Source organism: Oryzias latipes, chromosome 17 (assembly GCF_053564925.1).
Source record: "Oryzias latipes strain Hd-rR chromosome 17, Olatipes_Hd-rR_3.1".
NCBI classification, from domain to species: Eukaryota; Metazoa; Chordata; class Actinopteri; order Beloniformes; family Adrianichthyidae; genus Oryzias; species Oryzias latipes.
In genome coordinates, this window is record NC_136253.1 from 18,205,331 (window position 1) to 18,342,402 (window position 137,072).

The following is a 137,072-nucleotide window of genomic DNA, read 5'->3' on the forward strand; positions in this document are numbered from 1 at the left end:
CATTCCCCTGTTGCCTGTACATTTTTTACTGGAATAATGTGAAAATGTTATGTCAGAATCATTGGCTCAAGCTGAATGAAACATTATAACTTATAATATGACTATATAAAAAATGTTGGTGTGATGAACAAAAAAACCTTTGCTGCCAAGGAAATTCAAAATTTTACTTTTGACAATTCTAAAAATTACATAGACCTGTTCGTCACCTCCAAAGATTAAATAGTTGCTATGGAGATAAAAACCAACAGAAAAGCTGCCATTTTGAAAACAATTTTTTTTTTTTTGGAAGTGTTTTTAAAACTTTGCTCATCAAGTTGCTGCCTATGTTGTTCCAGAACATGAATTACACGAACCGATTCATTTTTTTTTTCTTAGCTGAAACTTTACTCACTTTACAAAGAGTGGACAGTTTTAAAGCCGTGGGCTAAAAAAAAAATATCCAGAGACGAGAACAGTAGTCACAAAAATATGAAAGCTGAAAACGGTGTCGGCTCACCTTATCCTACACAGATGCAAGCAACCTCGCCCTACCAGGAGGGGAATGGAAGTCGGACCTGAACACACAACATAAAGCTGCAAAAAGACGTGTCTATCAAACAATAAGTGCTTCTGCTGAAAGAGACATCCTCAACTCGCTTTCCATCCAAACGGGAACTTTTCCATTTAATAAATATAAAGATTTCTGAGGGTTTCTACAGGGTGAAGGAAAGGGCGTGGCAAAAACAGCTTTGCATAAGTTAATATTTACATAGAGAACAGAGGCATTATTGGCCCTTGGTACTGTAAGGCTGAGCCTTCCGATCCTATAACTTCTCAGCTGTTTAAAGCTCAGGGGGACGATCTCACTGACTGATAAAGAAACGGAGAGGTTGAACAAATACAATTGCAAGCAAAGCTCCATCCAAATGAATAACTTAGAAGAAAAGTCAGTTGATGAGGAAACCAACAACATTTTCCATCCAAACTTTAGCTTCTTTAGCTTGATGGCTTCTTCCTGAGAATTGGTAATTGATGAACTAAAGGGGAGAGAGCATGATGGAGTTCTATCAAAGTGTTTCACGCAGGAGTCATGATGAATCCCAGCCGTCGTTTTTCAAATGAGCAGCCTGAGAGGCCCTGGAAGAACAGGAGCTGCTTCCCGAGGAGTCTGCAGAAAACAAGCCCTGGAGCTCTTTGGAGCTGCTGGAGGAGTTGGCGGATGGGGATGACTTGAGGTTTTTTTTTTTATTCCATGATGGCTCTGTAGACGACAGGCTCGATGTAGTCCTCTCTGTATTTGGAGTTGATGACCCGCTGCCTCTTGGCGTTCTGCTTGACCTCCTTCTGGTTGAAGAGCTCAAAGCGCATGTCCGACGCCACCGACTGAAGACAAAACACAACAGAGTTCACGCTTTGCCAGAGCAACACCTCAGGCGTTCAGAAAAAGGAGAGTTCAACCTGTACACTTTAGAAACCAGTTGTGCCAGGTGTTTCAGCTTTCCACTCAAAAACAGGCTTTTATTTTGAAGGGATAACCTCAGAGGTTCTAAATCTCCAACATGTTTATGTGCATTAAGCGAGGTCACACAGTACTCCACACATCAACAAGTTACAACAACAGACAACTATTTTCGGATCAGTTCACAAACTGAACAAATGTATTACTAATTGTACCCGTAATACAAATATCAGCATGTAGTACCTTTTGCACCCGTACGGGGTGTTGACCCCCCCCTGTGGAGGCTCATGTACAGGAGTTTGAGGCCTCCGTGTTCAAAACTCTTGTGTTCACACGTTTTTAAGTAAGTTTTTGGGCTCTCTGTAGGTGGAGGACATGTGATGGTAAACAGTACTGCTTGTCCAGAGTGAACGCCATTAACGCCTAAATGTGTGTTCAAAAACGCCCCATCAGCACTTTCCTGAATGTGCATCCAATGCCCAGTGTGAACGTAGCGTGAGTTTTGCACTGCCACCTCAAGGGATGCCATGAAAATGGGATGTACCATTGTCATCAATCAATCAAACTTTATTTATAAAGCACTTTTCATATAAAAATATATAACACAAAGTGCTTTACACATTAAAACAAAACAAAATAATATAAAAACAAGCATGAAATTTAAATAAACAAGCACAAAAATAAATACATAAAAATAAAAACAGGGCCCCCCTCCCCGTACCTACACAACCCCCCAGTTCTTTCACATCTCCCACCCCCTAACTAATGGGGAAAGACGATGAGTAATAAGAAATAGGCTGAGCACGAAAACAGGATGTTGGAAACGCTAATAATTGGAACCTCCCTCTCTGTGAACAGCTGCATAACCAGCCAAATGCAGCATCACAGGCGGGGACCGCTCCACCACAGCTAAGAAGTGATGCAGGTTCCCATCTAGAGCCGCAGTGGCTGAACAGCAGCCGACCCAGAGGGAGAGGTCCCAACTGAGGAAGCACCGGAAAATAAATAAAAAATGAAAAAGAGAATGAAAAAATAAAACTTATTGATAAAAGCAACAAACAATGAAACACTGAAATAAGGTAAATTAAAATAACACATTAAAATCTAGTGTAAGTAAATAAAACAAATAAATAAATAGTGGTAGTAAACATTAGCTCAAAGCCAGGTTAAAAAGATGGGTCTTTAGCCTTTTCTTAAAAACTGCAATGCTCTCTGCGGCTCTCAGGTCCTCTGGCAGACTGTTCCATAAACAGGGGCCATAGTGTTGAAAAGAGGCTTCTCCGTAGGTTTTGGTTTTTACAGTTGGAATGGTTAACAGACCAGTACCAGAGGATCTCAGGGTCTGCGAGGGTTCATACCTTACTAAAAGATTGGATGAATAAGATGGCGCAAGACCGTTTAGACATTTAAAAACTGTTAAAGAAACTTAAAATCAATCCTGGAGCATCTGGGGAGCCAATGCAGGGATTTTAAAATTGGGGTGATGTGAGCCCGCCTCCTGGTCTTGGTGAGAACTCAAGCAGCAGAATTTTGGAGAAGCTGAAGGTTCCTAATGTTGGTTTTTGGAAGACCAGCAAGCAGGGCGTTACAGTAATCTATTTTACTCATGATAAAAGCATGCATTAGCATCTCCATATTAGCAAGAGAGAGTAGTGGGCAGACCTAACCAGATTTCTAAGATGATAAAAACCAGTTTTAACCACCTGTTTAATATGTGGGATAAAAGTCAGCTTAGAGTCGAAGATAACACCCAGGTTTCTGACTGTTTCTGAATGGCTTAATGAAAGTTCTTTTAACTCCAGAAACTGTTTTCTCTCTCTAAGCTTCAGGACCGATAACTAAAATTTCAGTTTTTCCTTTGTTGAGCTTCAGTAAATTATTTGCCATCCATAAGTTCACATCTAAAATACAGTTAAAAAGTGTTTCTATTGGTCTCGTGTCATCAGGAGACATACCTATGTGTAGCTGGGTATCATCAGCATAGCTATGAAAGCTGATGTTGTGGCTTCTGATGACATTCCTCAGAGGAAGCATGTAAATGTTAAAAAGCAAGGGGCCAAGGATGGAACCTTGAGGCACACCACAATTTATTTCATGGACCCCAGAAAAGCTTACCATAAAGCTTCTCTCCATGAGATAAGATTCGAACCACTTGAGAACAGTCCCTGAAAGGCCAAGACTTTTAAGTCTGTTTACAAGGATCAGGTGATCAACAGTATCAAAAGCTGCACTTAGATCTAACAGAACTAGTACTGAGATCTGACCTGAATCCAAGGCACACCTGACATCATTAATGATTTTCAACAAGGCTGTCTCTGTACTGTGGTTCGTTCTAAAGCCAGACTGGTTTATCTCAAAAATGTTGTTTTGTAAGAGAAACTCATTCAGCTGAATAAAAACAAGTTTTTCTAAAACCTTACTTAAAAATGGCAAGTTGGACACAGGTCTGTAGTTATTAAAAACTGAAGGGTCTAAATTAGTTTTCTTGAGTAACGGTTTCACCACTGCCGTTTTAAAGGCATCAGGAAAAATACCTGTCTGTTGAGGAGTTCACAATATTTTAAATCTCACTCTCAAAAGACCCGTAAAATGATATAAAAAGTGATGTAGGGATGGGATCTAAAAAACAGGTCGTTGGATTAACTTGGGAGAAAACTCAACCAAGTGTTGCAGCTTCAACCAGGTCAAAACTGTCCAGTGCTTCCTCAGGTAAGATCAAGCCATCATTTCCCAAAGAAATTTTTTTCTATTCATTTACGATGTTAGGTCTGACAGAATGGATCTTGCTCCTGAAGTGGTCTGCAAAGTCCTCACACAATGAGGCGGAGGCTGGCATTGTGTTTTTATTCACATTAGAGTTGATTAAAGATTCAATTGTGGTGAAGAGGACTCGGGTTATTTTTATTTTCAGAAATGATGTTTGCAAAGTAGGAATTTCTGGTCTGTTTTACTGTTTGACTATATAGTTTTAGTTGGTTCTGGTATAGTTGATAGTTTATTTCAAGTTTGTGTTTTCTCCAAAGTCTTTCGGCAGATCTACAACGTCTCTTCAATTGTTTCATTTCCTCAGTTCTCCAAGGGGGTGTAGGTTTAATTTTTATCTTTTTAGATTTTAGTGGAGGGAAGTGTATCGTGAAGTATTTGCAAAGATAATGAAAGTTACACATCCTGATGAATGGGTGATGGTGTCATACGATGCCCTTATGCCAAACTCTAGTTGTCAATAAGGTGCCCGTACTGGCTCCTTACTGACGGACGCCCAAAGGCTGCGTGCGCCCGCGGTGTACAGGTGAGACGCACCTAAGTAAGTCTCTAAGCACCTGTAAGATGTGTACATAAACCACACTCCGATTGTCTAATGTCCTCATTTTTAAAAGTCAGGCGGCACACAAGCGACGCCTTAGGGGTGAACAGCACAAATGGGGTGTCTGGTTCGGGGGGGAGGGGTTTAAAAAAGGAAAAAGAATCTGCATGACACGCCTGTGTCTCATCTACTTCACCCATACTTACCATTATGTGTTGTATAAGTGCTCGCTACGACCCGCCGTCTGCAGCAGGCTCGTAGAAAAAGACGTCAACGAACATTGTCTCTGTATGGGCTCACTGAGCGGCCTAGGATCTTAAAAACCCTGTGCGAGCCCCGTACAGGTCAGCCCATTTAACACCTGCAGAGAGCCCGTATCCACCTGTAGGGGCTGCTGTGACGAAGGCCTTTGCTTTCTATGTTTTCATGCTGATGTTGTTAAGGGACGTTGATGGCATTTCTCAGTTATCTATGTTGAGTTTCATGTCTCAACATCAAGGTAAAAAAAGGGAACTACATTAAAAATAAAAATGAAACAAAAAGATAAAAAACTGACCAGATAACTATAGGCTTCAAGTCACCTTGTCAAGAGAGAGCACCGCACCGGTAGATTAGTCATTCGATCTTTTTTTAATGACTAATCTCATCCCTTTTCTCCATTTTTAGGCCCAACAGTTTTGCAATAGTCAAAGTGAAAATTTTGTTTTACTTTGAAAAGCTAATTTTCGAAAAAGATAAATCAAAGAATTGCTAATCTACATTACATTTTTACAATTAAGTTTATGAAGAAAATAACCCAAGTTCTATATGTTTTCCAGACATATATGTGAAGAACATTCAAACCTAGAGGCCATAAACCATCCATCAGAAACTCTTTTCATACAAACCACTCCCATCACACCACAGCAGGAACATGTCTGAGCAGTTTTCTAACCGTTTAACAGTCTCTGCATGTTTTCAGTTTCATGTTTTATTGTTTTATGCTTGTAGTTTTTAAAGATAAGAGAGGCCGGGCTTCAGCTCACATTTTCCCCCCATCAAAAAAAAAAACCAAACAAAAAACGGCTGCGTGGTTTTATCGTTTGGTTTGATCAAAGGAGAATGCTCACCATGCGGGACTTGACTCTTTTGGGTAAATTCTCGTCTAGACTGTAGATGTCTTCTCTCTTCACTGTGATTTGGGATCCGTCCTCAAACTCCACCTGAGGGAAAACAGTCAGTGTTGAATCTCACACTGACGTCTGCAGACTCCTGCTAAAAGAGGCGAGTGGGGAGGAGGGGCGTTACCAGGTACATGGGGATGGAGTGTGACGCGACGAACTTGGCTCCGTAGATGAGTCCGTCGGTCCAGCGCACCTGGACGGCCTCGCCCTTATGAGGTGGGCCGAGGCGGATGCAGTCGCGGTTCTGTGGGCAAACAGAGACCTCAGCTGTGGTGAAAAACCGGAGCTCCTTCCGTTATCATTTTACAAGGATAAGTCGCAAGTGGGGCGCCGCGCGGCAGCCCTAATGACCTCGATGTCCTCGGGGAACAGGTTGTTGCTGTACGAGCCGTCGTCGAACACCACCTCGTAGAAGGTGGCCGTCGTCAGCTCCACCACGTCGCTGTGGTAGTAGCGGCCGTTTTTGTGCTTGCAGATCACCTTCTGGCCCGCGGTGACCTCCTTCAAGGAGGTTTTGTCACGCTGAGGGAAACAGAGAGTATTTTTCAAACTTTATCAAATCCACAGAGCAGGCCTCTGGGGAGATAACAGCATTGGGGGGAGGGGGGGACTGTGCTTCTGCACACGTGCAGGAGCATGCACAGACTTGACTATGACGGCGAGGCCTTCAGCATATGTGCAGCTGCTCTGATGTCATTGACATGTGGCTGCGCCGGCTCAGCACATGTGTTCCTCAACTGTTAAGTGGTGAAACTGGTGCTACAGGCTCACATGTCCACCAAATCTGAACTAAATCCAGGAGCAGTCTGGGCTCACAAAACACAGCTGTCAAGAAATAGGAACAAAAGGACTAATCTCTACGAGGGCCACAAAACCAGATAACAGCGGTTTACACCATTCTCTCTGAGATCGGACTGTTTGGACTGCAGCCCATCAAAAATGTGGGAGGAAGAGATCAGGAGCAAAGTTTACAACCGCTGTTTCCTTACTTCCATGACCCTATTCTAAAGAATTAATTATAAACAAATTTTGCTTTGGGTCAATACTGCAAGCAGTCATTTCAAAAAGTGACTATTCTCACCATAAAGTTGTGAAAATTAGCTAAACTTTTCGCCAAAAGTGTTTTTGAGACTTTTGAAATGAGCAGGAAAATCCCTTCTACTGCCTCTAATGGATAGAGGATGTACTACAGAGCAGAAAATATTCATACTTTAGTGATATTTCATTACATATTACTACCAGTACTGTCACTATTTTTTTCAGTGTTTGATGGCACCCGAAGTTTAATAAAAAAAACAAAAAAAAACACAAGAGAGTTGTGGCTATGTAGTGAAATAAATATTGTGTCATTTATTTAGTATAATGTTGAGTTGAAAATTCTCTAACCAGCTTTTCAGATGACTCTAAAGAGTTTGTTGGTCATGGAAATAAGGCGTCAGAATTCAAGTATATTCTAAGTACATTTGGCACGTTCCTCATCTTTAATAAGGTTTATGTGGGGCTTGAACGTTTTCAGGCTAAGCTAGTCACATGGCATTGCCTTATTCAGGAATATGGCTGCAGATCAAGCCATGCTCTGATTATTTAACAGGAAGACTCGATTCAAAGCTGAAATCCAGGTGATCACATGGAAGTCTTCGCTTGTTACTTCGATGTGAAATGTCTGGGGTGGCGGGGGGTGTACCTCGGGCATGACGGGCGCTCTGTGTCGGTGACAGGTGATGAAGACGACGAAGGGCCAGTCGTCCGGGTGCATGAGGACGCCGGCCGCCTGAGCGCAGGTAGGGTGGAAGGCTGTGGAGCATCGGCCGTGGGAGCACTGGACGCAGCAGCCCTTCACCTCCCTCCTCATCCGCTTCCTGCAGTATGCGCACTTCTGTGGAGAGGCGCCAATCAGGGGTCAAAAGGGTTTTAAAGGGGGGAAAAAATGGAGAAAGGAAAAAGAGGAGGGCCCAGATTTAAGGAAGAAAGAGTGTTATCACAGGATTTGACAGCACTTCCTGTCTCTTTGGAGAGAAAAATATATATTTGGAGAGAAAAATTAAAGAAATGAAAACGGCTGAAGACTGCAAGAAGTTTCCTTCACAGTGTTCTAAAAAGAACCTGCGATGGATGAAAACCACCAAATAGTAAACTTAATTTTTTCAATTATAGATCAATTATTTAGGGTGTAAAGCCCCTCACCACACTTTTTATCCACTTTTCTCAGGCAGACATGAACTTTGTCCCACTTTTTTCTCTTGTTTAAACTCTTAAAGTTCAAACCTTTGTAGAAATAGAAGTCAAGTATTACAGATTACAAAACAAAGATCTGATGAGGATTGAAGATTTCTGTCAACGTGGGAGGCTGAACCCGTCATGTCCAGGACACACGCCACTGGAGAAGGACAGCAGCCATTCAGGACGAGAAACACAATACGCAAAAAAAAAAAAAAAAAAAAAAAAAATAAGTATGCATCATTGCACACAAACAAAATAAATTGGCAAAAACGCAAGACTGAGAGAGGTGAACCGAGAAACCATGTCACAACCGACTCCTAGTCCCTGATTGGTCAAAGTTCCACCTGGTTTAACTACATAGAGCCCAAGAGCATAGACCGTAAAAATTTGCGTGGATTCACGTGAACGCGAGTTTTCAATGTTGAAGCTGGAAAACATGCGTTTACACAGACTTTTCATCTAAGTGGCCCAGGGCGGCGTGTTTGTAGCATAGCAAGGATGACCACATGACCATTCTAGCTCAGCAAAGTGCCAGAACCGCACAGTCTTACCAGCCTGAAGCGGGGCAGCGGGATGGCAGAGAGGTCGATGGGGGTTCGCCGGGTGATGTTGACAAAGCGAGCTTCCAGCACGGTGATGGCACACAGCACATGAACCCACCTGTGGGAAAGGCAAACACGGGGAGGATTCAGGGAAAGTGCAGAATGGTCAGAGTGCCATGCTTCTATTGATTTTTTGTTGAATTATTTAGCTTAAAACAAACCGATTTCTTGGAATCGGTTTGATGTTTGTATATATGTTTTTTTTTTATAAATGGACTGAATTGAATTAAAAGTGAGAACTTTATCAAAATGTATTCCGCCAAATGCTCAGCTGTAAATGTTTAGCCCTTTTAGCCCCACCCAGATTCAGGATGTTCTATTCTTAACCTTTGTATCAATGCCACTTTTAGAAATATATTCGTCCTGTGAGCAAAAGTGGCTGATTGCATAAGAGAGCTTAACTTTTAGAAACCCACCATATACGTAAGAGGGGAAAACCTGACCAACTTCAAGTGAAACCTACTTTCCTCACACTTCCTCCTTGTTGAACCACAGGAAGTTCAGCAAACCCACATGAATATGGGACTCCACAGAATCAATTTCAAGAATTGAAATGCATTTATGTCAAAAATGAGCGTTCTCATGTTAACTGCAGCCCCACTATAAAAAAAATTTGTGTCCTTCTTTATAAAAACGAAAAAAGAAACTCCAGGAACCCGAAGAGGCCTTCACTTCCTTTGCTGCAAACACTTACTTGTCGTTGTTCGCCCTCTGCAGAGCTCCGCCTCTCAGAGAACACAGGCAGCAGTCCTACAGAACAAAAATAATTGAAGGTCATCCTGACTTGAAAATGTGACGCTCTTTTTTTGTTTAAACTTTCACTAAACAACGAGCGCGTGCAGCTGCAGGCAGCGCCAATTCGTTGGTTTCAGGCCGTTCCAAACTCTGTGATATTACAGATAATAGAAAAACAATAGCGGCGCAGATTTTGTTGTTTTGTTTCCATGCACTGACCTGCCGCCCCCTATCAATTTGTGCTGCGGGTAATTGCCCGTGAGGCCTGTGCCTAAAACCGCTACTGTCTGTAGGTACTGTATGTCCTTTGACTTAAAAAGACATTTTGATGGACAGAGTCGTTCCGTGATCAAATACTCTTGTTGCTGCAGTAAATTCAGGCTATATTAATGGCGTTACATGGCTGCCATTAATCGAACGAGCGCAAAGACAACTGAGCGAGTGTATACAGGAACTGAGTGAGCGAACCTCACAACTGCGCAAGCGCAATTCTGACCGAGTGACCCCGTATTTTACAAGGGTACGGTTGTGAACTGAGCAACGCTCCTGGGTTTGCGCGCAGTGTTATGGGGATGTTTTTGCATCTTGTGGCCGGTAACCTTTCTGTTTGATCTGATTGGCCGAAATTTGCAAAATAAAGACACCTAATAAAGACACCAGCTGTAAAACGCGGTATTCCTCGGTTAGAATTGCGCTTGGCCAGTTGTAAGGTTCGCTCACTCAGTTCCTGAATACATTCTTTAAGTTGTCTTTGCGCTCGTTCGATTAACGCCATCTTAATTACCCAATTTGCACTAAAGGTCGTCAAATTCCAGTTGCTGGTGATGGCACCAGCAGACGTCCCATTCTGCAGCCACAGGGGAGATTCCACTCCAATGGCTGTGCGAAGCGAGCGATTTAAAAAACGCTGACAGGCATATAGACCGTTAGACTTTGTGAGAGATTTTCCAAAATAATAATATTTAGGATGCCAAATGATATGCAGAAATATTATTTCTAAATGAAAGAAGAACAAACGGACAGGAAGCAGAACAAGTAGAAAGCCTTCGACAGAGTGAAGGTTATTTGAGGTAAAGAGGAACTCCACTTCCTTGTGGTCAAAGGGGAATCTTTTTTATATACACTGTAAAAACCATAAAAGAAAAGAAAATGAAATTCTAAAGTAAACCAAAATAAAGGAAGAGAGTGTTCAAAAGGAAGAGCCAGAGTGGGGGTTGGGTTTTCCTCTACAACCTTTGTACTCGTTTATTCTATGTGCATTAAAAAAGTTCTCACTGATCACTTTTTTCAAGAACCTTTTCAATATTTTGTGTAAATCGGAGTTAAACGTATAGCCAAACAACCAAAGGTTCCACGTTCTGATGGATGTACAATCTAACTTATAAAGAAATTGCAGTACCTCGAGTGACCACTGGAGGCTGGTTTCAAAAGTAGCCATTTCCTTTTGACTCTCATGTTAACTTTATAACAATGTATTAATCATATTACTGACATTATTGCTTTATTCTTTACGAGGACACTCAACTCAACAAAACGTTCTTTTCTTTGTTCAGAATTCTCTGAACCCAAAACAATCGTCATTGATGTAACTCTTGATGCGCGTCCTGATAATGTGGTCCTCACAAACTGTACTATTCAAAACCAAATCCATGGAAGATGGCAGAAAAAAGGAAAGATTTTTGACACAATCCTTTTGAAACCTTTTTCCACATGTACACAGTGAGTATAATCTAGGCGGCCTCTGTATGCAATTTGTCAACCAAAGTGAAATAATGCAGACTCATGGACAATGTGGATTAGTAATAGTCACCAATTGTACTTCAGGAGCCTCTCCAGGGTTGGATTTAGAAAACAATCCCAGATTTTTAACAGCTTTTTTTTTCATCTTTAGAGTTTGTTCCACATCCCTTCTTTGACCTAAAACCACTGACTGTGTAAGAAAACTGGACTGACACGTTCTAATTAGGAAGAACCCACCGGTTCCAAGAAGCCAAAATCCAATAAACGTCTATAGAGATATAAACAGCTATTAATCAGTCCTTCTATTTGTTAGAATAACCAATCTTGCTCTGATACCTTATTTTAACATGTTTCTGTTAATCCTTTTTTTAAATTATACTTTCTCTCTATTGCATGTTATTCGAGTTATAAACTGACTAATCACATGTCTGGGGTGTCTGCTGGCCCCACGTTGAGCGTTAGAAACCCCTTGTGTAGCTTTTCAAGTGGTAGGGGTGTGGACTAAATCCCAACAAGCTCACTCCTGAAAGTGGTTGCTATAGAAATGACGACGCATACCGTTTTACACGAATCAAGACTTAACTGACATCGTCTGGCTCCAACATGCCGCCAAAAAATGAATTGACTTCATTTGGTTGGAGCTGCAAGTTAGTCTTTTTCTGTGAGTGACGTCACACTCCCTCGGTCCAGTTCCCAGATACAGTCAATTCAATTCAGACTATTTTCAAACTGCGCATCCTCGGTTGTCAAACATTATTTTCACTAATTTTCTTTTCTGACAACACCTGTGCCGGAGTCAAACACACTCGCCACCAGCTCCAAAATTTCCAGGACTTATCTGAAAACTAAAGTCTAAGAAAAAAGAAGAATTCATCTCTGAAAAAGCGTCACTTCTGCATCATTTTTAAAACTCAAACAAGAGCAAACAAACGCCTTTCAGACCAGTCACAGTCAGCTAAACATGTGAGTAAAATGACTTGTAGAAAAACCAGGAAGTCACAGTTTCATTAAGGAACCCAGTAAACATGACTGATAAAGTCAAAATAAACAGCTGTTACCTGATCTGTAAATGAGTCACTCCTGTGCTCATTATTATACCGAATAATCTTTATTACATGAGAAAGAACTGCATTTGAGCAAATCAGCTTCTATTATCATTAGAGCAGCTCTGCCACCAAACATGTGAGTTCATTGGCTGCAATAATGACGTGAAGCAGGCCGCTGATAGTGTCCTGAACTGACCTCAGTGAGGGCGTTGGCCTCACAGCGAGCACAGCGCCAATCATCCAAGTCCTCTTCATCAGCAGATACACCATAGCAACCTAAATGGAGACACAAACCCACGTCACATCTCCTGTCCGGCTAACAGCGCCGTTTAACCCCATCGAATTTTTTTATTAAAGCGTGGTCAACATTGATTGAGACAACATCCTGTTTAGACAAACATAAAAATGTATGCGCCAAAAGATGAACTGAATGTGCTTTTTGGCAGTGTTGTCTTGTGTTTTCAGAAAGTTCCTTGTGATTTTTTTTTTGTTTCATTCTAATTGCGGATTTCCTATTGCAGTGAATTTTTTAAACTAACTTTCTTTTGAGCACTTATGGGGACTTTGCCATGTCCCTAGCTCAGTGGTCTCCAACCTTTTCAAGGCCACAGACGGGTGTTTTTAAGGACCGAGGCCAAAGTTCACCTTTCAACTTTTTAACTTCCGGTTTCTAAAAAAAAAAAAAAAGATTTTTCAAATTAAAATGCCCGTCCATGAAATTCAGTTTCAGTATTAAATGTTTGCAGATGTTTTACAGATGATGAAGATTTGATGAGTTGTCAATGATTTATAGATATTCAATAAAAGAAACCTTACAGTTTTTTTCCCCTTTCTCATAAATGAACATTACAAAACTCAGAATTCAATTCAAGCTCAGGTTATCTTTCAGAAAAAGAAAAAAAATTATATTTTGTTTTTAAATAAATCTTGATTTATTCACACAGAAGTATTGTTGGTGCTAAAGTTTCTCACAGATGGATCCCAAATTTAGCCTTGCTGTAGGAAAATTCTTAAGGCCCTTTTACAAGTTCACACAAATCGAAAACAACTTCCACAAATCTAGACCTTTATTTTATTGAATCTTCGCTCTCTGTGAAATATTTGCAGCTGGTTTAAACTTGTGTGGGACTCCTTAAAATTTGATGTTTTAGCCTTAAATGTTAAAGTGGAGGCTAACAACAGGATGCTAACATCGCTGAAGAAACCTCCTAAAGAAGCTTGTTTTTGTTACCTTTGTTATCTTGGGGTTATTAATCTAGCAATTGGAGCAGCCGCTTTGAAAAGGTGAAAAGCGAATGTATTTAAGACACGTGAGTAAACAAGAGAGAGTAAAAGACGGATGTGGTGGACAGAATCCAGTAAACTTCTTTAGAAAGTAAACAAAACAGAAATATAGTGATCCCTCACTTTAACGCGGTTTACTTTTCACAGTTTCGCTACTTCACGGATTTACATCGTTGCATTGTGTTCTGCATTCTGATTGGCTAAAAAGTCACTCAACTTCTTCTCTACCTGTGCGTCAGTAACGGTGCAGTTTAATATGTACACGTACGTAAATCAGCTTGCCAAATTTACAACACGTACGTTCAAATTCTCTTGCAATTTCGGGTTTCTCTAGAACCCACAGAAAAAGAGCGACAACAACTGCCAATCACTATGTTCTTCTCCTGAACAAACACAGCTGCACCGCGGGCTTCAAAAGAAGAAAACACTGCAGAACGGAGTCGATGCAGCGGCTCAGTCTGAAGAGCAGTGAAATACACCTGGGTCACTATTTGTCCGACCACCAGTGTGTGAATGTGTGAGTGAATGTGTGTGTGACTGGGTCAGTGACTGTAAAGCGCTTTGTCCTTGTAGGAAGAAAGGCGCTATATATGTATACGCCATTTACCATTTTACTTTGTATTTTTTTCATAATAATTTCGAATTTTCTCCTGTTGAATCCAATTACTTGGGTCGCGGTGGGCGGGGCTAATCTCCGCAATTTGAAGCCTTCTGTTCACATTGATGATTAAAATTATTATTTGACAGTACAGTACAGAAGTTATTTGTTGAAAAAAACATTTTATAAAGTACTTTTATTTGTGAAACAAAGCTTGAGCCTGTAAAATGGTTTGCTCTTTCTTTTCAATGTATAATAGAGTATTTAATTTTATAATAATTATAAAAAAAAAAAAAAGGTTTCTACTTCATGGATTTTGCCTATCACGGGTTCTTTTTGGAAAGTAACCCCCGCGAAAAACAAGGGTTTACTGTAATCCAAATTACTGGGGGGTTTTTGGTCTATAGTTTGAGATGCTCCCCTCCCTTTTACAGTCTTTCCACTTACTTGTGTGCACGCGGACGCAGCACTGAGCACAGCTGACCAGCCGGCTGGTTCCATCCTCCTCTACGTTGGGGTTGGACAGCTGTCCCTGCCCGCCATCGCTGCATTTGTTGGAATGGGTGTTGAAGCACATCTCAGGAATAAGCGGCTTGGACCACTGACGCCCCCTTGACCGCTTCACAAGGACCGCACCGTTACCGGACTCCGACTTTGGAGAAGCAACATTCAAGACGATTAAGTTCCATTTAACTCATTTAGGGCTTGAAACATTAAAAATACAGCCATCAGATTCAGCTTCGACCCAAATGTAAAATAAATTTAAAAAATTAAACAATGTTAACTTTTCTGTTTTTTTTAAATATGTACAATCATGATTTTAAAAGATTATACAATCACAGCATGAGAAGACATCAACATGCGGCCTGTTATGCTACGTGCTTTTAGCACATTCTGCCTATGGTGTTCACACTGGACTATCGCTACCTCATACTAGCGCATGTACCTGCAGGTGGAAGAGATTTGGTGTGAAAGGTTAAGGCGGTGCAAATCTTAATCCAGGCTGTTCCTTTAACAGCTTTATTCCATTATATGAAAGATTCGGTGTCATAATTGCAGTCGGGCACAAACCCAGATGACTAATTTCTCCTTCATGAACTATTTACAGACGATTGAAACGATTGAAATCCAAGTTCCTGATTGGTCAAAGTTCAACTAGTGTACACTAGTTTTGTGTACACACCAAACAGCTGCGTACAGCCCATAAATGGTCGTAAAAATGGGTGTGGCTACACGTGAACGCAAGAGTTTTGAATGCAGAACCCTGAAAGTCGCAAATATGTGTCGATTAACCCTTGTGCTATCGTAGGCACTTAAACATTGGGAGTTGGGTCATCTAGACCCACTAAACAGTGCTGTGAACCTTTTTTCTGCAATGATTTGTGATCTTCACTGGTGTCCATGGATTACATGAAATCTTTCCACCTTTATCCTCCTTTGTCATGGTAGGGAGGACACGTCATTGTAAGGGTGGGGTCATCTAAGATAGCACAAGGGTTAACAGAGACATGAGTTGCCATGGCCGGAGTGAACGTAGTTTTGGCGGGACTCCAGCTTTAAGGAGAGAACACAACAGAAATGAGTTAAAAAACTTTTTAAAAAGTGCAACCCCCAGCATGAACTCCATATAGATTTCAAACTACAAAGCATAGAAATGTTTTACTCTCTTCCTTATTGAGTTCTGTTGCTGCATCATATTAATAGTTAACAATAATACTGTTCTTTAAAATGAAAATTCATGGTAGAACAAGGGAGCCCCCTTGTGTCAGGGTTTCTGAACTGCCGGTTTGGGGAGATTTTTATTTTTTACTTATCAATTTGAAAGTAAAATGTTGGAATAATAACTGTGTAGAGGGGGTGTTGGGTCTTACCTGATGGTATGTGTGAAACAGCAGGCAGATGGAACAGTACGGAGCCTGCAGACCGACTTGTTTGTTGTACTCCTTTTCTGCCTGGGGATTAAATAGTCGGCTTTGCCACAGCTGAACGAGAGGCTTGGCCCACTCCTCCTTCTCTTCTGGTTCAGCCACTAGATCCACATCCACTTCTGAGAGACGATAACCGAATTTAGCGCAACTGTGACCTTTTTTCTTTTTTGGTTGACTGACAGTGATAAATACAGTACTTTTCTAGTGATCTTCAAGAAATCTAAGAGTTTGCTGGACCAATAAAGAACATCGTGATGAACCAACAGGTGAGCTATAGTCGTACAGACCTTCATCGATGTCCTCTCTGAACAGAGGATGGTGCCGCGGCAGCTTACAGAGCAGAGTCCCCTCCTGCTGCTTCTTTGCCATGGACTTGCAGTAAGTCTGTTCCTCTGACACCTGCTGGAGAAGTAGGAGTACAGTACAGCATGAAAACGTCAACCAGTTCCATCTAACACGCAGATATGTCCACATTTCTATAGTTAAGTGCATTCTGGGACAGTCATACTCCATGCGCACATGAATACATGATGTACTTGACTGTTCTTGCGCTGCATTCATGTGCACATTTCCCACATCCCCACGGCACACGTGCAAACAGCAGATATACCTTTTTTAACTTTGATGTAATTCAGATTATTTACATCTAAATCCATTGTATGTCTCAATTAGTTCATTCAATTTTAACAATATTTTTGTACTCAAATTAAATAGTGAATTACTTATTTAATTGTTGCATATTCAATTTTTCGTTTAATTCAATATTATGTATTTACTTTCTTATAGAGCCAGTAGATAGTATTTTATTTGGAAGGTGCTTGTTTTGTTATTTATCTATTTTTTATACATTTTTGTCCCATTACCTGTCTTTAACAATGTCTACAGTCTTTCTTTACTGCTCATAATTATATAATATTTTGTATTTTCTAACAAAATGTGAATACTTTCCCATTTGCAACATTCCCTTTTTGTGCTATGTGTACTTATGTTTTTAAAAATGACCAAATGGGTGGGATTATGATCAGATTTTTTTTTTGAATTCTGTTTTGTGATGCTTTTATTTTGTAAAAAAAACTTTGCATTTAAACGTTCTGTATAACTTGCAAACATTATTGACTAGTTTTTTCTAAGACAGTAACAAAAATCTAAATGAATCAATGAATGTTTTGAGAAATTGCAAACAGGAATCTGTTGGTTGTGTTTCACCTGTTGTGAAGCCTCTGACTCAGGTGTGTTGGAGCCAAGACAGAGATTTCTGCTGTAATTCACTTGCTGCTGATGACAGGCCTGTTTCTCCAACATTGGCCTGATTCTAACAAGTGTCGCACAATTGTTTTCTGACCATTGACTGTTTATGAGAACTGGACTAAGCAACCCCCCCCCGGCTCCAAGAAGCCAAACTCCAATAATCTTCTACTAAGAAATAAACAGTTATTATCAGTCATTCTATTTGTCAGAATAACCATTTTTGCTATAATACCTTATTTTAACAAGTTCCTGCAAGACTTTTTTTAAATAATTTTTTTAAAGTAATTCAAGTTATAAACTGGCCACTCAGAGGCCTTAATCAAAGTATGTGGTTGAACGTTTGACATACTTCGGGAAGCCTTTTTGTGTCTGCTGATGTCACCCTCGCTCGGTCCAGTTCTTCTATACAGTCAATGTTTCTCGTTCAGTTTGACCAAAACTTCTTGCTTGTGCAAAAACAAAAAAAATAAAGGGGCCTTTTTGTGTCGGTGCAAGCTCTTTGAGACAAGGTGAGATCAAATGAATCCTTTTTAGCAAACTAGGTCTGCTGGAGACTGGGTTTTGGAATTCCAGTGATCTTCAAAGCCTCATTACTGTTTTTGAAAGTGAGTCATCAAAACCACTGACCTGCTGATTGTAAGCTTTGCAGACGGGTATTTTAGTAAGTTGTGTCTGCGTGGTTGGGGGTTCAGGTTTGCATGGGAGCTCAGCTGCAGGTATGTCCTCTTCAGCTGCTTCGCTCCATTTCTGCACCAAAGGACTCGGTGTCTCCGATTCATGTTGAGCTGCGGCTGCCGGCATCCTGGTGGCTTCTGGCTGCGCCTCCATCGCCTCAGCGCTGGGGGCTGCAGATACTTGCTGGACCTGTGCTTGTGTGCAGGCTTTATGCTGGAAGTGGCGCGGCTGGTGCTCCCTGGCGTAGCTGTGGACCTGCAGCTGCGTGGGAGGCCGTCGCTGGCCCTCCAAAGTGTAGCTGTGCACTTGAAGCGTGTCTTTTGGACTTAGTGTCCTGTGAAAGAGCAAGCTGGCCACGCCCATTTTCCGGACGGCTGGGGCGGCGCCGGTTGTCCTAGTTGGAGCCACTGAAACCGCCAAATGTCCGTTTCTGGAGTTTGACTGGCCCAATATTGTGGGCGCGCGGGTCTTGGAGTAATGGGGAGCACAGCAGCCCTCACAGGTACTCTGCGTTAAGGTTCTGTGAAACGGATCCATTAAAGTGAGCTTGGTCGGCGTGACGACCAACTTTGGCGGGCCTGAAAAAGCAAATGACAAATAACATTTCTATTGAATCTCAGAGGCTCACAATCCAAAGTGGCTACCAGGAAACCAGGAACACGGCAGAGCGCATGCCACACCTTTATTCTTCTTGCCGTCGTGAATGGCAGGTCGGGGGGGTATGAGGCTGAGCCGTGGCCGCTTTCCATACTGCTCAGGATCATCTTCATCCTTCAGAGCAACCTCACTGGGCACCTCCAGACACACCCGGTGTCGCTTCGTCTCGATCCTGTGAGTGCTGAGAAAAACGTTCCAAAAGCATAAGGAGGCTGTCCTATTAAAAATAAGACAACCTGACATTTACAGACATTGAAGCCACAAAAGCCAACTTCACGTTATCAGAGGCAAACTCCAATCACCTCATAACAAATGCGATTCATCAACAAAACAAAATAACTTCTGGTTATTTCGGTGTGGTTTCTGCTGGTTTAATTGATCTAGAGAACTGAAAAGATAAGAACAGCAGGCTGTATGCGATCTTCCTAAAAATAAATAAAGTAAAGAAGTGAAACTAAAACATCTGCAGCTGCAGCATCCGTCCATGTTTCAACCAGAAAGGCAGGAGCTGAAATGAGGAGTGAGGGGCTTCCTGACCTGATAAACAAGATTTGATATCTAACAAAGATGGAGTCAGAAGTCAGTCTGCGTCCTGACCCAGTAAAGAACAATTTACTCCAAAAAATAAAATAATCTGAATACCAGGGCACCCTCTGAGGACATACCTTCGCTTCTCTCCGTCCTCCCCATATCTGTTGCTGGAGCTACAGCTGCGGCTTTGACTGACGTCACAAAAAGACTCGCCCAGAAACTCCTGTGCCTCCGGCGTGGGCTGCGAGTGGTCGATCGAAGTCACATCTCGCCCTGCCAGCCACTGCTCATAGCGATCTGGCTGGAACTTCTTAACAAACACGTCCATGGAGATCTTCACCATGTCCTTACGGCAGGAGCACTGACGGATGAGAGGCTTTTAAATCAGACGGAGATTCTTCTGAATAATCAAACTTTTTCTTTTCACAGTTGCTCCTCACCAACACCGCCTGCTTGCCGTACTCAATCCATCTCTCTGTGGCGAAGTTGGTGGACTCGGCACAGTTGAAGCCATGGTTGAAGCCAGCGTGATAGGCATACGGGAAGGTGATCATGAACTCCCCGGCCTCCTGGGTAATCTGAAGGAGCAGCACCAGAATTACAAATGCCTCCATAAAAGCCCCACAGTTCACTTAAAAAAAAACAAAAAAACATTTCTTTTACCTTCTCAAATGGTATTCCATATTTCTTTAGTATTGAAGGGGAGATGAGAGTCATCTTATGCCGTAAGAAGGCCTCACAGTTCTGGGAGCTACCGGGGAAAAAACCTGAGATCACAGATGAAAACACCGTAAGGTGCGTGAATGCAATCAAACTCCAATGGAGTAAAAAACAAAAACAAATCAGAACATTCATTCTAAAATCATCAAAATATCCATCTGTTGACATAGTCTTCTGTTCTTTACCTTTAGCCAGGCGTTCTAATCTTTTGCCGTGTTCTGGAGAAACACAATACCTGCAAAAGTCAAGAGAAAAGCGAGTTCAGCAACGATATATCTGTTAGTTTTCTTTAGGATAACTTCTGAGGCCAAGACAGATGACAGAAATGCAAAACACTTTCAATTGATTTGTCTATACCAGGAGTCGGCAACCTGCGGCTCTTTCATCTCTATGGCTTTGTAAAGTAACTATTAATTTAAGATTGTCGTGGGGCCTTTAACACCGTCGGGATGTGCGAGAAAGCAGCACGAACGCGCGGCGGGGGCGTGTCTGCGGGTGTGAACGTGGACCAGAGTCTGTTTTGGGATGGAAATTCTTCTAAAATGACAGTACATGTTGAATGAGGTTGAATGAGAAGTGAATAAAAGCCTCTTCATGGAGAACCTCTCCAGGTCGTCTGTTGACCAGCTGTTGTATTTTTGTGAGCAGGTCTGAACCAGGAGCGGGTCGGAACCAGGCGAGCTGCTCATCCCTGGAGCGGCTCCGCTGTGCTGACGAATACGGCCAGCAAGCAGTAAACAGGAAAGGCTCTTAAAAATAAATAAATAACGGGTTGAGTATTAGGTTTAAAAAAAATCTAAATGTAGGCATTTTCTATGTTACTATCGACCTGCGTCACCGCCATGACTCCCGCCGGCGTGTAAACCCAACAATGTTCTGACCCAGGTAGGACAACGACGGAGAATTTTGAGAAAACAGTATGTTTAATGGGCAGATTTGTTTGCTTATTACAACTTTACCAGTATGATTCATATGTAATGAAGAATTAGCAAAGTCTCAAATGTGGCGAGACATTCCAGAAATAACACGCAGCTTTTGCCCAAAAAACATCCTGAGAAAAAAGTTGTTTCTTGACAAAAACCTATCAGAGAAGCGGATTAACTGCTAGTTAATTACAACATATTTGCTAGTTTTGTGGTCTTTCGGGATATAGTTCTCATCGGAACCCATTAAATGACAGGGGATACAAAAAAATGAACCTCTCTTACTTGGTTAAACTTGGTTTAACCCCTTCTCTGTTTCTAATTTAGATAACTGATCTGCATTTGCTATGTTGATTTCTAAAATAGTTGTTTCTATTTTTCCATAATAAGTAATTCATCTTGGTCGTGTGAATTATGATACTTCAGGATTCTTAATTCTGTCTGATAGAAGCTAGGAACCGGATAATGACAGATCATGTAATGAAAATGGTTACAGTATAACAGAGTGGGATTATAAAAGTTGGCTTCCTTTCACTCCCTTTCAAGCAGTCTTTGATTTATTGTCTAATTATCCTAAGTTTGATACATCTTTGTATGAATGAATAACTGCTGATTGTAATGTTTTGTGCATTTTTTTTTTGATTGCTTAAAATAAACTATTTCAAATCAAATTCACAACAAACCATTTACTCCACTTAATATGGCAACACTGATTTTTTTATATAATTGGAAATAAATGTAGGCATAAAGGGGTTAAATACAAGATTTGATTTTTTTTTTTTCATTAATTCCAGAGGACTTCAAAGGAGTTTAAGAGGTTTTAGTTCTCTTATCTTTTTAAGTTGGAAGAATTTGCACAATTGGAGGGTGACTAAATACTTTTTTGCCCCACTGCAAAGCATGAGGCAGAACCCGAGCTTTGTATTAATATCCTTACCATGACTTTGGCTCTCCAAAATGCAAGTAATTGATGCTGTAAAGGTCCATGTCCTCAGTGTGCCATGCAAAAGTGGTCTTCCACATCCCAAAATACAAATAGGGGGTATTGACACCCTCAATGGTGATGCCGCTCTCATGTTCTACAGTATCCAAGATGGTGCCCAAATGGCAAATATTCCATTCTTTGATATTCTGTAACAGAATAGAAAGAAAGATTGACAAAAAGGTTGGAAACGGCAAACCAAAGGTTGTCACAGGAACGACGCCATGGGCGGTCAACTCACAGGATCATATAGCGATCCATTCACATCCGCTCCGTATATGGGAGGGTTGAATGTAACATTCTTCCAGTATTTTCTTTCCAGTTCGTCAAAGTCATCGTAACGAGGACTGCAAAACCTGTGGAGGACATCGGTTAACGCCACGTTTCCATAAATAAATACATATATAAAAAGCAAAACTGTCTTAAATGTCCCGATTTCTGTCTCACTTGTCACTGTTGGCGATTTTTCGAAACTCTCGAACGGTCATGGACCTCTTCTGTATGTTGTATTGGGTGAAAAGACCCGATTGGCCTGTCACCACCTGCTGGATTGGTGCTGGGATCACCAGATCGTCAATGTCGTCATACGACCTGCGAGGCCTCCACTCCTTGGGTGGAACAATCTTGTTGGAAGGCAAAGATATTTTTTTTTAGGAAACGTTATGTATGAAAGCAGTTTATGGAAGTTTAAGTAGCAAATGGAAACAACTTGGTCTAAATTTGGAAAAAAAGGTTTAATTTAATGATTATTTCTTCAATAAGATTGATTTTATTTGTGCTTCATTTCTGGAAGAAATTCAATTCCCTTAAAAATAAAATACTAAAGGAGATCCTCATACTTACTTTGGCCAATCCTGCTTTGTGAGCTCCCTTGGACTCTATATAGGCAATGTAACGGTTGAAGTTCTTGAACTCCTCAGCAGTGGGGTAAAAAGTCATGATGCCCTTGGAACCATGGTTTGGAGAAACCACGTCGGACGCCATTCTTAAGCTGAGTGGGAGTTCCTGCACATTAAAGGAATATTGTGAGCTATGATATGCTTATAGAGTGGAAGAAATGTAGATGTATGCACAACATCAAACTAAAATCGTAAAATAACTGAAAATGGTAATAATTTATAGCTCCTTCTTTAACCTTGGTTGGCGTTTAAAAAAAGGTTCTGGGGCACTTTTTGAAAGGTAAAAAAATATATATAAAGATTTTTTTGTACATTTTTACGAACCAAAACATAAAATGGGTCCTGAGAGTTAATTATTACCCCCAGATTGTTAAATCCTCTTAAATTTAGCTTCAAAAGGTAACAATTTGATTCAATTCAGTTGTGACTCTTTTTCCAAAAACGATTAATAAATAAAAATTTCCAGCACTTTCACAAACAAATTAAATGTATTCAATCCTTTTTTGCACAAAACATTTAATAAAGGTCTTTTTTAAGACCTAAATTTTAAAAATCGACACTAATTAAATAAAACTAATTTGCCAATTTAATGAATTATCATTGCTTCTTGAAAGTAAAGAACAATTTCTATTGATACAATTTCCTTTTAAACACAGCCTTACTTTTACTGACTTAAGAATATCATTTAGAGACAAATGTTGCCAATCCACCAAAACCTCAAAGAACTAATGATCAGCAGTTATTAAAGTATGAATAACAATATTGAAGTTTTCTTGTGAAAGGTTCGTTTCCCAGGGGGGGTGGGGAGGTGGCGGGGGCAATGAGCTTCATCCAGTGTGGGCCCTTAGGCAAGACCCTTCGCACTTCTGCTAAACTATGCAGCCAGGAGGGGGCTCAAGTCTGGGTCCCCCTGTAGCAGTGTAAAAAAATCTCTGCCAAACCACCTGTGCCAATCAGTTCAAGGTGATTGACTGTGGCCACCCCAGAAGGGATACACCGAAAGGTGAAAAGCAACAGCTTGTGAAAGCATTCAGACATGTTTTAAGCATTGACTCTATATGAGAAAGAATATTTAATATAGGAAGTACCTGTTGGCTCCAAGAAGCCAAAATCCTATGGACTTCTATTGAGAAACAAACAGCTATTGCTTAGTTATTATATTTGTCAGAATCACTATTCTTGCTCAGTGACCTTTTTTTTTACGTGTTTTTGCTAATTCTATTTTTTCCTGATATTTGTTTCTGTAGTTTAAGTTATTTAAGTTATAAACTGACCAATGAGAAGACGGTGTCGCGAAAAAATGGCGACTGAATTGACTTTGTTTGGTTGGAGCCAGAAGCAAGTCATTTTCTATGGGTGATGTCACACTTGCTCAGTCCAGTTGTCATTGGCGTCAGTGGCGTTAACATGAAGTCACGAGTGAAAGACACCTGTGACCGACAACACTGCAACTAAAGCAGCACATCTAAAAGAATCCCAAGACTTTTGGACTTATGATTTGTGCACGGAGCAAAGTGGAGAATCGTTTTCGCTTTCTTCTCAGTGGTGCAAACAACCGCAACACCCTGAAAACCACAGACCAGAAACAAAGTCCAGACCGTCAGCCTAACAACTAAAATGTGGAAAGGCTGTTTATTTACAAGAAACATGCAAACTAACAAGAAACAGTGTCTTCACTGCCAGAACTAAACAGTTTTTGTTCAATTTTGGTTTAAGCTCCTTCTACCCCGTGCACACAATCCCTGCTACAGAGATCAGAAGGTATCAATAAATGTTCGTCAATAAAATGAATTCCACCAAACAAGAATTAATTGGCATAAAAAAGATGATCACAGAAAGAAAAATAAACACTTAGCTCCGAGTTAGTGACAGAAGAAGCTACCAACTTAGTCTGCTTGCTGGCTAACTTGTTAGCTAGAAAGGTCCCATGAAAAGTTAATTTACTAGCTAATTTGTCAAATAAAACGACCTTTTTATTTTTGCAATAAGACCATTAATAAGATTATTGGCGAGGGCAAGATTTGGGGAATTGAAGAGAAAGGCCAAAAAAATGCTTTGCGCTCAGGTGTACTTCTATGATGTAATTTCCGGTTTACAAACAACCGGCAATAAGTGAACGTCCCTGATTGGTTAATCCCGGTCTCTTTAAAATCTGCCCTCACGTGTACTTATTTTATATGCTAACCCCAAATTGACTAAACGACTGGTGGCAATTTGCTAAAGATACATAGTTCATTCTGAAACCAGACTCTCTGCGGAGCAGAATGTTAGCTAACCAGTTAGCATCGCTAGAGGTTTTGCTCCCATTAGCAGCTCTCGTTCTACACGACAATAAAATCAAATGCAGGCGGTTTGAGTCGACTCTGTCGAAACATTACACAATTCTGAGAAATGCTACTGAAAAAAATCGGTTCAATACGGCTTAACACTTGCACTGACTGTGGTGGGATACGTCTACACTCTAGAGCAGACTCCGGTACACTCATGCTAAGTAAATCCCGTTCAGCTCGTAGTGAACAAGGATTAGCATTCTTACCGTACAGGCACACAAATAAAATAAAATAAAATAAAACGCACGTCCTCCTACAGTATTCCTCGTGTTAACAGAGTCAACCGTTTTCAACGAAACTAATACATACCAGGAAATAGACTGTACCCAAACTGTAACATAACTAGCGTCAGCGCGGATCTTCCTGGTTATCGTACAACCTCTCGGGGTTAGCATTGCGAGTTCATGAGTTTCGATTCTCTGCTGCGTCAACACGAAGCTACTCACCACTTGCTCTCGATCGAACCGGAGTCCGTGGCCTGCGATACAAACAATCTACGATCAATCAAAACTACCGGATGGCAAATAACGGGGAAAAGGCTGCCTGCTAGCTAAGACTCGAGATAGTTTCTCGAGATCCTCCATTACAACCGCTATGCGCGCGCACGCACGCAGCTCATTATGTTTACCAAAACACTCACGGGGCACGCTCAGCCAATCACAGGCCGTTTGGGCTGTCCCGTGACCTTTTTTTTTCTATGTTCAGACCCAAATTAATTATATAATGAAAAATATACTTATGATATGTTTTAAAACATGTGTTTAAAAACGAACTTGATTTATTATTTATTACTGCTTATTTATTTTATTACTGCTATTATTATTTCATAATTTAGTACTCTGCCCCCCTTAAATCTTAGGTTTCTTCCAAACCTTTTCTTAACCAATAAAAACCTATTTTCACTTTATTATTATTATTATTATTATTATATAATATTAGCAATAAACAACAACAAAAAATCTAAAATTTCCTTTTTTACCATTGCCAAAAAGTGAGTAATAGGGGTGTAACAATTCAGTGACTTAATTCTATTTCTACGATCCAACGACATTGATCTGTCAAAGGTAAGTTGTTAATCAAATCGACAACATTATAAAATCTTTTCAAAAATGATATAAATTCAAACATATCAATATTGGAAAATATCATTTGGATTGAGACTCTGTATGGTTATTTTTTTATAACCTCAAAACAACCAAGTACATCACAGCAGACAACACACATGTGATGCAGCAAGAACTGAACAGTCCATCATTCCAGTCCAATGTGTGGAAACAGACATGTACATGCATACATACAGTGTGGTTGAATGTTCTAATAAGGTTCCCTTTGGATTATTTTGATGTGGAAAAACAACAGTGGGCTGAACTTTAGGAAACTAAAATGTGAAAGAATTTGCCATTAATTCTTGTTTACTTGTTTGTTTGTACACATATTTAATTTACACTTGATTCTCTTGCAAGAAATACAAAACATCTGGAAAACCTCACCTGCACTGTTCAGTACCAGGTATTTATCTCTGAGTCACACTGGTTGAGGTTTTGGCTAAAGATGTCCTGAATCGATGTTAGGTCAATGAATCAGAGCGATTAAAATGAATACTCACTATGAATCAACCACAAATTATGATATGAAATGAATCGTTACACCCATAGTGAGTAAAAATGACTAAAAACACTTCAGTTGGCTCATACTAAGCCTTGTGTAACATAATAAAATAATACATAATAAATCCTTCATTAATTTAGTTGGACAAATTTGACGTAAACATACTGTTATGTGGTAGGGACGCAGGATTCAGTACATAGGTGTAACATACGGTTCGGTTTTAAACCTAGAATTGTGGACTCCCTTTTGGCTTTGCTCTTTTCATGTTGCAGGAATTATTGTAAAATGTATTTTGGTTTCTGACAACAACATTTCTTAAAGAACAAAATAAAAGGAGAATAGTTTCAACGATTTTATATAGTTTAGAACCAAGATGCTCATTTGGACGTTTTAATAATATCAAATAATCAGAGATTAAAGTCAAAGTTGTTGAAGAAAGAAAAATACTTTTTTTTAAAGAATACATATCCAAAGAATATAAAAGATGTCATGGTAATAACTAATGGTATAATAAAATGGTTTTTTAACACCAAATAGTGTATTTCATAAAAATGTATGTGTAGTCTCATTTATAATGTGTAAATATGGGCCAAGCAGGGTTAGATAATGTCTATTTTTTATATATTTTTCACTACCCCAATATTAAAGTCCCATGTCCTCTGGACAATTGGGGAGAATTACTAGAAATAGACAAACATGGAAACAAGTCTCAGTGGTGAACATCTGCTTTATTTCAAGTCACTGATTGTTTTTACAGGTTAAATAATTTTATTTTATATGCATCTACATTCAGGCAGAGCATATATATTGTGATTCACATGAACAACTGTCACATCAAGACAATTTTTTAACCACAAAAAAAAGATTCGCCACTCACGACAATTTGTATATGCACACTTTTAGCATAAGAGGAAGTATGTGCACCCTGTAGTCCACACAGACTGACTCACCTTTTACACCAAAGGGTACATCAGCAGCACTTGTTGGTTGTCAAAAAGTCCTCAGAGAAAAATAAGATTTGGAGGGGCTCAACCAAGTCTTTAATTCCTTTCAGGTAAGTTCCAGTTGAGTAAAGTCCATTTTGCATCCATGTTCAAATAAATGCATATACAGACGACCATATATTTATATATAAATATATAGACGACCACCAATTAAATACACAAACTTTAGTCCGTATCCAATCTCCCACTAACCTATTTATGCGCTTTGCTCGATGAGCAGAGAGCGCAGCCTTGACTGTGCATTTGTTCAAACCACGCTGTCTCACTGTGAGACAAATCAGCATCCACAGATGAATTTCTTTCACCGAGAAAACCCCCTTCAGCCTGACACAAAGACTGATAGACACAGTGGACAAGAAGAGAAGAGGAGCACACCGTTGCTTTGTAGTTACACAGCAGAGACCCTTCTGGAAGTGCTTGTCAATTCCGGGTGGAACAAACAGAATAATACTTACAGACACGTAAAGAGGAACAGTCAGTTGATTAAAGCAGAAATCTTTGACACCAGTCCAGCTGTCTGCAACAACCACCATATATGTGTGTATTCTGAACTCATGCAGGGCCTTAGTACTGTTAGTATCCTTTAATAATAATCATCATCATCAAATATAATCAATATTTTTAATGTTGGTTTGTACGATTTTTTGCGGTGCATCCAGTCTTAGGAATGTTTTATGAATGCTCCATCATTTTCATGCAGCAATGATCTGAGTAATTTGTGCTTAACGCTGAAACATGGCTTATTTTAGATATGAAATTGAAGGGTTATAGATATAATAATTTTGGTTAACAGGAAAAGTACTTTGCAGTTTTTGTGAGTTGGTGTTAGTGTACTACACTGCAGGATTCAAGCTTGATTCTGCCTGAATCCTAAAAATTGTTTAGCGATATCTTCTATTCGAGTTGTGATTTTTTCCCCCATCTTTTAGCAGCATTCTTAATGTCTGATCAATTTCCTACAACCGCCCTGACTGATGAGTCATCTGGCGAACCTACTTATGAGCCGCACTTGACCACCTGAGCAAAACGCATCTTAAAGAATTCAGCACATTTGACATGGATCTACTGAGGACATCATCTGAAGAAGAGCCTGTATTTTGCATTATGTAGTAGTTCATCACAGACACAAGAGGGCAGTTTCTGAGCCCCAGGTGCTTCTGCAGCAACATGGAGCACAGACTGGTATTCAAATATGTAGCAGGAACTCAGCCTGCCACTGTTTCTCCTATCGCAGGTTTCCTCCTGTTTATAATCTTTCAGAAGCAGCGGTCATCTGTATCCTTAAGATGCGACCAAGCTCATCATCGCTCTTGACAACGCACGCCAAGCTGCTGAAAAAAGGCCTTCTGCCTGGTTCAGCCACCACAAAAAAAAAGAGCATCTTTGGAGGTTATTTGTCCACAGACTTGTGGTGCTTCAGTGTGGTCAGGGTCTCACAGGCGGAAACTGTCTTCTCCACGTCTGCCTTGCAGCTGCTCTTTTTGGACATGTCCGGCTCCCACAGAAAGAACTCGTGGAGGAGCGTGTTGACCGTGTCTGGACACTCCATCATGACCATGTGACTTCCTTCCTCTATGACTTTGAGGAATGCAAACAGAAGGATCTAGAAAAAGGACAAGAAAAAGAAAAGCAACATGTTTTCAGATTAAAAAAACAGACTAAACTGAAGCTAGACTAAAATGAAAGATGAAAATCCTGTTTTTTGGTGTTTTTATATATATATATATATATATATATATATATATATATATATATATGCTGTGCTGTTGCTGCGGTGCCCAGTCTTGCTGGTAATGACCCCTGTGCTCCGGATGGGCTTTGGAATGAATGGATCCCCATGATATCGTTTCCTCACAGCAGTCCCAAGCCAGACCTTCTTTAAGCTGCAGTTCTTTGTTTCTGTTCAGGGTTCTACAGGGGGAACTGGGTGGGGCGGGGGTGAAGGAGGGGTCCCATCTTTGTGTGATTGTCCTTTGTTTTCTGTTTTTAACAATTTTCATTTTTTATGACTGTTTTATCTGCTTTTATGTTAAGCGCTTTGTGTTTTTAACTGAAATGAAAGGCGTTATATAAATAAATAAAGTTTGAGTTTGAGTTTATATATATATATATGTGTGTGTGTGTGTATGTACACACGTATATATCAACAAACGCGAGAAACACGTATGATATTACGGATATTGTATCGCACATGTATCACCAAAGACCGAAATTTCATACATGGAAAATGGGCAAAATGTACGTAGTGGCTGTGCGACACGGGCGTTACATCCCTGCTCAAATAAAGTCGGTTTATTTCAGTTTCAAGAAGATTTATCTAAAATACTTGAAAAAGACGTCAAAATGGGACAAACGTGTGACATTACAAGAGGAAATGACACTTTCACCTGTAAACATGTAAGTCTGTCCATTTTTTTATTTTTTGAAGATCAGGCAGCATGATAAATTCTCACTGACTAATTTAGTGGCAGACTGGCATGTAGCAGCTGTCGCATAAAGAAATGAACAAAATGACGGTTTTCATTTAGAAACAAAAAGAAAAGGAAATGTTATGCAAACCGGCCTGAATCTATAACTGGGAGTGAATGGAGAGGATGACTGCTGTTTATGCAGGTAACATGCCCCATGAAGGCGTGTCCACCATAAACCCATGAAACAGCCGCATTATTCTTTGCCTACAAGAACGTTTATCAAAGAATTATTTATGTCAATCAGAAGGAGGTTTTTCAAGATCCAAGTCGTAAATATTGCTTGTTTTGATGATTAAGACACCATAAACTTTCATATCTGAAAAATCAAGATATTTTTTGGTTGCAGCGGCAGTGAAGTCTCCTCACAACATCAGAATTCGCAGATTCTTGGACAGCATTGAAACGCAGGGATTTTTGTGACAGCTGAGCTTTTAAGTTGTTTGTTTGGTGTCTATGTCCATCTCATCGTGTCGTCTAGCGCTTATGTTTCATCTGAGGTGTAATGTCTCGTCAAATTCCTGTCCGTCACTTGTGTTGTCTCGTGTGACACTTCCTGTTTTATTTTGAAGGTTTAACCCACCTCTCGTTTCAGACCTTCCTCTCCCTGCCCTTGTCTGTTTCCCCACAGCTGAGCCTGCCTCATCATCCCTGATCGTGTCCACCTGTGCTTCCCCTCCTCATGTATTTATAGCCTGAGTTTCCCTGTGTCCTGTGCCTGTTTGTCTTGTGACTTCCCTTGACAAATCTAAGCCTAACATTCTTGAATCTAAGAATTAAAACGACCTTAAACGCTGCATCTGAGTCCAGTCCTGTGTTCTGCCGTGTCATGAGGTGTGTGCGCAGACGGACCAGTACCTCAGCCATGCGCTGGTCCTCGTCCACAGGCACAAACTTGTCACACATGCCGTGAACCAGCAGGATGGGCGTCGTGAGCTCAGCGTGGTACACTTCATCCCCCTCTGGCCAGTACTGACCGCTCATCATGGCTCGCAGGACAAACGGTGACACGTTGAAGGCATTGCCCTGCTTCAGCAGCTGCTTCTCTTTGGCTCCTTGGCGAGCGAATCCAGCCCTGAAAGTAGGAAAGAGTGAGGGAGGCATAATGAAGGAAAAGTCAGGTCTGGAACTGAAAAGAATCCCCTATTTTTTGGAGGATTTAAAGCTTTTATTTTTTCCTACAAACTAGCATTATGTATTTTATTACTTCAACTAAAAATGTATGGAATTACTGTAAATTTGACTTTTCTTGTAAGTAAAGCAGTTTTTCTGAACCAAGTCAAAGTAAAACAGGAAAGTATCAAGACACATTTATGAACTATGTAGAACAAAGCATAAATAAGAAATGTCTAGATATTATATAGTAAATTATAAATCCTGTAATTATTACAAGAATGGTTTTCCTCTAAAATATATTTAAGACTATATTTTTTGTCAAAAATGTATATAAAAAATGGACAAGAGTAATACAGATTATTGTAGTGTCAAAATGAACATGTTCTTTCCTTCTATGTACATTAAGACAATAAAACTGCTTCACTATTTAAAAAAAATTCAAAAAATTTTTTTTGACTACATTTAAGGTCAATTTAAGGAAGGTTTATGGTGAGATTTGATGTAATAATTAGCACTTCGGAGAATATGCTGAACTGCGAATTTGGAAATACCAGCTGATCAGTAAGGAAAGTTAAACTTAAATGTCTTAAAAGAAAGCAAACGGCCATTTTTTGTGAACTATGTGCTGTAATGGCAGCTGATGGAGAGAGAAAAAAACTCAAATCCCAAAAAAAGGATCAAAGTTTGTAAAGAGTTGTGTAGACATTAGCATGCTCAAAGGGGTTTGTGTCTCACTGGACCACAACAATGTGCATCTAGTTGGAGACGCAAAAATGCAAGAAAATACACAAATGAACGTTCTTCAGTTTTCTTACTCTTGAGCTTGCAAGATATCACGTTCCCAGGGATTTTTTAAAGTACAGTTGTCCCTCGCTTTATTGTGGTTCACCTTTTGAGGTCTCGTTGCGTCACAAATTTTCTTCAGTAAGATTTTTCATGGTTTTTTGATGGAAGACTTGAGAAAACTTCCACAGGAGGACTATTGAACATCTCTGACTCTACTGCGGTTCACATATATGCTATACTACAATCACCCTGCATGTGGTGTTAACATACTTTTGTCAAAGTAAAAGAAACTTTTGAGTTTCAGTATTTGATGTTTTAGACTAAGTTAGTATAAGTATAGTGGTGTACATTTCTGTTGGCTCGTCTGTGGATCCTGCCTCCGCAGACAGTAACACCACGTTACTAATAAGTTACGTGATGTCTTCCTTATTTACTGTCTGTCACCTTTAGGCAGAACTTACTTTAGGAAACTCCAGGCCAGGCACGGAGACAAGCAGTGCAGGACGCAGGAAGGTAGCTGGAAAATGGAACAGAGGCTGGGCTCCAGAGCTGTGGGCCCCCCTCCGTTAATCATCACCACCTTGTGGACTAGGTCAGGATACTCGTGGGCCAGGAACGTGCAAAATGACACTCTGGAAAACAACATAAGGAATGTTTGTGCTTGGATTCTTTCTGATCACGGGTTGAACTTCTTCCGGTCCTCACCCATATGAGTGGCCGATGAGGATGTTGCGTTTCCGGGCGTATCTCTTAAAAATGGCCCGCAGGTCTTCAGCCAGAGCGTAAAAGGTGTAGGCAGCTGCAATCTGTGGAGCGGTGCTGGCTCCATGTCCTGCCAGGTCCGGTGCGATGACCTCATAGCCCAGGCGAGAGAAGAAGTCCAGCTGGCTGCTCCAGATGTCTAGAGAGCCTCCAACACCATGCACAAAGAACAGTGCCACGTCTGAATGTGTTCCTTTGCAGCTTGAGATCACCCTCTTTGAGTCGATTAGCACTGTGCGCTTGGGCTTGCGGCGACGGCGGCGGGGAGGTGGAGCCGGTTTCTGTTCCCCTGTATGTACCGGACCCGGAAGTGGAACAGGGTTAGGGTCGGGAGAGGAGGCTATTTCTCTGTAGTCAGCCAGCTCCACCTCCACGGTGCTGCAGGGCTCCAAGTCTCCATCCTGGCACTGCAAGATCTCAGAGTGCAAAACGTCCCCGAGATTTTCAATCACCAGCTGGCCGTCACGGTAAACGCTGATCTTCCTTTTGCAGTGGACGCTGGTACCGACGTCGGAGTCTTTGTTAGGTTCCTCGGTGGGGTCATTGTCGTTGTCATTGCAGTCCACATCTGTCCTCTGCTTGCCTGGAGCTTGCTTCTCTAGGGGCTGACGTTCAGGGACGATGTGCCGCACTCGCAGGACCCTCCCCGGCTTAACCTCCACAAATTCAAATCCATCCGAGGGCTTGGACGACTCCAGAGGCAAAACTAGATTGTCTGTCTTCCCCGTGAGGCAACACAGAATCCCATCGGTGATGCTGGTCAACATGGTTCCTCCCTGCATCAATAACACACACACACACATACATGCACTTTTCTAAAATGCTTCTGCTTTATTTTTTCTGACATCTTAAAAATCCAGCTCCGTTCAACTTTTCTTCCATAAAAGCGTTCCTAGTGGTCTTTTCATTGAGTCCAAAATCCTGTGTTGTTTTCTAGGACATAGCTTCTGCAGAACGGCATTAGTTAATTAGAAATTTGCCTCTGAGTTGCACAACTCAGAGGCAAACTTTCCGTCACGCATCTGTTTACACTCTCTCTCACTAGCTTACACACACACAACCTAACACTACCGGTTCAACAACAATGAGCTGGAGCTATCCAGTTGTACAGTTTTGAGCTAGATGCCAGCTCGGACAAGGAAAAGGAAGATGCACGATCTAGTCATCTACAAGCAGATGACTCGGAATCGAGCAGAGCGGGAAGCTTGTGGTTTGCCGATTGTAGCTTCTACGTCACGAATTCGCTCTTTTTCAAATAGCATTGTTTTACATCTGCTCTTGATTTTCGACTCGAACAAAGAAATACTCAGAAATACAATTTTAAGCTTAAAAGTTTTTATAAATGACCTCCACCATGAGAAAAATGCTACTAGAAATGTTAAGAACACCAAAAACACAATTTTCAGCAACGTGGGTCTTTGAGATTCCTCAAGTATTTTTAAAGGATGTGTAGCTGTGCTTACAATCTGCTCCACTGAAAGAAATCAGGCCAAACTCGAGCTGTTTCCTAGCAACAGAGTTACAATGAATGTGGTTTATGCATCACGTTTGGAGTCAAATATTCATGGTCAGGGAACTGAGAACGGCCCGAGAGCACAAACACTGAAAATCCTGAGAACGACGCTCACCTGGGAGGAGAAGCAGCTAGATGCGCAAAACATCCCACGGCCATCAACATACACTCAACAAAGCCTATCCTTCTGCCAATCAGGACTGACCAATATTTACCATCAGTAACCCTTCCATGTGACACGGTCAGAACCAATGCATAAGAAATATTCTACAGCAGTGGATGTCTCTTGACTGACTGACAGCAGCGTTTCAATTTCCGTTTCCATGGGAGATAAGGCAGAAGTGCAACAGTTGTTGTTTCCTGTGAGATTTGACTAGGATTTCACAGCTGAGGGAAGAAGACATGTTCAGGCATCCTTCTTTCTGCACAACCCCAGGCTGCCTATTATCTGGAAACAGCATGGAAAGAGACACCTAAGCACATGCTGAGGCTTACAGCTCTCTTGTCAGACAACCTGTGAAACGGCGCCAAGGAAGAACATAGCTGCACATCTCTGCTGATCACGTGATGAGTCAGTCACTTCAGACTCCATCACTGCATCACTCACTCTAGGTGCAATAGACCAGGTATTTTATCAGTCGTGTACAGCACACTATAATGCTTTCTATCTCTCTCGCTATATTTTATGTCAGAGTGACCTTGTCTTTGGCATTTTTTATGGTTCATGCTTTTAGTTTGTGATTTTTTTGTTTGTTTTAACACTAGCACGTTTGTTGGTCGTCTTCTTTTTTGGTTTCCGAAATAAGGGCACAATGCATCAGACTGAAATACAGAAAATAACTAAAGGAATAAATCAAATAAACCTCTTAACCCATAAAAATCGCATTATTGTGCTGGAGTTTGGCAGATATCACAATTTTGGATTTTGTTCATCCATTGAAAAGGTCTCAGGTCAGTAACTTCAGATGCCTTAGGTGTGAGCTGACCATCATCCTCTTCTTCAGACTTATTTTAGAAATTTGTAAGAAACAGAAGATCCGCGTGTTGCAAAAACAACCTGCTGGAAAAGACTACATTTCACTGAACATGTGGTACAAAAGCAAGAAGCTAAACAAACCCATTTGAGGAGCAGAGAACATTAAAAACATGCATTTAAGAGATGTTTTTGTTTTAATTATTTTCTTTCTTTTTTATTATTATTTTCCAGAAATTTTTGTTCAAGGTTTATGACTTTGTCAAAGTCCAAGGTAAGAGCTCGGATTGTCAATTTTCAAGAGATTCCAGGACTATGATGCAGCCATCACATATACTATATTTCTGAATTGTATGAAGACTGAGAAGTACAAAGATCCTCTTCCTTTTCAAAGATCTGAAGAAGGTTTTCAGTCATTTTGGTTAAAAAACACACACACAACATTCAGCTTCTTAGATAAAGTTTTTTTGTTGTTGTCAACTGTTGTCAAGCTGTCAACTGTCACACGTGTATGTTTCTCAGGATTTTTCTTTCTGTTTGGTCAGAATAAATGATTAAAAAAAAAGGTTTCAGCCTTTCTGATGATGACCCCTGAGTTATCACTTTCTGCTACAGATTTCAGCTATTTTAAGAGGCAATAGTGCAGCTCAGCACCCCAACCCAAACATTTCGCAACTCCTTGCTAGTTATACAACTTTGAGATTTACCATTTCTATGCCATAATGTGACATCGTGTGATCAAATCCAACGTTTTTCCAACAGCAATCCAAAGCTCTCTGATGAGGAGAGGAGAGAAATGAGTAACTCTGTTGCATTTCCTTTAGTTTTAGGGAAAATTCTAGTCTTGAGACTAGTTTGAAGCATCAACTTCATTGTATTTTTGTAATTTTAAGAGTAGATTTTTAATAATAATACTCTTTGCAACAATGAGATTTCTTTTGTCTTGATCCTTGTTTTGTTTTTGGCACATCTGTGGTAAGAATGAATAATCACATAATCGGCACATTTATCCGAGAGGACCAGAGGACCCGAGTCCAGTCATATCGCTAAAAAAAAAATAAACATCTTTATTTTGACTGGCAACCTAAACAGTTACGATTTTTTTTCCCCTTTTTAAGCTTTGATTTATTATGTCAGACACCACCTCTTCTAAAGCCAGGTTCCTTCCTAATTATTAGCAGATACTTGCATAAAAATGTAAATTTAAGCATCTAATTGCTCAGCTTCCACTATCCAACACTATCAAGATGTAACAAGCTTTAACCTGTAAGGAATGGGAAGATATTTTGACATCTCAGAGGAAGCCAGACTTGATTTCTGTGATGCTTTTTAATGCAGAAAGTGATTCAACAATGCTTATTTAACCCCATAAACAGATAACTGTAACCAAAATATGAGATTTACAGATTTATTTTCTTTCAAGAAAAAGAAATTAGGGTTATGGGGATGGCCAAACATCCCAATTTTTAATATTGGGAAATATCTGATAGAAAGAAAATCTAATTTATTAAATAAGTCAAAGAAAAATTTGTTGCCACTAAATAAGAGAGGTGTTCAGTTTTATTCGGGTAATATAAACTGCACTTTGATGTCAGAATTTGCACAATCATCTACATTTATAGTTTGCCTGATTCCATCCTCTTCTAAATCAGACACATTCAAGCAGGGATTCCCTTTTTTTTAATTTACTTGAATAATAGTACTCAAATACAATTTCGGGTTGTCCCACCCACGGCTCTTGATGACCACAGACCCTCAGACCAGACGATCTGCACTGCAGAGTGGACAGACTAACACATTTGGCTGCATCTCCATCACACTGCGGCGCAGAGCTCGTCCGCACGTGCACCGAGCGTAACCTATTTCTTTTTTTCTGTGCAAAAAAGGCCCTATTGTAACCTACTTTCTGATGAAGACGGCGCGCATCAGCTGTGGCGCAGCAGGTTCCAAACACTGAGTCACATGCCGCATCCTGCAGAAAATGTGCATAAATCCTACTGCCTCCCCCTCCCCGAAAAATATATTTAAAATAATCAAAGGCGTTTAACAAACTCATGCAGCTAAAATGGCAGTCAATACAATCTGCAATTTTGCTCATAAATAAGGCAACAAACATCGAATCCTTACCTGCAGAAATACGATGATGATTAAGGTGAGAAGCGCACTGCATTTGCCGCAACCATCATGTCTCTAAAAATGATGCCAGCGGAGAGCTTTTGGAGCGTTTCATCCATGCAAGAGTGTTGACTGCATGTCTGTCAGTGAGATGCCCTTCCCGCGCCCTCCCTCCTCAGCATCCACTGCGTATCTGGGCCGAACCCTGCCCAGCCTCGCTGTCCTTGACTCCGCAGCAGCCACAGCAATCTTCGCGCATTTTCGCTGCCGGATAGACAGCGCGGGTGGGGGGGACGCGAATGGAGCCGAGCAGAGAGAAGGAGGCCAATGGGAAAGGCTGCTTTTTCCTGTTGCTAAGGCTGGCTGGATAACGGGGCGCGCGTACCCGCGTTCACGCTGATGGTCAAGGTGTTGTTTTTTTATCTGAAGAGGAAGGAGCAGGATCATGCGTGTAATAAGCATGACTTTACGCTGCATTCATGCGTCATGACCACAGCCGCGCATCACTCCATCTCATCTCATTACAACACTTCTGAATTGATATTAGAATAACAGTTCATTTCTAGTTCAAATAATACCAGAATGGTCGATGTGTTAGAGTCCACACTTGGAATATTTACTGCTCAGCCTTTGCAATTCATCCTGGGGGGTAATTCAGAGGCCACATTTTCAAGTCCTCTGTAAAGTCTCACTCCAATCATCATTTGATCTATGTTAAAAGCGTTCCCAATGGTCTTTTTTGTAATAATTGGACTAAATCAAGAAACTGTGTGGTTTTCTAGGACATAGTTTATGCAAAGCGGCCAGAATTCATTAGATATTCATCTCTGAGTTGTGGGCTGGACTGTTGGTTTGTAGAGCAACCCCGCCGCTCTTCCCCTCTCCATTGCTGAGAACCTATGTCATTTATAAAGCTCACCGAACTATGAGGCCCATTAAGCAAGACAAAAGAGTCAGAGATCAGTCAGTCAGACTTTATTCACAGTAAATCTGAAACATGTTTGTAACACGCTACACAATAGCCACGTTGTTCACAATTCCTGTAACTCCAAACCATGTTTGCACCATGGGCAAACAAACTCGTACTGCTAAAAATAATGTTACCATGACTACGCCGACCCCCAACCTTGTTAGTATTCCGTAAAAAAAAGGACAGTCTGACACCGCTGCATGTTAGCGTACTGAGGGGCCCCCAGGGCTGCGGGGTGGATACAGGGTGGATGAAGGCTCCACCCTTAACAGTTTGCTAGTCCATCACAACATCACCCGGCCTTGTTTGTAACTCGTAAAAAAAAGAAAAAGGAAAATAACTGACATTTTGACAGAATGATGTCAACGTCTCAAAATTGGTTTCACATCAGTTAACACAACCAAAAATGTATCCATATATAATCAAGATTTACATCATCACTGAATTTATGGCAAAGCAGGCATTGAAATGGGGTGTGGAGATAGAAACTCCGTTAGGAAGAACAGAAGTTAGTTAGGACGGTTATTAGGAGGCGTATTATGGAAGACTGGCTGAAACAATGGGAGAGGGAGAGGAAAGGATGACATCTATTCAGTATACAAGACAAAGTAGGGAAAGATACGCATCTTAGATCAAACACCAGAGATCAAATCATAATATCACGATTGAGGATGGGCTTCAAATAATACACTACACTTACTGGGAAACATCCCACTGGTCTGTGTGATTGCGGGAAAGGGGAAGAATCAGTTTTTGTCACTGAATCGTATGTGGAAGAAAGACTGCAGCTGGAGGACAAAGTACGATTGGCAGAGGGAGAGCGGTTGAGTTTGAGGAGGTTTCTGGGAGGGGAGCAGAACCTCAACAGAGTTTTTATTGTTTTTTGAAGAGAAATGGACTGTTGAGGAGATTATAGTTCTTTCTTAGTTTTTTCAGACAAGCCTCCCACTCCGGTGCACTCTCCAACACAGTAGGTGGCGGTATTGCACCATGTCATTGCTCCTCCGGCCATTTAAACTACAAGAAGAAGAAGAAGACTGGACCAATCAGTGTTGGTCACATGGGAAGGTCGGCAGTGCTTTGACATTCAGCTATCGTCTGTCGATAAAAACGTATAAAGTTCTTCAAAATGAGCTTTTTAGCGTCTCATTTTTCCCGTCTAAGAGGAATAATCTCTCGGCCCAGGTAAGAAATATGATAAATATGAAACAATTACCTGGAGATCTTTGTATTGGGTGTCGTTCCTGGATTTCGGAGCTAGCTTGGCTGCATGTTTTCTCCCAGGAGGCTGACTTTGAGATGCCTGTTTAAAAATACAACCAGTCGCGTCTTCTACTGATTATCTGCATCTCTTAATATGGTGGGAAATCCCACACGAGCTGTTGATAAAATGCATTTTTATTCGATGGAAATATCACATTCGTATGAATCCATACGTAAAAGGTAGTGGACGAAGACGGTTGGAATAGTCAAAGAGACATGCGTTATGATGGTTTGGTAAATTTGCTTTTAATTTATTGGTGGGGAAAAATGTTAACGACACGTGAAGGTTTTAATGTGGATTCAAAATGATCAATAGTAGCAAATTAAATCGGGCCAAATTTATCCTTCAGAGGAGAAAGATCTTTTAAAATGTACCTTTAGATTTGTTAAAGTTCTGACTTGTGTAAGTCATTAAAAAGGCTTTATTGTTGTTTTATTTATCTTAACAAAGTGCAATCTGAGTTCAGGCAGAACCCTACACAGAGACGCCCAAACACAGTTTTGAATTTGTGGGAAATCAAAGGGATGTTGAACTGAATTAGACAAACAAAGGCTCATTAAGAAAATTCTCCTTTGTGTTTGGAATTAATGCATACAGAGTACAGAAATGTTTTTTTTTTTTGTAACATTGCCACATTTTCGTTCCTTAGATGTGTTTGGGTCATGCTGGGAAATCCAGCTACGTTTCATCTCTCTTACTCTCACTGATGGAAGGAGGAATTTGGCCCCAAATCTCACCAAACACAGTGGGATTCATCCTTTCAATACAGATCAGTTATCTTGTTGTAGAAAAGCAGTCCCAAAACTAAAATCAGACTAATCCAGAATTGTTTCGAGTATTTCTGTCCTGTAATATGTTTTACTCGAGACCTGATCTTACTACCACCAGCAGCTTCAGAAGAAGCTGCAGAGCAGAACTAGTGGGAAAAGAAGCAGAACATCACGTGAGGCTATCGTAGGTTTGGCATTTCTGCCCTGATTCTCATAGATTCTAAACTGGTTTATGTGGGAGTTTCAGTGAACGCAGAAGCGACGTGGACAAACATAAGCCGCCGTGTTGTGAAAACCTTTTAAATAGCCTATAGATCTACTAGTTTGAGATGCTGAAAGTGGTTGGGCTGCAGGGATGACAGCTTTTCTGTGGGCGAGAAGCAGAACATGTAGTGGTGGGAGCAGCTGAGGGAAGCTGATGCCGGCCTTCAGCCTGGTGGTTTTCTCACAACACTCCTTTGTGCATCTGATAACCCCTCGAAAGTGGCAAATATATGGAAAGTCAGAACAAGTGTATCTATTTTTGAACAATAGCAATAAATGGCATGAGACATTTTTTAATGTTTTGCCAACAACACATCTTGAAAATTGAGCTCTATAAAAAAAAAATCATATTATTTGGTTGATTAACAAATATTTCTTAATTGATAGGTCCCTTTTTTTTTCTTAGAGATCAGATATAAAGTTAAGCGAAGGTTGACCAACCAATAAAAATGTCTCTAAATAGTTCAACTTGTTTAGAACTAGATTTCTCTGAAATTTACATTTTTCACATTGTGGTCCCTTTTTTTATTTTTATTTTCTTTTTTAGAAAAATGGTTAGAAATCAGGGCAGAAAGAATCCCTAATGATGCGTTCACAGACCTAATACTGCAGTGAAATTCTCGCACAAGTTCAAACGAACTGAGAAGAACAGAATTTGGAAAGAAGGAACGTGAGCTGCTTCTGCTTCCTCTGGACCACAACGACATAGAAGTGGAGTTAGAAGATTCTTAAAGTGCTCATTTAGTTTTTAATTAAAAACAATGTTTTGAAGCCTGTTTATTTTCTGTCACGTTGGCAGAAAAGATGGTTATTGTGCCTAAATATTTAGACACCCTTGTCCCAAGAAACTACCAAAGTACGTGTTTCCAATAAATTTTGATGTTAAATATTTTTAGTTCATGAAAAAAAAAAGAGTATTTTCAAATATAAATGATCTTAATGTAAAGTTTGGACAGATGTGGTCGGTCCCTTCTCCTTTGAAACAGTTTCAAATGGCAGAAGGGGTTAAAAACCAGTTAACCATGTCAAAGTATGGGAATAATAAGTTGCTAATCGGCCTTTATCTGTGTTCTCTTTGCAGCATTACTGCAGTAACTGGTTTATCCTACCTGAGACCGTTCAGCAGCTGGATCGGGTCGACCTCCCCACCTTCCAGACTTTCGGGGCCGCTCACTTCCAGAGCAGAGGGTTCAGAAGTGCTTCAACGGTTCCCCTGGCAGTACCAGCAGATCCGGACCCGGAAAAGAGGCACCGAATATCAGCCCAAGAACATCAAGCGTAAACGGACCCACGGCTGGATCAAGAGGGTCAGCTCGCAGGGAGGCATCGAGGTGATCCTCCGGCGCATGCTGAAGGGACGGAAGTCCCTCACGCACTGAGGCTGCCCGAGCCCCAAGACTCTGAGGGACAGGTGGAGCTCAGGGTCCCACAAAGAACTGAACAAAAGATGGTCTGTCAGACCCAAAGTATTGAACTCAACTCGACTTCTGTCAAATCATTTTGTCTCAAAGTAGAACAGATCTAATAAAATATCCTTTTTATAAAGTTCCCTTTGCTGTCCTTTGATTCAAACTGTCTTCTGCAACATCCTGTCTTCTCCCCCAAAACATCATTTTTTCCACTTAGATGAACTTGTTTAATTTCAGATGAACTGATAGTTTTCTTCTAATATTTCATTTTGTAAATACTCTTTTTCTGTTTGGGAAATTGATAAATATAAGAAAAAAAATTATAATTCAGTCATCAGTGTCACCAAAATATGTCATAACAATTTGAAAAGTTGACTTCAACATTTGAATTGGTTTTTATTTTATATTTTTCTGGACTGAATGTTGATGTTCTGGCTTATTTTATAATGAAAACTAAACTTATATAAAAAAATATGCATAATCGTTGTTTTTGGTGATGTAATATTTCATTTGGAGTCTAGATTGGCTCACGTTTCTATCAAAGCTTCATGATAGCTTCCTGTCAGGGGCGGAGACGTCCCCGTCCATCCATCCATCAATCTATCCAAAGAGCATTGACTACTAAACCAATGAAAACAGCCACGACTAACCACCCCATCCTCCAGCATTCAAATATCCAAATGATCAATAATGGGTCACAAAATGAAATATAAATGAAAATGAGATTTCAAAGAAAAAATAGAATAAAATAAAAGAACTGTAGATAATACATAGATAAATACAACCAATAATAAATTCCTCCAGTAAAAAATTAAAAGTCCCTAAAGTGTACAGATATGTTTTTAAATAGCAAAAAGGGTTAATTTCTTTTTTTTCCATTTTAAATCTGCTAAATCCATTATTAATTTATTTATTTACTTCTTCTACAGTTTGTTTTGGGACAGTAACATTTTAGATTATACAGGAAATGAGTGACAGATTTGTTTGTTACTTCTGCCTGCAGTGAAATTTATTGTTTATAGATTGACAATAAAGGTTTTTGTAAAACCTTTTGAAAAAGTAGAATGTTAATAATATTTGTTCTGTCACATAGGATCATCTAAAGACCCTTAGATGTTAGCAGTGATTTAAAACAAATTATTTTACGGTTTGTGGTGCATCTCAGCCAGAAATGTGGAAATCAAACAAGCTGAACTAAGGGACCCTTACTGTTTTTTTTATAAACCATAAGACACACTAAAAATCCTTAAATTCATTAAAAAATATAGAAAATCTGCCCTAATTCTAGTTGTACTTAGTGACCCTATACTTATTTTCTGTGGTACATGGTGCACAAAAACCTGTTTGAATGTTTAGTTGGGATACGGACAAGTGTTTTAGAATGAGTTGAATAAAGTCTGAGTTCGTTTTCTTTAATTTCGTTACTTTTGAAAATGAAAACCTTTTCATTTTTCTTTCTCTAGAGAGCCACGGTGGAGGGGTAAAAGAGCCGTCCTGCAGGTTTCTGACCCCTGGTCTGAACTTATTAGGAAAAGGCCTCCTTGGTCTGAACAGAACAGAGCAGCACAGCTAAAGTGGGCAAACCTTTTATTAAGACAGTAAAACCAAATCAGATGAGACCAAACACAATATCAGCGTTTCCACTGGGAAGCACGGTGGTGGAGGGTTGATCATTTGAGAGAGCCCCTCAGTCGACTCAGAAATCCTCTGTTTTGCAGAATAATTTAGCAGCAAACTTGATCAATCTGTTTTCTTCGCTGTTGAGCGATTGTTGAAAGCACTGCTTCTGCATTTTGTCTCCAGGTGGTTTTTGTTTATCTCAGATTTACTAATTTCAGAAACTATAAATGAGATTTTTTAGTTTTTATTTTTGGTGGTAAAACCTCATAAACATCAGGGTGTTCCTTCTTTTTCACTATTTATTTATTTTTTCAAAGAGTAAACTGCTTTGAGGATTCCCAAAGGAAATGAGCTAAGTTGGACTTTATTTGACATGATACATCCAGAAGACTAAGAAAGCGAGCAGTTTGGTGTCTCATGTAGCATGTTTACTCATCTTGTGCATACCGGTGCATATATATATATATTTTTATACAGTTCAAGTGAGATTTATTAGTATTCTCTAGAGTGACAAACACTAGTAAAATAATGAATAAAAAAACCAAATTTAGGAAAAATAGAATCTTTTTCCAGGGTCACAGTGAATATTTCGGACCTATTGCAGGAGGAGACAGTGGCTCTAGAAGACTGCAAGCTCAGTAGGACGTGTGCATGCTCAAGAGGACATGCATTCAACACTAACATCAACAAGAGGAACGCCGGAAACCCGTGACAAAGTGTAGAAGACAGGTGGAGCTGTTTGTTTCAACCAGGTGGCCATGTAGCATTACAAACCGCGTGTTTCCCAAAGCCCCATTGGTGCCCTTGTCTTTACATGGAAGTTAGGTGCTAGTTTTGGCGAGAACAAAGTTGCATCAGTTCATTCTATTCCGTTTGATCCTTTTTTAGGAAGTTTTTGCATTTTCTGAATCTTTGTCGGAATCGTTGGAGGGAAGTTCATCTGGTGTTGTGTTGGGTTGAGGGTTAGATGCCTGGGTTGGTTGCTGTGTCCCATTTGCACACACCACAGAGCCCTCTGATTTGCTAAAGCTGAACAGTTTTCCAGGGCTGAATGTCCTGTTGGGGGACTGTGACCTCTCCTGGCTGCTTGCAGGAACTGCGGGCGTCGCCGTGGATGCCGGAGTTGTTCCACAAGCTGTTGCCGGCTCCTTTTTCCCCTCCGGAGATTTCAGGAACTTCAGAAATCCGGGGAGCTTTGCTTCACCTCCGGTTGGAGACTGGGCCGGCGATCGGGAGGCACCGCAGGAGAACTTCCCCTGCAGAGGGATGATCTGCTTCAGCTTCATTACATTGTTGTTTCCTAGAAGAGAGCTGGGTCTCTTGGGCTTGTCCCCCGGTTTGCTCCCCGCTTTGTCATGGTGGTGCTGGTGGGCGTCTGCTTTGTGGAATCCGCCGTCCTGACGGGCTTCAGCCTGCAGCTCAGCTTGACGATGGAGCTCCTCTTCTTCCCGCCGGCGTCTGAGCTGCTGTTGGAAGTGCTGCTGGGCCTGCAGCTCATGCTTCTGAAGGGAGACACATTTAAAACCAGAATGCAGAAAAGCACAGGGGAGAAAGACCAGAAGACCAGAAAACTATTTAAAAAGGAAGAAAGCTCAAAATTCAAGTCTGAGCAGCTCAAACTCACAGTAACAAGAGAGATAAACATTTATAAAAAAAAAACTTTTTGCTGCTGTGTAAAAGCAAATAAATTACCAAAACCTATTTAGAATCTTAGAAACCCCATTTTCCCTCAAGTTTTTTTTCACTCTTTCGAATATTTTACCTGTACTTAAACTGATAAGGACCCATTGAGATCAGGATCTCTTTTTCAGGGGTGATCTGGTCTTTTGTCTGATGATAGATTCGGGTTTGTTTTCTGTCCGCTCAGACCCCAAACTAACCTGTTGAGGTTTCCTCCTCTTCATCCATTCATAGGCGGTTGTTTCTCTCACCCAATCACGTGTACTGAGAATGTCAAGGAACTTTACCCACTTTAATGTGTCCTTTCTTTAAGCCAATTTTACACCTTAAAGTCCATTTTGGCCTCTTTGGACAATCTGGAACTTTAAAAATCACGAATAATCTTTGGAGATTGGATAGTGACATGTTAACGTTATGATTCTCATTTTTACTTTTAGTGGTTGTTTGAATTTTTCTTTTGTACAGATTTCAGTGAATCAACACTTTTCCTTTTTCGACTTTAATTTTTTAATGATACTAATGACGATGGAGTCATTACAGCACAGCCTTACAAATATTCCGTTGTGTTCTTCAAAGTACTTCAAAGTATTTTATGAAAACAGTTCCACTGGTGTCCAATTTATCATTATATGTAATGCGACTTGTGAAAAACCTGAGTCAAAAGTTCTTGTCTTGGTTAAAATCTTAAATATCCTGCTAGAAATCCCGGTTTTCTGTTTAGAGCTGCAGTAAAACCTAATAAACTCAGAGCTTCAAGAACAGAAAAAACCCACAAAGACTTCCTGTGAAATTTCCTGTTTTATAAATTTTGATAAAATTATTTAACTTTTCTAAACAAGAGCCTTGCAAAAACTTCCAAGACAAAAGAGTTGATTTAGGAAAGTTGACTTGGTTTTAAAAAGAAAATCAAATACTAGCACAAATGCAAAAGTAAGATTTTGAGCCTTCTAAAACAAAAAAGGCAATTATATTAAATATCTTTTTACTACTTTCACCTACAGTAATTTAGGTTTAAACCTAAATTGACTCCTTAAATATATGTTTGTTATTCATGTCTGTCCGAAATGATCAGATAATCATGGATACTGCTTGATTTTAACCCTTGTGCTATCTTATATGACCCCACCCTTACATTGACGTGTTCTCCCTACCATGAGAAAGGAGGATAAAGGTGGAAAGATTTCATGTAATCCATGGACACCAGTGAGGATCACAAATCATTGAAGAAAAAAGGTTCAGAGCACTGTCTAGTGGGTCTAGATGACCCAACTCGCAATGTTAAAGTGCCTAGGATAGCACAAGGAAAACATACAGCATCCAGTTGGACTTAAAATTTTTTGCTTTAAAAACATTTTTGGCTTCATAAAGACCATTAAAGACCCACTCTGATCATTTTTTCATCTATTATAAAAGTTGTCTTTTAATTATGAATATGCCGTTTTTAGCCAAAATGACAAAAATCTGTCTCGTTTTCTAAGATATAGTTTTTTGCAGATCAGCAGGAGTTCATTAGAAATTCACTGCTGAGTTGTGGATGCGGGACCATAGGTGTGGAGCGTCCATGCGTCTGTTTGTCTGAAAGTGGATGCATCAGAATGACGTGGAGCAGGGAGCTTGTGGCCCGCCCAGTGTATTTTCTGCGTCACAAATAGGATATTTTTAAAACGTTATGTTTTTATATATTCCTGTTTCACAAAAATTTGAATAAAGAAATACTCAGAAATGCAATTTTTAGCTAATTTTCTTTAAACATTACGTCCACCGTAAGCAAACTACCCAAAAAAACATGTTAAAAACACAGTTTTTATCGGAGTAAGTCTTTAAATGTGGGTTTTTACAACTTTTGTTTCCATTCTTGTTAAAATCGTTCTATTTTTTTTATTTACACAGCAGCAAAACCTTACCATAACAGGATGTTGTAGCAGACCATTAAAAACAACAGTATGTCCCTTAAATGTTGGCTGAGGACACAAAGAGCAGCAACGTGACTACACAAAAATCAGCCAACCACATGCCTCGCGTTGGCAGAAGGTCTTTCAAGCTATGAACCAGTTATACCTTGAAAGCTTCCCTTCGTCGGTACTCTAGCTTGGCCATCTCGTCTGCTACCCAGCCAGGGATATCAGGGATGGCAACATGGATGATGTACTTTAGCAGGATTGCAAAGTGCTGAAAACCATCGACCACAGAGGGACAAACTCAACACTCACATTACAAAGCACAAAACTCTACATTGTAGTCCACATTAAACTCGTTTGATAAAAGATCCTAGATATCATTCATGCACACAAACGAACGACTTGATTGGATCATACAAAATGGGAAGCTTGAACGTTAGTGTACCTCAAGTAAGACGATGGAAACGATGGTCATTTCAGGGCTCAACCAGGGGAAAAGACGCTGAAGCTGACCGCACTGACCAATCAGATAGCAGTTTACAATGATTGCTATCAGGCCCATGGCTTCCATTGCAGTCTGGTCGACAGGGAAGAGGGACAACAGACAAGGGGAGGATAACTAAATATCGTGCTGGCCCGAAAGGGCGTTTGGCAAAAAAGGCACCCACCTGCCACTGCCCAATGTTTTCCACCCTCTGTCCAAACGGCCTCTGCAGGCCGGTGCAGAGCTTCAGGCCGTCGCTGCGGATCTCCACGATGTTGTTGATGAGGGCGCACATGGCTGCCAGGGGGAACGCAGAGGAGAAGAGGATCACATAGCCGAACTGAATGAACATCTCCTGGTAGTCCTGAAGGGTTCCCTGTTCGGGTCAGACATCATGAAACTAGACTCATGTTCTTCGTAAAGCAGGGTTAGATAAATCAAGGAGGAGCAATACCTCATATGTTTGCATGCAGCTCTCAATCTCCGCCTGGGTCAGGCCCACTTTCTTAGGTTCTTCTGGTGGATCAATCCATGACTTCTTGTCATCTTTCGCCTCACTGTTCCTCCTTCTGTGACAGACTGAGTCAGTTTCTTTGGGAGGGGGTCTGCTGGGATTATCTCTGCTCTCCTGTGGTAAAAACTGAGACATCTCAAACTCTGTTGGTAGTGTTTTTTTAAACGTGGGAAAATATGTTTAACAGCAGGATCTAAAGAAACGATCAGAACCTACATGAGCCAACAGTTCACAATCACTGTCCTCATCACAGCTGTCAAAGATGCTGGACGGATCCATCCCTTCATCTACCATCGTGGGACTGTCCTCCAGGGAGCTCTCATCAGCTGGTCGTGCTGTGGCGGTCACATCCTGGTAGTGCACCTTCTCCGTGAAGCTGACCTTCCTGTGCTTCATGGCACTATCGCTCATGTCCCACTCCTCCTCCGTCAGCCTAAAACCTGCTTTCAGGTCTCCTCTTCTCCTCAGCTCTGGGTTGCCGTTGGCGGCGGCGTTGACAGAGAGTCTGGTCCCCAAAAAGGAGTAGGACGTCATTGATGCTTGGGCCTTCCCCAAAGCCAGACGGCCATACTTGAGCATGATGGCCTGGAGCAGTTCCCACAGCACCTTCGGCGTGAAAACCCCCAGCTTGTTTTGCTCATAGAGATACGGCTGGAGGACTTCTTTGATGTTCTGGAGGAACTGGCGGAAAATCAGTAAAGTAGCTAGCATCTGTGAGGAGAGGATACAGATAGATTTAGAGACATTACTTTATAAAATGCTTTTCAACAAGTTTTCATTTGCAACGAGAGAAACCCAAATTCCAGATGGTTAAAACAAACCCCCAAATTCTACATCCCCCCATTTCTTTCTTCGTTCTTTTAAAAGTGTGTTGGTTGAATCAAATGACATCAATTTGTAGGGGTGTAAAGATTATTCGATGACTCCATTTATATTCCTACGATCAAACCAGTTTGATCCGTCTGAGGCAATTTGGTAATCAAATAGATTTATACCATTATAAAATTGTGTAAAATGACATTTTGGTTGTCCAGTGGTATGAGAACGCTTCCTCCCACCGTCCAAAAACATGCTTCATAAGTTAATTGGTTAATCTAAATTATCCCTTAAGGCCCGTGCACACCGGGACGAATATTCGCCAGGCGTTATTCGCCAGCGTTTTTCGCCACGTTTTTTGTGTTCACACCCAGGCGATTTTTGCTGACGATGAGCCAAGCGAACATGCAATTTCATTCCCTGACATTAGATGGCGCTTAATGTAAAACAGAAATACTCCTGTACACAAGGTGGCGCTGCGCAACTTTACGCTTCTTAAAGTCGCTTTTCGCTCAGAAGAAGAGAGTAAGTATTTACGCGCTTGTCAGAATAATACAAAGAAAACATGAATATTTCAAGCACCAGTAGCTCCAACTGGTGATTGGTTCGGGGATATTTTAGAATGTCCGTCATTATTGCTTCGCGGCTGTGTAGACGCTACTTGGCGTCTATCTTCTTCGCTGGTATGTGTGCTCAGCAAGGCAGTTTTGTGTTTGAGCGCCCCCAAGTTGTGTTTTACTGCAACTTCAGAAGCTCCAGACACGTGTGCAAAAGCGGCATTCTCATTGGTTGAATAGATTTCGACGCAACGCGTCGAAAAAAAGAACCGAACCCGAGGCGTTTGTTTTTTTTGACGCTTTGACGCGTGGCGTTTTTTCGCGTCGGTGTGCACACTCTCATTGGTGCCCTTTGTTTAGTCACTAGGCGTTAAACGTCGGCGAAAATCGCCGGCGAAATTCGTCCCGGTGTGAACAGGCCTTAAGTGTGAATGTGATTGTGAATGGGTGAGTGGTTGCAGCCCTGCAACAGCCTGGCAAACTGTCCAGGGTGTCCCCTGCCTTCGCTCATAAACAGCCAGGATAGGCTCTGTTTATCTCTGAAAGGGATAAACGGAAGAAGATGAATAAATGATGATCTGAACAACCAATGATTAATGAAGAAAAATCTTGAAAATTTATCAGGGGTGCCCAAGCGTTCTCATACCAGTGTAAATGTGGCAGGCAGAGGGCCACTTCATTAATATCATCTGTGTGAACCAGCTTCTTTACCTGCAGAGGGCTGGTAAAAGCCCTTCCCCCTCTGTCAAAACTAAGATCAGCCTAAGATCTACTGCCTCCAGGGTTTAATGTGCAGCAGGTGTGCAGCATTGGACGATGTTTGGCTGCGTTTTTGCCCTAACAATAACCCGGACCACAGGCGTTTTTTTTGTTTTTTGTTTGCTGCTCATGTGACTTTGGTTGGTTGTCTTCTGTTTTGTTGCTTCACTGTTTCGCCCCGTTTCACTGATTTCTCGGTGCACCACTGTTGGGGCATCGCCACTGCAGAGACTCCGAGGGGATGAGTGTGGCTCCTGTTGTGGATTCAGCTGACTGCACGCCGGAGTGGCATGACGGGGTTGGATAAAGAGCCATCTATTCGGATCTCCCCTCTTGGCTCCCTGGCGCACCGGACACCGCCGAAACTCAGTGTCCCCACATCAGATTGGTGTCAGTAGCTGTGCTGGTTGAATTGGGCATGACATTTGGACTTCTGGGTCAGATGAAGCACCAGTTGATCCAGACAGACTTTGTGTGGGCTTTGGCGTGACCACAAATGTGGTGTTTTTGTTTTTTTGTTTTGTACTTTAGTTTTTTTTTTTGAGTTTCAGGAGCAGATCGCTTTACTGCTAACCCTTGGGTGCAGCTTGCAGGTAACCCTCTTTTCCTCTGCTGTCTTCGTGTCAATGGGTGCATTTTAGATTGGTAGAGGATATAGTTCAGGCACAGCTGTTGTGGCAAGAAGGGTAAGTATCTGTCTCCTTGTCCATTTTCCATTTTAACGTCTGCCTTTTACAGTTTTATTTTATATGAATAGACTTGTAGATGTTCTCAAAATACTGTTTCAGTTTCCTATGTGGAAGAGTCCTGCACTTATCTGTTTTTAGTTTTCTGGTGGGTTCACTTTGCAGCAAACTGGGGAAACCATAATGCAACATAAAGATGCCCTGGATCAATTTTAGGTGAGTGAATTGGATCGCTTAAAATAAACCAACATTGACTATGAATCTTTTCGTCAACCACAAATGATGATATGGATCGAATTGCTGTTCATATGTATCGCTACACCTCTGTTGTTTTGTAAAATACCTCCTTTAGCCGTTCCATATCCTTGAGGTAGAATCCAATGTAGAAAAGGCTAAGGTAAGAATTGATGAACTCAAACTGTAAAACAACCACAGGACATGGCAGGAGCTCAAAGACTTTGTCACGCTGAAGGAAAATCCAACACCAAGACGGAGAACGTGACTCACAAAGACCATCTTGATGATAAGATTGTTCTCGTAGGCACTCTGAAGCCTGTAGTTCTCTGCACAAAAAAGAAAATAAAAGCCCATCATGACCACAAATCTCTCACAGAGAAGATATATATACTGTATATAGGTCGATCTTTTGGACAATGTCTTCTAAAAGTAGCTCACATACCAAAAAAGCGTGGACATCCCTGCTCTAGAGTGAATAAAACATCAGTTTGAGTATTTCAAGGATTCAGTTATAGATTTCTTACCCATATTATTGAGCCAGTAAGCAATTTTCTTGTACACTTCATCACAGATGGTTACGGTAACAGCCAGAAGTATCTTAGGGATGAACCTTGTAATACCAGGCAGCTCTGGAATCTCCATCACCACTTCCTGCAAGAATCGTGCTTCATTTTTAAAAGTCACTGTGTCATTTTTAAGACCTACTATGGAATTTTAAATTACAGGAGGTATAGTTAAGCTGAAGTAAATTGCACCCTGCTGTCTGAAAACCTTTTAGAGATGGGTTAGGAGCTGTACTAAAATCACTTTTTGGGTTTGTCAATTTCAAAAATTATTCATGCAATTGGAGGAAATTACTGAAATATTGAAAGCTGATTATCCCTTCTGCATGGGATGTTCCACCCTTCTGCGCCTGACCCCCATCCTTCACATCTTCTCTCAAACTTGACCACATTTAAAGTAAAAAACACCTTTTTTTCAGACAAACTTGCTAATTTGTTGCAACAAGCTGTGATTGGAGGGAATCCAAAACTGTACTTTCAATTAAACCTGCTCAAATAATAAAAAGTTGCTTCTTTTTGGATAAAAGTGCTCATTTCCACTGCATGATATCCACATTTTTACTAACAGACATACCTGCAGTTCCAGACAGAGGAGCATAGCAAGGAAGACGAAACAAAGACAGAGGACGCAGACAGGCAGGCTGACCAACCACCTGAACACAGCTCTCTTCCAGGGAGGATAGTAAAACTCCTCACAGCCGGTGATGGGACTGCAGCGCTTTACTCCCTGCAAAGACAAGAAAAAGGAAAAACAAGTTGGACAATAGGTGGATTGGAATTGCCAATTCCTGCTTTCCTAATTTCCTAATAAACTAATTATCCCTAATTAACTACTTATTCTTAATTAGAATATAACTGCATATATTCTATCCAGGGTTACAATGCTTGAAATCATTTTATAAACCTGTCTATATTTTTGTTGATTTTTACAGATTCAAAATTCATCAATAAACACAATGGTAGTCTTTAATTTGGCCCACATTGGTAGATTTCAGGAAAAAGAACTGTATTTGGGGAAGTTTTTCCTGAAACTACATTTCACTTTTGACGGAGAGGAAAAAAAGTTCCGCCCAATTTCGCACTCGTAACCCCCAGGAGAGGTGCAAAAGAAAGTAGCGCCCAACGTGGGGCTCGAACCCACGACCCTGAGATTAAGAGTCTCATGCTCTACCGACTGAGCTAGCCGGGCTGATATACAACTAAAACAACTTCATCATATGTTTTCTCTTTTCTTTTTGTTGGTGTCTTTTCGAGTTTGTATTACTTTTCTGTCTTGAGTTTTCGTTTAAGCGTTACATCGCAAGTTTTCGAATAGACGCACACTGTTTATAGTAGTCAGCATTGCATCTATATACTGTTGAATCCGACGTTAACAAAGAAACATTACGAAAATTCTTAACTAAAAATACAAACCCAGTCCACACCGTAAAACGATTTATAAATTTTTCGTTTTTTTGTTTTTCTTTTTTGCAGTTGCACTCAGGGGGATACAATTACGGCAAATAAACCTTTCTGAATTAAAAAACAAAACTAAAGCTCTGCAAGAAGAATCAGAGCAGCGGTATTTTTTTTTCAGTACGCGAGTATGGTGATTGATTTAATTTGAAATAATTGTAATATTTTTATCTTTTTGACTTCGTTTTTAATATTGCTAAATTTAACTTTTCACAAAGGACAAAAGAGTAAAGAAAAAAATCTGCCACACATGGGGCTCGAACCCACAACTCGAGGAATAAACAGTTACGAACTACCAGTTACATGATACCTGACAGAAATTATATGATGGCCAAAGGAAATGAAATACAGACCACAGATGTTAAGACACGAAAGCTCCTTAGCATACATGTGGTATTCCATCCCAAATCCAGCACCCTGAGACTGTATTCTAGCTGCATGGAAGGAGGCTGATTACTAGTGAGCATGGAAGCCACTATCCAGGATGAAAACATCCAAGATGCATGAATACATAAAACTCAAGGGCCCAACTGACTGTGTGAATGAATGTCTCAGGCAATGGAGAGCAGAGGATGCAGTGCTGGAGGACAGATCCTCATGCGAGGACAAACCCCTGCATGGGATGTACCACCGGACCATAACTGAACTGGCTGATATGAAGAAGTCCTACCAATGGATAGAAAGGGCTGGCCTACAGGACAGCACTGAAACACTCATCCTGGAAGCTCAGGAACAAGCCCTGAGCACCAGAGCAATACAGGCTCAGATCTACCACACCAGACAAGACCCAAGGTGTAGGCTGTGTAGAGGCGCCTGAAACAATCCAGCACATGACTGCAGGATGTAAGATGCTGGCAGGGAAAGCATACATGGAGCGCCACAATCAAGTGGCTGGAATAATATACAGAAACATGTGTGCAGAATATGAACTGATTATGGGAAACACCTCCAAAGGTGGTAGAGAATGAGAGGGCAAAGATCCTGTGGGACTTCCAGATCCAGACTGGATGGTAATGGCAAACCAACCAGACATTGTAGTGGTGGATAAAGAACAGAGGAAAGCCGTTGTGGTGGATGTGGCAGTACCAAGCGATGGGAACATCAGGAAGAAGGAACATGAGAAACTGGAGAAATACCATGGACTCAGAGAAGAACTGGACAAAAAAGGAAAGTGAAGGTGACAGTGGTGCCTGTGGTAATTGGAGCACTCGTGGCAGTAACCCCCAAGCTGGAGGAGTGGCTACAACAGATACCTGGAAAGACCTCAGACCTCTCAGTCCAGAAAAGCGCAGTGCTAGGAACAGCTAAGATACTGCGCAGGACCCTCAAGCTCCCAGGCCTCTGGTAGAGGACCTGAGCTTGGAGGAGAAACCACCCGCGGAGGGTGAGAGGGGCATTTTAATTTTTTTTGTAGTTATAACTGTAAAACTAAATCTCCGTGAGGAGATAGCTTTGTCATGTGTAGTAATATTTCTTTTAGTAGTAGTACATAATCAGAACAGATATGGCTTTTTATTATGCAACCAGAATTTAGAGGATATTCGTTTGGCAGTTCTGCACGTCAGTTAAGTGACGTAATTCACGACGTGGGTGATAATTTGCTGACTGATTTTTTTTTGAAAACATATTTTTACTTTTTGATTTTTTTTTTAGCTTTGATGGCCCGTGTTCCACGGTCACATCCTTCACGATCGACTGGTCGATCGCAACCAATGGAATGAGCCCCCCCTCCGGATTAGAGTATCCAAAGCTTCACCCATGCTGAAGATCCCTACTTTAAATATATTACAGTTATCTAAAGGGGCATTTACTTTTATGTTTTTGTTTTATGTTTATGTTAAATCTTTTTTTTTCTCCTTTTAATGCAAATTTTCAGTCAAAAAGATTCATGATGAGTTTAAGTCAAGATAGAATTACTTCTCTTTTTTTAAAAACTTCTTTTTAGTTATATAAAAATTTCTAAAAAACTGAAATTTTCTGAAACAATCTCGTCTCTCTATTGTATGGCATTCATTACCAGCTATTTTGCATTATGGCATTGCAGCATTTAACTGTGTTACACTTGTGCACCTTTTGATTGGGGAGGAACCAAAGACCACACCAGGGCTCTTGTCGCCTTCAGCAGCATCTTGCAGTAAAAAGTGATCTCCTGTTTCATAAGGAATTGTCGCGATGGTTTGGAACCACAAAGATAGAAAACCCCAAATATTATTTTGGAATGACCTTGCAATGGACTGCTGACCTGTCCTGGGTGCCTTCACCCAACAGTAGCCGGGATAGGCTCCAGCAATCCTATGACCCCAAAAGGGATTAAGCGGGTTTGGAAAATGGATGGGGACCATAGAAATATTTATTTTAACCCGGTGGGAACACCTGACAAGTGTACACTCCTGGGTACTGCCTGCCGATCGTTAATTGATCTTAAACATGGCAACTCACCCTAAACTGAGGTCTGGGCTCCTCCAGGGACTCTGCAGGAGTGTCCAGAGTGCCCCACCTGAAAGCCAACTCAGCCTCCCGCCTCTTCCACCTCTCCAGGAACAAAGTTGCCCACACCACATTGAAGAGGGCAAAAACAACACAGCAGACATCCTGACTGGTCTGTGCAAACAAAAAAACACCAGACAATCATAGCTTCAGAGTCAAACATATAACCACTTTATAGAAGGGAATCAAAGGTTTCTGATACCTGGTCGGCCTCTGCTAGTATCCAGAGCAGAAAGCCAATGACAGCAGGATAAAGCATGGAGTTTGTGTAAAAACCCAACCAGGCAAAATACATGCCAATCTTCACCCCGAAGTAGTCACAAATATCATCTGCAAAAGAGGAATTTTAATAGATCTTGTAACCCTCTTTTGTATCTCCTTTGTAGATCCACATTTCCTACCAAGGGGCTGCTTCTCACATACAGCCTGAACCCAGGATGTCATCAGGTGGTTGAGTATCCTCTGCTCATGCAGGGGAAACATCTGTTGAATCACTCCACGAGCCACCAGCTCTGGAACTGCAGAAGATACAGCATCAGACATTCACACCTTTGCAGCTTATGACTTCTACGCTGAATGAACGACAGCATACTGATAGGCTGCCCCTCAAGGAAGTGGATGTTGTGAAGCACCTCCCCATGTTTGGCTCGCAGGTTGTCCAACCAATACTTAATGATACTCTGACGCTCCTAAACTCAGACGCATCGCCAGAAAAAAAAGAAGAAAATCGCGTTTATAGAGTACAGTTCCCAAAATGTCCTCAAGCAACAGAAAGCTCAAAGTTCTGACCTGTGAGGTGAAAAAGCAGAGCTCGCTTTCTATGTTTTCATAGATGTTGTCCTCCTCGCAGGAAAAGCGCTGCATCCCTCCACCAAACTGAGCTTTAACGGCCTTGTGCATTCCCATCTGCTCAGCTCCTCGCAGCAGGCTGTCAGAGAGAGGAAAGGGCAAGCCAACAGCATGGTCATACCAACCAGTGTCTGTCCAAAGCGTGGGTTCACAATTGAACTCAGTGCCTAGGACTGGTAAGGTAAACCTCTAACCCTTGTGCAATCATAGGCACTTTGACATTGGGAGTGAGGTCATTTAGACTCCACAAAACAGTGCGCTGAACTTTTTTCTTCAATGATTTGTGATCTTCACTGGTTTCCATGGCTTACATCACATGCTCTTCACCTTTAACCACCTTTGTCATGGTAGGGAGAACACGTCGATGGTCATCTCGACGCCGTAGGATAGCACAAGGGTTAAACAGATTCCAACAGATTTTAACATGTTCTTGTATTTCTGATGGTGGAGGATATTTATATAAAAAAAATTGCTTAGAATTGCATTTCTGAGTATTTCATTCTTCAAATTGTTGTGAATCAGGAGCAGATGGAAAAAATATGTTTGATAAAGAGCTTTTTAGTGAAGTAAAAAATATGCTGAGCATGCCACAAGCTCCTTGCTCCTCCATTCTATAGCATCCACTTGTGGACAAATAGATCCGTGTACGTCTTTGTTCTCCTTGTCTAAGCTGGTATCTGACTCAAAACTGTACGGAATAAGAATTGAGTGTTGTATTTGACAGAAATAAGCGAAACAAACGAAACAAACATGGCTATTCAGATGTGAGATTTGAATGAGCTTCTTTAAAGGTGCATTTGAATGTTGGAATAAATAGAACTTCCTTTCTAAAAGGGACTGTATAAGTTGTAAAATATTGCAAAAGAAATCTATGGCGTTTCATCTCTGCCATAAAGTGAACAGGGGTGTGTTTGTCACTTGGGGGCAGTAACCATTCTGGTCGATCTGATTGGCCAAAATTTTCATGTGTAATTTGGCGAGGCAGTGGGGGGGGGGGGGGGGGGGGGGACTTTCAAATTTCAGCCAATCATATCAACCAGAAACACGTTAGGATCGCTCCGTACATTTTGGAGAAAATGTAAGACTTTTCTGTTCGCCTTATGGTTGTGAAAGTACTGTATATAGAAAATATGATAAAAGGCAGAGAGCCGCAGGCAGCTCAAGAGTTGCCCCCCCCGCTCTGAAAAATGAAAGTCCCGCCAATCAGATCAACCAGAACAGTTACTGCCCCCAAGTGACAAAAACACCCCTGAATAACGCCCCCCAAGTGACAAGAACACCCCCTTAACACTGAGCGTAAATCCTGGTGAGGGCGCAAAGGAGAATTGACCACGCAAGATCACAGCTCAGTTAGGATTGCAGGCCTGCAGTTGTAAAATGCGGGGTCGTTCGGTCAGAATTGCGCCTGCGCAGTTGTAAGGGTCGCTCTCTCAGTTCCTGAATACGCCTGCTCAGTTGTCTTTACGCCCTTTCACTTTATGGCAGCAATGAAACGCCATAAAAATCATTGTAGTTTGAAGCAAAAGTTAAAATAAAAGTAAAGTTCTGTAGTTTTAGGTTGAATTTGCCTGCTGGGAGCTTTCTGTGTGGAGTTGCATGTTCTCATCATGCATGGGTTCCTCCAACAGTCCAAAAAGGGGCTTCATAGATTAACTGATTACTCTCAATTGTCCCTAAGTGCGACTGTGAGTGTGCATGGTTGTGCGAATGTGTGGCTATGTCCAGGGCGTACCCCACCTTCACCCAACAGTAGCCAGGTTAGACTCTGGTAGCCCCGTGACTCCGAAAAGGGAGATAGAGGGTTAAGAAAATGGATGGATGGAGATTACATTTGTATCTGAAATGAAAAGTTAAATAAAAGCAAAACGAAATTGTACAAAAAATAAAGTGCCTTACTTCTCAAATGTAGTTGTGATGAAGAAGGCTTGTGCCTGGGTGTGTCCCAGCTGCCGAACCTGGATGCTGACTTGTGGGATTCCAACACGCACCTGATTCAGAAGCCACAGCAGAGTGTGGTCATCTATGGTTTCTAAGAGAAGCAACAAGACAAAACAACTAAAGCATCGATGGCATTTTGCACTCCCGTAACACCAAAAATGTCTCCATCTTTTTTAGTTCTGTAATTATCAACAAGTGTCAAAATTTTGACTTATCTGAGCATGAAAAAGCTTCCCGCCTTAAAACTGTTCATTTTATTAGTCTGGGCACACAAAACGCACAGACCATGGTCAATAATGGCTTCCTTTTAGCAGGACTGACCTTTATTGGACATCTGCAGATGACAGTGATTGAATTTACCAGTGTTTCATTGTAAAAATAAAAGAAATTGTCACGCAATGGCCACAAGAGTTCGGCCATATTTGGTCTTGTGCCAAACGATCAAACATCTTTTCCATATCTATTTATCTTTTGAAAAGGTTCTGCATGGTCTGTGAAAAAAAAGTTTGTAAAAAAAATGGTGATAACTCCGGGAAGGGTTTCTATTCTCTAAATTTGTTTCATTTATTTAAATAAACGCTCCTTGTCCACATGGTTTGCACAGTTCTAAAAACAGGTTAACAGGTAACATCGCCAGATGCCATTTTATGAAGTGGTTTGACGAATAAGCACCTGGCTAGCAAACAAAGATATGTTTAATGTGCAGTCCCCTCAGCAGAAAAGTCTTTCTCTGATTTTGGTGTTTTTAACATAATGGGAGACATCTATAAAGAAAGTTAATCTTAAAATTGCATTTCTGAATGTTTCCAATGAATTTCTGCAGCCATATGTCGACACAAGGTGTTTTTTATTTTGGCAAAAATGGCATAATCATAATGAAGAGACCACTGGGAACAATTTTACAAAAGAAATAAAGATAATGGGAATGGGGCTTTAACTCGAATAAGCATGAAGGAAACAGTACCAGGAAAAGTCATGAGGATGTCACAGTTTTCAGTGGGAACCATCTTTAACCAGGACTTGCGAGACATGATGTAGTGGCGTGCCAGCAGAAGCCGTTTCCCAAACAGTTTATCTGCAGACGAGAGAGGAAGCATAGACAAAGAAACAAGACTACAGAATAAACAGTGTGTGTGTCTTTGTCAAACAGCAAAGCACAGATGGTGATATTTACTCATCATGATGATTTTGATCACAACTAAAGATTAACTGCCTCTTCATAGCAACACTCCACAATGGTGTTAATTTATCACATTAAAAGTCTAGTTTTAGATTTCTCACTTAAAGACCCATTCCTATGAAAATTGTGTTTTTGACGCATTCTGGTAACATTTTTCTCATGATGGAGGACATATACTGACATAAAGGAGTTTAAGATTAAAACTCTGTTTCTGAGTATTTCTTTATTCAAATCGGAACAGATAAAAATAATTTAATAAATTTTAATAAAAGCAATATTTATTAATATGTCTAATTATCCTAAGTTTGATTAGTTACTGTTAATTGCTTGAAATAAACTTAATTCTTTCTGTCTGATAAAAGAACGCACTGTTTGAAAAAGCTCAAATTTTTGACGTAGCAAGTGAAATGGACGGGCCAATGTCTACCTTCTCCCGTCCATTCTGATTCATCCACTCACAGACAAGAAGATTCATGCTTCTGTGCTGGAATCTGGCTAAAAACTGTACGGTTGGATAGCTCCAATGTTGCTCATCATATTTTAAGGGCAGAGTATAAGGGCAGGGTTGCCCAGTTCAGTGTAGTCTGTTTAGTTTAGTTTAGTTTAGTTTAGTTTAGTTTAGTTTAGTTTAGTTTAGTTTAGTTTAGTTTAGTTTAGTTTAGTTTAGTTTAGTTTAGTTTAGTTTAGTTTAGTTTAGTTTAGTTTATTGCACAATTATCGGCATGAAGCCCATTGAGATGACTATTGTTGTAAATACTATTGAATTGAACTGAAATGTCCCGCCCTCAACTTTGAGGCAAATTTTTTTATGAGCCCCTGCTGCTCTGGAAAAAATATGTCTTAAAAAACAAACAAACAAAGTTTTGGCTAAAAACGGCATATTCGTAATTAAAAGACCCTGGGAACGATTTTGAAATAGATGAAAAATTCAGTTAGAGTGGGACTTCAAACAAAATGATGACTGATCAGGCAGCGTGAAAAGCTCTGCTTGCAGTGCTCGTATGACTGAGCAAATATGACCTGCAAACAGAAAGATATGCAAACAAGCAGACGCACAGTCACCAAGAAACTGCTCTGTCAAGTCCGACCAAAAAATTTTAAAAACGACAGACAGCAAAGCAGCAGATCTGAGTTCTGCTAACAGTCCTAGAGTCACTTTGTTAGCCCTGCCGTTTTCCCTGCTTTACTTTTCAGCATTCAACTGCTCCTGGTTTAAGTGACACTTACAGGAAAACACATTAAAACAAAGTTTGTTGCATATTAAAATATTCAGTTCAAAGCAAAACCTATCATAAATCTAACAAGGAATCAAGATAGAATCAGAGATCTGGTGGAGAAAAAACATTTTTTTTTGTTTTTTTTAATAACTACAACAATGACTAAAGTGAGATCAGAACTTTCCATTTTCTAACAATGTGTCAAAGCCAGTGAGGATTTTTAGAGCATGGTCCACTAATATAAATCTGGCGGATTCACTAAATATGCCAGGACCAGTTTATTAAAGCAGGTCTGTTATTCAACACTCTGTGTCTCCTGTAAACTGCCCAGAAATTAAATTAAAATAAACATTAATGTGCTCTACAAGATCCATCTAGCAGTACATTTATATTTTTTTAGCTATATGTGAAACAGACTATTTTTTTATGAATTGGAATTTCTCCTTCCGTTAAATAGTGGGTGGTAAACCGAAAAAAATAATGCCTCTGCCACCTACTGTTTGGGGTGTATAATCAGTGTCACTGACACTGGAGAAATTGAACAAGAAAATAGACAATCTGGCTTTATAAAGTTTGCCAAGTGTGAGAATGAAACCCTAAGAAACATTGATCCATTGCTATTTTTGTTTTCTGGATTTTTATTTCCAAACTACAAATGTCTTTTATTTGACATTATTATTTTGTTTTATTGTTAAAATTATGCTAATCTTTTTTTGGGGGAGCCGAGGTGCAGAGATGGAGCGGTTGACACTTGAATAGAATATCACAGGTTCAGTTCCCAACCTGCCCGTCCATGTGTCAAAGTGTCTTTGGGTAAGAAAGGGAACCCCACATTGCTCCTGGTGGTTAAAGAGGTTGGCACCAGTGTTCAGCAGCGGGGCCGCCATCAGCGTGTGTGCTGGGATGGGACTATGACTGTAAAGCTACATTCACATCGCACATGCAATCGGCCACTGCCAGTGAAAAGTCTATGTAAACACATGTAATGTGCATTTTGGGCTACCACGTTAAAAAAATCTCATGTTTAGCTATTCAGATGTCTGCAACCATTTTAGGGCTCTACAACCAAAACGCATGGCCATTGAACACGCGTTGAAAGTTAAACCAGTTCAACTTTGACCAAACAGGGACTAGAATTTGGAAGTGACGTGTGTCTGGTGTCCCTTTGAATTCAATTAATTACCAACAATTTGAACATTGGTCATGTTAATTTCCTCTACCTGGGAAAGTTGACACAAGGTGGTAATCACCTTTTTGTTTTAATAAGTCTAAGAATCACTTGAGGAGTCCGGGTGTCCACATAAACCTGATAATGACACTTGTGATATTTTGTAGAAGCTATTTCCTAATCATTTTTGGTATTCTGTCCTGTTTAGCAGCCAGGTTTTTTCCCCCCTTAAAGCTTTGAAACAATAATCAGTGCCTCCACATGTTTTTGAATGATTTATGAAGCTGAGGACACCCCCTCGGGTGTCCTGCAGGCACCTGTGGACCATAACAGCTGGCCTGTCCTGACTGCACACACACACTGGATGCCACAGAACATTTCAAATCCCAAATGATCGCCTTCAGTGTAATCACTGACGTCCTCCAGCCTGCCACACTGTGGCCTGTAATCTCCATCCTTCCATCCTCCAGATCATTTGTGTGGTTTTTTTTTTCATTTTAGATATTAGACAGAATTCAGATTAGACTCACCGAGCACCCCTGAAGATGTCTGCTTCTGCGGATGCTGCAGCAGCTGCTGCTGCTTGGTGCCGTCCTGCGTCCCTTCTATCCTCTCCCCGCCGTGCGCGCTGCTGCTGCTGCTGCTGCCGTCTGCAGCGTCGTCGGCAGCGCCCGCGGAGATGCCCGCCGCCTGCATGGCGGTGCTAGAACGCACCAGGTGAGGGAGGAAGACCGATCTTCCGTGACTGCATGGCCGCGCGGGTGGAGGAGGAATCCCGACGGAGTGAGGAGGCTGGGAGGAGCGGGGGGAGGTTCAGGCGCGATCATGGCATCTCCACGCATCTACGCGCACCAGTCGTGACTGCGTGACGACACCACACGAAGGAGGAACACGCGCGCGCTGCAGGTCTGTAAACAAACCTGCACGTGTGATTCAGGTAGACGCACGTGCTGCTCCTCACACAACAGCTCCACTGTAAAGAGTTTGCTGAGAAGCAGTAAAACAGTTTAGCATGACTTTGTCATGAACAGGGGCGCACTTGGTTATTTTAGGGGCTCGGGGGGGGGGGGGGGGGGCATGGGCTACTTTCAGCTTTTCCATGCTGCCTGGGACGCATCTTTGTTGCACCTCCTGCATGTTTGTCATATTTTCTTGCATCTCTGATCAAGACACCAAATAGGTGTTACTGAAAAAGTCTTAAATGGAATGGCATACCATCTAATGGTACATTCACACCAGGCATGTGAACCTTTCAAAACTGTGCTAAACGCACAATCTGGAATGGGCATTTAGCCTATGGTGTTGACACTAGACTGTCACTACCTGATTTAGTACTTCCCCCTTATCTGCAGGGGTTAGGGACCAGAGACACCTGCAAATCTGCAAATATGGAGAACCACCCCCCACCCACGGCTGAAGAATATCCATTACCCACCCTTACTCAGCAAAAACCCTTCTGGAACATTTCCGATGCTTTGTAAAACATTTATTAAAGAACATCAGATTATTGCTCAACATAAAGAGTATTTTTTTATTATTTACTTGGGGCAATAAACCAGTGACGAACGGTCAGGTGAGGCAAGTGAGGCAGAGCCTCACCTGTCATAATCGTGATAAAATAGAAAAAGGTAAATTAAGTAAATATAATTTTCCACTGATCTGTGTTAAATATACATTTTCAGTCAACTCAACACATTTTCCACAGTTTCTGAGGTTAAAATCGCAGAATTTGAGTGTTGCGTGATCCCAGATGGAGCCGAATCTCCGAGTGAGGCTCTTAAGTGCTGTGCCTCATGTCTGACGGCAGCGCTCAATGTTAACAGAGACGTGCGCTGAAAACACTGCTGTAGGCCCGCAGAAAAGGCTTCAGGTGAGGCATGCCTCACCAGCAGGGGGCAGACGTGAGCTGACAAACTGCTTTGTAGCTACACTGCTGCCGTAGAAACAGACTAAGGACGTCTTTCTCCATTGAGAGGGAGAAACTCATATAAACTAAAGGAAAATAAGGAAGACTTTGAAACCGATCATTGAGCTTTTTGTGGAGAAGGATTGGCGCATGGACTCAAAAAGTAAGGCAAAAACGTGTTTTTCAATGTTTGTTTTTTTTAATTAAATGGGAGTAAGTGGAAAAAAAGTGAGTAAAAACATTAATTTTATTTTTATGATCATGTCCACAGACAACATTTGATAACTGACTAAAGCACCAGAAATTGAAGTTGGAAAAATACCAGGAATAGTTACTGAGGGTCAAATGTGTGCTGAACACATCTGTATACTTTAATTTGTTTATAGTACATACTTTATACAGCAGAAGAGTGTTCTATCCATGTCGATAAGAAATATTCTCTGTTGAACAAATACTTTCTTGTGTGTATTTTATAAGCTGTTAGCTGCTGTTGGATGAAGGTGAAATATTTAGTTCTTTCATTGTAAATCTGACTCCAGAGGATTCAGTGCCTCACCAGCCATCAACCTCATCGCACGTCACTGCAATAAACGGTACTGTAGCGTCCTTTATAACACATTAAGAGTGTCACTCTGTTTCTCTGTGTCTTAAACCCAGGAGCCCATACGTTCTCCTTCATCAGCTAAGTGCAAGAGGGCATATTCTTACAGAAGATGGGGGATCCCATATTCTTCTGATTTTCAACAATTTCAATGAAGAAATACTCAGAAATGCAATTTTTTGCTTAATTTTCTTCGTCTATGTTCTGCATCATCAGAGAAATGCCATAAAAACATTTCAAAAATACCAAAAAATCAATTAGCTGCATAGGGTGGACAGACTACAGAGCTCCTATAATTCATAAGGATAATTTGAATTAATTTAATTACGGTAATGCTATTTTAAATATTATATAATTCATTAACATTTTTGGAGTGAAGTTTTGCGTTGATGTGCTACTGACCTCTCTATGAAATAGAGTTTAAAATAGATTGATATTTTTCTTTTCCAGCTTATTCGTGAGAAGTACATATTTCTATGATTTTAATTAAATGATATATCTGTTTGGCATAGAATTGGTCATAGCTTGTGGTTTAGGAACTGAGATGCAGGAGAGGTTTGTGGGAGAAACTAAATTAATAAATGAACTTAAACACAGATGAACTAAGAAAACAACAAGGGGGACAAAACAAATGATCTTACCAGGATAAACTAAAACCGTGAAAACATTGAGGATAATGAACTAAACAAAGACGGCTGTGGACGATTATGAACAGGTAACTGAGGAAGTGGACAAACACAAAACCTGGAAACAGGAACTAGGAGAAGAACTAAAATACCAAACTAAAGGGCACAATCCTCACTAACTTGACTTTCCTCTTTTTGCAAAAACCCAAAAAGCTTATTAAAACGACTAACATTTGTCTATTTTCAAAATCCTCCAATTCAGTCCCCCCCCCCCCTCTTTGTTAAAGTATATCCAACATCCTGCTGCTATTTTAATATTCCTAGCAAATGTGCTCTTCATCCTTAGCGCCATGACAAAATGACAATTTTAGTTGGAATCTGCTCTTTGATAAAAAGCCTGTGGTTGTAAAACATGAGAAGTAACTGGAGGAGTAACTGCATAGAAGAAAAAAATAGATAGACATTTCTAAATAAATGTAAACATGGAAATGCTTTCATGGTTAATTTTAAAACACAGAAAATGACTCTGAAATTAACAATTCCTTACATTAAACAGGGCTAACTAACTATAGCCTTTTAATTAAATCTTTGCTACATTTGTGTGAAGTGTATAAAAATGATTAAATTAAAGACTAGATAAAATTGAATTAGAATATTAAAAACTGTATTTCATTTTTTTAACTTACATGTTTGTATTTATTTGAACTTTTGGAAAAATGTGATGTCTGACAACTTGAAAAATTTTGAATATAAAAAAAATAAAGGCTTTTATTGATATCTACTCACATGTATTTACATGCATGTATTAGTAGAATTAGCATTTGTTTCATTTTTTTATTTAATCATTTGATATATTGTTCTACATGTGTTCAGGCTGCTGGATGTTTGCATGTAGTACCATACTGATCTAATTGAACTTTTTTCCATGTTGCTGTTGAAAGTTTTACAACTTAAGTTAGTCCCTAAACAACACAATCTTAGTAATTTCAGTGTGATAGCATCCCACGCTTTCACCCCATCGAGGCAGTAACCTCTTGCACCACACCCTACATGTCATGTCTCACTTTACATGGTGCACACACCTTTAGCTGTTTTTCTTTTCAAATATAACACATTCAAAAACACACTTTTGTTTGGTTTGAATATACCAGATATAACACATATTTTAAGCATTATTTCACTGTATTTCTATTAATTTAATGTTGTGTTTTCTTGAGTTAACAGTGTTGAGGGGACCATTGTTGTTGTTGCTGCTGCTGGAATAACCAAGTTAGGCTCTGGCACAAGAAAGCCTGCCAGTCAGCAGAAGCCTTATATTCAGCAGGCAGCTAATTGGACTGAACCATCGACCGGGGGAAAAGAAACTCTTTATGTGTTTCTACTTTAGTTTCTATTTGATGTTCATTAGCTTAATTCTTTTGTTAATTAATGTTAATTTACCATAAGATGTACATTAATTTGCTGTATTTTGTAGCTTGTCTGGGTCTTTTTCCGTTCCCCCTTCTGTATCTAGTTGGTCTGAACAGCCAATAAATAAGTTCCCTTGTGTTTCCAATTTGTGAGATTAGTTAAGGTAAGTTTGTTTGTCAGTATGTTCAGTTGGTAAAGTTGTCCTCCTCTGTTAAATTTAAAGCTTCAGATATTGTTGTTACTTTAAGCATCTAGATGTTTTTTAAAATTAAAGCTTCAGATATTTTTGATATCATTTTTGTTAATAGTGCTCAGTCCACCACATTCAGAAAGCTTCTTCAATCCTAAAACCCCATCTTGCACACTAGATGGAAGCAGTGAACAGACACGATGAGGCTACTGCACTGTTCAGGTGTGAATGGTGGAGGTTAAAACGCTGGGAAGCTGCACACACATGGTTTTTACATACTGTTTCCGTCATGGTCAAAATAGAAAAATAAAAAACAGTCCCAAATGTCTTCTTGCAACATGCATATATTTAGTTTTTACTCTTCGAACACTTGATTAAGATAAATGACAGAATATTGAAGCATAGAAAATGGTGAAGAGCTTTCAGTTAGACATTTATGGGATTCAGTTTGAAAAAGAGGAACAATTATTTTGACAGACTAATGCTGAAATATTACAAAAAAACAAGTCTGATCAATGTTGCCCACATTTAATTTGTTTTTAAAAACTCAAAGAAAAGACTATCTAGATTTTTCATTGGTGGGATTCAGGAGATAAAACCTTGTCAAAATGTTTTCTTTACATATTGTAATAGTACTACATCATTGTAATATTCCTATTGTCATCGGTTCTATTTTTGAGTCTTTTTGCTGTGGTAAGTGCATTTTCTTCTATGCCTTTCTTTAAAAAAAAACAACTTTCCCATTAAATTTTATGATTTTATTTTTGTTTCATTTTTGCAATCAGAATTTACCTTTTAAGTTTAGATCAGTTGGTGTTCCCCACAGCTGTTTGATTGTAGTTTTAGTTTGTCCTGTTCAGATAATCTACTCTAAACATTAATATTTAAGTCTCCCGAGTTTAATTTATTTAATTTAATTTATCACTTAGGTGTTTTGCAGATGAATAATTTAATGGATTTTTAGTTTCTGTCCACCAGTCTTTATGCTTCTGCATCTTAACTAAAAGCATTTATGACTGCATGCAGCTGGATTTGCACATAAAGCTTTTACTGACCAGGAATCTTTTTATGGATAAAAAGAAACACGTCGTCGGAGTAATGAATGCTAAATAAATAAACGTAAACATGATCAAACTGTAAAACAAAGGAAAAATTAAAAAGTGTGACAAAGCAGAGGACCTGAAAAGAAACTGAATAGCAGACACTTAAACACATAGAGAAAGATTAGTTTAAATTAGGAAAGCTATGGATTATTAACAACTTGAACCTGAAGTGACTGTGTCAAAATATACACTAAACCTTAAAACAGATTATGACAAAAAGAGCTCAAATTAAAGCAAAGGGGTCCTGTTGTCACACAAAGGTAAAGTGTGTTTCACATTTATGTTTGAGACAAGCAGTTCAGTAACATAGAGCATACATTTATTTTTCATTTAATTAAAATAATATTGCATCTGATAAAATACATAAATTGCAAAAAGGTTGCTATTTCTCATCTAGCAAATAGTAGCAAAATTCCCCAGTTATCCTAGCTTTGGATGTTTTTGTTGATTCATTTGTTTGGTTGATTCAGTGCAGCCATAAAAACAAGGAAGTATTTTTTACTTATCTGACATTTATTAGGCACACCTGTCCAACAGCTCCTTAAATGCTTTGTTGATGCCAGAGGTCAGAGGAAAAGAGCCAGACTGGTTCCAGCTGATAGAAAGACAACATTATCTTAAATAACCACTAGTTCCAACCACCTCTGTATGCACAAGATGTCCAACCTTGAGGCAGATGGGCTACAGCAGCTGCAGACCTCACCCTGTCAGCTAAGAACAGGAAACTAAGGCAACAATTCACACAGGCTCACCAAAACTGGAAAAATTGGTGCAATCGCAGCATCGAAGGGATCGAAAAGTCAGAAAATAGGGCCAAACACACAGAGATAAATCAGATATCCATACATCAAGGGTCATGAGTTGCTGGAGCCTATCCAAACTACTGTTGGGGAAGGTGGGATACACCTTGGACAATATTCCAGTCTGTCACAGCGCCAGACAGAGACAAACAACCACACACTCACATTCCCACCTAAGGAACAACTTAGTCATCAGTCAACCTATATAACATGTTTTTGGACTGTGGGAGGAAGCTGGAGTGGGTGGAGAAAACCCACACATGCACAAGGAGAGCATGCAAAGAAAGAACTCATCTGGATTTAAACCAGACTCTGGTTGTTATGAATCAGCCTCACAGATAAGCTGCATGGCTTTCACCAACATTGTACTTTGATTCATTTGTGCTCTCAGTTGTGTTAAAAGCATTTTACATCTCACTAAACTCATATTTACAACAAATCTTCTGTGCTACAAGTGTGTTTGTGAACCTTTGGCGCTGTATCTGGACCCCTTTAATCCACTTGAAGCAATTAAAACGATCCGTGTTTTGCCTCTGACAAACATTTCCCCCAGCAGGGGTCAAGGTGGAGGCAAGGGGTCAAGCCCCTCCTAGAAAGCTTAGTGTTAAATGTGCCGCTAAAGAAAGCCAGGAAGACAGGAAACACAATTAGAGGTTACACTTAAGGGGGAACATTAGCCGCCACCGGCCACACAGGCGACAGTCCTTTAGCCCCAGATGAGGAAGGAGGTCGTAACCATAACTACCTGCTTCCTGCTCACAGAAGAAGAGGGAAGCAGCCACGCAGACGGCAGCACAATGGCTACAACTCTTCATCGTCACAGTGCCGAGGGTCAAGATCCACCACTGTCATAAGGAAGTCACCCACCCTCCCTCTTACTGTAAAGGCTTTTTTTCCAAACTGGCACTGTCAAGAATGTGTCCATGACCCCCGGATATTAAGAATGCAATTTTTTCAAAATAAAAGTTTGACAAAAAGGCTCTACTTTTCTTCTTCCTGGCCACATTTACATTTTCTTTCAGAATAGTAGTTTTCATGAACATGTTCATTCATTTTCTTCTAATGTTTCTTTTTAACCTCTCTGTGCTTTTTCCTGTGTCTGGGCTGTCGCTAAATGCCTGTGTGTCGACACAAAAACAAAGATGCCCAAAGTTGAACCAAAAGATACACAAATGAATAACAGCACTGTTTTTTCTTTTCTTAACATGTTCCCACTGCTGCTTCCCTATTTGTTGTTTGGCCATTTTTTCTGTTTATATGTGATATATTTTATCTAAGCTCCTGCAATAAGATCTTCAGAGGCAGAAATGGCTGACAGGAGTCTGCGATCATAATTTCCCTGGCCAGCCTAGAGACGTAGTCTCTCCAGCGTGTCCTGGGTCTTCCCTGGGGCCTCCGTCCAGTGGGACATGCCTGGACCACCTCCCCAGGGAGGTGTCCAGGAGGCATCTGGAATTGATGCCAGAGCCACCTCAACTGGCTACTCTCAATGTGGAGGAGAAGCGATTCAACTCCGAGCTCTCTGCAGTTGACCGAGCTTCTCACCCTATCTCCAAGGGAGCACCCAGCCACCCTACAGAGGAAGCTCATTTCAGCCGCTTGTATTCAGGACCTCGTTCTTTCGGTCATGACCCAGATCTCATGACCATAGGTGAGTCTTGGAACAAAGATCAACCACTAAATTGAGAGCTTTTCTTAGCTCTCTCTTCACCACATTGGACCGGTACAGCGACAGTGAAGAGAAAACTTTATTTATATTAATTATATTTGTATACATTTCTTGTTGGACCGGATGGAAAGAAGGAGCGATGGGGATGTTAGAGATGGGGGAAAGGGCACCATTGACAGGGTAAAAAAAAGGGGGCTTAAGGAGATGGCAGGATGATTAAGAAGTGGGAGGGGGGTAGAATCACAAAGCAACACGTATCTGGAGGTTTACCATCATTACCGTCAAGTATAGATGTTAGTCAAAAGAGGTTGGGCCTGTCCACAAGACTGAACTTGCAGGTGAAAGGGCGTGACCGGAAAACCAACCAACTGGCAGGTTTACTTTTTTTTCTTTCACTTTGTTCTTTTGGTTAAGAGCTTCTTGTTGTTCGCCTTTCAGCATATCCGTTCAGGTGTCGCCACAGCAACCAGCTTTCACTGATTTGCACAGGTAGTTTAGAAGAAATTTATATTCAGGATGTTTTTATTTCTCAATCTTTGTTTTCCTCAGTCACCATCACACCAGCCTAAGTTGGTAATCCCTACAACAAAATGTTACACATTAACATCATATTTGTTGATTTAAAACTGCAAATGAAAAACAATGACTGACTTTATTGAATGGATGTCAAACATAAGCTGTGCCGCTGTTACGACTTGTTCCAGCAGCGCGGAGACGTTAAAATACATGAGAAGTTATAAAATTAGAGGAAAAAAATAGGATACACACTTTGAACGACTTAAAAAAAATGCAATAAAAGAAGCATCAGAACCAGTTCAGTGGCCTTGTGGAAGAGTGTCCCCTCGGAGACTAGAAAGTTATGAGTTTGAATCCGTGGTTGAGTCGTACCAAAGCCTCTAAAAATGGGTCCCAGTGCCTCTCTGCATTAAGGGGTTGGATAGGGGGGGTTGAACCACCAAATGGTTCCCGAGCGTGGCTGTGTCTGCAGCTCATCACTTCAACAGGGGATGGGTCAAATGCAAAGAAACACATTTCACACCCCTAGATGTTTGTCCAAACAAATGGGACTTTATTTTTTGACTTTAACCTCGACTGTGATTAACTAAGAACATTGATGTCTGGAATCAGAAAAGCGTGAATGCCAAAATAAGAGTATTGATTAAGGATTTGTGCCAATGAACTACGTTTAAATGCTTATAGACTGATGGCCTTTAATATTCCTGTGTAGTTTTCAATGAAAAATACAAAAGAGTTTTGGGTCTACAAAAAAAAAAGTAATATTACAAGATTAAAGTTGTACATTTACAAAAACTTGTAAAGAAAAACTTGTAAATTAACTATTTTTTTCTCATAAATTTCGGAGATTAGTTTGGTGGCAAATTGCAGGATCTGAAATGTTCAAACAGGACTAACAGGAGCCGAGCGGACATGTGCAACAAGGAAGCACCTTTGAGATTCCACAGAGGGACAGTCCTAATGCTCTTTCATCTTGTAAAGAAATGACAAGACTATGCCAGCCTGTGGCCTTTTTTACATCCAGCAACTGTGCTGCACATCCCCAACGTGGAAAAACACTTCATGTCAAACAAAGGAAATACTTTGGACAGGAAAGAGACGTCCTGCCACTGGAGAGCTGTATTTACTAATTGGCACCAATACAAATGTGCTTTTGCGTGGCTTCGATTGATTTTGTGTTGTTGTCGCTTTGCAGTGAAATTAGCAGGATGTTTGTCCGTTCCCATGCAATGTCCTGCTCTGTCCCACTGCAGGGTGTGCAAATGAAATGTGATCACAAACATCAGTAATAACACAGCCGTGATACTGTAAGAACAGTCCATTTAGACAATAAAAGGGGGGAGTGGGCTATACAAACAACCCCCTGTTCCTTATGGGCTCGACAGAAAAAACAAGTCATTCTCAAACATTTTATTTGGACTTTTGTGAAGCACATTTACGCTGTTTTTTTGCATGAACCCTTATCCTCCATCTGCCTCAACTCATCCAGCAGGTTGACAGGAACAATTAAAAAAACAGATACAAGGAGAGCCAGTAAATGCTCTCATGGGGGGCTGGGGAGTCATTTGAAGACAATTAGCCAACACAATAGGTGACGCACGCAGAGACAAACACTAACTTCCAGGTCTGAGTGGGGTAATATTTTAAATAGCTTTGTTTATGATGAACCAGTGGGGGGGAGGAGAACAATAGGCTGACTTTAAGGCAAGTTTTACTTTCACGTGTTTACAGTCTCAAAAAAACCTGTTTGCCTCTTTAGGATAGCATATTAAAATGCAAACATTGCATGTTACAAATAAAAGTGCAAAATGATAACTTTCATACATGCATGTGGATGCAATAGCAGTTTACTGTAGAATGCAGCTTTAATAACCATAAATGACAAGAAAATATGATTGCTTACAATGGCATAAAAGTTACATAAAGACTGTTATGGATGTAAAGTCTGACGTTTTTCTTTGCTTATCTTGTGTGAAAAGAGGGATCAACCCAGGATTCTTGAAAGATCCTGTTTCTCTCTGCAAGAAACAAGAATAAAAGTCAATTTGCAGCAACAAAAAAGACTTCAGCTTTTCAAAATGAATGTGAAAACAGTGTTAAGTAGCAGAAGGCACTTGGACTGTGGGTAAAGTCTAAATACTTTCAACTAGAACACAGAATAATAAAATACAGAATTCAGAAGCTCTACAATTTCTCCTAAATAACAAAATGTGTTCATATGCTCCGGTATGAGGGGCCGTATAAGACATTATTTATTCTGAACCATTCACATTCATACATTCTTGCTCTCACAGTCATATATACGGCCCCTCATACTCCGGTTTTTGCTGTTTGACATGTTTTGAATGTTTAATTGCACTTGAACATGTGTTTTACATTCAAATCATCTCTAACTTTGATTGGAGAAGACAAAAAAGAGGAAAAGACCAAGTCTGAGGTGACCAATGACAAGGTGACTGAAAACAGTATAATAAAAAAAAACATGATTTTTAATAATAATAATATAAGCAGTTTATTCCAAACTATAAATATACATAGCTAAACTTCCAAACAAGCAATTACCTTAAAAAATACAGTATTTTTTGGAGTATAAGGCGTGTTTTTTGGGGTGCAACTTATACTCCAGAGTGACTTCTATAGAAGTCTAAAGTCTAAAGAATATAGCAAAGCTGAAAAAATATGAAGTCAACATCCTAATGATTGATGAAAAGGAGTAATTTAAAAATGAAGCATTGGGTTCTTATTAAATCTGAAATAAAATTGGATCAAAGTATTTTTTAGAAAGCTATTTATATAAAGCTGTTATTTCTGATGGGTGGCAGATGATTTGAATCTTACCGGTTATTACAGATTATTTATTTGTTTGCGTACTTGTGTACTTTGATTAAACAATAAGTGTGGCTGCTGCTGACACTTGTTCATTTAACCCTTGTGCTATCTTAGATGAATCCACCCTTACATTGACGTGTTCTCCCTACCATGACAAAGGTGGATAAAGGTGGAAAGATTTCATGGAATCCATGGACACCAGTGAGGTTCACAAATCATTGAAGAAAAAAGGTTCAGCGCACTGCCTAATGGGTCTAGATGACCCAACTCCCAATGTCAAAGTGCCTGGGATAGCACAAGGGTTACATCTGTTTTTTTTCTTTTTTTTCAAATCAAACTGGGTCTCTGAAGGGATTTATGGAGTTTAATAAAGTTTTGCTGAAGTCTGTGCTTGATGCAAACAGTAAATGCAGCTCCATTTTATAACGTTTGTTTAAAATGCATAAAAAAGAACAATTAAAGAAAAGCGTACGACTCAATCGCTGCACTTTTATCACACTAATAATATCACAGATGTCATACTCACTCAGGACCAGGGGGGTTGATCAGGCGCTGTAGATCTTTAATGTGCTGGGCAAAACTACCTGCAAGTAGACGTGGGAAAACACAGATGTTTCAGTGTTCTATAAGATTTTCAGATTTTTAAGAAAATCCAAATTTAAGATTTTCACAATCAGATGTCAGTCATACTTTGCCCTCCTCCTCCCAGTGCAGTTGTCCTTCCTTGACCAGGTGGAGATCCACTTCTATCAAAGATGCTTCCGCCCGACGTTCTTCCTGGTTCGCTGTTACTCTGGCCTAGTTGAGAGCCACTGCTGGTAAACCAAGGTGGAAGAGCCGGCATCGATCCACCTTTAGGGTCTCTCGGTCCAGATCCAAAACTGTTGGAGATTCTGTCGTTTGTCGCTGGCTTTTTTGCGTCTAACCCAAACTTTGGAAATGTGTCTAATGGTTTAAACATTGACGAGGGGTCCCTTTGATTAATATCTGGCTTCTTTGGGCCTATTCCACCTGTGTTCAACATTGTATTTGTTCCAACAGAACCAGGACCTAACCCTACCCCCTCAGTTTTTGCATTGTCAAAACCAATAGGCCGGTTCCAAACAGGTGGATTTGGTGGGATGGGTCTTGGGGGCAACATAGGCAGTCCAACCTGGAAAAACAAACAAAAAAAGGCCATTTGTATTACTATGTCTTTACAAAACTAAAATTTTAAAATAAATGAATATAAATCACAGCTTTTGAATTTGCACAAGCCATCATGGTGAATCTGATGTCAAATCTTTGCTCTGTAGCTCCTCATTTATATTAATCTTGCATAAGATGTTGAAAAATTCAAATATTCAGAAATCTATTTTGCCAAAAACCACTGAAAACAAAAGAAGCAACACTGCTCCAACTCAAAGGCGCCACCCCACCCTGCTGTGAACGTTCCTGTCACATCCCCTCCCACTCCCGGTCCCTGAGGGCCGCTGTCTTATGGGATTGGACTCCCAGGATGCTCCTGCCCCTTCTCCGTGCTGTTACCACAACATTTTTCTAGATTAATCAGCATATTTCTCATACATAACTTGTCGTTTTGTCAGTTCAACCCACAGCGATTTTATTTTGTTCTCATTTGACTTTAAAATGTAGTTTCGTTTACCTTTGGCAGGCACGTCAAATTCATCCGCCGCAGTTGCTCTTCAACGTGATCGATTCTCGCAGTTTTATATCTGACGGTGTGTTTTAAGACCTCCATATCTCCATCTAGCTTCATCTTCTCCAGCAGGAGTCTCTCCTTGTCCTTATCCCACTTCTGCTGCTGCTCCTCCTGGCGCTGCCGGTGCTGCTCGATCAGGCCGGAGCGATTCTGGCTGCACCAGCGGTAGTCATCGTACAGCAGGCTGTTCTCCGACTTTAAGCGGTTGTTCTCCATCTGGATGTTGAACAGCTGCTGCGCGACGCCGTTCAGGTAATTCTGCAGCTTGCCCTCCACTTCTCGGGACAGGCTGGTGCAATTATTGTGAATCTGCTCAAGGTGTTCCTGCTGTTTTATACAGCTGAGCTGGAAAGCGACGTGTTTAGGAAAGACGGAGTCGATCTTGTCAAGTAGTGCACGGGTGACCTTAGAGACGGAACCCAGGTTGATGGAAATGTCCTCTTTTGATTGCTGCTGACAGTTCTGAAGCTCCTTCTCTTTAGCAGATTTGTCTTTGCGCAGACGAATTGCTTCCAGGTTGAGATTGTCCCTCTCCTTTGCAGTCTGGTCCATGTCCATCCTCATCTTACGTGTCTCTGAAGTGAAGTTGGACCCCAGGAGCTCTAGTTTGGCCTTGAGTTGCTCGGTTATTGTTCCACAGTTGCACGGGACTCCGGGCATTGCTTTAAAAAATATAAAAAGAGGAGAAAGGTATAAAATACTTTCAATGCCATTTTTTAAAGCCACTATCAAAATTTTGATGGACTGGAATTTTTTTAAGGGAAAAATACAAACTAAAAGCAAAAAAGACATAATTTTCTAAGACATTTTGCATCTTTGTTCCCAAAAATTTTAAGAATTCAGATAGGAAAAACTGGCTTAATAAGTTGTGCAACATTATTATCTATGAAAAAAGTCCTTCAGGAGTGAAGATGGGCAGAGACTACAAAGTTCCTCAACAATAAATTTCAAAGATTCTGCAAATCTCAACATTTGCAGCAGAAAGCATCAGCGAATGCTTCAGGGAAAAACTTTATGGATGTTTGTGCAGAAACTTGATCACTCCTGTGATTCTAATGAAAAGGGTCCAGGAATACTTTTGACCTCAGGGGCGGCTGTGGTAGAGTGGTCAACCCCCGATTGGAGGATTGCAGGTTTGGTTTCCTCCTTGCCTGCCCATGAGTCAAGGTGTCCCATAGAACCCCACATTGCTGGTAACAGTTTGGCGCCATCAGTGTGTGAATGTGTGTGTGTGTGTGTGCATGGATGAATGCAACGGTGACTGTAAAGGACTTTAAGGGTTAATTAACGTAAAAAAGAGTGATATAAATGTAAGCCACTTACCATTTATCACTACCACCAATACACATATTACACCTGCAGGTGACAACTTAAGCTCTATCAAACCCTATCTGAACATGACACTGAGAGGGATGGGCAACTACAGGCTTTGAGGGAACGCATTTCTGCATGTTTCCCAACATACCTTGCTCTGGCACGTTCTACTTGGCTGGACACACCTCAACCCGGTAATGAGTCACGTGTAGGGCTTGGACATCTGGAAATCATGCAGACACACCGGCCCTTAAGGCTTGGAGTTGCTTATTCCTGCACTAAAGTGACATCCATAAGGATATTGTTCAAACCCTGTCACTTTTGGCTTCTCCCATCAAAGGTTGAACAACAGTGAAACAACCCTTCCACGAGGATGAATTGCATGGTAAACTTGGCAATGTTTTGCGTGGATGCCCTTCCTGATGTAGCCCTCTCAATCCAACTGGGCTTGGGACCGGCACAGCAGAAGAGAAGGTAGCAGCCTGGATTCAAACCCTTGTTTCATGGACGGAAGGCGCTGCAAACCAGCACAAGCTAAACCGGCCCCCTATATTGTTTGAACCCCCTCCAGGTAAAAGAGGAGGAAGACCTTTCAGCATCTCAGCCCTTCCATGGCACATATGCTGTATACCATGGTTGGATGAGATGCTGAAAACAGAATTTTTCTACTATCCTTTAAGGCCCTAAAGTCATTTACAGTCACAGTCCCATAAATCCATGCATACACACACACACACACACTCACACACACATACGGTAGCTCTGCTGCCATACATGGTGCCAACCTATAACCACCAGGAGCAATGTGGGGCTCAGGCTGGAACATCTGCACCACAGCCGTCCCAACAACAGCAAATACCAGCACGGTGCGACACACACGCTCTCCTCCAGATGTTTTTCTGCATCACAATGCCCGGTCGCATCATTAAAACTTACTTGGCCTCTCAAAAAACTCTTTAACAACTGGAAACCCTCACCAGGTATGATGTAATGGGAGCAGACAGCAGAATTTTAGAAACTCTAAACTTTGTTTAAAGGAAGACGAAATTCCATCTCAGCTGAGTTCCTTTAATAGCGCATGAGTGTTGACGGGGCCATCTTGTGTGAAATACTCACGTTGGCTGATCACTCTTAACTTGCTGGCCTGCAGCTCCATGTTACACTGTTGCTGTTTGCAATAATCAAAGAGAAAAAAGTGAGTTTTACTAAATCCTACTTGAACTGACTTTTGTTTGGTCTGGAAAAGAGATAAAAAAAAATCTCACCAATTTCTTTTCGTAGTCCAACATGATCCCAATGGATTTGTTACAGTGGAGGCGCAGGTGCTGCAGATCAAGCTCACAGCGAACCTTGTGGGTGGTTGTGGCGTTCAGCATGTTGGTGAGGTCCTTGCGCTGCTGCTGGAGGGCCGCGTTCTCGATGGACAAGCGGCTGAAGCTCTCCTCCAGGTCCAGGGCGCGGGCTGTGCACGCGGTGTCCGGAGACTTCCCGTAGAGCAGAAAGAGCACCAGGCTGACAATGATCAGAGACTGGATGAGCGAGGAGAAGAAGAAGACGATGCGCATGTAGTAGCCGCAGCTCTTGTTCTTGGAGCGGTACTGCATCTTTTTCTTCGCCTGCTGGCTCTGCTTGCTGACCTGAGAGTAGCCACTGCTGTACATGGCCGCAGATGGAGAGCTGAAACTTGAAGTTATATAAAGGATTTGCTCATTTAAGCTCTCTGTCCTACGATCAGATCAACAACGTTAGAAACTATGCCTTGCATTCAAACTAACAGGGTTTGATTTCTCCAAAATCTTCAGCTACTTCCTCAGCCCCCCTGCAGATGCAGGCCAGATGTTTCCTTGCTGCGGCACTGATAACCCCAGAATTGATTATAGATTATGAGTAAACACGGGCAGGACTTTATAAACTCCTCTGGCCCCACGTTTCCTTTTTGGGAAGTGGGACGTGGTCTCCGTCTGCTCACCCCACCCCCGTTCCTGCATGTGTGCCAACATAAATGCCATCACGTAAAACACACAATCTTTCTCATCCTGCTTCTACACAAATTTGCCACTAAAAAACAAATTCAGCCAAAAAACTTAAAACTGATTGATGTGATAGAAAAAAATCGCATAAATGATTCACTGTAGCAAAAAAAAACAAAATAAAAGTTGCAGGATTTGTTAACTGACCTTCACTTTAAAAAATATTTTTACCATTTAAATGCTTCTATTTGTTTTTATTATTTGTCTTTAATTAGACATTACAATTTAAATGAATTCTTACCAAATATAACAGCAGAGTTTTATTCAAAACTTTTTTTGCGAAAAAAAAGAGCCTTTTAAAGCACACAATAAAAAATTGAATATAGTTTTGTAAAATACTTTTTTTATTAGAATTACTTTAAGAAAAAGTCAAAAATTTTTAATGCAGTTTTTCTAAATATCAAATGTATAGAGCCTTTCACCTCTGCACCTCTTGTTTTTCAACTTCAAGCACTGGATTCCACATTTGTACTGTCTCCATAAAGCTGTCAGACTCAGATTTAATGGGATCATGAAGGACAATCGCTGCTTTCATTTTTTTCTGCAATCCTTATCTCAAGGATCTTTGATGCTCCCATTCTTTCCTCAATACGATGACGTCAGCACGCTTTCCTATGGCATTCTCCAGACATGTGCAAACAGCCTGAACCCACTGCAACCGACTGACACCACGAGATCAACCCCCTTCTTCCTGTTGTGCATTTATGAAACAGTAGAAAAAACAACTTTAGGAAGAAATCCCGTAATCTTCTGCCACTTTCTCTGCAACTTTGAAGAAAAAAATGAAAGGAGTTAAACTCAACCACTCTGCGGAAAATGTGTTTTTTTGGACATCACTGTCAGCAATCAAGAGATGTCCTCACCGTGCCACACCTGACAAGTTTAACTACAGCTTTTATTACACACATCCCTTACCTCACCACACTATACACTCAAATGCACACAAACACATGTTACACAAGGAAGGTAGGCCCACTCAACTTCTGTTCTCCACCCCATACCGGTGGTAGCCGTGTCCCTTGGGTGCTGGCTTCCTGGCCCCGACCGCCCTCTCTCCACGCAGGGAGAGGGATCCCTGAATTCTCAGGCCAGGCCATGAGCCGGGGATCAAATCCCATCTGAGCCGTGTCCCTGTGGTGCTGGTTCTGATCCTTGCCCTAGTGGTCGGGTCTCTCCAAAATTCTAACAGTGTTCACCACGCTTGTGGGGGACCCACACTCCTGGACGTCCTCCTCTTGGGCAGGGGGGAATGGCACCCGCCTTGGTCTCTACTGGACTTCCCGTTGAGCGAGTGGGTGGCTGTTGGAGCATAAAGCAGGTCTTCCTTGGGGGGCCCTGAGTCATTCCTGGGGTTTGGGCGGGGGAGATGCTCAGATCTCTCAGGTGGTGGTGGGCTGCTCCTCTGGGGCGGCGGGGGGGGGGGGGGGGGGTCTCTGGGAAAAGGGCCCCTCTGCTCAGCCCCCAGGCGTGGTGGGAGAATTTCTTCTGGCTGTGGTAGAGCTTGCCGTGCTCCTGTGCCCCCTGCCCTCTGGTGTTGGGGACCCCTGTGGCGGTTCTTCCAGCCTTGTTCTGGTTGGCCGAGGTGGGTTGACCAGTGAGTGGATTTCCTCGATCTACTATTCCGCAACTCTGGAACTCCCTTCCCTCTGATCTACTAAATATGGACTCACTTTCTCAGTTTTCCAAACATCTCAAAACTTACCTTTTTCATCATGCATTCAGCACATAATATTTAAACTACTTTTTTAATGTATTTGTGTTGTTGTGGATTTATTGTTGCTATTGTTATTGTGTACGTGTTGACATGCTTGTGTTGGAAGATCTTGAGTGTGTCTTTGGACAGGCCCCGGCTCTTTTGACGGACATCTACACCTGACAGAAATGATGATAATCCTCCAGCATCTTGCTTCTTTGTCTTTCTAACCCCCACACTTCTTTATTCATCCTCCAACTTCTTTAACCCCTCCTCTCCGGTCCAACAAGATGTGTATACAAACATAATGAATGTAAATAAGGTTAGCCTCAAATAAAAAAGCTTTTTATACAAGTATAGACCTCGTGTGTCCGAAGCTTCATAACCCCCTATTCTAACAGTAAAATTTGTCTAACACAAGAAAGACAAAAGTTCAAAAAACAAGAATAAACAAAGGAACATTGTTCACGAGTTGTAACCATCATATCTAAAGCTCTTTACATCGAGTCCAAAGTCAAGTCCCCGCATGTGAGGCTTTTGTATAACCAAAGTCCAAGTCTCGAATCCAGATGAGGATGTCTACAAAGAGGTCAAAGAATTGAACTCTTTGTTTTCCTGAGTAAACCTTGTGTTTGTCTCCACTGCCTTGATGCAGCAAGTGATTTTTTTTTCACTATCAGGGTTTTGTTTAGACCACCTAATTACAGTTGTTCTGCTGTCAGACATTTTAGTCTCTATAATTCTTTGGTAGGAAACAACCACAGCACCCAGAACTTTGTTGTCAAACTGCAAAACATCAAGATGACACCGTATTTTCTTTAAAAAAATGAAAGAATCAAGACTAAAACTTTGATTCTTCTGAACTGCTGTCAGCAGTTTGGATGTGAGAACGAGGCAGACTCCTCAATAACCCCCATAAACACCCCAAGCTGGGGTTATGGGTTGAAAGGAGTGTGGTGTTTACAGTTTGTCACAGATCATAACTAATGAGGGAAAAGATCCTGCATTGTGCTGTCAGTGGCGAGGATATCCAATGTTCTGTTAGACACAAAGCAAACTCAAGTGTTTACAGGGAGGTCTTCCTGTGCGCTCATGTCTCTTTTGTTGATCGTGAACTTTATGTCCCCTGGCATAGCCAACGCAATCTAAGCCCACCATCCAACCAGGTCATCCCACCATTTCTATTTTCAGATGCAGATGATACTATCTAAGCGTCTTTTATGCTGACTGTCACTGAATCCAAGTAAAACTGAGGATTTCACTAAGAAATTTGTTAAAAATGTAAAATTACTTTAAATTAATTTTCAAATGGGGTTGGAAGCGGCATTGGAGAACATAAAAACTTTTGTTACGTACAAATCTGATCTAACAACAACAGTCATCCTCTCCATTCACTCTTTGGACTGCAGGGCACTGCTTTCAGAGCCAGAATGTTACTTATGATTTATCAGAGGAAAAAAGGTGTTCTCTGGACCACAAGGCTGTTTACCTGCTCCTTTGAAGACCTGCTCCAATGCAGTGGCACCTCCAGAAATGTTTCATGGGGGTGGCCAGTAGGGGGCCACTTTAAATCTTGGGGTGGCACACAAAAAGCATGAGCTATATTTATAAAATTCATTCTACTACACATGGTAAAACAGCCTTTAGAAAACTAACAGAAAGATAAATGTCTACTGATATATTTTGATTTATTGTGTTTATATTTAATGCTTAGATGTGTCTGCTTGGGATGTTCGGCTCTTGACTGGGAGATATCTTCAACCCTTGTGCTATCTTAGATGACCCCACCCTTACATTGACGTGTTCTCCCTACCATGACAAAGGTGGATAAAGGTGGAAAGATTTCATGGAATCCATGGACACCAGTGAAGATCACAAATCATTGAAGAAAAAAGGTTCAGAGCACTGTCTAGTGCAGGGGTGTCCAATTCCAGGCCTCAAGGGCCGGTGTCCTATATGTTTTCCAATTAACCTGCCGTTGAAGCTCCTTATGTGCTCCATTGGCTAAACACGCCTGATCCAGGTAATCAACAGCAGATGAGGCAAGGTTTCTGGAAAACCAGCAGGTTGCCGGCCCTTGAGGCCTGGGTTTGGACACCCCTGGTCTAGTGGGTCTAGATGACCCAACTCCCAATGTTAAAGTGCCTAGGATAGCACAAAGGATAATGAACAAAAAGTTAGTTGTTCTGAAATAATAATTGTAATATCCTTCCATGGTAATTATTAATTATATCTGTAGAAATTTCTATTCAGACTAATAATCCTGAAACAGTTTCATTATTAAGCCAACATCATTCTAACTTCACCTGTTGGTCCAGGAACAGGTCGAGCCCCTTTTGCTGAGTTCTGCCTTGTTTCTCTGACCGATGATGCTGACTGTCCCTCGTCTGATGCTGTCTCATGTTTGTCTTCCTCATTATCTTCTGTCATTAATTCTGGCTGTGGATCATGCTGCTCTGTCTCATCTTTCTCCTTCTCACTACTCCTCTATTGCACCATCTCTTTCGCTCCTTCTGCTGTACTTTACTTGTTAAACTAAATTAAAATAAGAATATATGTAAACTTTTCTTCATTCTCTGAAAATTGACATACAAGCATCAACTAATGACTTTAGGTAACTCTGTGGAAACAGGTAAAACACACATCAAAAAGCTGCAGTAACACAACACACCAGTCCTCAAATTGTGCCATGAACTGCAATGTGTGTGTTATGGGGGACATCCTTTTTTCAGTACTAATAAAATGTCATTGCACATCCACCACCGCTGGTGATGTGGTGGTACAATTGTATTTGCGCACAGTACAGATCAGGTGATCTAAAGTGCAGTAAACAGATTGTTAAATGACACCACAGAAAGTATTTAACATGTGTGAAAAGAAATGAAGTGTTTTGGGATGTGTGTCTGCTTGTGTGTGTGTGCGTGCGCACTGAAACCAGTGCTCGCGCTCCTTCACGCGATACAGGAAGAGAGGGGGGATAGTGCGTGTGAGGAGCTCATACACACGCGCTCAGTTGCCGTTTTGGAGTTGAGGAAAAAGTAATAAAAAAAAGTTCCTCTTGAAGAACTGAGACTTGTTCTTTGGTTTAACCCGCTCTGGAGGCTCTGAGGGTTCGAACGCGCAAGTAAACCCAGAAGGAACATCCGCCTCACTGTCTTATTCTGTTCTGCATCCAGCAGCTAGTCTTTAGCTTTAGATGTCTGCGCACGCAAAGGCATTAGGGAGGGGAGGGGAGGGGGTGTAGGCCGCTATGGATGCTCAGAGCGACTTACCGCCTGCAGGCTGTACATTCGGGATGAAATGAATAACTGATGCTACCACAGTTTATTGTGGCTTGTGGGGTGGCCACTGGGGTGGCCAGGTGTCGGCCAAGGGTGGCCACGGACACCCCCTGGTGGCGCCACTGCTCCAGTGAAAATCATGTTTTTGGTGTTTTCAACATGATATATATTATTCTTCATTCTTAAATAAATGCACATTTCTTTGAGTTAAAATATGCATTTATTTAAGAATGAGGAATCAGAAATAATAAAATTAAAACGAAAGTGTGCAATGCTGGGGGGAGGTTACCGCCATTTTTGTTTGTGGACGTGACAGGGTATGCTGCCATCACACCCACCGATGTGTCGAAGTGTCATTGGGCAAGACACTGAACCCCACCTTGCCTCTGGTGGGAGGTTGGCGCCAGTGTTTGGCAGCGGAGCCACCACCAGTGTGTGAATGTATGTGTGAATGTGTGTGTGACTGGGTGAATGGGTCTGCGACTGTAAAGTGTTTTCGGCCTTCAAGGAAAGTAGCCCTATAAAGGTATACGCTATTTACTATTTAATCACTTCTGCATAAATAAAGATTTAAAATAAGTTCACGAGCCCGTGAGGTTTTCAGGAAAAGCTGTACGAAAATCGACATATTCCAAAAGAAAACATTCCAATAAATTATTTATATAAATAAAACAGGTTGTAATAAGATTAAGATGCAATACATTCAATCAAAATCTGTAAAGTGAGTGGTGTTATCATGATAGGGGCTTGCCTTACTGGATGCAAGAAGAGACCAAGTCAAACACTAACCCAGTTTGTTCCACTGGACCAAACCATTAAATAAAGTCCTCCTTTTTGGTGTGAACAAAGCAGAAATAGTGGAAAGGACTCCTTAAAAAATCTAATTGTACATTACACTTTTTTTGAAGATAAAAATATGTTTCTGATAATTTAAGCCTGAAAGGTAAAACTTTTGAGCGGTAGAAAAACACCTGAAGAAGTATTCTTTTTCTCATGTGAATTCAGAGAGGGAGAGTGGTGTGACTGTTACGGCATAACTGAAGACACCAGCTCATGTGCAAGAACTGACAGGGGGAACACTACCACCTAGTGGAGAGGCATCTTCCCTGCAGCCTCTAACCTGTTTAATCAAAGCCCACAATTGTTCTAGAAATTCTCAGAAACATCCAAAGAAACTATAGAAGCACACGACAGACAAATGTTTCCAAAAATATCACTGTGTTGGTGGAGTATCATAAGTAAAGTAAAATTAGTGACCAGTTTTTCTTCTGAATTTTGATTTGAATTGGCTAATTCTTGCAGCCATCAGCACAATATGAACTATGTGTGTACTCTTTACTAATACTAGGGGTGTTTTGATTGATTGATCGACCTAATCAATGGATCGATTTATATTCTTACGATCCAAACAGATCAATCTGTCCGAGGCAACATATTAATCAAATCGACCGACATCAAAATAATCTAGATAAATATTGGTCTTGGAAAATACCATTTGGATTTAGGTACGGTAGGTTTATTTTACTATAATTTAATAACAACCAAGTGCATCACTTCAGAAAACATATGTGGAAACATGATCATACCATTATTACAGTCTAATCTGTGGAAACATTTTGCAAAGACATGTGACCATACAGTGTGGTTAAATGTTCTATTAATGTTTCATCTGGATTTTTTTGATGTGGAAAAAAACAGTGGGCTGAACTTTATCAAACTAAAATGTGAATGGATTTGCCATGAATTCTTGTTTTGTTTGTTTGTACACATATTTAATTTGACTATCTTGTAAGAAATCCAAGGAATCTGGAAAATCTGGAAAACTTCCCCTGCACTGTTCAGTACCAGATATTTATCTCACTGGTTGAATTTCTGCCAGAAGTTGTCCTGGATAGATTTTTGGTCAATGAATCGGATCAAAATAAACAAATATAAATTATGAATCGTATCAGCGACTGCCAATTACGATATGAATCGTTAAAAGGAATTGTAACGCCCCTACAATTCCTTTTAACGAAAGAAGAAGGAAGAGCAACATATCCACCAAGCCCTCCGAACCTGTGGATATCCCAAGTGGGCATTCACCAGATCCCAACATACAGGAAAACAAGACAAGAAGGAACAAGAGCCGAAACGTATATCTCAGGCCTGTCTGAAAAACTTAAAAGGATTTTCAAACAACATAACATCCCAGTTCATCTCAAACCAGTCAATACCCTCAGACAAAAACTGGTTCATCCAAAGGACAAAATTCCCAGCTACAAACAGAGTAATGTTGTGTACTCTATCCACTGCAAAGAGAACTGCAATGAACAGTATATAGGAGAAACCAAACAACCTCTACACAAGCGGCTTTACCAACATCGCAGAGCCAACCTAAGTGGACCTGAGTCTGCAGTGCATCTCCACCTGAAGGCCACAAACCACTCATTCGAGGACAGTGAAGTTCGAAATCTAGCCAGAAAGAAAGGATGGTTTGAGCGAGGAGTGAAAGAAGCCATCTTTGTCAAGAAGGATAAACCTTCTCTTAATAAGAATGGTGGTCTCAGGTTTATTCTTCCATCCATCTACGGCAGTGTCGTGAAACCTAAACAAACCAATCCAGTTCCACCTGAGTCGTTAACCGCTGAAAGAGAGGACCAATGTGGAGAGCGAGTCACTGGCTCTCCAACCCCCAGCTGAGGACAAAGGACTATTAACGACCCGAGACCATGTAGGATAAGTGGACAATACCTCCAGTTTCAGGTCTGACTCCTCCCCCATGAGCGCATATATATACCAGCTCTTAGACCAGCTAATTCAGAATTGACAAAGACTCTTGGATAAGAGGCGAAACGTCTTCTAACTTTAATAACCAAGTCCAGATGACATCCCCTAAACCTACTACAATGGAACCAACCTGGATGAATGAGAGTCTTCATAGACAACGCGCCTACTGACTTACAATATAGTCACTGACAGTTCAAACATGACGTAAAGATCTTTATCTAAACTGCTGTAGGTGACAGGGTTTGTGTGACACTAACATACAAAGTCCTTTATAATTCGAGTGTCGAAACGGTTAGTGCGTGTGTGTGTAGGCGGGTGCAGATTAGCTATTGTATTGACTAAAATCACGTCCAGGAGTTTGTGCCAGTTGCCATGACAACAGCTCAGCCTGTACACATCCTAAACTATCCTATAATGACAAATGGCAACTTCCCATTTTATTAGACACCTGTCCCCAATAATGAGATCATGTTTTTTTTTTATTATAAGTGTTTTTTAATATTTCATGAATTATTGCTCCAGGCAGTGGTTGGATGACGGGAAATGAAACTCCAACACGACTTTTGACGGGGAAGCCTTGCCTTGATTGTTTTCTCTGAAGGATCTGGTTGTCTTCAGGTGCAGGATCAGATGGCTTCCCTGAAGAAAAGAGTGGTTCACAGCAGACAATTCAAAGCAGTAAACCCCTTAATCAAACACCAACCTGAGCAAAGAAAAGCAAAAAGGTGCGAAATAATCAGTTTTGAGAGTTCAAAACATTTTCATCTGTTTTTTAAAATATTTTAGAAATAATCTTCCCTTCTGAACGAAGATCCACCAGAAGTAAGCAAATTCAAAATTAAGGCGTTCTGTGTGTTCCCATCAGACTATTTGAAATGCTAAATAGAGCACATGATGAACGCCTGAGAGATAATCCCTGGCTTCTCTGTCTTCAGCCCAGCAGATGTTTTCCCTTTGCCCCACACAAAAGGCCTCTGTTTTTGTTAGTGGGCTTGTCCATTCCTCAGAGGTCACAGGTCAGGGTGGTCTCAGGGCGGCGCTGTCACTGCGAGTCTCAACATCAGAGGGCCGATGGAGCGCAACGACAACACCAGAAGAGCCCGCAGATGTCTGCCTCATCAGCAGCCCTGCTCTCTGCGTGCTGAGAGCTCAGGGTTTCAGGCGTTGACCCAATGTTACCCATTTCAAAGGAACTTCCTGTGTGATTCATGTCTGGGCTGGCTCAGAAATTCCTGTAGCTGCTGCTGACCTTCAGGCAAAATTAAAGCAAGCTTTATCATCTCAAGCAGGGACTCAGAAACACATAAACATGAGCTTTTTGAGCAACTAAAATATATCAAGTTTAAAATATTAATTCACAGATCCTTAATACAACCAGTTCGTAATTGCAAAAACAAGGTTCTTAGGCATAATTATTTCATAATGAAAATAATTAAAGCTGCAAGCAGCGTTGGATGCCCTGCAGGCGCTACCCGCCCTTCCCACCCCCCATTTAGCCCTTTTTTACCCACCCTTACTGGCTGAGCGGCCGCTAAAGAGCCCTTCACTCTGTCCCTCTACCACCGTGGTCAGAGCTGGTTGTGACAAAATCATGAAAAAAGCCAGCTTTTCTGTTTGTTTAATCTCAATAGCAACCATTTTACTTTTAGGTCACTTGGGGTTGACAAACAGGTCTCTGTCATTTTTAGAAGAATCTGCAAAAGTACATTTTTGGATTTCCTTGGCAATGGAGATTTTTTTCTCGCCATCCCCAATATTCCTAATGTGTTCTTATTGTATGTCATGTTGTTTCGTTCAGCTAGAGCCAAGGATTCATGTATTAATTTTCAGAATATTCCGGTACAAATTGTCCGAGCAACAGGGGAACGTCACTTCGTGACCTCACCACGCTAATGCCGGAAAAAGTAAAATCCATCATTTTTTCCCAGGTAGCTTAGGTCACTCAAAGGCGCAGTAAGAAAGAAGAAATGTGAAAACAATCTGGTGCTTTCAGTCCATGTCTGTTTATTCACGGTCTGTCTAAAAATCAGAAGAAAAATATTTAAAAAGTATACATTTTTTTACACCCTGAAAGATTCCTAATGCAAGTATTCCAACATTTGCAAATGTTAATTTTTTTCCCGTCTTATATTCTTGAACAATTTGAACAGTCTAAAAGATTACTCTCACACATTTTACATTATTGATCCTTGAGCCATCATCATGTTACTTTTAGTTGTATATTTTTATTAACGAGGGCTCATTTGAATGAAACTTCTCCTAATTGGCTCTTTCCCAGTTACTTAATTCCTCTGAAATGAAACCGCTTTAAAGGACAGTGTACACCCCAGGATGTCCAAACAGGGCTGTTAATCAATAGTTTTTATTGTCTCTGGCTATCATGTTGTCTCTCTTGTCTAGATCAATGTCAGCCTGGGAAGCCTTTACTCTGTCCTGTGTTTAAAGGTCCATACACAGCACTGAGAAAATAGATTGATGTCTGTCAAGAAGCACGTGAATTAAAATGAGTACAATGCAGTCTTGAAATGATTCTACATGTATTTAATAAACAGGTGAAGCCTGAGATTCTGATCAAAACTGATTTCAAAAGGCACAAAAACTCAACTCAAAATTGATTAAAAATTGGCGTAAAATTAGACAAAGCTATTTTTTTCTGAAAAATGTCATGACAAATGTAGAACACCGTGGTAATAGGTTGATAATTAGTAGCTTGAGAGTAAAAATTAGCCATGAAATCAAAGATCCAAACATATGTCCGGCTTTTCATGCCTGATGTTGAGAAGACAATCAGTCCGTTTCTTTATATTACAAGTTTGGACAAATCTTTTGCAGAGATCAACTAAATTGATTTAAAAAATGTAGATTTAATTTATTTTTTAGGACACATTTTATGTGACTTTAAAGGGAATTTGCATGCGTCTCAGTTTTAGTTGTGGGTTTTTTAAACAACAAAAGCTTTAGAAGATCATCCTCTTAGAAATGCAAAAAAGTGTCACAATTTATTTTAAATATCTAATGTTTTCTGTTTTGCTTAACTTTATCTATATAAATAAAGTTTTTTAAAGCACTACTTAATTTATTTCTGAGCTTAAAATTCTGCTTCATCTGAGTTAATATAAGCAGAGAAGTTCAATGTATTTCAGCAAATGTCCAAAACGGGACTTGTGTGTGGTCTTTCTATCCTTAATGGCTTCATGACTGTATGCAAATGTTGTAAAAAGACTGTCGAGGGTCTTCAGACTAAAAATATCTCAAGCTGCTTGACTGCAGAACACCATCTTTAGAGACCATTTCACAAATCACAGGGTTTTTAAGGTACATGCTCCAGGTTGTGACTTTATTTTTGTGACGTTAATATATGTGGTAAGTCAAAGTACATCAATGTTTTTAATTTACTTGGGATAAAGCTTTTTAAGTTGAAGAAAATGTTTACATTTCCTTACTTTGTCCAAAATAAAATTCTCAAAAGTCTTACAAACCTGCTTTTTTTACCCTAGCAAACCCCTGATCTTTCCTTTTTCAAATGCATGACTCATCAAAATGTACCTGTTCATTACTTAAAGGGCGTCACCATGGTGACCTCATAAAAGAAAAAAAGCTACGAAGAAACTCGTATCATCCAATAAACACAAAACCACTTGCAGTTGATCTGCGTCATCGCCTCAACACATCCAGGCTATTGAAATGTCACCATGGCAACAATGCAGTCACGGCCAGTGTAAAAACATGGAAAAAATGCACTTTCACACACCTAAGCACAAATATCCTTGCACAGATTCAGAGACCCCACATATATATAAGTAATTATATGACCAAATCTCAAAACAATTATATTATGTTGGATTGACACCACAGAAGTTCCATTAAAAGTTGAATTTAAACTTAAAAAATTTGAAATTCTGGAAGCATTCAATTATACCGGGCCTTCCTTTGTTGGTGATTGATCAATTCCCGATTTGGATTGCTTTTTTCACAAAAAGCCGACTATTTGTTACGTGATGTGGCGCGATGCCCCAACTGTTGCTCCTTTGCATGCAGCCTGGCTGTTAGAAATGAGGAAATGAGACAACCAGAGCGTTGCATCCCACAGGCTTTTACATATCACCTGCACCCTTTGCACTCAATCAGAAAGGCAATAGTAAACGCACCTAGAGTGCAGTGTAAAGGCACCGTATGAAAGCATCATCCGTACGTCAAAAGAATGCGTTGTTGTTGTTCACCTTTCGGCATATCCTGTCAGGGGTCACCACAGCGAATCAGCTTTCACTGAGTTGCACATGAGGTTTGCCAGAGATTTTTATGCTGGATACCCTGTGATTTATCCGGGCTGGGGACCAGCACAGGGAGACCCAGACTTGGGCCCGTTGTTCCTGGGTCTTGACTTAGGACCCACACTGGATAAAGCTGATTGTGCCTCCTGGGAACAAAACCTTGGTTTCCCATTCACCAGTTCTATGTGCAGCCAACTGAGTCATCCAGCCAGCCCAGCTTTGTCATAAGAGTGCTTATATTATCCTTACAAATACAATACGCTTATCACATGTACATTGGACACTTCATCCCTTGAGGCGGCTGCACAAGACATCTATGCTCCCCTGAAGATGCGGCCGTACCTGTCTACGACCTTCCATGGGGGAGGAACTTTCCAAAAACCTGCTGCACCCAGATGTGTCCGCCCCTCGTGTGGGTACATGTGACTAAGGCCTTAGGTCAGGGGTCGGCAACCCAAAATGTTGAAAGAGCCATTTTGGACCAAAAAAACATGTCTGGAGCCGCAAAATATTAAAAGCCCTTTTTAAGCCTTAAAATGAAGGCAACGCATGCGATATGTATCTATATTAGCTATATTAGCCTATTATCAAAATGAGTAAGTTGCTACAAATACATTATTAGCATTCATGATTAAATGTTTATTTGCCCTGCAGTGCATTCTGCAGTGAAAGACGCGTCACGTGACTGCTCTGTTGTGCAAGTTTAACTTCATTACAATATTAATGAATTATGTTTCATTGCTTTCATAAAATTAAAGAAATGCAATAAAGAAATCCGATTTTTTACATAATTTTTATTTTGAGGATTCGGACAAAAAACAACTACAAAATGGGATGCATGACGTGCCCCTTCTCTGGGAACTACAGAGTTCAATGAAACGCAGCCTGCGTTTATAAAAAATAAAACAACAGCCTTGTGAAAGGGTAAAGTGTATAAAATCAAATTAATACAGTTGAGTTTGATTTCTGTGCAAATGCCAAGCAAGTCAGTGCAAGGGTAAAACTCAGCAGCATCCTCTTCTCTTCTTCGCTGTACATCTCTGGCAAAGACAGTCAGCTTGCGCTCGAATGACAGAACAGCTTCAAGCATTTGCGGCGCAGTGTTTTCCCGCCCCTGGAGACTTTCATTCAGCTCGTTTAGGTGGCTTGTCATATCCACCAAAATGTGCAGCTTTTCCAGCCACTCAGTTGCTGGTAGTTCAGGTCTTTGCTTTTTAGGAATGTTTTCACGTGTTCTAAACAGACGACAAGGCGACCTAAAACCTCACCCCTGGACAGCCATCTGACTTTTTTGTGTGGCAGGAGAACGGAATATTTGCTTTCAACTTTATCAAGCAATGCACAGAACTGACGGTGGTTCGATTTACATCAGCCACCTGCCTAGCGGTCCGCTGCCCTGCTGGTAGAAACGTGTGTCGCAGGCTACAACGCAAATCTTCGTTGAAAGAAATGTTGAAATTTAATATTTATTCTACACATTCTTACAGCATTGGAAAACCTTAAGAATGTTTGTGTCTTGTTTTTCCTCCTACAGAAACCATATTAAAACATAAAAGATATTTCTCTCCCCCATCTTTTTACATTTTCAAACATTTTTGAAAATGCTCCAGGAAACCACTACGGCAGCGCTAAAGAGCCGCATGCGGCTCCTGAACCGCGGGTTGCCGACCCCCGCCTTAGGTTAACAGAACCTACCATCCATGATGGGAACAAACTCCACTGGGAGTCAAATTAGACTTTAAGCTGCTCCTAGAATTTGTTGTGATAATTAACTTCTGCACCATCTATTGTTTGAGTGAAAGATTTGGACTGCTCTCAGGCCAAATGAAAAACATTGTGACTATCACAACTCTGCCTCTGTGCCATCTTCAAACCTTTGGCTCATAAAACTGGCATCTGAAGATAACACAGGGGATTGTTTTTACCAACAGATTAGTGGAAGAGTTCCTCGACAAATTTTGTAATGTTATTGGTAGAGAGGAGTGATGCAAAACCACCTAAAAGCCCCAAGGTAATTCCAAAGCAGAACTTTGTCCCTGACGCACAGAGATTTCTCCAGCCTCCCATCTGGCAGATGATAACGTTTACAGTTTTTAAGATTTTAAAGCTGCATGATTTTAAAGTTTATATTTTTACACAGTCTTTCACATAGTTTGAAAGTTAGCCATCTTTACTTCATTACTTGCCTCTCAACACCTTTTTTAAGGCAAATTAAATATCAGTCAACCTAATAATTTGAAAAATGTAAAAAAAAAAAATCTACAACCATAATGAAAATGCACACATTTAGTTGTGGATTTCTGAATAAACATATGAAATTGTGGTTTCTCTTCTCAAGTCAAACTTTTAATATGTTGTTCTTTGTCTACAAGCAGAATATGTGATTGATTGATTGATTTTTTTTTTATTGATTGGTTGATTAATTGGGTTTATTTTAAGCATTAATTGTAGGCAAGACAAAAAAAATTACACAGATTTATCAAACTCGTTACAGAAATAACGAAATGCAAAAACAAAAAACAAAGACACACTTAAGTTTAATTTGATTCATCAAATATAGTTATTAGTAACTAAAGGTAAGTAGAGCTTGATTTATTGCTTGAAAAGGCGTGGGAAGAAATGAATTTATGTAATCCAACCCCAACTGAGACATTGTATGTTAAAGTTTTGCATGATTAGCAAAAAACATCCCTTTGCTTTTATTTAGGTTCAAGGATAGTTTGTGTGTAATCCATCCATGATTTTATTTTGTTTAACTCTGTCTTCATCGCATTGATAAGTTACCTATGGTTGTCTGTAGATAGAATATATTTGTGTCATCAGCAAATAATATGAGTTTTAAAAGTTTTGAAACATTGAATATATCATTTATGTAAATATTGAACAGCAGTAGGCCCATAATTGATCCTTGTGGGACACCACAACTTATCTCCTTGGGGTTTTGATGTAAATTTATCAATTTTGACAAATTATTTTCTTCCCATTTAAAAAAATTTTGACCCAATTTAGCGCTAGTCCTCTTTTCCCATTCATTTCAAGTTTGTCAAGTAGGATGTAATGATTGACATGATTGTCCAGAGCATTTGGGATTTCCTCTACAGCATCAATGATAGCCCTTGGAAATGGGAAAAATGTGGGAATATGTTCAAAAGATGATGATAAGAGATAATGAGTAGTGCTTACAATTCTAAAAACAGCAGCTTAAAGGGAGTGTAAAAAATAAAAATAAAAAACAGCCTTTTTTGGCTGTCTTGGATTTCTGGATTCCTTACAGCATGAAGGACCTCTCAACTTTTAAGTTCATAGGTCATGTCATCTCTGACCCTTGTAGTCATAAAACTGACACAAACATGCATGCATGGAAGTAATAAATGACTGACAGGTGGGAATTTCAGAGGGTTGCATACCTCTCTCCTGAGCATTTGGCCTTTAGAGAAAAGTTACAATAAAATCAGCTGTAGAAAAAGTAATGCAGCCTTACAATTAAGTTGTAAATTGAAAAACTAAAGTATGAACACTTTTAGAGTAATATGAGCTCAACCCAAATGTAGATGATTTATTAGCCCCCAGACTCAAAACGAGGGATTAACAGCCCCATCTTCTCAGACACAAGCAGTCTTTTACGAGCAGCCTTTATTTGACAAGCCTAATCTTCCTGAACACAAGCGGTGACAATGAGCCCGGACAAAGAACTAATTAAAGGGACTTTCCTTCAAATTAACACAAACATTCTCACATACAACCCTCTGATGACCCATTAGCTGCACAAAAGGCAGGGACAGGGCTTCTCATTCACGCAGGCATGGATGTGCCTTGCGCTCTCCAGGGGGTGAGAAGCGTAGTTTAGATTTAGGAATGCCATAAAGCTGCATGTGGGCCTGTCTGCTCTTTAGATTAAAGGCCCACTCCGATGAAAATGGTGTTTTTAACATCTTCTTGAGGCATTTTTCTGATGATAGAGAACATATATGAAGAAAATTAAACTTAAAATTGCATTTTGGAGTATTTTCTATTCAAATTGTTGTTAAAAAATGATGTTTGATGAAGATGGATCTAGTTGTCCACATCCATGTGAGTCTTCAGCTTCCTCATCTGAGCTAGCATCTGGCTCAAAACGATACAGCTGGATAGTTCCAATAGTACTCGCCATTTTTGTTGCATTGATAAAGTTAAGACCGAAATTTCATACATGGACAATGTGTAGTTGTATTTAGTAGCTGTGAGACACGGCCTCTAGGTTGGGGGTGTGAAGCATTCTAAACTTGCATGTAAACATAGAGCTCTCAGCAACGGGAAGGGGGACGGGATTGCTCCAGTCGACAGTCCCACCCACGTAGAAACTATGTCCTAGAAAACAACACAGGTTTTTAGAATTAGCCATAAAACAACGTAACCATAATTAAAAGACCACTGGGAAAGCTATTGAAATAGATCAAAAATGATCAAAGGTTTAAGAAGAAATGCATTATGGAAAGCAGGCACGCTTTGATCTGTCTGTATCTGGGTCTGCACACCCGGCGACCCCCTCTTCACAAGAAGGCTGCACTTTTACAAGCAGATTTCTCCCTTATCTCCCAAAGCTCTTATCTTGAGTAGCGTCTTCTCCTCCCTTTTCTTTTTTTTATTATCTGCATTTGACCCTGGGCTTCTAAGCGTGACTGCGGTACAAAAGTCGGTTTGACCTCTCGGTTTAACCTCCAGCACCAATCAACATGTGCTCAACGAATGACCATGAACAATAACCAAAACAATGCAATCTGTTTTTTTTTTTTTTTTGTAAATTGAATTAAATTGCTCTTTTTGCAGCTGAAGATGCATCATCGTGCCAGGAAGTAACCGCTGCTTTGCTCCTAATGAGATTGCCGAGAAGTAAAACAACCCAGATGCAGAATTGAATTAATTTTTTTTCACCAGACAAAAAAAAAAAAAGGGACAAACAGACGTTCTCTTGTCTTGGTTGCAAAGGTTTCTTTCTTTTTTAGGCCTGGGGGGTCATGCTCTCTACATCTCTGAGGAGACATCCTCCACATTCTTCCTGAGTGTGTGTCTGTTTGTGTTCTCACTGCCCCACAAAGCTTTGCTCTTTGACTCCAATCGCCATATAAGGCAGGCGGCTCCATGGTAACCACAGGGCTTGAATAGCGGTGTCAAATCCCTTGGAGCACGCGCGCACACACGCACACACAAACACGCAGACTGCCCCCTCCCCCTTTACATACAGCCCTGCTCCCTCTCTGAAACACCGACAAGAAGAAGGGAGCAAAAAAAGAAGAGAAAAAACTATCTTTCTCTGCGTTTTCTGTCTGATTTGTGGACTGTGAAGCCGCATCGACACGGGCGCAAAAAAAGAGAAAAAGGGGGAAGCAGATAGTCCACCTTCCCCATCCCTCCTCCTGCAGGGAACGGCCTCATTATAAACATTAGAAAGGCTGCGCCGCGACTCATTAGTTCTTGGTGGGCAAACACCGACAAAAGACCGGGGGAGGAGAGGGCCCGCGTGAGCACCCGGGGGGGGGACCTATAGCCGGCCGCAGGGACGCTAGCAAGGAGGAAGGGAGCCGCGCGGGGGAACACACAAGGCCGGATCTACTTGTATGTTTTGGACGGGCTACTCCGCCGTTGTGAAAAAAAAGACACACGGTCACAGGGAAAAAAGCGGCAGTTCGTCCTCCTTGCTTTGTTTCATGTGGAATATCTTCAGCATGCTTCAGCTGCGAGGACTGTCCGCCCGAATGGAAGGAGCACGTCAGGCGAGAGCGGCTTATTTTTCTCCGGCGGGGGAAGCCATAACCGCGGGGCTTCGTTGTTTGGTCTGAGGTAAGCTCGATTCACGTTAGCACTCGTGAACAATGACCTCCGAGATCAGAAACGCTAGCGCGGGAGGCGCTAGATGTGGGTGCTTCGTCTTGTCCCGGCAAATGCGAAGGCAGGCGAGCTCCGCCGAGGTGCATTGATTCAGCCATTACTGTTCCTACAGAGACATCTATGCGCTAATGATGTCATTTTCTGTGAATGTGCTCCGTCTCATGTCTAAACCCCATGCTTTCTTTTTAGGGGACCTCTTTTTGGCCAAATCCACGCATGCCCATTTGGAACCACCGCACGCGCTGGGTTTAGGACACGACACGCGGAGGTGGCGAGAATGAAGGCAACTCCAACAGTAAAATCGACGCCAAAGTAAAAAAGTTTCCACGTTGAGACTGTTTCCAGGTCACAGTGGAGTGGGAGGAGACTGAACCGCACTTTTTAAATGTTTATTTGTTTTCCTTTATTACCGAACCGCCCCCCTCTAAATATTATTGTCCCCTAACTAAGTCTACAAACGACGTTAGTTTTGTGGCTCCTATGCTCCCTTGACAGCAGCCACACGTTTTGGCCTGCGTGTCTTTTCTTCCGCGGGGGTTCCGTGACCAAGCGATGGCCATGGTGAGTGGGGGCTGGGGAGATCCAAACGGGGGCACCAACGGGTTAGGGGACAAGGGATACCTCAAGGGGGAGGAAGAAGACGGCTCTCCACAGGCCGGGGGCAGTGACATGGAGGCCGGGGACGACGACAAGGCCTGCGTGGTGGACTGCGTGGTGTGCGGGGACAAGTCCAGCGGGAAACACTACGGCGTGTTCACGTGCGAGGGCTGCAAGAGCTTCTTCAAGAGGAGCGTCCGGCGAAACCTCAGCTACACTTGCAGGTGAGTTGACAGTTTAAGGTTCTTTTCTTTTAACATAAATAGGATTTTTTTTCTATCTATTTAACAATATGTATTAGTTAGTGTTTCAGTAGATGTTCAATTAACCAGCTTTCTTTGGAACATGGTCGCTGCCACGTAATACGGAACGCTTTTTGACTTGGGTTTGTCCGAATCACCCCCCCCCCCCTTTTTTTTTGGTTCCATCCCCTTAAAAAATGAAATGACCCTGCCCATTGAATGTCATGTAGTGGACATAATGCATTATGGGTAGTAATGTTTTGCTGTGTTCTGGTAGTTGAGTGGTGTGTCAGTCTTGATTGTTGTTGTGATATTTATTTGTTGTGATCATTTCCACCGTGAGTGAGTTGGGTCCTCACAGAATTTACGCTGTACTGCCAGCAGCGTATGTAGTGTTTCTGTTAAAGGTGCAGCAGATATTTTGCATTGAGGATTTAGGTGTTTTGACATTTTGTTTCATCTGGTGTTTCAAATGGGTTAAATAAATAGGAAACATAAAAAAACTTATAAATGTTCTGCTTTCTTTATAATCTCATTCCAAAAAAAAGTCATGGAAAACATCGGATACTTTCAAGTCAAGTGGCGCGGCCACCTATCAAAAAGACATCCGGTACTTTCTTAAGGCGAAAGCACCAACCGCTAAATTCAAACCTGCAAGCTTGCAAAGTAAAAAGACAAAAGAAAGTTTCTTTACAGAAAAGAGCCTTTGAAGTCTTTATGCCTAATATGAATGTGTTGTTCCAACACACCATAATAGTAATGCATAAAATTCAACAACCGACTGGAGGTTGCTGCAATTAAAGTTCACTTAACGCTTTACATTACAGCCTCGTACAGGCCGGTATGTTTGACATCAAACCGGTCCGTCGTCTCTGAAAGGTTAGGGAGCACTGGTTTAACCCTTGTGCTATCCTTGGCACCTTAACATGGTGCAAAGCCATGGAAAGAAACAATTCAGAATGTGAACAAGCAGAGCTTCTGTAACCCTTGTGCTATCCTGGGCACTTTAACATTGGGAGTTGGGTCATCTAGACCCACTAGACAGTGCTCTGAACCTTTTTTCTTCAACGATTTGTGATCTTCACTGGTGTCCATGGATTACATGAAATCTTTCCACCTTTATCCACCTTTGTCATGGTAGGGAGAACACGTCAATGCAAGGGTGGGGTCATCAAAGATAGCACAAGGGTTAAGAGACGCATCAGGGTCAAATCCTTCCTTTAGTACTTTTTTGGCAGCAGTCATGCAGAGGAATCCCCGGATGGGGAGATTATCCAGTCCCAAAATTCTCTGCTCATGGCGTTTAATGAGCAGAGCAATGACTGCACCTTTACTAAAGAATCAGCAAAGTCACACCAACTTATTTCTAAGTTGCTTTGTGTTTAGTAAATGCAATGTGTTTTCTGACCATCTGTGTTTTATGTGTTCATTCATGCTATGAAAGTGTTGATTAAAAAAAAAAGGTTTATGCTTAAATATTTACATGTGATGCAGCCTTCAAGTGTTTTTCTCGTCTTCCATTTTTGTATGTTGATCTGTATGGATATAGTGAAATCATATCTGTTTCTTCATGCATTATTTACACTGCTGCAGGACAGATCCACAGATCTTTTTCTATGTAATTGTCCTGATGTTTCCAATTACGTACGAGGGACCAATATAGACTCTTCCTGCAGAAAGACTGCCAGGGCTCTGAGTTTAGAATGTGTGACCAGATTTAAAGATATAAGATTTCAGAGGTCGGACTTTCTTTAAAAGCTCAATAGAAAGTGTGGTGTAGACAGTCGCTCTTCTTAACACTAATAATATCACTTCTAGGGTTTCTTTACAGTCTGTTTGTTTTTTCAGGTCAAACCGAGAATGTCAGATTGACCAGCACCACAGAAACCAGTGCCAGTACTGCCGCCTGAAGAAGTGTTTCCGTGTCGGCATGCGCAAAGAAGGTATCTGTTCGTTCAGCAATGATGCATTCAGAAACGGACAAAGGATTTGACAAAATGTATAAATCAGAAGCGGAAACTCTATTTGGTTAATGCTACAGCCGCATTACCATCTCTGTTCTTTCAAGCTAAGTGTGTATCTACTCAATGCCACATTCTAAGTGGTTTAATAGAGTTCTGCCTCAGAGTGACTGAGAAGAAAAACCATTGACACTTCGTCCAAATGCTTTAAGCCAGGCCTTGAAGCTACAGGAACCCACAGATTAGTCAGTTCGATCAGGAAGAATCCACTGTGACGGTTTGGTGTTACGCAGTTAAAATGTCAGCCATTATCATGTGCCTGAAAATCTCCATCAGAAAAAGGATATAAACAAACAGATCTACTGTTGTTTTCTCCTGATCTCATGGGGGTATTCAAGAAAGCATGATTAAACTACCTTGACTTTAATCCAGAACTCTGGCTGAAATCCGCCTGAACTTGCTTACTCTGGGTATGTCGGTTCCAAAAGACCAGATATGAGTTAGAATAATTACGCTCGACTTGGTAACCCTGGGTTAATGCACATCCACAGCAAGTACATACAGACATTCTCAATGGATCGCTGATTTCCGGAGTCACCATGGAAACGCGTGGAGAAAAAAAGAGCGCTATACTGGTCTGGGATTTTAATGACGGCGTATGAAGATTAAACGTCCATCAAAAAAGGAATACGGCGGTATCAGCAAAAAGAGTTTCTGCTTGGAGAAAAAGAACGGACAAAGCAAACGCAGGAGTTTCTGATCTTATTTTCATTGTGACGCATATATATTCAGAGATATATATATATTTATATAAACTAAATGTAATATTACTCCAATTCAATTAAATGTTTTTTCTTCTCAATATATTATAATTCTTGAACTCTCATATGTCTAAGTTTAAGCCTGCAGATATTCTCATTTTATAACAATAAAATGAATGAAAGAAAACGGATTTGAATTATGAAACCATATCTCTGAATTTATCTTGACTCAACCACGTAGTAGAGGTGCTATATAAACTCATCATCCTCCCCTTCCCTCTCACTCACGGTGCAGAAAGAATTAAACATGGTAGGACAAATAACTCGGCAAAACACAGTAAAACAGCGACAACTAAACACATTTGGTCAAAAATCCAGACTTAAACCCAAATCCGTCCAGACAGCCAAAGGGAATGGTATCCCACAATCCCTTGCGGTGCCGATCTAACAGCAGCAGCAAAGTTTCACCTACTTAATTGAATTCATTTAAATGAAAGTAATATAAATGTCTGATAACAATGTGTTATTTTTAAGCTGACTTAACAAAAAAGAATTGATTTATCTTAACTCGTCTCGTTGCAAATAATTAAGTTAGATCAACAATGTAAAGTTTTTTTCCCAACATCCATACGTGGTCTTATCACCCTCTCACGGTGGAAAAAGTATTATCTGAGCTTCTTTATCCACTAAATCATCTTCAAATGGACACGTCATGCTGCTTCCCCTCTCTGTAAACAAACTAACCTTCAACTAAACCTGCTCCAGACCAGGTTATGTTCAGAGCATGAGTTGCCATGGCAACTTGACCTACCCTGAAACATACCTCCATTTCTGGAACCGAAAGCTGAGGTTATCAACTTCCTTAGCCTCAAACTTACCGTGGGAGCTAGCATAACCTGCTTTCTTGAATACTCCCCTGATCAGTGTGCTAATGATCACTGTTGCCAAACCAGCTACCCAATGAGGTCAGAGGTCATTTATACAGGAGCATGTATCCAATGTTGATTCAATGTTTCGCCTTGTGTCAATTGGTATTTTTGTATTCAAGCTCAATGCTCCACATTTATTTGCTTTGAAAATAGTTTTCTACAAGATCAGATATGAACTCATGAATACACAAGTTTAGAGGCCGTACTGTGTTCATCACCAGCTCTAAGGTCAGAACACCAAATCCTGTAGGCCTCCTTCCCATCAGTCGTCCACGATTCTGTTATTTGTACTCATTCAGTTGTATTGTTTTTTAATGCAATTCTCTCGATTATAAATTCTCTGGGTTACTCAGGGAGACAAAAGACTAAAGTTAAACCTTTTTTTCCCCTCTTACTAATAAAAAATACCTCTGAAGTCAGTTTCAGATTTACCCCCTCAAAAAAAGTAAAACATGGAGGATGTTATGCTCTGAAAATGCTAAAGATAATCCAACATGAAGCTTAAATTGTTTAGATTTATTCAATAAAAAAACAATGGTAAATAACATTTAGGACTGTCAACCAAATAACTTTTATTTTACCTCACCTTTGTACTACATCCAATCCATTCATCAATACAGTTCATGTAAATATCTTGTTTCAGCACTGCACTGGCATTGACCCTTTAACACTGGAGGTGTCGCACCACCATTCTTTGATCGTTTACAGGAATCTGCTGATTCTGACGTGGAGATGACCAGCTTTTCATTTCTGCCTTCTCCTCAACAAAATCAGCTGATTTCCGTCGATTGTGTCATCACTTTGCCGCTGTAAAGTGTTGCATGTCTGCGCAAGGCCGCTGGAATCGTGTCGATTACGTAAACGGTTGCCGTTATGCTACGTTTATACTGGCCATGTGACGCGTGTTTAAGAACGCGCTAAATGCACGTTTATCCCACGGTGTCTAAACTGGACCGTCGCTGCCCGATACAAGCGCATGGACTACCAGCTGCAAGAGGCTCGGTGCGAAATGTTGCAGCGGTTCAAATCTTGTGATTCTTGCGGCAGGTTTCATCTTTCACAGCTTTATTCTAATAAATGAAAGATTTGCTGTCATACAAAAGCGGACACAAAATGGAATTATTCATATCTCCTTTATGATCAATTTTCAAACAGTTGGCGCTTCCGTGAATGCAAAAGAACGCCACCCAATCATCACTACCAAACCCTGATTGGTCAAAGGTCGACGTGGTTTAACTGTCGACACACGTTCAATAGACCAACATTTTGCGCTTGTAGAAACTTGCCCCACATGAACACGGAATTTTAAATGTGACTTCTTTTTTAAGTGGTCTCTTAAATGCATGTTGTCGAGGTCGGTGTGAAACCTTTACGGTAGTTAAAAGAATGTCGACACTAAAGCTGAAGCTTTGCTGTTAAAGGCTTAAGACATGCTGACTTTCATCCACACCCTTTTGGTCTCAGGATTGCTTTCCGCAGTGTGCAGCCAAAGAGAACATGTATGCATTTAAAGCGTGTTCATAATCAGGTGTAGGTGCTGGTTGCACACAGAAATGGCAATGGTTTCAAAACAAGGATCTGACTAAATGGTGGTTTAAGGAAAACGACTCGGCAAACAGAGTTTTTAGTTTTCACAATCAGTTTGTTTCGTCTGAATTTTCTGTTTCTTTTTCCCCTCAGAACAACTTCCCTATTTTCTGATCCTTGTTTCTTTTTCCAGGAACTGACTTCCCCACATTTTCTGCTCTCACTGCGATGTGTTGACATACAATTTTACTCTGGATGCCGTCATATTTTATATTTAAAACAGTCCTTTCAGTTTTTTATCCACATTAGTTCTCCAGAGTTGAAATGAAACCAGGTCAAATTCCTTTAGTCCTAATCTGCAGAACTCCTGGTTTGATCTGTTTCTCCCTCTCTTCTCTCACTCCCCTCCTCTCCCATTTACCCCCTCTCTGTCCCCCAACCCAACTTACAGCAGTTCAGCGCGGTCGCATTCCACCCCAGCCGAGTCTCAGCCCCTCCATCACACCCATAGGTGGCACTAGCAGCCTGGCAGGTGGAGAGTTCTACAATAGCAACAACAATGGAGGAAATGGCGGAGGCCAGCCAGTGTCGGAGCTCATCTCTCAGTTGCTGCGGGCTGAGCCGTACCCCAACAGCCGGTTCGGACACCAGTACAACCAGCAGACCGGGCCCGATAATGCAATGGGCATCGACAATATCTGTGAGCTGGCCGCCCGTCTGCTCTTCAGCACGGTGGAGTGGGCCAGGAACATCCCGTATTTCCCGGAGCTGCCCGTGTCCGACCAGGTTGGACCTGATAATGTCTGTTCTTAAGACCCAAAAAGATGCGGTACCCACTGACTTTTCTCATCAACAGGTGGCTCTGTTGAGGCTGAGTTGGAGTGAGCTTTTTATCCTAAATGCAGCCCAGTCCTCTTTGCCGCTGCACATGGCGCCGCTGTTGGCGGCCGCTGGCTTCCACTCGTCACCCATGTCCGCGGAGCGCGTGGTGTCCTTCATGGACCAGGTGAGGATGTTCCAGGACCAGGTGGACAAGCTGACCCGGCTGCAGGTGGACTCTGCAGAGTACAGCTGCCTCAAGGCCATTGCTCTCTTCTCACCAGGTGATTCTTGGCTCCTGAGCGCCCTCTGGTGTTGGTTTATGGCACTGACAGCTTCACTCCGAATGTTGTTGTTACGACACTTAAGGAAATGCAACAGAATCATAGAAATAATTAGTATTCTTTTTAAATTAAAAGAAACTTTTTTTTGGGGTAATTCTACAAACTAAGATTTTCCTATTATTTCTTAAATTATTTTTTTTCTGCCATTTTCTGTAAGTCATTATTTTGGAAGTCTTTTGTTTTGAGTTTTATTCTTTTTATTACAACATCCATGTATGGAACTATCTGGTGTTTTATCTAGTTTTATATTTGAATGCATTTATTTAGATTAATATTACAGTTTTTAATGACACTCCAGTCCAATCCAGTCCAGGGTTTAACCCTGAATGCAGAAAGGGCATTTGCTAGTCATTTGTGGTCCTGTAATTGATCTAAACAGTGTAAATGATCATTAGGCATGTACAGAGTCAGAAGTTGTATTTAAATGTGTCCTTTGGTTTTGTCCTATTTGCTGTGGTTTTGATTTCCTTTCATCACGACTCTTTATGTAACCTGCCCACACGATGAAGTAACCTCCTCCTCCTCCCTCTCAGACGCCTGCGGTCTGACAGACCCGGTTCACGTGGAGTCTCTGCAGGAGAAGGCTCAGGTGGCTCTGACGGAGTACGAGAGGATGCAGTACCCCAGTCAGCCTCAGCGCTTCGGCCGCCTGCTCCTGCGGCTGCCTGCCCTGCGCGCCGTCCCCGCCAACCTCATCTCCCAGCTCTTCTTCATGCGGCTTGTCGGGAAGACACCCATCGAGACGCTGATCCGGGATATGCAGCTCTCCGGAAGCTCCATCAGCTGGCCGTATGTCCCGGGACAGTAGCTCTGTGGCGGCCGACAAGCCCTGCCTGGGATTAGTGACTAAAAAAGGGACCGAGATGAAACCTCCGGAGTTCTCATGATCCATCTGTGGTTCTCCAACGGCAGTGCCAGCTGATCCTCGCATGCTCTGTACTGAACGCGCTCAGTTACCCCTCCGCGTGGGCCTCCAGAGGAGAGGGCAGCTGGCGCCAGGGCAGGGGGCCCAGCCCGGTCCTACCGGTGCCAGGCGTCCGGCCGGAGTCCAGCTCATCCCGCTGGGCAGCGATATGGCCTCCAGAGCCCGGCATGCCATCACCCACACGCCACGCTCAACAGCAGAAACTGCATTCAAACTTGCAGAACCCGTGCTGTCCCGGCAGTTTCCATCTTCCATTCGTGTTTGAGTGTACCGGATCACGGCAGCAAACTAAAGGCTCCGGATTCAACTTTGAAAAACCCGGCGTCTGCCGAACCCGCAGAGAAAGAACTGAGGAAATGTCACCAAAGCCGACCTCAGAAACTGATGCTCCCCATCAGAAAGACGTCCGACCTTTGTCGCTGGTGTGGTCAAAGAACACAAAACGTTTCCATGACAACAGATGAATACCTCACTAGACATCAGAATGCTTTAGTGCAACATTTCCTAAACCTCTGTAAGATTTCTTCACCAGAATTCGCCTTTTTAATGGCCGCCCTCGGGGGGCGGGGCATCTGTGGATCATGAGTCTTAAACGCATCACATGCATTTGTGCTGTATCTTTTTTATGAATGCCTTTTTACTTTCTAACGGAGTCTAATTCGGATCAAACCACATGAGCTGATCAGATTTTTTTAAGCAGTTAAACCTTTTTCTCCTATTATTTACACTCAGCTGGTATTTATATAACTTTTTGCATGTTGGAATGGAGGTTTCCCTCTCCCTTTACTTTCTGTAATTAAACTGCATATAAATATTAAAGTATTCCTTTCACAGCTGGCTCTGGCTAGCTCCTAAATGTTTCTTTTCCTGTCTGTAAAAACATGGAACGCCTCTGAAGATGTGTGGTTATCCGCCGCGGTGAATGATGTTCTAACTGGATGTGGATCCGGTGGAGAGAACTTTTCATGCCATAACATTTCATGCATGTGATGAGTGTTGCAAATGAGGAAAAAAAAAAAAGCTGCACATGCTCCAAAACGTGAAAGCATTTAATAAAAAAGAAAAAACATTTGCCTTTTACATCCTTGTCTCACTCATTTAAGGTCGCACAGCTATTGCAGAGGAAAACGTCGAGAAATATTAGTGAGTTACTGGAAATTTGATGCTGAAAACATTTTGTTTTAAGGAATGCTGAATAAACATTTAGGTAAAAATATGAAAATAGATTTGCAGTAGGCCTGCACAATATACCGCAAATTTATCGTTATCGCAATATCCAGCTCTGCAATAGGCATATCGCAAAAGACTGCGAATATCGCAATAAATCGTCAACCCAAAATGTGTTGAAACAGTCTTATGGCAGCTTGACGCTTTTAACGAATCAAATAAATCCCTTTATGCTTTGACCAATCAGATGGACTCCTTCCCATTGTTTACCAGATGGAGGCCTATTATGTTAGATGTTTGTCACCTATGTCGATGAGGGTCATTTGGAGTGTAATTTTAAACTGTTTCTAATGAAATGGGAATGGTGTTTTTGGCATTTTTCTATTTTTTTATATACCGCAAATTATATCGTTATCGCAATATTAATCTCTAATATCGCATATCGCAAGTTTTCTTAATATCGTGCAGCCCTAATTTGCAGGGAAGTCCCAGTGATCATTCATACACACTTTGATTTCACAGACCTTAAATGTGTACAAAAGCTGATGGTCTAAATGACAGAAAAAAGAGTTTCAACTTCACTTGTTTGACTCTTTAAAGCCAAATAGAAACATTAAATGGTTAAATTTAACATGATCAAACTCTTTGAAGAGGAAAAGCTCCAATCCAACATACCTCATACATGCATAGGATGGTAGTTTTCATTACATTTCAGGAAAGGAAGCATTTTTATCGTTTCCATTTTCCCTCCAGCCTAAAGGTCGTCTTGTGTGACCCGGGGGCCATGCCTGGAATCATGCTGCAGTAGGCTTAGATGGCTGGCGCTCATTAGCTGCGTTTTCATCACCTGTGCAGAACTTTCTAGAAATGTCCAAAAACCACTTCAGCAATTACTCTGTTTTCATCAAATCATATTTATGTCAAACACAAACCAACTAAGTCCTCCAAAAACATGGCGACTGATGTGAACAATGATTTACAGCAGATCCATTCTAATCTGCATCTATCAAAGGAGGCGTTATTCAGGCCATGGAGCGGCGAGCTCCTTACATCTGGGAGTGGCTACGGATGAAGCCATTTTAGAATATTTTACAGATGGGCTGTGGATCCAAAAACTGCATGACACGCTCAACTTTGGGTGAGCTGAGTGATGATGCTGGAAATCTTGTGGCGCCCGCTTTGCAGTGCCGAAGATTGTTGGTCACATACTCATTTAATTTGGAATATTTGGATTTGGATATTTGGAAAGAAATCTTAAAAACCAAAAGTTCCAGGTTTTTTTTTAATCTCCTGTCATCTTTGACCTTCAACTCTCACGTCAGATGGCTGTCTCTGAAAAAAAGTGACGGCGTCATAATCGTTGATCTTTTTCCAAAGATCTGTAATCTAGCTCCTTATTTTACACCAAACTGCTTCTATTACCGACAATATAATAAAGCAAACTATCTCTGGATTGCATCAACTGTCGCTGTAAGGTTTTTTCGGCAGCATGAAGGAAGTCAAAGCTAAAGTAAATGTTTTTGTCTTCTTTAAAAGCTGAGTTGTTTACTCATAATGCAACACACAGACAGCAATGGCTTTGTCTTGAGATTTCAGCAAGTGTGTTTGTGAAATTTGTACGTCATTTTTCAGGAACAGAGTTTCTCTGAATGTCCCAAACGCAAGATGAGCAGCATGAAGAAAACAGAACCAGAACATTGAAGCATTTTCCCGCTCCACCAGAACATCTGGCCCATCCAGGTTCAGCTACTCAGACTGACAGTAGAAAGGAAAACATGCTGCTTAACCCTTGTGCTATCTTAGATGACCCCACCCTTACATTGACGTGTTCTCCCTACCATGACAAAGGTGGATAAAGGTGGAAAGATTTCATGTAATCCATGGACAGCAGTGAAGATCACAGATCATTGAAGAAAAAAGGTTCAGAACACTGTCTAGTGGGTCTAGATGACCCAACTCCCAATGTTAAAGTGTCCAGGATAGCACAAGGGATATCAAATCCCAGCTGAGTTGTAACAAAAAAAAAGTCACATTTATTTCAGTATTTGCTGTATGTGGTTAAGAGGTTAAAGTCATGAAATAGAAACGTTTTCTGCTTATAAGTACCTTTACTATAACTCATTTACTTTTTTTTTACTCTGTCAAACACAGACAAGTAATCTATTTGCTACTCACAGAAGTAAATAGTAACTTGCCTGACATTGTGTCAGTCGGTATTAAATGTTCTTCCTCTTGATGCTGCGTTTCTACGTTTCTCAGGAGCCAAACTTTTGTTGTTTCAGGTAAGATTTGACACAAAACCACATTCAGGAGTTGGATTTGAAAGTAAAAGGCTGGAGGAACACAAGACGCAGACAGCTGGGCACTGCAAATGTCTCAAACAGCACAAGTACTGTAATACAATAGTACGCAGTACTGTAAACTAGCAGTATGAGTACCACAAGCTAACAGTATGAGTACTTTAAACTATTATTACGAGAACCTTAAGCGAGCAGTATGAATACCGTGAATGAGCAGTATGAGACTGTAGGAGTAATATTGTAAAATAGTAGTATGTGTACTGTAAGCTGGGAGTACAAATATTTACATTAACAAAATGCGTACTGTAAGCTGGCAGTATGATTATTGTTAATTAACAATGAGTACTGTAGCCTAGCAGTATGAGTACTACAAACTATTAGTAGGAGTACTTTAAGTGAGCAGTATGATTATTGTAGGAGTATAAGTACTTTAAACTGACAGTAGAATCACAAGCAACTGTAAGTTAATAGGATTACTGTAAACTGACAGTATGAGTATTGTAAGCAAACAGTATGAGTATGCTAGAGTGAGTTAGCAGTGTGAATACTATAAACTAGCAAAATCCCTGGTCATACAGTTTCACCAGACTCTTGATGTGGGAAAGCTTCTTCTGAAGGTCTTTGCTTTGTTTCTTCTTTGCTTGATAATCTGCAGACTTAGGAGAAAAAGGGAAAAAAATCAATGTTTGACAGTTTGTTTAAAGTCTGTTTTTTTCTAAGCAGATACCAGTTTTGAGCTTAGATGGTCCTTAAAACACCAAGAGCTGCAGGGGCTAAAAGCACTTTTATTGAAATTTAATCTTGAAACCCCTTACTGACATGTTTTTCAAAGATTTGACAGCATGCCAGAAGCAGAAGTTTACTCCAATTAGAGAGCCTCTTGAAAACACTGCAGCAAATCTACCTCCTGATGTCTCAGGATGTTTGCATGTCTTTCACATCCGGGCTTTTTCCTTCGCAGCTCTATTCTGATAAATGAAAGACTTGGGCAATATCTGAATTTTCCACCCTGACCCCTAACTACTAAAAACTATATAGTGTGGCACTATGTAGTGTCCTGAATTTTCAAAGCAATTCGGACCCCATGCTCACTACTTTCTTGTTTTAAACGGCGGATGTGACGTCATCGATTTCACAAAGTTAAAATCTAATTAATAGGAGCGTTTTGCGATGTCTTCTGAACAATAAAATGTTGTTTTAGTAAAAAAAACATTTAATTACATTTTTTTGGCAAAAAATGTTCCAATGCTATGCATTATGGTCTCTATTCGCCGAGCATCGATGTGCACTGGTTTTTCACAGAGACTTCTGGGAAATTTCCAGGGCACTCGATTTGGGAATTGTAGATTCGGACAGCACTACAAAATGGCAAACGCACTATATAGTGAGTAGGGAAGGAATTCGGACACACGTTTGGAGTAATAGCATTCCGGTCGAGCACAAACGGCAATTATTAATTTCTCCTCCGTGATCAATTTCCAACTGGTTGGCACTTCCGCGAGTTAGACGGGACGCCAAATCTGAGTCCCTGATTGGTCAAAGTTCCACCTGGTTTACCTTTCAATGGTTTAACTTTCAAATTTGTACCAGCGCATTTTGTACGTAGAGCTTGAAAAGGGTCGTAAAAACGCGCATAGCTCCGCATGACCGTGAGAGTTTTGAACACGGGAGCCTGAAACGCTCACGCGTGTTAACATGGGCTTTTCATTTAAAGTGGTCGCTTGAACGTGTGTTGGCGAGGGAGATGTGAACAAAGCTTCAAACATATTTCACTTACCTTTTTTAATTCCTTTAGTCGATTATACTCATCTGCTACACTCTGAAAATTAAAAATAAAATAATTAAATAAAGTTCTACTGACAAAGCTAGCAGTATAGGAAAATCCTGGTTCAATCCTGAAAAAGTCCCAAAACGGAGATATAATTAACTAAAAGTAACATTTTATTTGCATGCTTCAACTATAATCCTGACACACACAAAAATGTTCACATTTTTTTTTTTTTTGTTCTCTACCTGATACTTTAGTGATTCCTCATCCAAAAGGTCCAGCTCTCGACTCAGCTTGTGCATGCGGTCCCCGATGTCATCCAGTGTGGAGCAGAGTCTCTTGTAGTGGGCTAAGTCTGAGTCAAACTCCTCCTTGTACTTGCGGCGCTGCTCATCTGAAGTTATTGCTGGGTACAGCCTTGAGGGTGATACAAATACAAGATGGCAGTATGATTAAAAATGCATTTATTTAAAGCCAGATTTACAATGAACTTTTATGTAACTGCCAAGAGGATAGATAGGCTTTGTCTGGTAAAAGTAGAAGAATATTGTACTGTAAACGGGAGTGGAAGTTGTGGAGGGTTTGAAGTACATATAAGTATGATATTAATTACAGTTTTCTAAGAAATATGGAATATGTATTGATTTAATTGAAGTCTAGTTGATGGGTATATTTTAAAGCATCCACACTTAAAAATACTGATATAGAGCAAAGAATCAAAGTATGTACAGGAGTTACTCGAAGGGCCTATATCGTGCTTTTCTTAAGCCTTTCAGAGTAAACTATATCCATATAAATAATAATAAATTATCTTTGGCACACTAAAGAACAATTCTTAAGAATGAAATGCTAGTTATTTTTGCAGCTCATTTTCCTAGCCAGACGTAAATCGACGTGATCTCCGAGCTTACACAAGCTCAGACACCACAAGCCTTTCGGTCATTTCATGACGTCAACCTCAAGTCGGCCATGGCAGCTTCTCCGCGTCTCTCTCATGAAAACAAACAACATCTAAACTTTTGCAAAGATGGATATACATATTGTGCATATAAAAGAATAGAGTTTTTGCTTCTAGCTCCATGGAGAAAGTGGGTGTGTGTGTTATCCTGGGGGCGGAGCTGGCAGCGCTGACTCTTCCTGGAAGGGGCGGTTCCTCACTGATCTAGATCACAATGTGAGAACTGGGGCTGGGTTGATAATATCAATTACCGTAAATTCCGGACTATAAAGCGCACCCGATTACAAGCCGCACCCGCCCATTTTCACGTGTTTAACCACTTTTGTACATACACAAGCCGCATCGTAATAAAAGCCGCATGTGGTAAACGTCCCGACTCTCAGCATGGGTAAGGTTCACTACCACACTGTGGGAGGAGTCAGCTTTGCCTCAGGCTCATGCATGCAAATACGCCCACATCTGCCAAACAGCATGGACCTCTATTCTGTTCACAAGTTCCTCAGTTATGGTTTATTTATTTATTATTATTTTTTTAAGTTTTTTTTACTTATTGACAATCTAGGTATCACACATAAAATTACAAACAGTAACCATATAATCAACATTACATCCCTCAGTTATGATGAGGAAATTTACATCCGCGATCCCCCATTTCCCATGAGTCTTAGGGGCTAAAGGCGGGGCCAACGCCCGGCTCGTCACACTGTTGTACGTGTTTAAAAATGAGCAAGTAGCAGCAGTGGATGGAGGGGTGAAAAGGAACAGCTCTCCTTCCGCTTGTGTCGCGGCAGCATTATGGTACTAACAGGGCTGGTTAAAAAAAAAAAAAAAAAAGTAAAATAAAGCAGCGGCGACTGAAAAGCGCGCGCCTCGGCGCGCGCGTGCGTCAGAAGTTCCGCGGACGCCTCTGAGCTCCGCGCTCGCCCCGCGCGCTCCCCTTCCTATCTTCTCACCTTTGGCCAGGGCGGCTACAGGGAGGAGGAAATCGTGTCTGTGCAGAGCAATCAGACTTAAAACTGTACGTTTTGTGGATGAGGGGCGGATGCGTTGTTACGTGTGGGAGCCATCAGACTGCCACTGGCCCCGCAGCTCTATGTGAACGAGCAGCAGCCAGGAGAACATGTCTCCAGCTCACACGGAGGCTGTGAGCTTTTCAATGCAAAATTCCGGTGAGTCCTCAGAAACCGTTAAAACGACCACGTGGATTTGTGTTTCCAGTCGTGTCCCGACAAAATAAAGGCTGATGTTATTCCCACATGCGCTGTTCTCTCCGTCACGCAGCTGATCGGCTTTTCCAATCCCGTTGGTGATGGTGGATTTTTTCACGCTGCTTTTAACTTGAAAGCTGCATCATATTGTAGCGGCGATCACGTGCACGTTGGGTCTAACGGCACCAAAGGATTCTGGGATGCGGCCGGGCATGCGTGTTTCGTTTTTTGAACCATGACTGAAGTGTCTAAGACCTGAAGTGACATCCATGCTGGCTGCTTAGTTTGTTGAAAAACAAATGACTTGTGGTTGCTGTTAGATAAAGAATTCAAACCATTCACTGAGTCTGAAAGTCCGTACATGGCGGCCACCAAGAAAATCCATAAATTAGCCGCGTCACTGAATAAGCCGCAGGGCTGTGAGCGCAGGAAAAAAGTAGCGGCTTATAGTCCGAGAATTAAAGTAATCGATCTGAATTGATTCGAGCTTAAAAAACCAATAATCGATCCAAACAAGGAATAGAATTTCCCATAGGACGGCTAATGCTAAAGCTCATTCGACCTAAACCTACATTGCTGACTAAATAAACAGCTTTATATTCTCAGGCATGAATTTTCCAACTTCTTTAAGGAAACATCTTTTTGAAGTAACTATTTGTGGTCTAAAACACAGTATTTCTTGCTCAAATCTTCTGGAATGCAGTGTAATGCTGTAGTGAGAGCTCTACCTGGTGGCCAAGCTGGAACACCTCTAGGGGAGGCAGATCATAAGGATCACACTTTATTTTTGGCACTTCTGCTTTTGAGAAACCATGTAACAATGTATGTATGGTGTTAACAATCTCATCGGTTTATTATTTCACTGATAAATCTTACAGTATGCTAACTGTATCCGATTAATATGAATATATTCAAAACATATATAGATTATTAATGTATTTCTATAAAAAAACACGTTTAAATGTTTTAACCGGGGAAATTCAAAATTGAATCAAATCAAATTGATTCTGTAAATTATGGGTGATACCAGTCGTAGCGAGAACCCGCTCGCTTTTTGAATTGGGAGGGGCTGGTGCTCAGAGAGCAGGTTTTTAGAGGAATACTCAGAAATGCATGAATGGATCAAAACACCACTTTGGGGTTGTTTTTTTTGTGAGGAGTGAACATTATAACACACCTAAAAGCTCAAAAAGTGGATTTAGCACGATACAGACCCTTTAATTCTGCTACTAGTAAAAAAACGTGATTTTAGTTTATTTTTAAAGTAAGTATTCCTAACAGAAACAGCTAAACATAAAAGGCAAGAAAAATGTGCAAAAAATAAAGCAAAAATTAAACATTCTGATTGTTACAGTTCAATTTATTCCAAATAGTACTAGATTGTTATAATCCAATTCAGTCCAAATCATTTCAACAAGGCAACATTACCTAAACTGTTTGGTTTGATACTACATACAGGACATGGAACAAAGGGACTGTGGGACCAGATTTAGTAAGCGCGACCGGCTGTTGTTGCCAGTTGGGTCCAAATACAGATTTGAAAACATTTTCGGCCATGATGGTACTTTCCTAAACACGAAGTTGCAGCTGCAGAGCGTAGACCTACCGGTAAAGGTCATGAGTGTGGTCTCGGTCGAGCTCATTGTCAGTCTCTCCTGTTTCGTACTCGGACTCGACCATAACTTGGGGTGCAAACATGGATTCTCCATCCTTCCTCTTTTTTCTGTTTCCATGATACGGAGGAGGCTTCCTGAAGTTGTCCTCCTCCTCGGAGCTGCTGGAACGAATCGCAGCCTTGCTGCTGTGATGCTGACTTTCCGCACCAGAGCTCGTTTTGATGTCTGCAAAGACACTACCAAGAAAAAGTAATTACTGCAGGATCCAGAAGAATTCCACTGGCAGTTCAAGTTTTAATCTTGTGCCTTTCACTCCAGGAAGTCTCCCAAGAGACTTATAGTGCACGAGGCTCTCAAATTACCTGTTGCTTTTAGAACATTCCTCATTGTGGACACCAAGGGTTCCTTTTCCAGAGGAAAACCCACTGTCCTCTGCCTTCAGACCAGATGCTGCTCTCTCTGATATAACTACAGTGGGTGCCCGCTGGGTGCTGTGCACCTCACCAACGTGGTTCATCTGAAACATCGTTAGAGAAAACACATCATGCTTGGCTTATGGGACATTTTGGTGCAGAAAATGGTGAAGAAAATGCCCCGAATTCTGCAGAAATCCCTACTGTGCTGCATTTGCTGTAATTCGGAAATTTGTTAGGACTTAAGTTTTGATGTAACGACAGAAAGCGTGAACATTAGGGGGTGTGCATCTTTCTGTCTCACATGATTCAAAACACATATTGACGCATGGTCCACGAATCCATACATAAAAGATTCAACTAACTTTGTGGTCATTAAATAAAGTCCAATTTTTTTTACCTAAATGGAAAAGAATAGATATTAATGTTCATTTGGCATTTATAAAAATATAAATAAATGCATTAAAATAAGTGCATGCCTTTTAAGGGTCTATATCATGCAAAATCAACTTTTTTTTAGCTTTTAAGGGTACTATAATGTTCATTCCTCACAATGAACAAACCCAAAGCAGATCCATTCACACATTTCTGAGAATTCCTCTAAAATTCTACTCTCTGAGCACCTGCCCCCTCCCAATCCACGAAAACGAGTGGGTTCTCACATTGTGATGTAGATAAGTGAAGAACATCCCCTTCCAGGAGGAGTCTGTGCTGCCAGCACCGCCCCCAGGTTAACATACACACACTCACTTTGCAAATCCATCTTTTCAAAAGTTCGGATGTTGTTCGTATTCGTGGATGAAATGCAGACAAGGTGCCGAAGCCGGCTCTAAATTGACGCCATGAAATGGGGGGCACCCACAAGGAGCGAAAGGCGGTCATCGAGTCGTCTTACTTCTGGGTAGGAAAATTAGCTGCCAAAATAACTCATATTTTATTTTAAAAATCATTCTTTAGTGTGGGAAAGGTAATATATTATCACATACTGTGTATGGATATAGTTTACACTCAAAGGATTAAGAAAATCATAATATAGGCCCTTTAATAAATGATTGTTTCTTTTTTTTTTAAGGTCATCAACCTAACTACCCTATTCACGAAATAAAGAAAGTGAACCAGTTGATTCCATATCCTCAAGCAAATCTCATTCACCTTCAGCAATTCTAATTGACCCAACCTGGTAGTGATTGGTAGTGAGACACGACAGGAATAGAAACGGAATAAGTTAGCCAGAAATTGATCATTTATTTCCCGATTGATTTTGTACCTTTTTATCCATCATGTTTATATCTGTGGTTTTCACCCGATGTTACTGTTACTCTCACTAGCCGTGCTAACTGGTGTTCAAGCGACCACTTTCAATGAAAAGTCTATGTAAATGCCAGTAAACCTGCGTGTCGGGCTTTTGTATTCAAAACTCTTGAATCAACGTGTTGCTTTGCAATTTTTTAAAGTCTGTATGTACAAGCTGGGCTTTCAACCAGTTCAACTCGAACTTTCAACTGCCTGAAAGCTAAACAGTTCAACTTTGACCAATCAGAGACTCTGATTTGGTTGTAACATGTGGGTAGTGTTCAATTATTTTATATATCGGAATAGAGCTGTTAAAGAAAAAGCCTGCAGCAAGATTTATGAGATTTGCACCGCTTTGACATTTCTCACCAAGACTCTTCCAACTGTAGGTGGCAGACACGCGCTAGTAAACAGTAGAAAAACAAACAAAGAAGAAGCTCCTGTCGGGTGTGAAAACCGTATGCTAAAAGCACGTTTATGAAACCACATATAGCGGAATCTTGAACATAGCTAGATCGATTATTTTTCCATACATATCTACATCCTTTACATCTCTAGTAAAAATACAAACCTGAAATAGTGAAACCAGAAGACTGCATGTGGTTATGGATAAAAACAGAAAAAAATCCTATTTCAGTAAATAGAAGACAGTTTTGATTAGGTGGGTTTTGAGTCTGGAATTGAAAGTCTAGAGTGTTAGTGTTCCTAGTGTTGAGGGAATTCCTTCATTCTGAGCTGAGCAGAGAACACATTCATGAAATGGGTTGCAGGGATCAGGCTGAGATGGTGATGTGGAGAAGGTTGGATCGAAATAGGTTTCATATGACTGAAGAAAAACAGAAGGAATTTCTGAATTCAAATGAAAGCCAATAGAGCCGCTGTAGGATGGGGGTCATATAAAGGACAGAGGGGCTCTGGTGATGATACAAGCAACGATTTATGGGCTGGTTGAAGATTGTATAGGGTCAAAAGGTAAAGAGTTATATTGGATCATGAGGTGTCTTTAACATGCTTAAAATAGAAACCACAGTCAAAACAAATTTCGCCTGCTTCCTCTTGACATATATTTTATATATAAAAACCTTGAACTAATTCTGTCATGAATGATTTCTTCAGAGTCCCTTGGTTAGAAAAAGATGTGTGATTGTCAGCATTATTAATGCAGACAGACAGACTCAATGACAAGCGCAGATCAAACACAAACATGCAAACACACACAAACATGCGTCACTCTGACTGGGGACTATTTGACAGCTCCACAAACAGCCGATGAGCTGAAGTCTTTTCCTCCAGGATCATTACGGATTCACCTCCAACCATTTCAATAGGCAGCACCTCCATTCCACTTTATAGGACTTTTCCTGCTTTGGCTTAGATCAATCTTATCAACCAGTCTAGGTTTCAAACAAAAGGAGATGGCTTCATTCAAATATCGAAGGCTTTATTCCCCAGGACACACATAAAACAAATGGATTTAGCTTTAGCGGCAAAAAGTTTGAGTAACAGTTATGGATTTTTGAGGGGTTTGTATCAATATCTTTAATATCATAATGTTTGAACAAAGTATTTCAATTAAGTGTGGTATTGAACCAGAACCAAATAAATCAATAAATTTAAAATTTAAATTTAAAAATGCCAAATGCTTTTGAATGAATGTGCCACATTTGAAAATGCCAAATTCAAAAACATTTGAAGATGTTTCATGACTTTATGATACTGACTGCAGATTACAATACGTCACTTGAAAGAAAACGTTGAGTGTTCTGGATAGGTATAGTACTGGTTTCTATCATATTTGGAAAAAAGAGATGACTGTGTGTTTTTGAGTTACCAGAAATGAGACAAAATTACATGTGGAATTCCACAAGGCTCTAGTTTGGGTTCTCTTGTGCTTTTCTTTTTGTTTTTGATACAGGAAGCAAAATGGAAATGTCTTGGCAGAGAGAAAACAACATTTTTTTTTCAAAAATGTGTTAGTTGGTTAAAATATGATTCAGCTTCTGAAATGAGCTGCAATGGATAAACAGACCAAAATGTTTCACTGCACTTAAAAAGGATTTTTTTTTTTGTAAAAGTTAGTCAGCTTTGAAAAACAGGACAGAACACTTTTGCTGGGCTCCTCTAAAACTAAAAATTGGTTGACGACAGTCTAGTCCTCAGGTCTTTTGAGGGATTTGCTTATTAGTGAAGCAATTAACGACAGAAGTCCATAGACTTTTGTTGGACTGTAAATCACCTAAACCTCTCTGAACTTAAACTTAATTGAAATAGGTGCATGTCCCCCAGTGTTCCAAAAAATATTGTTTACCAAGAAAATTCTGTCTTAAAATGTACTGTAAAAATGTTCATATAAATGTTGTTTTAATACAATTATAAATTAAATTTAAATTAAATTTTTTTTTGCCTGTTTTTGGCAATTATAAAATACCAAGTCCCATGCATTCATTTGGGCCTGCCCCTCTTATGAATCATACTGTAACAGGGTAGACGGCCTGATCCCCTCATGTGGTCACTGATGAAATTGACAACAACTGCCAACTGCAGGATCACTGAATTGCAGCCGCCTGCGCAGCGGCAGCCGGGCAGTAATCAATTATAAATTGATAGCTTCTTCTGGTGTTTGACTTTTTCTCTGACAAACTGCTTTGTATTGTTGTGGATTGTAAAAAAAAAAAAGAAGTGTTGTAGCGGATTGAGTCGGGCTGGGTGGCTGTTTGGGTTTTGCTAATGTCTGGAGTTCAGTGAGCGCACCAGGCAAAAACACTCGTCGGCCCTGGGCTCTGTCATTCAACCATAGACCTTCAACCTGTTGTCAGGGGTTTTAGGGAAATAAATGAAGTGGAGGTGGGGCATGAGTCAGAATTAAGGTGTTTGAGAAGCATGGCTCCACTAAAAATAAAAACAAAATAGACTAAAAAACAATGTTTGGGGAGCGCTTCTGTTGCTGATGCTGAGAGTTTTTGGTGTGAGATGTAAGGTGTTGGTTACAGCCAATAAAGAGACTTAAAACAGATAAAGTTTCTGCGTCTCAATGCGAGAAAGGGAGAGAGGATACAGTATATTCTTCATTATCTCGTTAGTACATAACAGACAATCAATGTCTTTATCACGAGATAACGGTAAAAAAGTTTATAAACTAGGGTAGGCTGTTTTCAGCCTCCGTACTATCTTGTCTCTACCTTCTATTTTTAGTTTTTAAATTGTGTGTTGCTTTGTATTTTAATTGGTAACCCTGCTAGCCTTCTCTAATAACCTAAAACAACATATCCAAAGTAAATCAGAACATTCATCATGAGGCAGGATTTTTAAAGCAGTAGTTTTCTTTGAGTCCTATGTTAAAAAGTAGCCAGATTCTAAACTTCCAGCAACTTGTTGCTTTATATTTTAGGATTTGAACCCCCTTCCCTTCTATAATTACCCTCCTATCCCCCCCTCTCTAACATCCCTCTCTCTTCTTACCTCATTTTCTTTTCCGTCCGGTCCAACAAAAAAACTGTTACAAATATTATTAATATAGATAAATTTAGTCTAAATTACAAAAGGGAGTTTATATAAATATACATCTGGTGTGTCAGAAAATTCATAACCCCTGTTGTAAAAGTAAATATATGTCAAACACAAGAAGCCTTCAGCTGTAGTCTGTTTGCTCAGGACAAGTAAAAAAAAAAAAAGAAAAGCCAGATTTAATCCCGAAAATGAAACAATTTCCATCCAGATCTGTTTCTGTGTACGTTGCTTTACTTTCTATTTATGGAAATCATGTTTAATAGGAGATGTCAACTTTTATATTAAGAGGTGGCAGACTGGGTTTGGTGCTGACGACAAACCATCCTCTCTGCTGACATTTTGCGCTAACGTTTGAGTGCTGGGATCCTTCTTCAAAGGGAAGAACAGTGAGGGAATATTTCCAAATCCAGTCACTCTTGATTTTAGTAAAGCTTTGTGTAATGTTAGCCTCTGTTATTTTTAACAAAGTAATCTGTTTTCTTACAGAAATAAATATTTTCCGCAATATTTTTTTTCCCAAGGAAAATTGCATTTCTTGAAAAAACAAGGCTCTGGAGGGGTTTGCTCAAAGTGTCACTTAAGCTACAATCATCAGCTACCACTAAAGCTTGTCTAATAAGTTTTAAAATTTTGTCAGAACAACAGTTCACCATTTCCCGTTTGTCAAATTTGAACTGAGGCTCACAGTCCTTCCTTAAGTCACTTCAAGGAGAAAAAAATCAGCAAATTCTTCCTAGAATATCAAAGACCGCAAGGGTTCTGTGCCTCATAAGATCTAGATTCTTTGGAATGCATCATTAATGACTCCATGTGTTTGCCCTATTTCTGTATCACAGTATAGAGCCACTGCAGATGTGTGTGTGTGCGTGCATGTAGAAAAAGCAGAGGGAGTGACACGGATCTAATAGCGGTGCTGCAGGACTGCTCTGTAGAATCTGACATGTCGGTTTACACAAACATGACAGTGATACATTTCTGTGTCTAAGACCAGTTGAATTCCATGTTAAAATATAACAATGTATTTTTTTAAGGAGGCAACAATGATTATGTCACCTACTGATATGTTTTGCAGTTTAAAACTAAAAAAAAAAAAAAAACTACCAAAGGAGAGCAACATGCAGTTATTCTGGTCAAAACAGTTTTCCCCTCTATTTTTCTCCTTTTGCCTTATTAAGTTATGGCACAAAAAAACACAAGGAAATGACTTTTTTCCCCCCATACTGTAATGTGTGGAAACCCTTTCAGACCCTGAATCATTTAGTGCTGCCTCGCTCAGTGAGGATTCACACATCTACTCAGAGACAACCCAACCCTTTTTTATACATTATACATGCCACATAAATTATATATGCCGCCCTGCGAGGCAGGCATCTTCCCTGACATCAGAATAGGGCCCACACTTGCTGAACAATGGGTGGAATGTAGGTCAAGACCTTGACGGTTAAATTGAGTATGTTTCCTTTGTTCTCCGTCCATCACTCAGCGATGTGGCGATTAGGCCTGACGGGATAATCACTGCCCAACGCTACATTCGCCTAACCGCTGTGCTGGGCAAATAGCGGAGAAGTCTGCAGCAGCACGACTACCTGTTCCATGCTGAGGCGCTCCAACAGTGGGAAGAGGTGGAGCCTTTAAAGTTGCAGGAAACCTTTAATGCTGCCTTCACAACGGGCTCAAACTCTGTAAAATTGAAGTCTTATTTTGTGTTTAACAGTTAAAAGTGTTAACTGATCTGTGCTCATAAGGACGTTTCAATCTGAAAAAACAGAAAACTGAAATTCAGTACTGCTTTATTTACTTATTTATTATTTGTTTATGTAATTGTTGACTGATTGAGTTTTATTTGTCATTTTGTACAGAAAACAATAATACAGTACTGTTAATAGTATAGTGTAATAGTGTAGGACATGTTCCATACAAATTTACTACAGAGGAAGGAATGTACTTGAGGAAGTTATACTCTACTTGTTTATACCAGGGTCCTTGATCATCTTATTTTGTGTAATAAAATAAAATTTTAAAAATTCAGATAGAAATTTTTTATTTTTTATTTCTGACTCAAAATGGGATTGGCTACCAGACACCTACAATTTGCACGTGCGTGCACATGTGCACGTGCACTGAGGTTGCGGCCCAACCTCAGCCAGACTCTGTCTTCAGTGGTAAATTGAGTTGGAAACCCCTAAATGATCACTGCTATACCACAAAAAGAACAAAAGTAACAATTATAAGCATTTTTTTCTAGGAATCAATCAATAAAAATTACACTTTTTTTTATTTGTTTTTTGACAAAAACATTAAAGATAAAAAAAAGTCACAAAAACAGGCCTCAAGGCAGGATTGTGCATGTTTTTGTAGAAAGAATTTGTGATAAATTGACAGTTGCTTGACTCATAATACAAACTAGCACGATATTTATTCAAAAACACTCACTGTAATTGTTTCACAATAAAAGATTAAAGCTATGTAATTGAATAGAATAATTTGTTTTTTTAAGCAATCCTAGAAACAGGTAGATCATCAGTGAACTATAATGGGACTGAAAGTAAGAATTCAACCTAAAAGGGTTGATCGGAATTGTCAGCAGACCAGCAAATACAAAACTTTGTGCCAACAGAACAATATGTAAACTTTGAACCTGAGCTGTTTCCTGACATATAACACAGTCTTCTCTTATCTTTAGCCTGGTTAATCATCTGCCAGAGTGAAACTTGGGAGTGCCAACCGCTTCTCTCAATCAACTCAGCTTCTTAGTACGTTAAACCCTCCATCAGGACCTAATATTTCCATAAAAATGAGCCTCCTGTATTTACTCATTGAAACATGCGTACTGACCCAGACGTTTTGACCATCAGCTGGCCTGACTCCCGGCTCGTCCCAGACAATGTTGCATTTTCCATGGCGCCAAATCTTGCTTCGGGTCTTGTAGGCGTAGTAGGCGGAGAAGGACAAGGCCAAAACCACCATCAGACCTAACGCAAATGCCACCGCCTGTGCAAACAATAGTGCAAAGTTATTAGAGCTACAATCGGCCAATTGATCAAACTAAAAGTTTTCTTTACACTAACTAAATAACGTGAAATGTCTCATTAGTTTTGTTTGGCTTCAAAGCAATGAATCCATTAGCATGTCGCAAACTGCTTTTTTTGATTGAGATGACTGTTGGAAGGAGGAAAAAATCTATTGAAAGCAGATGTTACGTTTTTGTGATGAGTCTCATTCTGCTGCCTTTTTCTTCGTTTTCATCGGTTCTTAGGGAGTTGCTCCTCTTCTCAGTTGTCCAATTGCACTCTCAGCAAAGAAATTGCACTGAAAGTCCTCTAATTTAACCTGTCGGCCATTTATGATAATTAATATTTGTAAAGTTAAAGTAGTTTTGCCTAACTGGAATGAACTGGACTCATTAAGAAAGTAACAAACTTGAATTTTTCAGACTCAATTGAATTATGACTACCATAACTAATTTCAATTTCGCTTTGTTTTATGTTTTTCTTGTCATTTTTTAGATGAACTGAACAAAGCTGGATTCAACTGAACATGATTACCCAGGAAAAGGGAGTTTAGGGTTATTGCTGGTGCAGAGAAACTATAGGTAGAAACAATAGGGCAAAGAAAGAGGGGCGGAGTCGTGTGGCAATTTGAATGGGAACTAATGATTCAAGTTTCCATTAATAAGAAACAACACTTTTTGAAAATATCAAAATCCCTAAAACATAATAAAGTTTGATGCTTTTGTAAAAAAAATATAATAGATTTTGCCATTATCAATTTAAGGTCAATATTCTACTATAAAAGCAAAGGGATCTTCTTGACTTTATAAAATTATGCCAATAAGTTCATCTTAACTATAAGCCATGAAAGAATGTAAAAATTGATACACTTAGCTCATTTAATTGGGATAACTGCTCTTTTTTTTTACTAACAGCCTAGTGGATGGTGGAGGGATTGCAGGTCCATCCATTTTCTAAACACGCCCTATCCCTTTTGGGCTCACAGGGTTGCTGGAGCCTATCCTGGTTACTGTTGGGTGAAGGCAGGGTATATCCTAGACAGTTTGTCACAGGGCACACAATCACTCCCACACACACCTCCACACCTAGGGGACACTTTAGAGTATCTAATTCGCCTATAAAGCATGTCCCTGGACTGTGGGAGGTAGCTGGAGTGCCTGGAGAAAACCCACGCATGCACGAGAACGTGCAAGCACTGAGGCGAGAGTGCTAATCACTGCGCCACCGTTCAGGTGTTTGACCTAAATCTGAAAGCAGTGCAGTTAAATATAAGAAAATATGGCAAAGCTGAAGACTTATCGTGACCTCTTCAGGGTCCATATAGCAGTAGTGGTGCAGAAATTGATTGTACATGGGGAACCCTCCTGGAAAACCGGCCCCCACGCTCCCGCTGAGGCTGGGGCTGCCCTGGATGTTCTGACACATCATCAGCATGGGGTTGTACAGCATGCTCTGGGAGCTCTGGGACATCGGGTTCACGCCGATCACAAATATGATATCAATGATGCCCTAGGAACATCAACAAAAACAAGTGAATCCATTCTCTGTCATCTTCAATGAAGCTCACCTGAACAGCTGGTCTGAGCTCAGTTTTATCTTGCTCCTCTTCTATCCCATGTTTCTTTGACTGATGTTGTTTTTGTGTAATGGCTGACCATGGCATGACATCGATAGAGAACTTTAAGAATGAATTTTCAAATAAAATCTTCATATTATCCTTATATCACTATTGATCAAGCAGAAAACCTTTCTTTTCCACTTTCTTTTTTAAGAGGATAGAGGAAAGGCAAGAGAAAACCTGATAACATGCTCACTCCTGATTGGAATGAGTGGTTGTCATAGAAATGTAGAGTCAGACTGACACGGACCAATCATGGCTTACTGAGGATGTCTGATTCCAACATGGCGACGGACATATAAAACAAAAACTGGCAACTGAATCGACTTCATTTGGTTGGAACCAGAAGCACGGCATTTTCTAACGCTGACGTCACATTCGCTCAGTCCTGTTCTCATATACAGTCAATGGTCTGCATGTGGTATGTAGGTGCCAAGACAAACTAATCTCTGATTGTCTCATTTCCGAATTTCAAACAGCAAGGCTGCACATAAGAGACACACGGAGCATACATCTTCCACATGAATAACACTAAAACCAACTAACCCTAAGCCCTTAACCCTATGACCTTCCAGCTACACACTGAGTTAGTTTCCAACTTTTGGGGAATTTGCACTATTTCTGACTCACACTGTGGGCTGTTTGTTTGCCTACAATCTGCAGAACTTTTGGTTTACTTTAGCTTCTTGGTTAGCAGAAAGCCTGTGTGCAGTCAAACTGAAGTGAACTGCAAACAAGTTCGTTTGCAAGTGAACGGAGATCCGTTCATTTAACCGTTGAAAACAACAGCTTTGGCTCCAGTCTTGACATTCTTTCGTCTACCGTAAGTCTTCAACCGTTTACGCAATTAACGTAATTCCAGCTGATTCTAAAGCAGAGAAAAGCAACACTTTACAGTGGTGAAGTACTAAGGCGATCAACATATATCAGGTGATCCGGTAAACGGTTGAAGAGTTACAGGATGTCAAAGAGCTTGCGTTATTTAGAGGTCGCCGGTGACATCTTCGGTGTTAAAAGGTTAAAGGAACCAGATCTTTCCTGATGTGCCCCTATGCCAAGGTTTAGCTGAGTACACACTTGCCAAATAAGGCAGACAATCCAAGAAAACCCTGGCACAGACCAAAAAAAAAAGGCCAAGCATGCCTAGTTGTGTAGAAACTAATGATCAACACTTCTTTCTTCATGTTTTGACAAGCGACACTCACCTGAAGGACAGCCAGGATGATATCACAAATAAAGATGATGAGGTAAAACCTGCATCCTCGCATGATCCGGGATCGCGAGAAACTCCCCACCAGGAACCCCAATGAAACCAGGAAGTTGATGGCAGCCACCGAGATCATGGCCGACTTAGCCGACAGTGGTGTCATGTAGGATCCGCCGTAGCCGTAGCTGCCTCCATAATAACCTGAACCCACTCCTGTAACAGAGCCTGATGTGCTCCCAACCCCGAAGCCCCCATACCCAAACCCATTTGTGTCCCACACCAAGGTCGAAGCCACACAGGCGAAGATTATGAAACACATGAGCGCCGTGGCTCCTTGGAAAATTTTGACAAAACCAGGAGGCGAGAAGTAGTGGTAGAAGTGTTGAGGCCTCCCCTCTGCGCAGTACGAGTTAGGAGGGAGATCATAGCGGTAAGGGGCGTGCTGACTCTGGAGAGAATGGACACTTCTTGGAGGATAGAAACTGTGGGACGTGGCGCTGTAAGGCGGGCTGTACAAAGGGGGGCTGTCGTAATACCGAGGCTCATACATGGTCCAACTGAAACGTACGAACGTACCTGGAAAACAGGGAAAAAAACATGAATCAAGTTTGTGTTTCTTGCGTCGGAATATCAAAATAATCGATGCCTGTTTTACACTGATCCATCTGCGGTGTGTCTCCATTGCATTGACACAAAAAAGAAATGTTCACTGTTCAAACAGAATGGTTGCATTGTCTTCGTCTTGTCTGCGTCTGACGTCCGTCCCTCCGCAACGCAAGAGTTCTATTTCTAGTCCATCGACATATTAGTTTGCGGCAAAAATGACAGAGAAACGGGAAACAGGTCCGGATTTCAAAATAAAAACTTTAGCTGTACTTTCAAAACCAAAATGTATAAAATTCAATTTTAATATTTAAGGTGACATCCACACACGATAACGCACATGAACACTGCAGATAACACAGTTGGCCATTCCGAAAATGGTTGTCAAAGTTGAATTTAGGAAGTTTAAAAACAGAATATCATTTATGACACAAAACATGCATTTACAAGGACTGAGTGAGGAAGGAGAACGCATGGGGCCTGATTGACAACGTTTTGGATGTTGAAAACACACAGCTTTGCAAACAGTCTTTAGGAGAAAAGGTTGAACCGTTAACGAAGCACCCATGAGCATAGAAGACCACGAGCGAAGAGAACTGAACAAACCACTCTTCCAGAAGCCAAGGGGGATGGGGGCGGACCGGAGTCGCAACAGAAACAATGTGAACTTACTGATAATCGTGAGACGGATTCCCCATGCAACACAAGAGAGAAGCACCGGAGAAGGACCAGTGCCAATCAGGCATAACTAAGATGGCTACAGAAAAAGGAAAAATAGGTATATTCAGACAGTAATTTTTAGGGAACACCTCCCTTGCCAAACTTTTCTCCTCCCTCTCTCTCCGGTATCGATGACCTGCACTTCATCACTTCAGAGGAACTCAACCTGACATGATCAATTATTCAGACATGAGGCAAGCCGGGGCAGCCAAGCGTATTGTTTACTGCAGGGAAGAACACAACTACGCCGGGGCCCTGCTGAGTGTCAGCCCTCCGGGGGAAAGTGGGGAGCTCGCAAATCAACCCAGTCAGGTGTGACATAACTGTGTGGGGCTTTTGATCAATAGTGTATCAGTGTATACATTTTGAAAACTGGTGTCACAGAACAAAGAAAAAGAAAAACAAAACAACTGCAAAAAAAAAACAACCCTAAAGGCTCTTAGATAAATCATATCTGCTCTGAGGCCTTCCAAAGCAGGGGTTCCCCAGTTTTTCAGTGACGACCTAATATGGCAAAAAGCTATTCCATCACACCAATATTTTTGTTAATACTAACTTAAAACCACACTTAAAGTCCCACTCAGATCATCTTTTGAGCTATTTTGAAAGGGTTCCTAGTAGGGGTGTGCCAAAAAATCGATATGGCGATATATCGCGATATTTAGTCCCGCGATAGATTCTCGAGACATCTTCGTCAAGTATCGACCTTTTATTTACGTTTAAAGACGATTTAAAACTTTATATTAATCATCCTTTGGGAAGACAATTCTTCGGAGGGTCGATAGGGGCAATCGTTGCGAGATTGGCTGTTGTGGGCGGACGAAGAAGAATACACATTCAAACAAAGATGGCGGCGGGAAAAACAATGAGAAACGAAAGAAGCAACTTAAAAGACGCGCTGGCAGCATGGAAGCTGCATCAACGGAGTTGTGAGAGAAAGCCGTGGCTGTTGCTGACCTGAAGCCAACACAACCCGGGGCGGATACTTTTTTTCCAGACGAAGCTATCGCCGTCTTCTGCGAGACAGAGCAGCGGCAATACAAACGGAAAACGGCCCCTGCAGCGAGGTGGAGATCGAGGAATTTCATTTTTTATTGAATGCATTAGAGCCACGCTTTGACATTCCCTCTCGGAAATACTGAAAAAAGGATCCCTGCACTGTACGCCCAGACCAGAGCTATGTTTGAAATGGAAACAGCAGAAAGAATGGTATTCCTGCCCATAGACCCCCCTTCTCCTCAAAGCGGCGGTAGACGAGCGGCGACTTGACGCTAAAAAGCCTGTGGTTCTCCAGAAAAACATGAACATTTAAACATACATCGCATACCGCTTTTCACCAAACGTTTTGTTCAAAGATGTTTACTTTTAGATGCACTTTAAGTTCTTCATGTATTTTATCCCTGGTCATTAATTTTGAAAGCAGTTTAAGTCTCAATAACTTAAAGGAAAGTTCCTAGCTACTTGATTTTATTTTTCTGGGAGAATTTTATTTTTGTTTACACAACATTTGCACTAAATGGTGTCATTTATTTTTAACAAAGACACTATGATTTGTACACAGAATTAATATCTGATTTACAGCTATTTTTTTAAATTAAGCAATGGCTATGGTTTTGTTTTTCAAAGGCTAATACCAATGTGTCTGGCAGCTTCTTGACTTATTCATTTTTTATCCTTTTTTTGTACTACATAATGGCACTGCTGTTAATGTTCACTATTGTTTAAACCAAATTTTACAGATACTTCCAAATGAAAATTGTCATTGTCAAAGACAGAGTATTACTGATTTCAGCAATGTTACACAGAAGTCTGTTATTCATTACACCAAATAGGACACAAGCTGTTTATTATCATGGTGTTTAAAAAATAAATGGGGAAATATTTTCCCAAAAAGTTTTTCAAGTTCTTCTTTTTTTTTTAAAGTTTGATATATCGTGCGTTGTTAGAGACCAGATTATCACAATATCGCCATATTGTGATAGTATCGTTATCGTGAGCAATGTATCGCAAATCGTATCGTATCGTGAGGTACCCAGTGATTCCCAGCCCTAGTTCCTAGTAGTCTTTTAATTAATCTAACTGTATGTTCAACCTTATAGGCCGCACCAGATTATAAGGCTATGCTAGGAATGGTTTATTTTAAAACTTTTGTCATATTCAAGACGCATCGAACTATACGGCGAGACAAAAGAGTCAGAGATAAGTCCATCAGTCAGACTTCACTGCATTCACAGCAGCTTTAGAACTTGATCGCCATGCTACTGGGCAATACAAAAAAGAAAAAAAAGAACTGGGATTTTGAAAGAGTGCTGTGTACCTCTCAAAATCACTTTAACATCAGTAACCACAACCAAAATTTTAATTTTTGATAGAATATAAACTTCCAGATGGGTCAATTTATGAAATAAACATTTATTTATTTGTTTGAAGTATAAAAAAGCTGCTAGACTAAAATGTGTTAAAAAGTCTTAAAAGCAAGGGGGGCTGTTGCCGATCCGGTAGCGACAGAAGCAAATGGGTGTGTGGCCCCAGAATGTTAAAGTCCGCCCCTGCGGACCTGACTGAAGCCCAAACACACCAGACGTAAAACAGCCTGTCGGTTCCAACTTAGGAGTTTATGTGATAAATGGGAGCCTTTTTCAGGTTTTTAAATTGTGCACCTCCTGTTTGGATCATTTAGTTCTCATAGAAAATTACATAAAGGAATCGAATAAAACGGAGAGAGTCGACTTTACCGGCCGAGGATCATGGACTTCTTCGACTTTTGCTCTTACGCCTCCTCATGTCTGACATGATATCTTCTGCTTCATTCCTCTTTTGATTCCTCATGAAGTTTCTCTTGCTGTTGTCATGCCCTGTAAGCGTATAAACTCGCGTGAAAACTCCCCGGTGAAACGTCCACGACAAATGCCGCCTCCAGCCCCGGTCCTATTACACGCGCGGACAGGTGTGAAGGGCCATAACAGTATGGCAAGCAAAAAAGATCATAAATCGCCAGGAAACCCACCGTGATAAAAAAAAAAAAAAAAAACTAATCGAAACGAGCACGTGAGATTTTGTGTTTATTTAAAACAAATGTTGTATTTGTTTAAACTGAAAGGAAAATATACCAAGCACATAATTAATTTAATGATATTTTGGCAGCCTGGGGGTTAGCCCCTCTTGCTCCCCCTCTGCAAATGACATACCAACTGGGTCGTTACAATGTAAGAATGTCTTTTTAAGCAAGAATTTTTTTTTTCAAAAACTCCTTTTTTAAAATGTCATTTGAGACCCTGGGCTATTTCTGTTAACTTTGCAACATGTCTTCTTTTCTGTCATATTCTTACACACATGTGAGTTTATGTCTAAGAAAACAACGTTGATTTTATTACATTGCACTTAATGTGATCAAAGGTCAAAAAAGCAGAAGCCTTTACTGGATTCACTTTGACAATTGGCATAAAAAATTTGGATTAGAATTACAAGTACAAAGCCCAAAACTATATGTAGCAGACCGACATTTGTAAAGAGATAATTTCTCCTTCACTTTTTACAGAATAGAAAATATTTGGGTTGAATGTAGCGTTCAGCCGACCAGTCACTGAATCACAATCAAAAAGTTCATTACAAGTCTTGAGTGTACTTGGACACTCTTTCTCCTTTGGCTTTTTCCCATTAGGGGAGCAGTCTGGATTTGAACCCTGGTTTCACGGAAGGAAGGCGCCGCAAACCAGCACAAGCTAAACTGGCTCCCCTAGTGTACTTTAAAAGTTTAGCCCAAGGTTTTAAATATTTTTCCTTTTCCTTTGCGTTCCAAATTGTTTTTAGACATTTAGAGTTACAAAACAATAAATGAAGAAAATAAACTATTCAGTCACCTTCATTTTTTCAAAAGCTTCAAAATGTTTTAATTCTTTCCGAAGGAGAGTTTCAGCATAAATTTACATAAGCAGAACACAAACACCATACACTGATTTAGCCTTTTTTAATTTATTAAAATATAAATTACAAATTTAGATCCACCAGTACAATATCAAATACAAAAATACAAAATAAAATCAGAATAAATTCTCATGTTGTAAGAGTTGAATTTTGTTCTATTACCTAGTTATTGCTGGGCTAATCCATAACAAATTTTAACCCTAAATTTAGTAATTCAACATTGCTAGTCCTTGATTAAAATATTTTAAACTTTAGTTTTCTCCCAAATTTACACATTCATTTTCAAATCTGTTATAAACTCATCAGGAGACATCCCAGTGACACCAGTACTGAATCAAACAGACTCCTAGTGCTCATGGCTGAAAGGAAGTGCAAATAACAGAATAAAAATCATTGTCATCTTCAGAAAACACGCTTTGCTTTTTTCACATCAGAGACTGATGGTCAGTATTTAATATGGAAATAAAAACTAAAATACAGCACTTCAAATGTACATAAATACAAAAACCTACTGTAAGAAATCATTTATTTTGTTGTCCTAGAATGTTTTAAGTCTGTGTTAACTGCAGTTTCCTTGTCAAAAGTCTGGATCCGGGTTTTAATGTGGCTTAATTTAGCTTTTAGATAGTAGCAGCGCTCCTTTTTCTCAAGAAAAGTAGGGTCCTGTGCACAAAAACACACAAAGTCATTCAGCTGTGACACAAAGCCAATGAAGAGAAGAACATAGGTCACTTAAAAGACATTAAATATCACTTTTTTTTCCCCAAACGTTTGTGTACATCGCAGAAGCATTTCAAAATATTGGCTCTTCGCCTCTTTAATTTTTTTTTTCTTTTTTTAAAAGTAAAGAAGTAAAAGTCCAAATGAGGTATGTTTCTGATCTCTTTACAATTAAGTCTCACTGCCACATGATGTTAATAAAATATTTTTCCAATACAAAAAAAAACATTTATTGAAACAAATAATAATGTCATTTTACTTTTCAAAAGCATACTCTCACAAATTAGGCTTTTTTAAATGTTTTTTTAAGCAATTGAAGAGGTTGATGATGTTAGACAAATGCTGATTAAAATAAATAGGCCATAATGGGCAGAGCTTATTCAAAATTTACAGGTATTTTTTGTTAAATAAACTAAAACAAATCTTGCTTCTTGCATTATAGATTTTCTAAACCCTTGTATCTCTTAAAAAATCCTGAGTTTCTAGTACTGGTAAGTTAAAAGGCAGAAGTTGACTAGAATAGTTGCTCTAATTTGAGTCTTTGTGAGACATTTTCTTTGATTGATGTTTCGGCAAATTGTTCAATTTCGAAGTGAGCAAAGAAAACACCACAACCCCCGGTACTCACATTCTTTTTCTCATGATATTTCTTTAAGATGCTTTCAATTCGTTCTTGATCCTGTAGAAACATGTATGATAATGTAAACCTCTGTGTCTCATGAAAAGCTGAAAATTTAACAAGAAGGATTTGTTAAAATTCAAACTCACCATCAGGTTTTTCCGTTGTTTGGGGAGTCGCTCCATAATGGCGTCCAGCTCCCTGAACTTGTTGAGCGTGGCGGTGATATCACAGTGAAGCTCCTTGTACTCCTGGTACTGATCATTGAACACTGCTCTGTACTCGTCTCTTTCTTCCACACATCGGATCACCGGATACTTTCTGCAAAATTATTATAGAAACTTTTATACATTTTTTCTGCCCTTTTTGAAAGATTCAGAAATAATTTGATGCTTTTAACTTCAAACTGCTTGTATAATTTGATGTTACTTACAGGATGTAGTCTGCTATGACATGCACTCTGGGTTCGTGAGTGGATTTGGCCGTTCTGCTCCAACTGACTGAGTTCTTCTGGACCTCAGAGGAGGGTTCGCTTGGAAAACTGTTCTGTTTATTCAGAGCTTCATCTGGTTCGTCGGTAAATGAAATGTGTTTCGTTTGAGTGGTGAGTGGGATGGAATGCTGGAAATCCCCCTGGAGTTTAGAGCCAAAAAAGAAAGCTTCTCTTTAACAAAAATGAGTATCTATCTGGATCAGGTGAGTTCAGTCAACCACAAACAGAGCTCAGTCAATTCAGTTAATATACAGCTACAAAACCATTACCCATAATTCACGAGGAACAGTGTTGGAGACAGCTGGCAGGGGTATGGGGGGAAACTACTTACATAGCTTCTCAGAAAAGAGGCTATAACATATTTTTATATACATATACATTTATAAGACTAGCCCCACCTATATTTCTGTTACTCACAAAACAATGTTGCAGTTCCTCAATTACAAATTGTTGTATTTTTCATATATGCATCCAAAATTAGCCCGTTAGGGACGTAGGCTATGTCCGAACTCCCACCCCACTCCCTAATTACTACAAAACTACATAGTGTGGGGTTATGTATTGCCCTGGATTTTAAACGCAACTTAGAAACCATGCCCCCTACTCCTTTTTTTTTTTTTTAAACGGCAAATATGATTGACAACCTTGATGGTTTATTAAAAAAATACATTTAAATACATTTTTTTGCAAAAACATTTCAAACTTAACGCATTGTGGTCCATATCTGTCCATCCAGCGAGAATCGATGCACACTGGTTTCTCACACAGAATTTGTAGGGCACTCAGTTTTGGAATTTGCAGATTTGGACAGCACTACAAAAATGGTGAACGCAGATAGATGGACCCAGTTGAGTTGTTTCAATGTTGTGTTGGGCGAAGCACACTCAGATCGTTTTAGGCTTCAACGTTAAAGATTCTACCCTGTGTATGTCTATCCAAAAAAACTCACACCTCAAGATGTTTTTAGCTCTTAGGCCTGACATACTTCCCATTTTGGCTTTTCTAGACATCAGTACTAACCTTTACTCCCCGTCAGTGTGAGATTTTACAGATTATCCCACTCTATACCACTATATTTACACAAGTTTATACTAAAGATTAAAGATTTATATCTACAGATATGTAGGTCTCATGTAAATTGTAAACCCAAATGTGCTATTAGCCAATAAGCACCATCCAATCATCACCCCCTCTTGGGGGTGGGGGGGGGGTGGTCTATACTTCCAAGTCAGTTCCAATAACAACAAGATTCCTTCCCTTGGAAAGGACCAACAGATGCCGGGGGCACTTTAGATTAAAAGGGCTCTGTTCATCATAATTATATTCTGTTTAGTTGTTTATCGTTTTTATTTGAATCTATCAGAGTCCAATGCCATGTCAATTATTATTAGAAAATAAAACTGAATTGCAACAACCAAATCTTCTCCAACGTTTCCATGTAGGTTTTTTAATTAATAAATGTTAGTATTTTTTTTTTCTATATGCCTTTAAGTGAACCTGGTAACAGCTATAGGAACTGGCTGGTATATAACCAAGAAGAATATTTTTGAAAACAAACCACAAGAATGTGCAATTAGTTAGAATTAACGCTGAAAGATCAGTTGTGTTGCTGTCCAAAATATTAGAAAACCTATGAGATAATATTCAAAATGCTGGTAAATCTGAGGTCATTCTGAAGATCTCACAGCACTTAGTGCCACACGCCTACCTTCGTATCTGAGCGCTTCCTCTCCTTACGAGTAGCTTCGTGCCTCCACATCTTCAGGCACACCAAGAAGCTGCCAAGATACATAGTCATGTTGATGAAGATGAAAGCAGTTCCCGCCATTTGGCCCCCTTCAACTCGGCACAGTTTGGACATGATGGGGTTGACCCCTATTGTCATGTAGCACAAGCCTCCTCGGTTCAGGTCGTTCAGGTAAACGATGCCTGCAGCCATGTATAAGAGGAAGAGCGCTATGTTCAGGAAGGCTTCTGTCAAAGGCCACCAGGAGGAGTCGAGGAGGATGGTGCGATAGTACATTGTGATTCCTACCACCAAGAGGCACAGGGTGAGAATCCAAGATAATCCGGCCACGGCGAGAATGAATGGAGTCATCGGGCCTCCGTAGCTGTAAGCAGATGGACCGAAGCCATTGTTGATCACGCCGTTGTACTGCCCGTAGGTGTTGGACCACTCACTGTCTTTCTGAATGTAGGCAATGACACAGGCGAAGACCATTCCCCCAAACAAGAGCTGAAGCCCTCCCAGAAGCCTGAGCAACCCCGGCCATGATTTCAAATATGAGTATTTCATGTTGTACACTTCCAGCTTCTCTGCATAGTACTCTGCAGGGTGAATGCTGGTCAGCAGAGAATCCTCTTGTAGACTAAGGAAAAATGGATCTTCAAGCAGGCTTTCTTTCAACAGAGGCTTTCGTGAGCTCTGACTGGAGGATGCCAATGATTCATCCAAGTTCCTAGGCTTCAGCAAGGGGCTCACAGGAGGACTTACTCTGGTCCCATTAGGAAGATCCTGGATCACGGTTTTGCTTCTTTCGGGGTGACTTTGCTTTTCTGATTTCCGACTCAAGACGCCCCAAGAATGAGGAACGAAGGATTTCAGTCTCCTTGTCATACCCCCCATTTTGCTGCTTTTCTTTTTATCACAAGGCGAAACGCTCTGAGTTTGGGATGTTGAGTTAGAATCACCATCACTCGGATCTGTCAGATTATCTGGTGTTGGAGCATGAGTAACCCACACAGGCACTGCTGGATCACTAAAAGACGTCCTCCTGGGAGAAGAAGACCTGATTTCACTCCCATCTTCCTGTCTGTTGAATTTGGTATTCTTGGAGCTCATACTGCTGACATCTGACTGAAAAATGATTAAAAAAATGTGTTGTTTAATTAGTGGGCATGAGTTTACATCCTCAAAAACATCTCCAGTGAGTCACCGATATTATTACCTCTTACTTTACTAATAATCTAACAACAACAAACCTTGAAAGTGGCATTTTCAACGATGGCTTTAATTTTAGGTTCAGCTTGTAATTAATTGTCTGGCCTGCTGTTGTTTCTAAGCTACATTCACACCGGCAATGTGACACACGTTCAAGAATGAGCTAAAAAAAAATCATTATTGAACGCTCATTTAGCCCATGGTGTCCACACTGGACAAGCAGAAAGGAGATTCTCTTTCTTTTAACTACTGTGTACTAGCGCGGTTGGAAAAGGCTCAGTGCAAAATGTCAAAGCGGTGCAAATCTCGGAAATTTTGCTCCTGGCTGTTTCTTTCACAGCTCTATTCTGATATATAAAAGACTTGGTTTTATATAATTGCGGTCAGCAATTATCAATTTCTCCTCCACAATCAATTTTCAAGCGGTTGGTGCTTACGGGAATTAAAAGGGACGCCATCCATGCGTCACTACCCATGGCCTGTCCCTGATTGGTCAAAGTTTGACCAATTTTGGGAGGGATACAGTGAGGAGTGTGCAGTCTAGGTTGATTTTTTAGTGATGCTTTTGGTCATGTTTGGTTTTGAGTTGTTCCCTGTCAGTCCCTGCAGGTTCATGTAAATATTCGTCCACAGCTGTTTTCATTTCTGTCATCCTCAGCAAATTGGTGTCTGGTTTTCAGTTCATCATTGTTAGGTCATTTTTTTAGTCACTTTTTGGTTTCCCATGGATTTTTCATGCTATAGTTTAGTTATTAAACAAATTTTCTGCAACCATGCCTGGTCTCCTGCACATTGGGTCCTACACCACCAGTTCCTGACAAAACCAAACACCAAATAAGAAGGCCTGATACTTTAATGAAATTACTGTATGAACATGAAATCCTGACAGGAACAGATTTCAATTTACATCTACAAATGCAGCTTAAAGCAAAGTGAAATAACACCATCCAGAAAATAAAGTTATTCAATTTCAACCAAAGTCTATTTTAAATGACTTGGACCAAATAGAAGCACTAAAGTTACTCAAATCCACATAAAAAAGCCACATTTGGAAACCTTAAATAATGTCTTATCTGAAAAAAAAAGAAGAAGAAAGATCAAAACTGAAGTATGGAACAATCACCAGGCAAATGTGGAAAATGTGAATAGGTTTTTGTAGCAACACCTGCTTCCATCTTTCTATCTAGGCCTGTTTTTTCAGATAAAATGCAGCCTTCACCAATCAACAACTTTCTTTTTATTCAGATCAATTTTTAGATAAAAAAACCTCTTTTACTTTACATGAACTAAAAGTTTTTTTTTGTTTTCATAAGGTAATCTTGTGTTTTCTGAAGTCAAATCCACTAAAAATTATTTTAAGAAAATTACCTAAATTAAATTTTTACTGCTGTATGTGTTGAATCGATTTTTATCTAGTTTTTAATAACTGCAGCTACCTCCATTAGTGTGTAGTTGTCATATAAACACAAGTCATTGGAAATTGGTTTTCACATTTTGTGAAACAGGAATATTGTGGAACTCTGGCTGGTTCATAACAGGGAGGTTTGCCTTTATGAAGACTCAGCAAAAACCGAGTCAATGTGCCAGAACATTCCAAACATGGACTCTGATTATGCACTCTAATCTGTAATCCTTCTTCAGACAATCGGAATGTACGAGCTCTGGGCCTACCTCGCCTGTCCTGCCGGCTGTCTCAGGCTGTAGTAATGAAGACGTTAAATTGGTACAGGCCTTTGGGTTCCCTTCAGAAGGAAGAAGCTTTCTTTATTGAGTAAAATGGCTCCCTCTTTGCAGTTCACCGTCTCTCAGGTGACTCGCTGATAGAGCTGGACACTCAGATCCATGGTGGCACTGACCAATCCCTCTGCATGTGTGAAAAACAGAGGGGTGGGGTAAAGCTTAATCATTAAACCACTGCTGTGTCGCAGCTGACCAGCATTGCTGAGAAAATCACAGAGGAGGGAAGAGGAAAATCCCAGACGGTGTGAATGTCATTTCAAGCATTTAGGAGATGAATTATTATGATCTTATTGATATGGAAAAGTAAAAATCTGCTTTAGGAACAGCTGGGAAAAAAAAATTAAAAAATAAATGAGAGAAGTTCCAATAAGTCATTGTGGAGCACACAGCAACTTAAACAGGAAAAAGCAGTG

General features: G+C 40.6%; 7 protein-coding genes and 1 non-coding gene across 16 annotated transcripts; 2 read left to right on the top strand and 6 right to left on the bottom strand.

Annotated features, from left to right (window-relative positions):
- Positions 1 to 360: 360 nt before the first annotated feature.
- On the bottom strand, positions 361 to 25,693 carry kdm4ab (lysine (K)-specific demethylase 4A, genome duplicate b). Of its 3 annotated transcripts, none has more exons than XM_011486385.4 (22): positions 25,470 to 25,693; positions 22,638 to 22,799; positions 22,242 to 22,417; positions 22,036 to 22,150; positions 21,750 to 21,943; positions 20,075 to 20,124; positions 19,833 to 19,936; positions 19,610 to 19,747; positions 19,304 to 19,530; positions 18,662 to 18,819; positions 17,934 to 18,559; positions 16,346 to 16,460; positions 16,002 to 16,177; positions 14,578 to 14,782; positions 12,445 to 12,524; positions 9,422 to 9,477; positions 8,677 to 8,785; positions 7,590 to 7,781; positions 6,257 to 6,427; positions 6,030 to 6,149; positions 5,852 to 5,944; positions 361 to 1,362 (listed from the first exon to the last, which is right to left on the bottom strand). In XM_011486385.4, exons 2-22 carry the CDS (start codon positions 22,776 to 22,778, stop codon positions 1,225 to 1,227), a joined length of 3,384 nt encoding a protein of 1,127 aa, XP_011484687.1. In that variant the 5' UTR covers positions 22,779 to 22,799; positions 25,470 to 25,693; the 3' UTR covers positions 361 to 1,224. The 3 variants fall into 3 exon arrangements, with proteins under 3 accessions (XP_011484687.1, XP_011484689.1, XP_078790935.1); XM_011486387.4 differs by having other exon boundaries at positions 16,346 to 16,457; positions 25,470 to 25,667; XM_078934809.1 differs by lacking the exon at positions 25,470 to 25,693 and adding an exon at positions 25,333 to 25,392.
- A 1,647-nt stretch (positions 25,694 to 27,340) lies between these two features.
- Positions 27,341 to 39,573, bottom strand: abhd8a (abhydrolase domain containing 8a). 2 transcript variants are annotated; one of them, XM_078934811.1, is made up of 5 exons: positions 39,555 to 39,573; positions 32,711 to 33,543; positions 32,467 to 32,637; positions 30,962 to 31,178; positions 27,341 to 29,238 (listed from the first exon to the last, which is right to left on the bottom strand). In XM_078934811.1, exons 2-5 carry the CDS (start codon positions 33,532 to 33,534, stop codon positions 29,026 to 29,028), a joined length of 1,425 nt encoding a protein of 474 aa, XP_078790937.1. In that variant the 5' UTR covers positions 33,535 to 33,543; positions 39,555 to 39,573; the 3' UTR covers positions 27,341 to 29,025. The 2 variants fall into 2 exon arrangements, with proteins under 2 accessions (XP_078790937.1, XP_004078994.1); XM_004078946.5 differs by lacking the exon at positions 39,555 to 39,573 and adding an exon at positions 37,381 to 37,766.
- A 2,085-nt stretch (positions 39,574 to 41,658) lies between these two features.
- Positions 41,659 to 42,015, top strand: mrpl34 (mitochondrial ribosomal protein L34). Its single transcript, XM_078935458.1, has 2 exons — positions 41,659 to 41,666; positions 41,718 to 42,015. Exons 1-2 carry the CDS (start codon positions 41,659 to 41,661, stop codon positions 42,013 to 42,015), a joined length of 306 nt encoding a protein of 101 aa, XP_078791584.1.
- A 1,600-nt stretch (positions 42,016 to 43,615) lies between these two features.
- On the bottom strand, positions 43,616 to 63,190 carry ano8a (anoctamin 8a). 3 transcript variants are annotated; one of them, XM_004078947.5, is made up of 18 exons: positions 62,684 to 63,190; positions 59,553 to 59,663; positions 58,547 to 58,679; positions 56,591 to 56,729; positions 56,394 to 56,490; positions 56,203 to 56,319; positions 56,004 to 56,131; positions 55,754 to 55,915; positions 52,434 to 52,586; positions 51,821 to 51,947; positions 51,567 to 51,622; positions 51,403 to 51,477; positions 48,458 to 48,952; positions 48,182 to 48,355; positions 47,912 to 48,103; positions 47,689 to 47,820; positions 47,404 to 47,514; positions 43,616 to 45,167 (listed from the first exon to the last, which is right to left on the bottom strand). In XM_004078947.5, the coding sequence occupies exons 1-18, from the start codon at positions 62,847 to 62,849 to the stop codon at positions 44,550 to 44,552; spliced, it is 3,186 nt and encodes a 1,061-aa protein (XP_004078995.2). In that variant the 5' UTR covers positions 62,850 to 63,190; the 3' UTR covers positions 43,616 to 44,549. The 3 variants fall into 3 exon arrangements, with proteins under 3 accessions (XP_004078995.2, XP_011484690.2, XP_020566516.2); XM_011486388.4 differs by having other exon boundaries at positions 48,182 to 48,367; XM_020710857.3 differs by lacking the exon at positions 47,404 to 47,514 and having other exon boundaries at positions 48,182 to 48,367.
- Positions 52,976 to 53,048, bottom strand: trnak-cuu (transfer RNA lysine (anticodon CUU)). Its single transcript has one exon. It is a non-coding gene; the product is annotated as a tRNA-Lys (tRNA).
- A 9,179-nt stretch (positions 63,191 to 72,369) lies between the features above and the next one.
- On the bottom strand, positions 72,370 to 78,702 carry plvapa (plasmalemma vesicle associated protein a). Its single transcript, XM_011486389.4, has 6 exons — positions 78,085 to 78,702; positions 77,936 to 77,987; positions 75,449 to 76,167; positions 74,494 to 74,956; positions 74,330 to 74,387; positions 72,370 to 72,992 (listed from the first exon to the last, which is right to left on the bottom strand). Exons 1-6 carry the CDS (start codon positions 78,478 to 78,480, stop codon positions 72,959 to 72,961), a joined length of 1,722 nt encoding a protein of 573 aa, XP_011484691.1. The 5' UTR covers positions 78,481 to 78,702; the 3' UTR covers positions 72,370 to 72,958.
- Positions 78,703 to 96,074: 17,372 nt separating this feature from the next.
- nr2f6a (nuclear receptor subfamily 2, group F, member 6a) lies at positions 96,075 to 105,902 on the top strand. 4 transcript variants are annotated; one of them, XM_004078899.5, is made up of 6 exons: positions 96,075 to 96,680; positions 96,918 to 97,549; positions 99,416 to 99,510; positions 103,197 to 103,531; positions 103,602 to 103,848; positions 104,442 to 105,902. In XM_004078899.5, exons 2-6 carry the CDS (start codon positions 97,281 to 97,283, stop codon positions 104,714 to 104,716), a joined length of 1,221 nt encoding a protein of 406 aa, XP_004078947.1. In that variant the 5' UTR covers positions 96,075 to 96,680; positions 96,918 to 97,280; the 3' UTR covers positions 104,717 to 105,902. The 4 variants fall into 4 exon arrangements, with proteins under 4 accessions (XP_004078947.1, XP_020566518.1, XP_011484692.1 ...); XM_020710859.3 differs by having other exon boundaries at positions 96,076 to 96,680; positions 103,200 to 103,531; XM_011486390.3 differs by having other exon boundaries at positions 96,669 to 96,808.
- A 2,104-nt stretch (positions 105,903 to 108,006) lies between these two features.
- ocln1 (occludin1) lies at positions 108,007 to 136,793 on the bottom strand. Its single transcript, XM_078934814.1, has 14 exons — positions 136,591 to 136,793; positions 133,687 to 134,835; positions 131,919 to 132,118; positions 131,635 to 131,806; positions 131,495 to 131,545; positions 130,700 to 130,809; positions 124,898 to 125,453; positions 123,380 to 123,583; positions 121,899 to 122,054; positions 114,213 to 114,367; positions 113,841 to 114,086; positions 110,314 to 110,485; positions 110,078 to 110,119; positions 108,007 to 108,956 (listed from the first exon to the last, which is right to left on the bottom strand). The coding sequence occupies exons 2-14, from the start codon at positions 134,818 to 134,820 to the stop codon at positions 108,855 to 108,857; spliced, it is 3,300 nt and encodes a 1,099-aa protein (XP_078790940.1). The 5' UTR covers positions 134,821 to 134,835; positions 136,591 to 136,793; the 3' UTR covers positions 108,007 to 108,854.
- Positions 136,794 to 137,072: the final 279 nt, after the last annotated feature.

What these genes read in the sequence shown, in the direction of transcription:
- plvapa (XM_011486389.4), bottom strand. Translation starts at nt 78,480, where the DNA reads ATGTACAGCAGTGGCTACTCTCAGGTCAGCAAGCAGAGCCAGCAGGCG. An exon ending in GTTAAGAGTGATCAGCCAAC is followed by an intron (nt 76,168 to 77,935) that starts GTGAGTATTTCA and finishes TATTTTTTAAAG; the next exon opens with CAATGCCCGGAGTCCCGTGC. An exon ending in ATCAACCCCCCTGGTCCTGA is followed by an intron (nt 72,993 to 74,329) that starts GTGAGTATGACA and finishes TGTTTCTTGCAG; the next exon opens with AGAGAAACAGGATCTTTCAA.
- abhd8a (XM_078934811.1), bottom strand. Translation starts at nt 33,534, where the DNA reads ATGTTGACCAGCATCACCGATGGGATTCTGTGTTGCCTCACGGGGAAG. An exon ending in CTGGCCTGGAGTTTCCTAAA is followed by an intron (nt 31,179 to 32,466) that starts GTAAGTTCTGCC and finishes TCCTACTTTCAG; the next exon opens with GGCTGGATTCGCTCGCCAAG. An exon ending in AGGACCAGCGCATGGCTGAG is followed by an intron (nt 29,239 to 30,961) that starts GTACTGGTCCGT and finishes TCCTTTTTCTAG; the next exon opens with ATCCTTCTGTTTGCATTCCT.
- ano8a (XM_011486388.4), bottom strand. Translation starts at nt 62,849, where the DNA reads ATGCAGGCGGCGGGCATCTCCGCGGGCGCTGCCGACGACGCTGCAGAC. An exon ending in TCCTCTGTCTGGAACTGCAG is followed by an intron (nt 51,948 to 52,433) that starts GTATGTCTGTTA and finishes CGATTCTTGCAG; the next exon opens with GAAGTGGTGATGGAGATTCC. An exon ending in TTATCATCAAGATGGTCTTT is followed by an intron (nt 51,478 to 51,566) that starts GTGAGTCACGTT and finishes GTTGTTTTACAG; the next exon opens with TTTGAGTTCATCAATTCTTA.
- nr2f6a (XM_004078899.5), top strand. Translation starts at nt 97,281, where the DNA reads ATGGCCATGGTGAGTGGGGGCTGGGGAGATCCAAACGGGGGCACCAAC. An exon ending in AGCTGCCCGTGTCCGACCAG is followed by an intron (nt 103,532 to 103,601) that starts GTTGGACCTGAT and finishes TCTCATCAACAG; the next exon opens with GTGGCTCTGTTGAGGCTGAG. An exon ending in CATTGCTCTCTTCTCACCAG is followed by an intron (nt 103,849 to 104,441) that starts GTGATTCTTGGC and finishes CCTCCCTCTCAG; the next exon opens with ACGCCTGCGGTCTGACAGAC.
- ocln1 (XM_078934814.1), bottom strand. Translation starts at nt 134,820, where the DNA reads ATGAGCTCCAAGAATACCAAATTCAACAGACAGGAAGATGGGAGTGAA. An exon ending in AATATCATGAGAAAAAGAAT is followed by an intron (nt 130,810 to 131,494) that starts GTGAGTACCGGG and finishes TTTTGTGCACAG; the next exon opens with GACCCTACTTTTCTTGAGAA. An exon ending in CTGATGGTCAAAACGTCTGG is followed by an intron (nt 114,368 to 121,898) that starts GTCAGTACGCAT and finishes ACGATGTTTCAG; the next exon opens with ATGAACCACGTTGGTGAGGT.
- kdm4ab (XM_011486385.4), bottom strand. Translation starts at nt 22,778, where the DNA reads ATGGCGTCCGACGTGGTTTCTCCAAACCATGGTTCCAAGGGCATCATG. An exon ending in TGTTTCACACATACCATCAG is followed by an intron (nt 14,783 to 16,001) that starts GTAAGACCCAAC and finishes GCTTCTCCAAAG; the next exon opens with TCGGAGTCCGGTAACGGTGC. An exon ending in GAGCGCCCGTCATGCCCGAG is followed by an intron (nt 6,428 to 7,589) that starts GTACACCCCCCG and finishes TGTTTCCCTCAG; the next exon opens with CGTGACAAAACCTCCTTGAA.